A 144,179-nucleotide genomic window follows, 5' to 3' on the forward strand; every position below is an offset into this window, starting at 1 on the left:
TTTGTTAACACAGTCACCCCAAAGTAACTCTGTGCCACTCAGAAACACATGCACAAGAGTAATGGGCCTAAAGTGTCCCAAAACATGTTTGGTACACTGAAGTAGTACATGACCTTTGAGAACAGGTCTTATGTAAATTAAATACATGAGAAATCAAGCTGCAAAGTACCAGAGAAGTATCTGAGATGGAACTAAAACAAGAAGAAGAGCCAATAAAAAACTGAAAGTCTGACATTTTCCTTATGATCATCACTATCAGAATAAAATCTAATTGGTATGATAGACAACAATCACTGTATATTTGGGATGACACATATTAGTTAGTAGTTAATTGGGGTCATCTAGCTAAAACTTGTGGACAAATACAACAATACATCCTCCCTCGAAGGTCATAATGTTCAGTTAGTGCTACCTGCCCTCTCATTTGAACGGGGTGCATGAAGTACTAGAAGCACACACACCAACATAATACAATAAAATTCAAAAGCACCACAAACTACTGCCTCCAAAATGATCAGACTATACAATTTGATTTGCAGTTTGAACGGTTACAGGGGGAAAATGGTGGTAATGCAATGGTATACAATAGAATAATAATATGATTATAAATATGTAAAAATATATCTCAACATGAACGATTGAGAAAAGAAAAACCCAACATTCAGAAAGATTTTGAAGGTCTCAGTGACCACACTATTCTCCCTGGTCCAAGAGAATACCAACAATGCATCAGTGACACATTCTTTTTTAACCACGTCAGGCAGCAGCAGTAGCTGAAGCAAGGAAACAAAACTAAACATACACTTTGAAATACTGTATACCAGCAGTGGCAGATAGGCCACCCCAGGTTAACCACAGATATGTTGCACGTGTACACTTCGTAACACTTCCATTTGGGGACACCCACTGACAACATACACAGAAGGCACGAAAATAACCAAATATTGTAAATCTAAATACAAATGTGCACGTGTCGCACAAGCAATCGTGAGCCTGTGCTTACACACATGTATACACACAGAGACAAACACATACACATTTAAGCAACATAAAAATATATTCAGAGTGAGTCACCAGTAAACTCTGATAGATAAACAAGATGTTGGAGGCCAGCGAGTTTATTTGACATTTCTCTCTCTCCTCTTCTCTTTGTGGTGTCTCTCTTGGCCCATCTTTAACCATGACCTCCTGCTCTATTTGTTTTAGAGGTGGAACTCTGTGGAGTTGTTCAGGGAAACACACGCGCAGACGGACACACTTGTGTGCGTTCACACACACATACTGTACGAGCACGCGCAAAAACACACACGTTGCTTAATGGAAGGAGGAAATGTAGTAACACACTGACGTTAGTAAAATACTCAAACGTTTCTTAGAGGAGATTCTTTCCTTTTCAAGAATCTGTCTCCTGATCTGATCACTGATATTAAATCAACGGTCAGCTAGTGCTTGAACTCTGAGGACTTGTTTTCTCTGAAACAATAAATATAGTCAGTCTTGTTAAGCTATTTTGGATCTAAATCTAAAGCTTGCGAGACAAGTTTTGTTTTCAATTACTCGATTTATCCTTTTTATCCTTTTTTCCCCCACAGTTTTGTCAAACTTATTTGGAAAGCAAAACAAAGTCAAACCTTGAAATTAGTGAACTAATTACTGTAAAAATTTCCACAAGACAATTGCTTTGAGGGAGAATGTGCTCACACACTTGTATAAATAGATACAGATCTTTTATCACAATCAGCAAAGGATGTGGAAAAGAGCACAGACACAGATGAAAAAGGGTTAAAGGACCAAGTGAGTATTTCATAGTGCTGTCATCATGAAGTCATCAGCTCAGTTTTGATGATGATGATGCACCTTCCAGGGTAGTCTTTCAGCTCATGCTGCACTGGTAGTTAACCTTATACCTTCACAGACTACAGGGTAATCAAGGAACACCCACACATCAGTGTGCACCCAGCCACAGCCACAGCCACACACACACACACACACACACTTATTCTCCAGGCCTGGTGATGAGCTGGCATGTGGAGCGATCCGTGTGCATGTCGGGGTGTGAGGGGTAATGTTTCAAACCCACCCCGCCAATTTTGCTCAAAAACAAAGATGAAGTACTCATACTAAAACACATACACCTGTGTGGAAAATTTGGAATGAGCATCCAGAACTAATGGGAGTAGATGATGGAAAAAATATTTGGCAGCAGATAAAAAAAACATTAGGTTTGCCCATTAGTTATCAGGCTTTATTGATAGGCCTACTATTTACAAATAGCTGAAGGCATTTTGCAAACAAGAACACTTTTGGAATATTGAAGCATGCATTTGAGTAAATGTACAGTATGACAAAGAACTCCTCTCCTATTTCAGTTAATTTAGATTAAAAATTATGGTTTTCAAAGGTTTGGAGTTTGTACGATCAATCAAATTTTGGCTCCGTTGGTTCTTATACAATGTATCAGTTCTAAGACCACATAGTGTCATATCATATTCTTTAGAGCCTGCCTCTTAAAAATATTATCAACAACAGTTATCCCTATCGTGTTCCCTGGTCTTGGATAGAGGGCCATATTGACACAATAAGTCTGAATTGTCCAAAATCATGGCAGTAACACATGTTGATGTTCATGTTTTGTGGTGGATATTCCCATTTACTGTCACAATCTTCAGCTCAAGCCATCTCAAACCCAATTAATTGCAATTGCTCTACATGGATATTTGACCTAAAATTGGCTGTGTGTGTTTAATGTGACCAAATGCATCTTACTGTGTCTGCATACGTTTTTACTCATGTCTTTGTATTGCTTGCCATGTGCACTGTCAGTGGTTTGCATGCAGACTGTGTTGAATGCAAGTTTTACCACTTCCGCATCTGGTTTTGAAGATTCAATAGCCATTTTTGCTAAATCTGATTTCAATGCCAGAGAGTCAAACTGCAAAGACAAGTGTAACTGTAGCTTTGGCCTCAAGAATTATCATAAGACCAACAAGAATTGATTGTGGTCTCTGGGTTCACTCTATCACCAAGAAAGACACTGAAGAAAATTCCATGATTCGGTGCATATTTTATCAGGCACCGAGACAAACCACACTTAAAATCAAACTCAAATGCACACCCATTGTGCTAGAACAATATTTCCTCTCACGGGAAAGACGCCAAGAGACTGAAAAATAATGAAATGACTTCTCAGGATCCATGGGTATAGGATAAGGTGCAGATTCACAAGCTGCATGTGTCAGGTTTTCGCAACAAGACACAAATGTTAAAGATGAACTATGCAAGTACGGACGTTTTTCCGCTGTTTTGCTAACCCTCCTCCCGACCATGTGCATTTGTTTACAACAACAAAGCAGGCGAAAAAATCAATCAATAGAGCAGTAGATGACGTTATACAATATATAAGGTTATATATTTGTGTAGTTTAATCTGTCATAAACAAGAGATTACAGGTTACGGGGACGCGTTTGTGTCGCGGTGCCGCAGAGACCAGAGCTGGGACACCGGGGCGGCGGCCCTGATCTTACAAGGTTGGTTTTCAGCCAAGAGACGCAATAAGTGAAACGCACATTGAAGGCAGAGAGCCTCCATTCTCCCTTGTAACATTTAAGCCATTTATTAAACCCTCACAATTACTCCAAAGCTGTTTAATTAAGGTACAATTGTAGCATAGTTAAACTACAAATCCTGCATAGTTCCTCTTTAAAGTTACAACTGATTAAATGTCAAAGATGGAGTAATTGTGGCTTTCTCAGGATCCAAAGCAAAGCTCAAGTATTTACATGACTGACACATAGAGGCACATTCCTACATAGCTTACTTAAATTGTCATTGTACACAACTTTACACAAAAGAAAATTAATCTGCAACTATTCTGAAAATTTGTAAAGTAATTTAAAAAGTAACATAACTGGGTCTACAGCCATGCAGTGGTACTTATGACAGCATGCTATCACTCTGATGCTAAGCAGGTATTGTGTTTACTATCTGAGTTTGATATGTTTGCATGCTAACACCACCCCACCACCCCCCGTCAGACGCGCACCCTTCCGGCCGCCTAAGCTTCGATTAAAATCGATTTTATGTTCACAAAGCTTCGATTATCAAAATATGATAATCGGGTCAGCCCTAGTAGATATGGTGATATATCTGACTGGATCATAGAAACATTGGACCCAGTGGCAGCACTAGAGAGGGAGTGACCGGATAAATACAGTCTGTTAACTTTGTCCTCTGGGGACCAAAATGAATTTCATGGCAACCCATCCAATAGTTGTTGGACAAAAGGGGTTGCTGGTTAACGCACACGGTCATCCCTAGAAACTCAACCAAACACGGCTCTGCCTTCAGTCTGTCTCAAGCTTTCCAAGAGTTTGTAAATGGTGTTCTGTCCACAATCACACTAACAATAACAACCCGACCACGAAAAAGTTATCCTTTATTAGATTAGATCACTTTTCCAGTAAACTATGCTAGATTGAATCAAAAGTAGAAAACAAAACGAAAACAAAATGACAAACCAAACAAAAATAATGTCTTTCTTTTAAATTTCAACTCTCAACAGCTCATCTTCCTAAGGACCTTGATTCTCCCACTACAACAGCTGAGTAACATCTCCTGTTGATGCTGTAACATACACACATCTCAAGACACGCACACACACTTTCAAACATACTTGCATGCACATACACACACAGGCAGGTCATGGCCTCTTATTAATATTTCCTATTCTGGAGTGTTCTCTTGGCAGACTGTGCTGTGCTCTGCAATGTGTGGCCCAGGCTGCACAAACACATCAGAGTTTCACTAAAACCTCTCTAAATTATCTTTTATTACCATTCCAAGAGGTGACTCATCGGACTGTCGTACTAATGAGGGGTTCCCCTTCTTGTACCACATTTTTCCTCCTCCTGTTTATTTCTATATTCTATTGTGTCCGTATTTGAGCCTCCTTTCCTCTTAGTCATCATCGTCATCCTCACTATCATGCCTTCTTTTAGTACTAAAGTGTAGAATGTAATATACCAATTTGTTACTTCAGAAAGCATAGTATAATTATGTCACATTGTCCTGACCAGAAACCAGTAGTACCGCAAAAGATCAGTCAGTTCACGTTGCCCTTTTCCTGTGAAGTGATGAGCTATAGTTGTGTGTGCTAATAGTAATGTGAAGCAACACTGATCACAACGTGATAGTTGCTAACGTCCCGAATAAAATCCTTCAAACATAGAGATTTAAAGGGACAACGAGGAGTTTCTAATCGGTTATAAAAAAGTCTCACGTTAATGTGGATGAATCTCCGCTACCCACACTTGTTAATGGGCCCATTTTCGATAAATATATCATTCTGTCTCTATCGTTATTTTGTTACTATTAGTGGTGGCGGAGATGCTGGTCGAGCCGACCAGCGTTTCTTTACTTTCAGTTTCGCAACGAGTCATGAGAATAACGTAGCTGATTCGCCGTTTATGGTCGGAACTACGACGGTATGTGAACCTCTTTGAACCTCTGACTTTAATTATTGATGAATGAAAACATGAGTCCATCTTGCGCCGGTCAAAAGAATTTTACGGTGCGCGCGGAGGCTCATAAATGTAGTGTGAAAACGCTTCGCTTTTCCAAAACTCCTCGTTGTCCCTTTAATATTTAGCCTTATTGGATCAACCGCCAACACAGCCTGTACATTGAAACGACCTGTCAGTGATGCGTTGTGTCAATCACACGCACATACAAACACTTGTCTGTCACTGTCTGTCTATTAGGGGTGTAACACCACTACGATAAAAGTAGTGTTGCTTTCATCAAGGAAAATTATGACTATTGAATATTGTCGTCAACGAACCTTAATCACGTGACGAAAACGAGACGAGACGTAACATAATTGGTGGTCACGTGACGATAACTATAATGAAATATATAATGTAATATTGTTGATGAATACAAAGAAGACTAAATGTGGTTTACAAAGACGGGGGGGGGGTCAATGATCACTCTAATTTTGACATGCTTCTCACAATAAAACAAACTGTTAAACTGTCACCACTGTGTAGTGTGAGGAAGGACGGAGGCCATTGGCAAACCAACCGGATGTCATTTTACTTGACCAGAGAAAGACGGTAAAACCTGAGTCAGGTAAACAATATGACATCACCATGACAACATATTGTCACGCCTGTATTGTTTTGCCTCGTGCTGGCAAACCACTTGTTTACATAGAGGCTTGTTTATCCCGTTACATGCAGCGTCTGTTGTCTGTCTGACATCTGCTCGATTTCACCTGAATGCAACATCAAGAATACTTTCCGATATGCAACCGCACCGCTATGGGGGTAATTCCTACATATTATACCTTTAAAGCAGAAGTAAGTGATATATTTGTGTTAATATAAGTCTTAAATAGTTCTATCTTCCGACAGCAATTACTTACATAGAGTGTTTGGTCTGAAACACGGGTCTGTCAGTCCCTCTGCTCTGCTCTGAGCCGAAGAGAAAACATTTATCGTATCCTACAGTTTTTATCCAATGAGGAGAGAGAACGGCATGCAGGGCTGTGTGTGCAGCCAAGGAACGCCGTGAATGTGGTGACGTAGCGACAAGGACTGTTATGGTGCGTTCAAGGAAACTCGTATTTTTCCGACCTGTGAAGTCGTACCAGTTCGATCTGGTACGAGTTCACCGGTCGGAAGTTACGAGTGGCCATTATAGTGACTTTCACCGGTAAAACAGGTCGGAAAAACACGAGTGGGTTGCCTGAAACGCTACAAAGTCGTAAGTTGTGACTTGAAGCTGTAATTTACGATTTCAAAAGCCTGCCTGGAACGCAGCATTAGCGAAAACGACCGGACCACTTACTTCTGCTTTAATAAAAAACATATTTACAATATTAGTTGCATTGTTTATCAACCGGCTCTATTTAATTTAATTCAGTTTATTTGATAGGGACAATGCAGGTTAACATAGTGACACTTCCACTCATTACAAACAAGTCAATGTGACTGATGTTCTGCATACAGAGATTATAGCTAATGCTAGTTTCCAACTCCCGTCCCTAGTTAGGCTTTTAGTAGAAAAAAAGAAGGTAAGAAGAAAGACATCAAAATTACATACAACACTATAAAATGTACAATACATCTAAAATGAATCAACCTGAAGCTTTTTTTTTTTTTTGAGAGACATCAATCCATCTACATTGGGACATAAAGTTTATTTTCTTGCCATTGAATGTGCAATAGATCATTTACATTGAATGCCAATTTAACATCGATATGATACAATATTGGAGGCTCTCGTTACACTTCTCATATCAAGTAGATAATACGGATTAAAAGATGCACCAATGCAATGAATGAATCCATCCATCTACTGTATCTTTATCTATGGAAGATCTATTTTTAGAAAGGCTCTTTTGTCAAGTTTTGGAATCAATCAACCTAACAATAGTCAAAGAGACAGACTTGTATTTGTTGCAAGACATATTTGGAGACAAAAAAAACTTCCAAAGACATCTGCAAGGCACTCCATTTCTCCTATCTGAGCGATTGATTTAAAATTACTCTCCTGTCTGAAACCACTATTATTTTTCTCTGGCTGTAATCGGTTCATTGTGTCAAAGTCTGTCAAATTATTCAAGTCTGTTCAATTGGCAGGGAATTGACTGCTCTCTCTTATTACTGTCTGTTTGCAGTCGGTCTGAACTGTCAAAGCAAATGTATTTATACACTGACTGAAAGAGTCTTTGTCTGTTACCACCATGTAGTGTAGCAATTAATGGCGTGCACATCAAAAGAAGTCTGCAGACCTATTTCATGTGCTGTGCTGTAGCATCGCTGATGTGCCATCTGAGACAGTTCTGGCCCAGAATGAATAAACTAATGTTTTATACTGATGGAGTTCACACTAGAACATGCTGTCTCCAGGAATTAGCCATATCTGGTGAAATTGTATACTCATACCAGCAACCCAACATCACCCAACAACAACAACACCCTTCCACGTTTGTTACCAACTGCCAGCCACATAAATGAAAGCAACAACCATAATGTACATATCGACAGGTCCTACTTGCCAAAGACACCGTTTGTAAATTTTGTGGCTCACTTGAGTTGTCCATGTACCAGAATTAGAGAGCAGGCTCAGTGCATGTTAGCCTTTTTATACTCCTGATCTCTATTGCCTGCAAACTTTGTCTTGTTGATTCTTACTGCAGCAGTTTAGTTTCACCACTTGTTAATTTTGTTTATTTTGATTTAAATACTTTTACCGCCTCTAGGTTATTCCATACTTATGCTACTGTCACAACATATAGACTACTTGGAAGGGTTTTCATTACTTACTGTAGAATCAATCATCACAGTTTACTTTCTGTGGACTGTAACTTCAGAGTTTGTGAGGATAATGATGCATACTGTGTTACTTCCAATCAACACCATCATATCCTGTTTGTGTGCCCTGCACTCAAACAATTCAGTCTGAGCTTGTGATTGCCATTCAATCATCAAAGCCACATCTGGGTCTTTGTTGTTGACATTGCATCTCTCTTCGTGTAGCATTTGTCCACATGCTCTGTGACCTAATGGTTGCCATACAAGGCCACAGTTTACCTCCCTTTGCACTTTCTACTTCATGGCTGTAAATGAAGCTTTGCAGCGACAGATCTGATAAAAAGAATAAGAAGAAAAAAACAGCACAGATGTCAAAATTAAATGTCCACATGCTGCTATGAGCTAAGCTCCACAGACAATTTGTTGTTAACACTTTCTAATATTCTCACTTACTGTAACACAATAAATCCCAGATGATAACTGAAGCTCTTATGTATTGACCAATGTTTTTTTGTTTTTTTAATAGATTACATTATCTAATAAACAGTTGAATAAATCAGTCCAATGTGCGTGTGAGCATTGATCTTTTCAGTAAGAATGGAGGTGGCAGATTTCTCTTTGTTCTCTGTTCCAAAAATTCAAACAAGGACAAGACAGCCGTGTACTGTCTCCTCTTGTTCTATCTTTTCATCCCTCTTCTCTGATGGCACGGAATATCTATTGTCTATCCCTCACACATGGACATGAAACACCCACAACCACATCAAGTTCCTTTCTGTGCTTTCAAAACTACTGACTCATGTGATGATGTGGGTATCACAAGAGTTTCAAGGTTCCAGCACTGCCACCATCACCAGCTATCCACACTAATATATGTCATTAAGACCCAACCTCTTCCCATGCACTGTCATTCCTCTGCTGGTACAGCTGCTCAATAGTATTTCTAGTGTGCTTAGTTTCTTAATACAAGTTACAATCAAGTGGCAACCTCTGGGTCTGACAAATGAAGCCAACACAGAAGTGCTACACTACAACTGCAGTTCTTCAAGTCACCCCTTGAGACTGGATCCACTGAGCACCATGTTACAATGTTATGGCCCTGATTGAAATACCATACAGTATGTTAAAGCCTTTGGAAACCTGACTTTAAATAGTAAAAATGCTTATATTATATCAAAGTCAAGTGCCTCATTACAGTAAGCATCCACAAAAGCCTGAGTGACAATAACTATTCATAACTATTAGAAAACCTGGTTTAAAAACAGCACATTTTGCTATTGAGGCACTATTGAGGCCACTGGTCAGGACAGTGTGGGCGTGGCAGATAAGGCTATGATTGACAGTTACCTCATTTTGATTGACATCTCTCTGGCCCCGGCCACTTCAAACAATGTCATAGCAACACGTCAATGGCGACCGTTAAAAAAAAAAAGAAACGTCCTGTCCTCACCTGAGGATGTGCATCGATTGATTTAGCCAGCTAACTAGACTACCAGCTTTCGTTTTGGAGCATAACCGTCTTTGGTCGAAGTCTTACAGAAAAAAAAATGCTTTTAACCGTCACTCATGTCTGTGTGAGCGTCAAGAGGCTGACTGACACACACACACACAGACAAGGCAGGTCGCGCTGGAAAGCTAATAAATGCTAAAAGCTAATCGCCAATTTACACACACACACACACACACACACACACACACACACACACACACAAAAAAACGGCTGTATTGGCTGTATGTAGAGAGGAGTTGTGAGGAGTTGTGGGCACAGACACAGACAGACACAGCAGGTCGCGCCGGAACGCTAATAAATGCTAAAAGCTAATCGCCACACACACACAGCCCCAGTTGACATGGTTCTGGTTGTGAGGACTTGAGAGGAGTGGTGGAGCGGGAGCAGAACGGTTTTGTTTGCCGCCACTGGGGGGCTGGATGAGAGAACTGACGTGGCGATTTATGAGTGGTTTGGATTTATTGCGTGATAAATCCCAGAGATAACTCCGCCCAATTCAAACCCACTGTACAAAAACTTAAACAGGGTTTATACAGGAATCTTGAAGTTAATTCTAATACCTTTTTAAGACTTTTTCAAGACCTTCTCAACATTTTTTAACACCTCACCGCCACTTCAAGCTGTAACCATTTACATCAGTGACACTTTTAACTGAACAGTTTTGGTTTTTGTGATAAAGACTATAGACCACTATGATACAACAGAATTCAAAAAAGGCTGCAGGATAATAAATAAAAGGCAAAGTTTATCAAAAAAAACATTGCTCAACTCTCAAAAAAACCAAAACAACAATCTTCTTTTCTTTTTCATGAACCGGTTCATCTTTGTTTTTTAATAAAACAAATAAATTCACACACTTCCGCAATGTTTTTTAGGACTCAAACTCTTGGACAGCTAACTCGGAAAAAATACCTTCAGTATTCAAGACTTTATAAAGTCGTGAAAGTACTTTTTAATACTTTTTAAGGGTCTTAATTTTCCTCAAATTGATTTATCACCTTTTAATACTTTTTAAGACCCCGCGGATACCCTGTTAAAAGACAAATATTTTGAATTTGAATGGAAACTTTTTTCTAATTATTTTTACAAGTTTAATAGTACGTACATAGGACCCTAAAATACATACAGTAGTTAGGAGGCTTTTGTGGATTCGGGTTTCCAGAGGCTTTAAAGTCCCCCTCCCGCAACCCTTTTTGGTTATTTTAAAACATTCTCTGTGGTCTTTAAATTGTGATTATGACGTTTTTAGCCAAAATCACAAAACCTGTGCCATTTCCCAGGGCTCTCCTTCTGCACAGCACCAGCATCTCATTAGCAATGCACCTCTGGAGGGTGGGCGGAGACTGCGCTGCCCTGCACCCGCCCAGCCACCCCCCTCCGCTGGCTGACAGCTGGACATTGTACAATTACCGATTCAGCGTGTTTAGCATAAAACTCCACACTGGGATTTGATCCCAGACTGGAACATAGTCCTTGCTCACAGTGCAAGCTGCTCTACAGGGCTTGACGCTAAGCTTTTTTCCAAGTAGCACTGTGCTACCATGCTGAAAAATTTAGTAGCACACAACATTTTTTAGTAGCACAATAAAAATTTTGTAGTTTTGGTGAAAATATCATTTTCAAACAAATAAAGTAGATTTAGCCTATAATCCTAACCCTGTAGACTAATTTTTAATGTTTTAACTGGCTCTTTGCCTTAACAAAAATCAGGAAAGACAAACAAGGCAAATATGTGTGAGAAAATAGAATATTTACAACCAATATTAGTTTTTAGTTTTATGCTGTATGTGTGTGCATGTGGCCCAGGGGTGGGGGTATTGATGAGCAGTGAACCTATATTTCCCTCAGTATAAAAAGCTGAACATTACATACAGGGCTCTACACTAAGATTTTTTAGGAGCACAATGAAAAATGTTGTAGCAGGCTGTTTAAGCCTTAAATAATGCTGAGGGTCCAACATGACCCATTTTTACATTTGAGAACAGTAAAAACACCAAACATGTTTCCTCAACAACCTGTCACACAAGCAGCTCCATGTTGCCCCTGTGTGATGTTCAGGGACAGGTCAGACAGGGAGCTTTGAGGTTGAAGTTTATATGAATGTTGCACTGTGAGACTGTGACCACATGTCAGCTGTTCTCACCGCGACAAGCGTTTTTTTTTTTTTTGATAGCTCCGCGGTAGCCTCGGAGGCCACGTACCACCTAAGGGCTTCCTTCGCCTGGGGCAGAGCTCCGTGTGAAACAGTAGGAGAGACACAGCCCGAGACCGTGTACCGGAGGAAGAAGCAGGTCGAACGTGCACGGAAAAAAAGCGCATCGCACCGAATGTGTGCTGCTACGGTGTCGCCTTGGCGTGCATGACGCGCGTCTACCTTGAAAGTAATGTGCGGAAAAGACGTTACATCTGAACGGCCCCGATGTACACAAGCTTTAATCAATGCGGCGGCCAAAATCACCAAACAGGCAGGGGGGGCGGGGCGGGGGGGTACTGCTCACGTTAAACAGCATGCAAAGCGGTGCATGCAGTTTCTGTCCGAGTCGCACTGATGCGACTGAATGCAATTTTTTATTCGCACGGGCTATTATCAACTCGCAAATGCGAGCAAAACTGTCGCACTGTCGAGCCCTGCTCTACCAGGTGAGCTATACCTGTTGTACCTTGACAGCTACACCAAGCTGCCAAGCCTTTCACCTCTGAGCCAGATGCAGAGCGGGGCCCGAGCTTGTAGCACTAGTGCCCTCCCTTGGGGTTGTGACACGTCAAACCCAGTCTCCCTGAAACTGCCTGTTTGCTTCTGCCATTGGTTCACAGCAATTTGAAGGCAGAAAAACTCAGAAATGCAATTTTGCACTTCCTTTTCTGCTGATATGTCCTCTAACACAAGAAGAATGCCACAGGAACATGTGAAAAGCACGAAAAACACGATTTTCATGGGAGGGGGTCTTTAAACATGGAAAGAGTCAGGATGTTTAGTATATCATGTACTGTACAAATCGACTCATATCTACAGTGAATAATTAAGGGCTGCAAGAGCCATCTGGTGATGATATACAACTCCTGTAATCTGCCATATGGAATTAAAAATAAATTCTTTATAAATTGCTGGTAATTTTCTTACAATAGAAAAAACAAAACAAAACATGGAACTGATTATTACTATTAAATATCCAAAGTGAGAAGAATCCCTCATCCTTTTTTGGAACTTGTTTGGTAAAGTCGTCAACTACAGCAAAGAATCCTAAATATTTCAACATACTGCAATGTGTTTGGGAGTAGTAATTGGTGCCCTGCCCTCTTCCATTTTTCTTTGATATCTTACTTTACTAATAGGTCAGTAGATCGGTGACAAGTATGCTGTCTGTTGGAACATCAAGGTGAAATTACAACTGATGCACGTAGACTGTAAATTATGAGTTTCAATAGGTCATTACAGTTCACATATACGTAGTTTTTCAAATGCTCAAATTTCTTATAAGAAAAAAAGGAGAGTTGTTAGTTTGATGCAACGGATGTCCCTGCTGATGTAAACATGGCAGCATCGTTATCATACAAGAATAAGATTGTGTATAGGGGTGTGAATCAAGATTTCAAAACGATTAATCATGCAGTGCATGCAAGGCACAGTAACACCAGCCCAAAATGTCAGCATCAGTGTCTCCCTGGCTAACATACAGATTTCATCAGATACCCATTCAGACTGTGTGATCAAACACTTCACACCAGCCAGTGATCACTGAATGGGCCACCATACAGCTGGGGAGTGTTCAAAGACTCTCAGGTAGGTGGGCAAGTGAGGTATGCTGGCTGCTGCTGTTTCCCTCTCATTCAAACACCAAAACAGACACGCACATGCGCGCACACACACACACGAGTGGCACATTCCTTCTATGACATAGTGCTGGCCAAATAAGGGGCTCGGGTGTTTCTCCCTTTGTAGTTTTGCAAACACTGAGAAAGAAGCAGAAAGTGAGTGAGACAGAAAGAGAAAGGGAGGGAGAAGATCTGATGTTTTTCCTTTTTCTACCTCGGCTGTGAAACCCCATCCCTCTTTCATTCCCTCCTTCATTGTGTCAGTCGCTCTTTTGTGTGTGCTCTGATGAGGCCCCCCCATGACACCGAAGAGGTTATCCAGCTGATACCTGAATCCCATTGAAGACATTTTTCTCTCAAAAAACACACACACACACACACACACACACACACACACACACACATTCACTATATGCCTTTCTCTTTTTTTTCTAAACAAGCCTCTGTCTTTCAATTTCTTCTTTTCTTCTTTGTTCTTTTAGTCACCGCTCCGCCACTCCAACAGATAAACAGGTCACACCACAAGAAGATAACACCAAAAAAGTGTCGGAAAACACTTACATCATCGTTGATGGGGGGCAAGGGAGGGGGAAAAATGGGTGTATAAGGGGACATATCTTTTCTCTTCTCCCATCTGTGTGTCCTTTCCCCTCATTTCTGCCTCTTGTCAGCATTAATCCTTCCCTTCACCCTTGGTTGCTTTTGTGGTTTTGAAAGAAAGCTTTTCTTGATTAGGCCATATTTCTGTCATTAACAGAAGTTTCATCACTTTAAAGAGATAAGTAAACTCACCTACACCACCTACCAACCAGATACAGGACACCATATTAGGTTTAATCACGAGGGATTCAAGCTCCCCTTTAGACCCTCTATTTGGCGACTCTCATGGAAAGCTCCCCCTTCAATAAAAGAAAATGCATGGGTTTCCAGAGGATTTCAGCCAGTGAATCATTTTAAGAAACCAGGAGTCTCCAGGAACCTTTTTATTTTTACTGTACATTGTCCTTGACTGCCCTGCTGCAAATGTAAAAGCTTTCTGCTGCCAAGTCCATATACTAAACCTGTAGGATTAGACTTAATCCACAGCAAGCAAAAAAAGTAAACTTTAAGTGTGAAGCGATAGATCATTTCTGGAGAAGACCATACAGTAAGACGCTCATCTCTGAGCGGAAAAAAAGGAGCTTATTCTGCTCCAACAAAAGCATATTGCCACTGTATATAAATGCCATCACTAATTGGTAGTTTGGCATCCTCCCTCCAATATGAATAAATCCTCAAACAGACCAATGAGATGTATTGTAGGCCTGGGCGATAATTCGATAACAATATTGCCACAAGCGTTCGCTCACCCACCCAAATCATTGAATTCAGGTTCTCTATGAGGCATTCTGGTGTACTCTAAGGAGAAAATAGAGGGAAAAGACAACATTGCTTCAGATAAAAAAAAAGCAGATTTAGTACTGACTGTGGTTCCTATCATTGTAATGGCCAGAATGGCTGGAGTGTGAAACTGGTTTTAGTGGGGAGCTATGGCCGGTGAGCAAAAATAAAATTCATTTTTTAAATCTTTTGGCCTGGACCAGCCATTCAAAGGCCAGTTTCCTCTGCTTCAGGGGTTCTCAACTAGTCTCACTCTGGGCTCCACATTTTCCCATGGTCATTAAGTCGCAACCCACTTTTATAGAATTCAAACCAATATATATATTTTTTAAAGCCTTTAAAAACTCATTTTGCTCTTTATTGAGCAAAGTGCATTTCAGAGCACATGAATGAAACTGAGGAGGACCATGACAACTGCATGTACGGACGTGAATAAAAAAATATCAAACTGCACAAAATGGAGACCAACAAAACGATATATTTGACTTCTAATGCATCTCTGCATTCAGAGCATATTCACAAAAGTGAATAAATATCAAATTGCACTAAATAAAGACCCACAAAACAAAACAAGATTCACTGCATTCAGGCCACATTAATAAGAAACTGAGGAGTACCATTACAACTATGGAAAGCCGTTTTAGTCATAATGAAATAAATTAATAAATGCATAAATAAATAAATATAGCCATGAAATGAGTCCTGAATTAAATAAATAGGATGATAAATAGATATAAATGAAATATAAATACATATATTTTTATTTTAAAAACAACATTTTTATTTTTCCAGGAGACTTTTATTTTCTAACGCCTCATTTATTTATTTCCAGATACTTTTATTTCCTAATGTCACATTTATTTATTTCCGGTTACTTTTATTCCATAACGTCACATTTATTTATTTCTGGGGACTTTTATTTCATAGCATCACATTTATTTATTTCCGGCGACTTTTATTTCATAACGTCACATTTATTTCTCTCCTCTTTTATTTCATGCTGCAATATTCAAATGAGGGGGCGGGGTTATCTGGACCCTTTCAGAGTAAAACATCACATGCGGAAGTGCTGTTGTTGTTAATTGTTGACGGCTACTCAGCAACTTGATCAATAACTTGGGGAGGAGAATAGTGTTTTAAACATATTTCGTTTTTTCTAGTTTCTGTTGTTGTTACACATCTCTCTGCCTTATGTGTTAATATAATACATCCATGCTTATGTGTGCTGCGTAGCTAACCAGCTAGCTATGTCTAGCATTATGTCCCTGCCACAGCAACTGGGTAAAGAGCAGACGGCAGTGTGTCTCGAACACAAAGTGGAGAGGCAGGGATATTGTGGAGCAGGCTAGCACAACCTGCACCCACCTCCCAAAGAAAACATATAATGAACTGCAATGAAAATATTTAAGTCGTTACCGGGTGTAGCTACGTAAACAGAAACAGTCTCTTTGGGTGTGTTCGAAACCGCATACTACATACTATATACTTCCATACTGCCCATACTCCATACTAGGCTACATACTCATCAATCAGACAGTATGCAGAGCGTTTACACTGCAGCATACTACATGATAACCCATAATGCATTGCGCTCCTACCCGAGCCAAAATCAACAGGCTAAAGCTGATTTCATTTTAGCTCTAAATTCTTTAAATATATCACTTTATTAACATTTCAAACGTTTTTAGGTGAGAAAGTAGCCGTTTAGATCAGCAGTGTGTCGTTCATTTGTCTAAATACCAGCTGTTTACAATTTTGTTCGGACGATTTCGGCGCTACTAAAGCTAGCCGTCGTGAGCAACACACTTCCGGTTACTTTCACAAAATAAAACACCCGTTGCCCTTTACTATATAGAAAACCCCAACGATAGAATTTGTGCTTTTATTTTGAAAACAGGAAGCGAACCTACCCTCGATGTAGCTAGCTTGGAACCGCAGTTTTGACTGCTCTCGTCCCGTTAACGGCATTTAACCGTTCAATATGCCTTACCGGAGAGTCTTGCCAGCTCTGAGATCGGCCTGGTTCATTGTAAAACATTTATTTATTGGTGTAAATGTGGTGTTTTCTGTGCGTAGGCTGACCCCAAGGCAGTGCTGCTCTTCTGTCTAACCACAAACAAACTTCTGCTAGATTTCATCAATGAGACCAACATTTAGAACCCCAATGTGCGGTTAGTTTATCCCAACGACGGCTGTTTTAAGTTTGCCCCGATGTTTTATCCCCTAAAAAGAGTTTAATCAGTCGGTGGTAAACCTCTAAAAGCCATCGGGTAAGTTAATTAGCGGTCGTTTTCTCCACCTGGGCGAGGACCGTATAGCCGGCGGAGCACGTCAGGAGCCGGGCTGCTGCCTCTATGATGTCGCGGTCGCTGCTCGGACCTGGAGCTTCACTTCTCCGAAAAACATCGGGGCAAACTTAAAACAGCCGTCGTTTGGATACGCACCGCTATCGGCGGCAACGATGACGGCTACTGCGGTCCGACGGCAAATTCACGTAAGCTACTGCTTCTCTGGGAAAGAGCAGAGCAGACACGTAAACGTACTACTTGTTCTTCTCAACCAGAGTGCCAGTAGGCTACTACTGTAACACATAGCTCAGTGGATAGGGAAGTGGATTGTTCAACAATTCACAACAGCACTTCCGCATGTGATGTTTTACTCTGAAAGGGTCCAGATAACTCCGCCCCCTCATTTGAATATTGCAGCATGAAATAAAAGAGGAGAGAAATAAATGTGACGTTATGAAATAAAAGTCGCCGGAAATAAATAAATGTGATGCTATGAAATAAAAGTCCCCAGAAATAAATAAATGTGACGTTATGAAATAAAAGTAACCGGAAATAAATAAATGTGACATTAGGAAATAAAAGTATCTGGAAATAAATAAATGAGGCGTTAGAAAATAAAAGTCTCCTGGAAAAATAAAAATGTTGTTTTTAAAATAAAAATATATGTATTTATATTTCATTTATTTATCATCCTATTTATTTAATTCGGGACTCATTTCATGGCTATATTTATTTATTTATGCATTTATTAATTTATTTCATTATGACTAAAACGGCTTTCCATATACAACTGCATGTGTTCACGTGTCTTGTGTGCCTTTCAATATAATTTATTTTTCAAAATAAAAGACATGTCCAACATCAGATGTGCATTAAATATTATTTACTTTTTTGACCAGCTGTCCGCTACCCATCCAGAACGGGTCCGCGACCCACCAGTTGAGAACCACTGCTCTCTGCTCTGGGCTGCCTGGCTGTTCTTTTGGGCTAAGGGACAACAATTTTTTCGATCAATAGGATTTTTTTTAAAAATCGATACGCTTTTTTTTCCATATGGCCCAGCCCTAATATTGTTTTTAAAAAATTAACAAAGGAGACCAGATGGACCACAGCAACATTTACTGAACCACTCTTTCTAGACATAGTATAAACACACAAACTCACAACCCCTTGCAGAGACTGAGCTGTTCAAACTACCACCCTATAGATGATCCATTTTACAACCAGACAGGCCCAATTTCACACAGTGGGGACTTGGCAAAGTTAGTGAAGGTTTGACCCCAACCTCAGACTAAGCTGTGGGCGTCTGTGTTTTTGTCTTGTGGGTAATTTAAAAACCTTTCTGCAATAAATATAAAAAGGAAATATGTTTTCTCACAAGAAACAGAAAACAAAAGGACGTTATACAAATATTACCACATTCAGCACAGACTACTGGTTTGTCAAACCACAAACTGGCCTTCACATTGTTTTACTTAGTCAGCATACAGGATACCTATACCTAATACAACAACTTCCAGTGTCTGCAACAGTAGCCATTTTCTTTTCTCACAATGCTCTATAGGTTCTTGAAACACACGCACACAAAACAAACGTTTGGGTAGTACTGGGTGATGCTATGAACTTCGAAGTCAGACATAAGCAAACTGCCAGAACCTGGAATTTCAAATGTGTCCCAAATGTATGGAGGAGAGTTTACAAAGGTCTGACTAAAGAGCTTAGACTAAATCAAGAGAGAACTTCGATAGCACATGACGGATCAACAACAAGTCTCCATTTACAAAGCAATCGGGTGGACTCACCGCAAGTGCATGCAAAATTATTTTATTTTTGCTTTTTTTCCCCCCTCAACCCAAAATATAAGAGGCTGGATGCTGTTTTTCAGCATATGGTCATTAGGCCATTTATTTGACTGTCATTACGGGATCTGTTCTTTGTGATGGGAGTAGGGGCCAAATAACAAGAGCCCGTTATCCATTTAGTATAGACATGTTAAATGTGAAGCATGGGAAAATAACTGTCTCAAGACAGATAATCAATTAAAATGACATCTTGCGAAAAAAAGAAATATCATAGTGGAAAGTACCACAGTTGTATAACAGACACTGGGATTCCCATCCCAACGTTTGTGTCTAACGACAGCCACAGCAAGGCTACATCGTCTTCAAAGTCTTGCAGTGTGATTCCCCCCTTAATTTGCATAGGCTGGGTTTCCTAACCATTCAGTATAAATACAATTTGTTTCCTTTTGCATTTCTTTTTGCCCTTACAACTCTCGCCTCGCCACAAGACAATAACAAACTGATGCTAAGTGGTCTGGGAAGATGGTTCAATAAACATTTTGTTTCTCTGAACTTTGTGATGCCTCCGCTTTCATGACACATTATGCACTAACATACAGATGCAGACACACAAGCCCAGAGAGAGAGAGACACACACACACACACCCCTGTCTTACTTCAGAGAAAATCTCATCCACTCACTTCCTACCACTACATTAACCACCCCCTCATCTCTTTCCCTCCACCTTACGCCCCTCTCCTCTCATCCTTCCATCCCACCCTCTCAACAATTTACATCCAGAGGTTGAGAAGCAGCTGGACAATAAAACCAGCTTAAAAGGACACACTCCCACAGTGTTTATGTTATCCAGCTTTGAGCAGCAATGAAACTCAACAGTAAAGAGGCCGGTTGTGTTGCTCACTGGCCACGTTAGTGTGTCCACATTTATCTCTGGCTGTCACAGTCAAAACGTCTTCAGGACAGTCTGGGGCAGACATTGTGTATGTTTGTGTGTGTGTCCATGGGACGATCTATCCAAGAGTCTGGATCTGGGGGCTTTTAAGGCTTCTCCAAACAAGCTGTTAAGACCATCAGATTAGACATTAAGGAAGGGAACATGCCTGAGATCAAGGATGAAAGAGATTCCTCTCATGGAGAGGTCCACCATTCTTACCATCATCATCACGCCACCTGTAGCTATAACAAGACCAGCGCTGTAGTGATAGATTAGGATGGTGGTTCCCCTGATTTATCACAGTAAAACGTATTGTACTTTTTTGACAGAAGTAAATATGCCATTTAAAAAATGTCATGTTAGCTCAAATTACATCAGAGACCTCCTCCTCAAGACAGCAAACAAGCAATGTGGAATTGAAATCAAAATAGACAGATGGGAGCAAGAAATAAAATAAATAAAGTTCCATAGTGGTAAGTTCATTACCCCATTTATCTTAAAGAAACTACAAGTAGTCCACAAACTGAAGTATACGCAAATAATCTGAATATATAACCTCTTTTTAACATTGTTTACATAACACTTTTAGTGAGATCTTACAATTAAGGTCTAGGATCTTCATCTTTTTTGAAAAAAAAAAAAAAAGTTAATGGTGGTAATATTTCAAAAGCTTTCAACTTTAAAGCAGAAGTAAGCGATCCGGTCGTTTTCGCTAATGCTGCGTTCCAGGCAGGCTTTTGAAACCGTAAATTACAGCTTCAAGTCACAACTTACGATTTTGTAGCGTTCCAGGCAACCCACTCGTGTTTTTCCGACCTGTTTTACCGGTGAAAGTCACTATAACGGCCACTCGTAACTTCTGACCTGTTAAGTCGTACCAGATCGAACTGGTACAACTTCACAGGTCGGAAAAACACGAGTTACGAGTTGCCTTGAACGCACCATAACAGTCCTCGTCCCTACGTCGCCACATTCACGGCGTCCCTTGGCTGCACACACAGCCCTGCATGCCGTTCTCTCTCCTCATTGGATAAAAACTGTAGGATACGAGAAAAGTTTTCTCCTCAGCTCAGAGCAGAGCAGAGTGACTGACAGACCCGTGTTTCGGTCCAAACACTCTATGTAAGTGATTGCTGTCGGAAGATACTATTTAAGACTTATATTAACACAAATATATCACTTACTTCTGCTTTAAGTTCATGATGATGTGCTTGATGTTTGGTGTCATTACTAGGGCTGACCCGATTATCATATTTTGATAATCGAAGCTTCGCGGACATAAAATCGATTTAAATCGCAGCTTCGGAGGCTGGCGGGGTGCGCGAGCGGAAATAATGAAAGTAATGGCAAACAAACACTGCATATCTCCAAAATCAGGCAGTTTTCCAGGATGCCAAGTAGCCTACTCATTTTAATGTAACAATTACCGATGAGAACCGGTGTCAAAAAGGGAAAAAGGAGGAAAAAAAAAAATCGATCACGGACTTTCATGAACGATTACCATGGCAACGAACGAAGCTTCGAAGCTTCGGATTTTTTGCCCTAGTCATTACAGAGGTTTAATATTTTCAACCACTTAAACCTGATCCCTTTATAAAATATGGACGAAATACATTGTGGGCATATTTTTGAGTTGAGTATGAACATAACAAGCAATAATGTGCTTTAATGAGCCTCTGCTGTGTGGTTACGAGAACAGATTTCTCTGATTTGGGACCAGAGTTAATAATGCCCCCTGTGGTGAGTTCAGACTGTATGTTCATAATGCATGTCAGTCGAGTAGCAGAGACATTGTGTAGCTCATGTATAGCCTGACAATTGGTTGGAAGACATGTTAAACAGATGTTGATCCTGTTATTAATACATGTTGGGGAAGTTTCATCACTTACTACAGCCATATCCACTGGCCTGATTTTGACACACACATGGAGAGACATCCACACACAAACACAGTGTTGGGAATCCATCTCTCCAATCACACATAGTTTCATCTGCATGCCCTTCAGCAAGGATTACTTCATGTGCATAAGGCTATGTGCTTTCACTCTCTCTCTCTTGACTAACTAGGGTCTGTGGGTTTGTTGCAGGGATGGTTTTGAGTGGTGTGGGGAAGCACACCCCACAGACTCGAGGCTGTCTGTGCACCACTGATTTAAAATGTGCCAGCTGAACTAGCAGTGCTGGAAACAGCTTGGTTGGTTCCTATAGTGGGAAGTGAGGGAAGAAGTGGTTTCAGGGGGATTTAGGAGTAGGTTTTCTTAGCCAACTCACAAGGAACACTTTTTTGGGGGGGAACCGGAAAAATGCACAAAGTTGATATTTGGCATCTAGACTCTGACCTCATCACTCCCCACAAACATGCAGAAAGCTCAGCACCCCAGAGACTGGATCATGATAATAGTTAAAAATTCCCTCTTCTTCAGGGCAAACTAGACCCTTCAGTGACTCGCTATCGGGAAGTGATGACACATGCTGGCGGGATTAGGGCTAGTTAGCTAGTAGTAAGCATGCAAGCAAAAAAGGGTTGCCTGGAGAGACTGACCGTGACAAGTAAGGAAAGTGTGGTGTTGAATTCACAATAATTTTTCCTAGACTAGTAGGTTGTAGGTTAGCTGTTAGCCTAATGCTTACAATATAGCGAGAAAGGACTTAAATAGCTCGATCAGTACACTTAAAGGAGAACTTGTCTGGTTGCTTTTCAGCTGTTTAGCTAACCCGCATCCCGGCCATGTGCATTTGTTTTCAACAAAGCCGGTGGGAAAGCAATCCATGGAGTGGTGGATAACGTTATTTATCATATACTTGTTACAGTTACACCCCACCTTTCCAAAACCCCACCTTTCCGAAAATAGACTTCGAACTCTCCATTCCGAAACCCCCCAACTCCGAACAGACAGACAGAAGCAATCAGAAAGGAAGTGGAGGCTGCACATTGATCCTTTTTGGGGTCAAACGGATCATGTGCATAATTAGGCTAACTGCAAAACAAGCAAATACTTCATATTAATGATGCTCATTATGCTTGTAGCCTGTCTAGCCTCTACCTGGTCATTTACTAAACTTAACCAACTGCTTTCTTCATTGCCTAAACCAACCAAAGCATCCAGCAAAGACATTTATTTTTTTCTCCCCCAGTCTGCTGTCAGGAGCGGCGGCTGCAGCAGGCTTGCGCCCATGAAGTGGGCTCAAGCCGGGTCCAGCCGTGCCGGACCCGGTCGGAGGCTCTGATCTTACAAGGTTGGTTTTTGGCCAAGAGATGGTAGGTGGAAGGCAGAGAGCCTCCATCCTCCCCATAACAAGTTACAAGACATCATCAATCACAACTGACACAATTGATAGTTGAGGTAAAGAATCTTGCATAGTTCCTCAAAGAAGATGAGTCTAATAAGTGTAGCAGAACCACAGAGCACAATAAACCAGTTGTGTATGAAGGGCCTTTATGCAGGATGACAACAGTCCCAAAAATGCATCTCGTGTCATGAAGAAGAAAAAAACTAAGCCTAAAAAAAACCAGCCTAAATCTACACAAGAACTTCATCAAATCCTTCAACAATAAATTGGAACAATATATCTACCTACCTTGAAGGAACTGTATTCAAGCGAACCAAGGCAATGAGTGGTCAAACCACATACTGATTTGATTTAAGTTTTTTTTGTTTTTGTTTACTGTGCTTCCCATGAAGTCAACCGATTCAAAAAAATATCATGCCATAATAATGTAATGTTACCATAATATTCACTACAGTGAGCCAATAAGAAACCACACAAAACAACAACAATAATCTCAAAGCCTAAGCCAATTAAGATCATAAAAGTCATACTACTACAACATGGAAACAAATTCAAAGCATCATAATGCACACATCAAACAAGCACCAGCAGAAAAATATCCAACCACTGCAAAAGGCAGATTAAGCAGCTGCATTAGCATTTTACTAAATGTAAAGAGCAAACACACAAAACACAACATTAACACAACTTACCAGCTGCAGTGGTTCTTTAGCCTTTCAGTAGCCTACAGGAATCCTTTTAGGAGAGAGAAATCAGCAGCAGCCCCATGCCAGCACAAGCAGGACAGTGAACTTCCGGCGGTGTTGTGTTTGAGGACCAGGCCTAATGGCAGCTCACTCACTTAGCCTAATCTTGTAAACTTCACTCTTCCCAAAAAGTCCCAAAACCAACTTGGCGGACTTTGTTTTCCCGGAGCAGCTTTTCATGAAATGCTAAACAGGAGCAGTACGGAGTCAATAATTGCGCAGTTTTGCTGCTAGCTGAAGAGTGTCACGTAATTTCAGCAGCATCTGCGCAGTTAACGAGGGGGAGGAGCTACGACGGTTTAAAAATTAACGGACATCCGTCAGGGCAAGATGGCGGGAATGACGTGATTAGCTGGCTGCTAACAAAACGGAAAAAAAAAAATGCAGATCTCCATTGGGTAGCCACATTCATAAAACATAAAGTTCAATATTTCATAAAGTGTGTAATATATGAAAAAAGTAAATACAACCAATAATATAATTAACAATGTGAAGTTTGAATGGAGTTTCAATAGCCTATGTGTGTTGAATCAAAATGGGAACCTGAAAAGAACATAGACTACTAGTTGCTTTTTCAGCAATACACGCCCACTTAATAAGAAAACACTGACTGGATGGGTTACAGACTGCCTCATGGCACCTGAATGCCAGGAACCCAAAGATCTACAGGTTCATTGTGTTTTGGAGAGTGCCCCCTGCCCTGCCCCTTTATGGCTTACTTTTTTGTGTTGGTATTTCAGAAGCAGAATCTGAATACTTCATCTACAACTGCATGTTTTCTTCTCACACATGTAGATGCACGCTCACTGACCTTATCAAACATGGAATCCACATAGTGCGCCTCATCAAACAGATTCAAAAGCATTTCACTCATCAAAACACACTCTCCTTATAAATAATTAAATAGGCTACCCTCCACATCAAATTGCATGCAAGGCCAGGCAAAACAAACACTTTTTTTTTAGAGGGAGAGGGGAACACTGTCCTTGTAGGGAGGAAGGATGGAGGCTTATTGTGGCTGGAACATGCTGGCTATCCTTAAGAGCTCTGGATAAATACTGGCTGTGAAGCTGAGGAGGCTGTCACCTCAGCACTTATCTGATCATGGATCTTCATGCTCATCTCGCACTCTTACACACACACACACACACACACACACACACACACACACACACACCACAAAGACACACACGACCTTTGTCTGGACCTGAGACCCTTCAGATGCATATTTCCTATCAGAAAATAAATATTCAAAAATATTAGATGAAAATTGATGACTAAATAACTTGTACACATATTCAAGATGGCAATTTCAGGCAAAATAGACACATAATAAGCAATCTCTCTCGGACACAAACACACATACACAACAGTCCATAGTAATTTCTCCACCCGTTCTTTTATCTCTAGCTATCGCTGCATCTGGCCTCTGCTGTGGGAGTGACAGTTCTCCTCAGATCTCCTCCAGCCTGAGAGCAGATAACAGCCTGTCTGAGTGCTACTTGTTACAGGATGAAGCCACCCTCATCACACACACATGCAATCCCCCTTTCCATAAATCTATCTATGGTCTAATCTACTCTATTTCTGTAGGCACCACTCCCCTTCTAAGTACCTCCAGTTCACTCTCCACTGATGAATAGCAATCAAGTGCCGCTTGTAGGTGAAAATGTCACACAAACTGATATTTACATTTCAGTCATTATCCCAACCCTCATGGCAGACTCATGCGATCCTATTCTGTTGCACTTTGAGGTTATAGAGGTGGTTCTCCTCAGCAGCGTGTGCATCCTCTCTTCACCATCGCTCATCATGGCAAAGCTATTGTGTTCATTTTTTTTTGTACACAAGAGATGCCTGTTGCATGACCCAGGTTTCAGGATGGCAAAAAGAAACTGACTCCCTGCTGTGTTTCAGTGTCTTTGAGACTGACATTTAGAAAAGTGCTGTAGTTAAGTTACCTTGAATTGTTCAGCTGCATTTCATTTTTATTTTAGTAATAATTTCTCTCCAGTTCCAAAACGTAAAAAAAATAAATAAAAAAAATAAATCTCTGGCCTTTAATCTTGCAGTTTTGGCATCTTTTAAACCCTGTCAGTTGCCATATTCTTGGCAATTCAATTATCAAAATGCTGATTTTTGTTGAAGCTTTAATTCCTCTGCACAATCTGTTTACAGTATTTGGTTTGCCCTCTTTAGGGCAGCACTGCGCTGGTGAAGTATGTGTGCCAGTGTGGATACAACTCCTTCCCCTCATGATCCTTCATCCAGGTAATTGCAGCAAATATTTGAGTTTTAAACCCCTGCCGTACAAAACTGGGCAGGTAACATTACCATCAAAGCTGTGGTAGACCTCAGGGAAAACTGTGCGGATCAACTTGTTTACCAATAGGGAATTCAGTTGCACCTTTACGAGTGTGTCAGGGAAGAAATTACACCTTCAGGCAACATCTAGTGTAAATACAGGTTTATTAGGGATGAAAATGTTCCATGACAAACAAAAGATCGGAAAAAAACACATTCACAGTACATTTCATCATTTTATCTCCTTAACTCGCTGCATTGAAACGTTGTACAACTTCACAAACCCATTGTTGCTCTGCACAAAAATGTTGCCTCTTTACAAAAATACTCCTTAAGAAGACGAAGAAAAGGTACAGGGGGACATACTGGTAAATTCATCGAGATTTTCCATCTCTTAATTTGATCGTTACCTCAAATATGGCGACAAGCCTACAAATATAAAGCCGACTCAATTTAATAGTTTCTGAAGACTACGGTTGCGTGTGTTAATTGAAATGTAAGAACAATAATCCCTCGTGAGCACTAATGACTTCTGCAGCTCTACACTAGCATAACATACAGTAAACTCGCCAGCAGCAAACTGAGGTCTGATGGTTTTACAAATGCAATGTGAACACAAAACAGAAGGCAGTTGGTCAGTTTTAAGATGTAAGGCGTATGGATGGAACATGACTGGTCCGTTAAATATATTGTGGTGGATTCAGTAAAAGGTGGTTGGTCTGATGATGAAGGTCCTGTGGAAAAGCTATTGGTCATTTTATGGAGAGGTAGGATAGTTGTCATGGTCAACGTATCAGGTCCCAGGGCGATAAACTTCTTACAGTACTTGTAGAAATGTTAAATGTGACAAATGCTGCTGACATGTCACCTCTTGGGCTGTTATTCTTCATACCATGTACCACATTCTTACTTAATCATCGTGACCACAAAAACTCATGTCGACGGACTACAGTTCTGGTGTTTTTAGTTTGGTTGACTCAGCTGAATAAGGGCAACTCAGCTGGTTCTGCAGCAGCCAAACTGTCTATATATGTGCTGTAGAACTGATCCAGGTTGAGGGAATAAATGGAAGGTTTGGCACAAGGGGATGTTTATGGCAAAATTTCAATTAAGAAATCCTCACTCAATAATGAATGGTTCTCGTGTTCTGAAATGTGCTGGCAAAATATAATTAAAAAACTGCATCGTTGTTTTTAGACTCTTCATACAGCTGTCAGGTTAACATCTGGCCCTACTTTACAAACAGTGATCCTTCATTTCCCTCTAGAGCAATAATGAGGACACATATTGGAGTGGATGAGCCACATTCACTTATACAAAAAAGAAAAGAAAAAAAGAAACCCTTCTTGACCGCAAAACGCCAATGGCTAGCATCACGTGTACTGTAATACCTGAACCACACAAGAAGACGGGACACACGTGGGTCAAAAACATCATCAAATCCATCCAGCTATCAGAGATGTTGAAGTGTTTGTACAGAATAAGACTGGTCATCACTTATAGTAGATGACCAGTGCATCTGTTGCATCAAACATGAAGGCCAGATCCATTTTATTTATTGCAAAAACTGCTTATAAATGTTTGAATGGATTTGTTTTGATCAGTTTTGGATCCGTGTGTGATTGCTGAACTAGTGGAGGCCACAAAACACACTCAAGTAAAAAGAAAAAAAGCAAATACCGTGGCAAATAGCGGGATTTATCTGACTGGTTAAGGCTTCTAAAATGTCATCACATAGTCGTCGTCAGGGTTGATGATAATTATTAGACCGAATACAAAAATCTCCCAATACAGTATAAAACTCGGACTGAAAGAACTTTACAAAAATGTTTCACTATTCTGCTTTTTTTCTTTCACTTGTACAGAAAAAGAGGGTATCAAGGGGAAAACACACGGTGTCTGACAATAGTATTTCAGCAAATAGATCTATATAAAAGGGAACATTGATCACTTTACTAGAACAAAAGGTTGAGGAGACTCCTTACAGTGTGGAAGAACGTTAGTGCCTCTCAAAATGATAGTTCACCTTAATGTCTGCTTGTATTCCTCATTCATTCCAATTCATTAAATTTTCCTTGAATGACTATATCCTAAAAATATCTTAAGGACGAACTTTAACATATCTAACATCTTAATGCATCTATGTTTCTGATTGTTGTTTTATATTAAACATATAGGTGTCTAAGAATAAGACGACGCTATACTGGGTGTTCCAGAGATCACACAAAGCACATGTTGGCGTTCCCTTCCTTTCATATGTCCAGATAAAAGAAATGTCAAGTAGAGGAAAGATCTCTATTTAAGTACATTATCACAGCGGGAGCACTATACAAAAAAACTACAACACCTGCATTGCTTGGCTCCTACTTTTGTTGATTATTGTTTTTTGTTTTTTTTTACAACAGACATTTTCTTTTATTTACAGATCAAAGGAAGGGATTGCCAATTATTTATATCTTACCGATCATCTTTGCTGACTTGAGGGACAAAGACGATCTTAATGCTGAAACTATTTTGGAAAAACCTCGCCTCATTGTCTTCTACCTCATTCACTCCTGCTCTTTGTGAGGCACTGTTTCTGTCGCCTCACTAGTTCTGGGACTCGCGGACCTTGGCTTGCAGGGCATCACAAGTCTTCTTGGCGTCGCCTAGCAACATGGCGGTGTTGGGCTTGTAGAAGATGGGGTTGTCGACAGCGGCGTATCCCACGCCCAGGGAACGTTTCATCACAACCACCTAAAATGGAGAAGGAGCGGGGCACACACAGACACACACTCATTAGCTCCTGGATGGACGGTTACAGACGACGGCACTGAGGCAGAAGCTTTCAAAAACTATTTTGGGGAGACGCAAATTCTAACTTAACTATCCCAACTTCTCAGACAGAAGTTTTCCCTTATCCCTGCCATTATCTCTTCCTCTATGACTTCAATGTCTGTTGACCTTGGATGTAGAATAGATAGAGTGAATAGATTTTTTCCTCTAAGCTGGGATGTGTGACATCTAAAAAAGCCATTTTTGTAAGCGGGCCTGAATTCCACCTCGGCTCAGATCTCACTGCTGCAGCGTTTACATATTTAACAGACCTGTTTTCATTTAAACCACTGAGTGTCAGTTTGATATCTAATTACATGAAATGCCTTTGTAGTCTGCTGTTGACATTTAATTCAATATAGATATCCTTTACTTGCACTTGATTTATCAAGCATTGAAAACTAGCAAATGTTAAAGTAGCTTATGTTGGTGTGTGTGCTCGCATGACACCTGCATGCATCACTGGGCATTTATTAATGACCACTTAAAAGCATTTGTGATTCTTTGTAAATCCAAATTGAGCGTCTCTGTGTGTATCAATCTGTGCACCTGATCCTGTGTCTCTGTAGCCGCGTGTGTGTGTGTTGAGGTAGAATGTCTCCTTTGATTTCCCCAGGGGGAAACTTGTGTGGAAACTCTTGGGAGCGTTGTATAAATCCCAGATCTCGGATCAGTGCCAGTGGGATACTCTGAATGTCGTCATTCCACAGCGACACAGGCACCACTAATGGGATCAGGATGGGACTGCACCTGGAACTGTACGGATCTGTGTCTGTGTGTGCGTGTGTTTCTTTAGGTTTGTGTGTGTCTTCAAAAGGAGGCCCCTCTATGGGTGTGGACTGCAACATTCAGCCGTGGCGATAAAAAACAGTCCGGTCATGGTAAAAACTTCCATTCCTCTTCATATTTTTGGGGCTTCGGGACAAACTCATTCATCACACATTCATGTCCCAGATGTCTCACCTGCTTGGACTTCCAGACCTCCAGCACGGGCATACCAGCAATGATAGAGTTGGGGTCTTCCTGGGCAGCTGAGTTCACTGTGTCATTGGCACCAATCACCAGGACCAGGTCAGTGTCTGATTGGACAGGCAACACGTTAAAATTAAAGCAGATAACAGCGGCACGGCCGTTTCGGCTAATGCTGTGTTCAAGGCAGGCTTTTGAAACCGTAAGTTACAGCTTCAAGTCACAACTACGACTTGGTAGCGTTCCAGGTAACCCGTAGCTCGTGTTTTTACCGTCCTGTTGTCTGTGAAAGTTCCCTATAACGGCCACTCGTAACTTCCGACCCGTGAACTCGTACCAGATCGAACTGGTATGACTTCACAGGAAGGAAAAACACAAAGTACGAGTTTCCTTGAACGCACCATGAGTTAGCAGCCCCCGCCCTTGTCAGGCATCAATTGGTCCTCGTGCTACGTCACCACATTCACGCGCATCCCTTGGCTGCACACACAGCCCTTCATGCCGTTCTCTCCCCTCATTGGATAACACTTGTATCCCACAAGGAAAATTTTCTCCTCGGGTTACAGCAGAGCAGAGTGACGGAGAGACTCGTGTTTAGGCTGAAATACTTCATGTAAGTGATTGCTGACGGAAAATAGGACTATTTAGGACTTATATTAACAAAAACATTCCACTGATATCTGCTTTAACTTTATTGCCATCATTTCACACCACACTTCCAGTCTTTTCGGCATTGGACTCCTTATTTCTAAAATGCAATACTCTGCTGTGTTTCAGATAACATTTGTTTTTCTCAAAAACACATGTCTCCCTTTATCCTAAAGCTCAATTATGTCACAGTGTAGCAAAAATGTCACAGCTCATTTCATCAAACATGTGTTGTGTCCTAAATGAACAGCGCTAATAATCATTTGAGTCTTTTTAGTTGTGGAAGATTGTGCATCCTGTTTTTGGAGGATTGTGGATGTGTGAGGATATGAGGCTCATTTAGTCAGTGATGGTGCATGATGGGATCAATATTGTGGGGAAAGTCCTGCAAAACAGTTTGTGTTTTTTTTAGGGTTAGACACAAATGTGAATGGTAGAAAATCCAATATGATGAAAAATAGCGTGACCATGTGCAACAGATTTGGCTTTCCCTGGAAAAACTAATTACCGTATGTTTCCATGTTACTGGCAAAAACAGTTGTTACTGTGAACCTGTCGGCTTCATGAAGAGTGGGTGAGATCTCAAACTAAATGTGAAGCTCTTATGTCTTCGCATAAAGACGGTCAGCCTCTGTCCAAAATGACATTCCTTATAATTACAAACTGCTTCAATTGTGAGCTCTGTAAAAAAGCTGCAGCAAAATCAAACATACTGAGTCACGATAAGTTTTAGTGAAGGTTCGTAGGCAGATGAGAGGAGATCAGCCTTACCAGGGAAGTCCTCGTTGATCTCCTCCATTTCCAGGACAATATCGTATGGGACACCAGCTTCAGCCAGCAGCACGTTGAGCTGCCCTGGCATACGGCCAGCCACCGGGTGAATACCAAACCTGAGGGAACAAAAGGCTCATTTTCAACGAAAACTTGGACACAATCGCTCATCTACAGGCTGGGTTATTAGCCATCGTTAACTTTACCTGACCTCCTACTAGGGAGAAAAAGGGAGAGAGACAATGTCTGAGGTGCTTAGGGAGAGATGAAGATGAATGGCGTCGGTTGGGGGATGAGACAATAAGATGGAGCTTTCAGACAAGTGGAGCTGAGAGAAGTTTGTGATTATAGTCTGGTTACACACAGGCTTCCCCACTGCACTCTTCCACCATCTATTACTCTCTGTGCATGTGTGTGACTGGGTATACACAGCTCTCAAACTCAATTAGCCATGTCATGTAATCAGGGTAGGAAATTAACACCAGCCACTGAATTCTAGTGGCTGGCTCTCTCTTTAGCCACTCCGCCATGTGAGCGACCACCATTTGAAGATTTATTTTCTATTTGTTGGGTCGAGTTTAGGCGGACACAGAGTGCAGATGGCCTGTCAGCTCTGGGTTCTATTAGCGACTGTGGCTGCCGATTGAAAAAGTCAGTTTCTGCCCTTCATGTTATTCCGTGCAGTCTGCGAGCGGGAGGATGCAGAAAGTGTGTTGTGCTTCCAAACTTCTTACTCTTGATATATTGCAGTGTCTGAGGGGGAGGTGGAAGAGGAGGAGGAGGAGGAGGAGGAGGAGGAGGAGGAGGAGGAGGAGGAGGAGGAATGAAATGGCAAGAAGCACACAAAGACCAAGAGGGAAGAGAAAAGGTGTAAGAGTACAGAAGATGAATCAGAAAACGGTAAACAGAAGAAATGCATTTGAATTAGAAAGCAGAACAGAGCAAGAAATCAGGGTGAAGGCGGTTTTTCTCTTTTTCACTGACCACCCACTTTCCTCTAATCAAGTACAAATGCTCTAAGTAGCAGCAGCTGCAACAGCCAGGATCAAACGACTGAGGCAGGACAATTACACAGGCTTCCGCTGTACCTTTCCTCTCGTCTCTTTCACGTTTCCTTTTTCCCATGCTTTCTTTGCACACAGTTCCCCTCCTATCTTTCCTATATCATCTTCTCGTCATCCAGGCCAAAACCTCTTCTTTCCCTCATGGTACTGCTTACATCTATGCCCTTGATCTACATGTACATCCATCTATACTGGCTACATCTGTCCATCTGTGCATACAATTTTCATAACTCTGATGGCTAGTTTTCTTTTTGATCAAACAGATCCACATGCACAACATGTAAATTCTCCTCTTTACCTGACTGTCTTGCCGGCATCATGAAGCATCTTCACCAACTCAGCGATGGGGTACTGGGCCTTTGCAGCGCAGAGTCCATAACCTAAAAGAGATTTTTTTAAAAAGAAGGGGAAAAAAAGAGGTAAGAATGAGCTGCTTTCACAACCTCGGAGAAGCAGACAACACAACTTATGGCACAACGTGTTTGTCAAAGACAAAAAACCCCTTGTATCAGTGCGGAAGTCTCAACAGCTTGTCCAGCACAAGACGTTCTGAGACAAGTCTTGACCTCATGGTGAACTGTCCAAGACGCTGTGACAGTTTTCAAACATGTTTGATTTTCCTGTATCCAAAAACAAGATGTGTTTGAAGTTGGACCACCATAGAGACGAGTCTGATGCAGGAGATGATTATCCAATGAGAGTGCAACAGGAAACTGGGGACAGGGAAGGAGGAGGCGACAGTCACACACACACGCACAGTCGACTACACTATTGTCAGATATTGCTTTCATTTGCTCTCTCTCTCTCTCTCTAGAGCACCTCCTCTGAGAGCAGCTGCGTATTTTGTGAATGCCCCACGTAAACATGACGACAGTGCAGCAGTGTGAGACTTAAACTTAGCAGTTCTGAATTGTTTGACTCCTACGTTGATAATCATGGGAGAAATGTGTAAGTATCGCTAACAGCTGGTTTGGAGGTTCGACAAATAAAGACAAACTGTGTCAAAATCCTGAAAGTGGACAGAAATTGTGGGCAACTTTAATGTGGGTTGATGATTACTTCCTGAATGTCGTGAGAGTGGCGGAAGATGGCATGTGTCTGATCAGAAATACCACTTATTAATATCAAACACGTGTGATCCACAAATAATTTAATTTAAAAAAAGCAAAGAAAAAGGGAAAAAACAATAAACAAAAAACAAAAGTCTGTTACTTCAATGGTGCTGCTCTGTGCTGAGGTGGAGTGTGAGTGTGAGACATAAAGGTGAGCAGTGTGTGAGTGGGTCAACAGCTTCTAAAAGCCTCAGAAGAAGAAACTGTTAAATAATGTCTCTAATCATTTGTAAGGTCTTTTCTTTTCCACTGTTGATTATTTAGTCTTAGATAGGCGTCAATGAATTCTATGTGTTTTTTTCCCTTGAGTTGTCCCTTTATTCTCAGGTTTAATAATGCTGGTGTGTGGTACTTGATTTTTATCACACCGTCACACATGCACAAACACACGTCAAACGGTCCAGTGGTGTTTACTAGCCTTGTCACAACAACCAGTCAGAAACTGTCTTGTTACAACACACAAATCAAAATGACAACATTTTAATTCAGCAGAGTGAAAAAAAACCTAACTCTAGGAGAAACATGGTTTGACTGTCTGCAGTACAGATTTAATGGTTTTCACTTTTTTTCTCCCTCCACTACATTTAGATCACATGTAGTCTTTGGTTCCTTGTGCTTCCAATATTCTCTCTGGAGTTTCTCCTATAAGAAAAACAAGTGGACCCAGACCATGGAGAGATGGGCCAGACGAAGCCAGGAAAACACTTATGTTTATCAGGCAGAGTCTTAACCGTTTCCACAGATGTCAATCAGGCAAAGTGACTGTGACGGCTCCAATTAGGGAGAATGGTCAAAATGGAAACAAGGCGACTGAGTGAGAGTCGGCGCTGTGCAACAACAGCAAAATGTACTTACACACTTTATTAACTCAAACTGGCAAAGAAACATTCAAAGTTTAGACACTTTGTGATGCCTAGACTTTAATTATAAAATTACTCACATTTTTTCCCCCTCTTCTAATATTAGCTCTGATTTGTTTACCCTGATCCTTTTCTTTCATCTTTTAAAGAAATGTATAGCACTTTCATCAGCCCACTCCTCTTGGTGTGGTATAGATTCTAGACCTTTTTAAGAAAAAGGCAACAAAAAAAAAGCACATCTTTTTTTATTTCCACTGGTTCATTTCTCCCACTCTTTTCCAAGTTGGCCAATTTTTGGTTTTAGCTGTCAGACATATTCCTCTTTGTCTCTACCTTGGCTGTTGCTCCATTATTCTTATTCTTTATTTTACTTAGGTTTCTCTCCACCTCTCAACCATGAGAGCATTTAAATTTAGCACTTCTTGTAAACTGAATTGTATACAGGCACTCAGCGCTGTGACTGGAATCACCAATTTGCAGGCTGGATGCCTTTAGTCTGTGTTTACATGTACCCACGCGAGTAAAACAACACTTTGAAACCGTGACTGGCTCACGACAGTCTGTGTGAGATGACTGAACTGTCACTGGGCCACACAATGATGGTTTTAAGACAGCTGCTCGTAACGGTCCAAGTGGGAGGTTCAGACACGTCAGACAGACACGAGTCATATATTGGAAACATGTGAAATGAAGAAAACTCAGTGTAGCTGGAACAAAGGTTGGACCCCTCGCTCTAACCCCAAAAAAGGAACTTTGAGGCAATTCTGAACGTAGCATTTGAATTGTCAACAAAAACCCAACATACCCTCACATCCCATCGAATTTTCCCTTGACCTCGCGTATATACACTGCACTGTAGAATGTCTATTTACCATGGACTGACGACCACACAGAAACCTGAGTGTGTGTGTGTGTGCCTTGCGCGTTAGTGTGTGTGTAGTCGTTCTACCATGACTTGTCAATTAGCCTAGCAAAATGGTGATGTAACACGGGTCAAGTAAAGGTTAAATAAACAGAACACACACTTTGCAAATGCTGAAAAAAAAAAGTGACTGGCAAAGTCAAAGTACCATGTTTTTCCACTCACATACAAGACCTCTGAATAGTGTGCAACGGTGTGTGTGTGTGTGTTCTTGCTTTTGTGCATGTCTTACCTGGAGTGATGATTATGTTCTGGGCCTCTTTAATCATGTCGACGGTCTGATCCACGTTAACCTCGGTGTGTGTGCCTGTGATCTCCATGGGCTTTCCCGTGCCAGTGGAGGACGTGCCGTAGCCTCCCAGGATCACATTAGCCAGAGAACGATTCATGGCCTGAGAAAGGGGGGGGGAGCAAATATTTTTGTGTTTCCTGCTTTATGATTACCTTAACCTTTGCTTACACTTTGCTGATTGTTTACAGCAAATTGTGGCAAACTGGGGAAATCTCCTCCACAAAACACTTGAGATTTTACTGAAATAGAGGGACTACACTTTCTACCAATAATGATAAACTTAGAGTCCCTCCTGGTGGACAGGAGGGGAACAACCACTTTGTGCTCATCGACAGTCACGCATCAAGTGCTTCATTTTACTCTCAGACAGGGATGCTGGAACATTTCAGTGGGTTTACTTTCTTTAAAAATCAAGACTGTGCTCCACTCACCACACACATGATGTATGACAAAATGGCTCCAGATGACCCGATGAGAGCTCCGACGATGGTCAGCAGGTTGTTATTGAGCAAGAAGCCCTCGGCGCACAGGGCCCAGCCTGAGTAACTGTTCAGCACGGTGATTACCACTGGCATGTCAGCGCCTCCGATGGCTGCTGTCAAAGTAACACCCTGAAGGAGTGAAGAGAGAAACAGGAGCTGAGTTTCATCCACTGCTGCAGTCAGATTAGCTGTTTAACTCAGTGATTAGAGCAGATGTAGGGAACAGCTGGAATGAAAGAAGAGAAATGATCCTCCTCCCTCCATCACCACCACAGTTGAAGCAGCCAGGGAACAGCTTTCTAGTTTCACATATTTCCCCATCAAATTCATATTGTTGTGATTTTTTTGGTTTGCAGAGTTGCACGTTGCTATATTGTTCTAAATGATAGAGAGAAGTATATGGCACATTACACACTGATTGCAGATCAGACACAGCTACTTTAAAGTAATTCATATACTGAAATAACTGAAATGATATCCATCCAACCTCTGGGGACACTCTGATCATTTTTTTCCTGGGACGAAGTCCAGCTGCTGATTTTCCCAGCAACACATACATACGCAGAAGAGTAGAAATGCTGAAGCGGCAGCACGGCAATGTGTATATATTTTTTTCTTTTTATGGTAATTACATTAGTCTGTGATCTCTGCTTTTGGCTGCTCTGCCTGGATTCACTTGATTAGAATCTGTTTTCAGGAACTGTAAAGCTCAAGAAGGACCATAGTCCCTATGCAGACTGATTAACCATAATTCAACCCAATCGCTTTCCTTTCTTCTGATAAAAACACACAGTAAAAACTAATGATGACCCCCCCTGTGAGATTTAATGTTTTTAAAGCTACATAAAAATGCTTTTCTACTGTTGTAAGTCCCAATAACCCACCCTTCTAAAGCATTTTTGCACTCATGCAAGAGACTGAGTGTTAACTACAGCTAAGGAGAAAACATCTACATTGTGCCGTTGACCTTCGTCATCTTTGTCTCTGACAAATTCTGTGGCACGTTTACAAAAGTTAAGCATGATTTAACAATGGCGGAGCCCAATATAATGAGTCGAATACAAGCAGGAACCTGGCAGATGTACAAAGTCAAGCCTGCTTACCTCTATGGCAGCCAGACTCTTTCCAGCTCTCTGCTCAACAACTCTGAATGAATTTCTGGGCAGCTACTGTTTCCTGTACAAGACGCCTCTTATTTGACATTTTTGTTCACTAAATCCCTTCTGTTGTCTCTTTTCTCACATATTACATCCTAGTCTGTCTCCAGCATTAAATTCTTCTGACTCTTTTATGCCTTTTCCCTTTCCTGATATTTATTAAATGTCTTTTACCAACATTCTTACATGTTCAGTCTGTCAGCATGTAAGGAAAACCCAATCTGATTTTTCTCTTCAGCGGGCGCGCAGAGTGCAAAAACAGACTTGGGAACTATGAAAACACATGGCCTACCATGACGGCCGAGAGAGCGGAGACGGAGCCGAGACAGGTGATGCCTGTGGTGTAGCTGGGATCCAGCATGTAGGGAACCATCCCACCGACACATGCTGCCATAAGGCTGGCGTTCAGAGCATGACGACCAGGGAGCATCAAGGGAGCACTGTTCAGCATACCTGCACAGAGACAAAGAGGATGACGGTAAGACGAGGGGGAACGGGGGCTTGGAATAAAATAAAAAAAACATCACGAAAAACTGCAAATAAACACATTCATTTATCATTCATCTGTGAGCGTCTCATAGACATGGTGAAATCAAAGCGGAAGATTTCATGTAGCATTTATCATTAGAGCCTTTCCTTCAGCAGCCACCACTTGAGACTTGTCATTAACCGAAAGTCATGCTCATGCATAATTTGTCATTATGAAACACTTGCAGCCAACATGGAAATTACTGTGTGGCTGCCAGGACTGGTGCCAGCGCATGAACCTGATGAACTCATTTTCTTTTCCATTTGCTGCAGGCGACAGCGGGGATGAAGCATCACATCTTCCCTTGTTGATAATCAACTGTCTACAGCAATTTCAAATAAACATATCAGACTAATCCTCTTTTAAACCTCATTCAAATAAATAAAACTGTCACCATGTCTATTTTGCACGGATATAAATGGAGTGTGGGTTTGTGTAAATGTTTGTTCTCGAAGACATCAGCGGATCAGAGTCAGATTCTCACCTTGCAGTTTGCCATATGCCACCAAAGAGCCGCTGAAAGTGATGCCACCGATGTAGGTGCCGAGGTATGCGACTATCTTGGTGAGGTTGGCTGCGGGGTCCGTGGCGAAGTGGGGGTACTCGATCATGTATTCGGCCACGCAGGTGAGCACGGCGGCCAGACCCACCAGGCTGTGGAAGGCGGCCACCAGCTGGGGCAGGTCAGTGATCTGGATCCTCTTAGCGATGCCCAGGCCTTAGGAGATAACAAATAAATGAAGTTCAGTGGTCCTGACAGATCCACACACACACACAAAATAAAATGCAAAATACAAGCACATGCATGTATACACACACACCCACACACACAATCACACACACACACACACACACACACACAGGACTGCTGGGAAGTGGGTCCATCTGAGGGACCAGGTGTTGCAGCTGAGGCCTGTTTGGGTAAATTCCAAGTTTGTGAGTGGGTCTCCACCGTGTGTGTGCTTGTGTCAGGAAACCTTACACATCGCAACATTTGGAAAAAGGCATTATTGTCTCTGTGGATAATTTACTCTGAGTTTTCAGCTTTGTAACTGGAAGTATTAGCATTTGAATGATTAAGCTGCTGCGAGTTAAGCGAGAGAAAAGTGAGTAATGCATGATGCTGATCATTTCGACAAAACCTCCTGGGTCTGATGGGGAGTTAGTCATGCTGCGTTTGATGTAAACATCACAGAGAGTCTCTGCACTCAGCACACCTGCTGCTTAATCTGGCCAAGCTTGGAATACATGCACACGTAAACACACGAGGCAAAATCCATGTCTGCTAATTTAGAGGCGTTCCATCTTCTGCAACACAACTCTGCAGATCTACAAAGTCTGTGTTCTCTTCTTTCTTTGGTGGAGGACACTCACCAGCGGTACCACCTACAGCCATGGCTGCACTCATCTGTGCCAGGAGCTCAGGACTGGGTTTGAGGGCGCCCAGAGCGGCGACGACGCCTCCGGCCACTCCCATCATACCCAAAGCATTACCCAGACGGGCTGTTTTCACGTTGGAGAGGCCGGCCAGGGCACCAACACAGCACAAACCTGAGCCCAAGTACATCATCTGGTGAGAGAGAGAGACAGCGAGACAGAGAGAGAGAGCGGAAAAAAAGAGGTTATAGACAAGGATTGAGGGACCACACGATGAGAAAAAAAAAGGCCAAATGATTCACTTGGAAGGTCCTGTGCAACATCTGGGAAAACAGAATACATTTGGAGGCTGATTAGCCAACTTTTACATGGTCGTGGGCTGAGGGACTGAGAAAATGGTTTCTGTAGGAAACCACAGATACATGCTTGAACTACACATATGGGGATGGCGTAAACATCCTCTCACACCTGCTCAATGTTGTATCCAGACTGCAGAGCGCCGAGGTAACCTCCGACGAACACGCCTCCGGGGAGCAGATAGAGGTAGTTGTACTCTGGAGGATCAGTGGGACGCTTGAACATGTCCAACATCTTCTGTGTCACCAGGAAACCACCTGCGTGAAGAGAGAGTGAAGAAAAAGTAGCACAAAATCAGGTTTAAAAGGTGCTTTACAAACCAAATGTACTCGTAATATATAAGAAAAGTAGCCTGGATAACACCAGACCTCATCTCAATGAGATTCGGTCTGGGAACCACCCGTTCATTTTTTCGTATTCGAGGCGTGGTTTACGAAAGCCCAGAGCTGTTTATTGTCTATCAAATGCGTCTGTACGTAGCTTATAACCACTGATATCAATCATACCCGAAAACGCTAAACGTTGCTCTTTCTTCAAAATAAACTTGCGGTCTAAACTACCTAAAACACTTTCTAACGCTGCATCAAAAGGTTAAGGCGTCTGCCGCCATGTTGGTTTGACAAGCTATCAACAAAGTTGCTTCGGTGTGTCATTCTGTGATTGGCTCCCTAGGTGAGGGAAAAATTGGGTCCATGGTTTCCAGGCTGACTTGCAGAGCGAATAAAGCCGCACGCAAGGCAGCATGGGTATACCCAGGCTACAAGAAAAGTGTAATTGATGTAAAAAGAAAAAAGCATAAGGAGGGCAAGGATAGCAAGTCAAGTTGCCTGCAATACATGTAAAATGTATTTTTAGACAACAGGTGTTTTAAAGCCAATCGCTACAATCTGTTCCCAAGTGCAATAACCAATGTTAGGAATTTAATGACTCTACTTTATGTCAGTGTAAATATTTCAAGTAGAGAGTATCAAAAGTGTCAACCTGGGAGCAGACAGTGTCTCACTGCTTTATAGGAGATCACTTTACCCTGTGTATGTCTCCCTTTTTCCCCTCTGGCATGATTATAGCCACGTGCACACACATGCACTCGTACATACAAGGGTGAATCAGAGGCTAGCACCTGTTTCTTTTCAGTTCATGTAATTTTAGTCTTAGACTGTCTCAGTTAAAACATGTAATAACAATCTGACTACTATTATTGCAGGCCAATCTGTGTCAATATATTAATATGGAGGAATGTTCATGTATTTAAACAACTCAAAGCCAGTATCCATTCATTTCTTTTAGTTATTTTTTCCCCCCTCAGAATGGGTCTGCTGCCTGGCACTATATTTAGAAAGCTTGCAAAAATAAAAGCAAATCTGCAACACCATCACGGGGTCTAACACTATCCATCTGAAATCCTAACTATTCATCCATTTTTGAGGTCAAAAACAATGTCAACATTATTTCTTTTTATTTATTGTTAATATTTACTCTTGCAAGGGAAAAAAAAGATCTGGAAGAATATGTGACGAATGCTGCTTTTGCATCAAGCCCTCTATCCTGTAAAGTAGAGCATTTGGTGGATGTTGTTTTAAAGTTTACGATAATATAATTTGCTTTATATTTAGCTAGAAGATTCTTAATCTACACAGATGGAGAACTGTTGACATCCCGACTGGTTCATGCTCAGACATGGGGAGCAATCATGAAACCTAGAAATACTACATACAGTATTATATTTCTCCCTTTAGTGTAATAATCTGATTACACAGAGCAGTTGTGTACTGTAAACTGCAGCAGGAAAAACCTATTTTCATTTTTTTCAGTCATAAAGAAATACATAAGCCAGATTCAGTTCACATCCACAGCTTCTTTGAAGTCACCTACACTGACCGAGTAGAAATGAGAGGCCTGGTGCAATAAAAGGGAAAAGATGGAAACAGCTCAAGATATTCAATAACCAGGTGTCTTCCATAGATTTCCACATCTTACGACTACAGAGGAACTAAAAGAAAATCCAGCGTCTGTTTTATTGGAGCTAAATTTCGCCATTGTGTTTCATCACTTGCCATTGATTTCTTTTTTCTTTCTGTTGTTGTCTATGGGTATTGTGGTGAACCGCTTAGAAATGTCCATGTCAAACTGAAGCCATGGAGAACATCAAAATTGAAATCAAAGAGTGGGAAAGAAACTAGGCATTTCTATAAAAGCTGTGGTATTTTTTTTTTTGCTTTAGTTAAGGGACCTAAAGCAGTAAAACGTGGAGATACCACAGATCCTAAAAAGCTTGTGCAGGATTCACAGCTCTTGCTTTAAACTCAAAACCTCATGGTGTCCACCACAGCACACAATACATGGGGATGAACCGATTGATTATGCAAGTTAACTATTCATTTGCTTGCATCAAAGTCTCTCCTGGTGTCTAGCTGTTTGCTAATAGAAGAAATTAAAACTAATTCATGGCTCTGCTCTGGAGGCACTCTCTGGTTCCCAGGACTATTAGAGAGTGATGAGTATTATAATGACTCCAGGAACACTTTGTCATTATAATGGAGATTATTAAGGGGAATAGCAGAAATGAATGTGTGTGGTCCAAGCCTGAACCACCGACTCTGGTCTGCGCAGGTGGGTAGAAAGGGCAGCTGCAAAACTTGGTCGAAAGGCATGTTATTGTATAATCAATATAAAACATTTCAATCTTCAGCCTAAGTTGATATTTTATTGGCTTTAGGTTGCTGTAACTGGCAGGGATCACTGTGAGGTGTCTATGTGCGGGTGACTCACCAGCAATGTTGACCGAGGAGATGAAGGCGGCGAGTACAGCCAGTGTCTCAGCAGTAGTTGTTGGGGTGTAGCCTCCTCCCATCAGGGACAGACCACCCACAGCCGTCAGACCTGCAGAACATAGATATTTTAGTCCTCATACACCTAAACTTTCATGAGACATAATAAAGGAAACAGAAAACTTTCGTGAGGATGATGCAAAAACAACAGAGAAAAAAAAGAGATCAATAAAACATTAATTCAGACGGTCACAGAAAACATTCATCTCAACACTGATTAGAACTGCGTAATCAGCGCATTTATAGTCCTTTTAAAGGTGTCTGCTTAAACTCAAAATCCTGTTTGCTTCCCAGATTGGGAAAACAAAAGAAATTTAGAGATAAAAAAGAGAGAGAAAAAATGTGTGTGAGTGTGTTTACCAAAAGAGGCTCAGGAAACCTTGATAACATCAGTCCTGTAATGACTTACAGGCAGTAAGATTCAATAGACAGCACCCCTGGAGCCTGCATTCACACAGACTTGTTTATGTACAATTCAAGTTGAATAACAGGTACAGTGTTTGCGAGTGTGCGTGCGAACGTATTTGTGATTAAAGTCAGTGGTGTTGCATTGGATTTTCAAATGAGGAGAAGGAGAAGTTTGACCTCTTCTCACCCTGTCTCCCTTTTTCACCGACAGAGTTTATAATCCTGTGTGTATATCGGCGCCTAAACAAAGCGAGTTTCAAATGCTGCCAAACATCATTTCACAAGTTAAGCCACGTAAACATGAGCTTATTTAAAATTTCCACTGTTACAAAAGAGAACGACTACAACAGGAAGTATTTGGACCCTATCGTGATGATGAGCATAGGGAAAGATCGAAACAACAACCTTCCCATGCATTTGGAGATTTGCTTCCTGGAACCAAAATAACTTCAAAGTGTGTCAAGCTGCTGATCATCACCTTTTCCCGTAACGATTAGCACATTTTTGCTGATGGCACAGATGCAATGCAATGCCGCAAGGTAAAGTAGATATAAGAACATGTGTACACCTTCAGATACATGTGTTCCTCAATGTTCTATCAAAAAACATGCATGGAGTGCTGCATGGGTATCAGTTGTCTTTGTTTCTTAATCTCTACCTCTGGTGCTCTTCAGTGTGAGGATCCAAATACTAGATGGTAGCGGGAACTGAGGCACTCAGAGTAGGAAGGTGATTTTAAAAAGCCTTTATTGCAGCATGGCCAAACAAATTAAAAACAAGCCAACATTCCTCAATGTTGTGTAGCAGTTCTGTGCTTTTTCCCATCATACTTATCTGGATTGTTTTTTATTGGATGAGTTTTTGCTTTCTACATTCCCAATATCTGTTAAATCTATTACCAGCTTTACAGTATCTCAGTACATATTTAGTTTACTGAATATGATTCTTGAGTGAGACTTTCAGAGTTAATCTATTCAGCCCTGTTTGTTTACACATTCAAATGATTCTTTCCTTTAGTCTTGCAAAAAAAAAAAGCTAGACCTACACATTTAATGATAAGATTAGATAAGATTTTCATTATATCAAGAGACATTCTCATGTAACACAAAATCTCACTTTTAATCATCAGTAATAGGGTTATAAAGAGAAAATAATTAAATAATGACTGATAAACTAGTAATGTAATATTCATATCCATCGCATTACTGAGACTGTATTGTGCCCAATCAGAAGGCTGAACCCAGTCATTAACAACTGACAAGCAGACACAGTGAAGCCATGTTTGTATCAAAGAAGCCGAAGATGAAACAGTTTACACCATGTAGGTGGAGATTAGCAACATGTGTGGCTACCAGAATGATCAGATTAGCTTGAAAGAAAGCCAGTAGGCATCAGTGGACACACACGCACAGACAAAGACACACACACACAGACCTGTAGCTGTTCCTCTGTTACCAACATGACGTACTACTGGCAGAGTGTACTGTAGCTGTGAATCAGTGCTCTCAAGTAGATTAAAGTGTTTATATGAGACACCAGATATTAAGACGTACTTCAATGAGCAGCTACTGGATATGAAACCAGTGTCTGAGACGCTTAGGGTGACCCACCAGTCAGAGTCACCCCTGGTTGTGTAACACTATAATCTCCCTATGAAGAATGTAACTGTCCCTCACGCAAACCCTAAATTCCAAAACGATTCCCTAATGTCTGAGTGATTGTGTGTGAGTGTGTCTTTACGATGCCTGGCACAACAACACAACTCAGTTGGTCTCACCGTTTCCATAACCACAGTCAGTCAGTGACAGAAAAAAAAAAATTAAAAAGGTAAAAAGGGCACAGCAAATATGAAGGGAAAAATACCTGGACAGGGAGGAGAGGGAGAGGGAGAGAGAAGACGTGGACAAATCAAGGGCAGACAACACCAGGAGAAAAGAGCCTCCAAACAATCTTAATGTTAATTCAAGTCTTTCATGTGTGGTCTCAGATTCTTGTGGAGCTGTGGCTTTTCAACTGATTCCATTAAAATATGTCTAAAATTTTTAAAAATGACATTCATAGATTAATTTTGACAGAAGTTGCAGATGGTGAATTGTTTAGCGAAGGAAGTGAAAAAAGGTCAAATAAACCCAGAGGAACATGGAAAATGGCGTGAAGATGTGAATGTGAAAACAGGGTATAGGTGTCAAGTTTTAAAGAAAGTGAAAACTGTCTCTTGGCTGTTCCGCTGCTGGGACGCCACCACCGAGCTCTGATGTCCCGCTGGGCACACGAGTAAACGAGCAGAGGACTTCCCTGACCCTCAAAGATCACCGACAGTGTGTTACTTCCTACCCTCAGTGTGGGTCTTTGAGTGATCAAAGCCACAAGAACACACACATGCACTTACATCTCTAACCTCTTAACCCCTCTGTGTTAAGCGGCAGCCGACAATAAGGACACAATCTTTAAAGTTTTTATTTGTTGCTCTCTCAGGTTTTTTGCCATTCAGTCCAGAGAGGCTGCAAAGAGCCACTGGACTGACATGTGACACATTTGATCTTTGAGGTTTAGTCGATGTTTTCTGACTTGTTTTTAGATAAATTATTTGTGTTAACTGCTGTTGTATTGCACTATAATTTGGTGGTATTTCCTATATATTTGTTCTACATGCTATAATGTCTTGTTCCATTTTCATGTGTTGTAGTGCTTTGGACATTTTTTCCTTTATCAAATATAGCAAATTAAATTTCAGGAAAACTATGCTCTAGTGAATTTGCATTTAATTTTCTTTCCCCATTATATATTTTACTGGTTTCAACATTTTTATCCCTTGTGTACATTAGTCTCAAATTTGTTGATGTCTGTATCATCTCACCAGCCTCTCAGTCATCTGTAAAGCCTTGACTTGAATGAGAAATCCCATACAAATTAAGTTTGATTGAATGACTGATTGGATTGCTTGGCACAGAGACCTATACAGACCATTTCTGAAGATATTTGACTGACTAGAGACAGGTGCTTTTTCATGGTTAGGGCTCCATGCTGTTCCTACACTTTGCATAAAAATGACATGTTAAGTTAAAAGGTTGCAATAGATAACAGCTTACTATATTAGTCACGACAGGCCCGTAAACTGAGATCTGAATAACTTCAGTCTATATGGACCTGTCTTGTCTCACTTGGTCAATACAGAGGGAATTATGCACCATTGATATTTATTTGATGTAATCAGTTCAAATCAGGCGGTCAAAGCCAACATCCACCCCCACTACACCCAACTAACCTGAGATGGCGTTGGTGACAGACATGAGTGGAGAGTGGAGAGCAGGAGTGACCCCCCACACCGTGTGGTATCCCACGATCCCAGCCAGGCCGAAGGTGGTGACCATCTGAGTGAAGGCAGCGTTGGGAGCCGACAGACCCAGGCTCAGCAGGGTGCCAAAACCTGGCAGAGAGAGAGACAGAGACAAGTAAGGGGGTTAGTTTAGCGACTAGGGACAGAACTTGTTTAAATAATCTGCACTAAGATGAACTAAGATGAACAACCATTCAAAGTAAAATTTGTTCCATGTGAAAGCGATTAAAGCAAATCTGTGGCATCCACAAATTTTGTGGACAGGTCCTGCCCATAGAATCCTTCTCTCTCTTCCTGAGGACAAAAGTCAACACTTACAGATACAGAGCCGTTGTACAAAAGTAACTGTGTTTTAGGATAAGAATCCAAAACACAAGAGGGCATTGCAATCTGAGTGCTACATTGGGTCCCAAGTTTTGTCTTGTTTGTCTTATTCTATTCTCTAGAAGCCTAAAGACATGAGCTAACAAATACTTCCCAAACACAACTCCACAGATGGTCAGAAAATGTGTAATTTTGGTAAGCTACATTTAATTTAACTGTTCTATGCTGTTATCTACTTCTAACCTATCTGTGTTAAAAGTAGCCGTATAAACAGTACAAACTCCTGATATAGAGATTTTCCTAAGCACATCTGGTTGACTGTAAGATGTGGCAGGCCACCCATGTTGCCCTTATTTCCTGTTAGTTGGATTAAATCAGTCAAAGAGAAATTTTTCTGGTTAAATTTGTAACACAGGTGCAGTCTAACATGTTCTGTCTTTGCCAGACCAACTGCTGATGCAACTTGTCTGTGTCCTTAATGGCCAATATAAAGATTTAAAATGACTACGCTACATACCAGGCTAATAAGCATGTAACCAGCACTAACCAAGTTCTCACTCTTTAAAAGCAAAGCAGTTAACATCAGTGGCTGTGTGGTGGTGGTGGTGTTAAGTAGGAAACTACTCCAGCACCTAAACAATGTGTGAACCATATTAACTGTATGTGGCGCTCTAACACAGAAGGCTGCGTGGCACCATGGGAACCACTCACTGCAGCACTACATCAAACAAACACTCAGTGTGACACTGTTTTTACAATGCACACTTCCTGACACTAACAGGGTGTCTGTGTGTGTGTGTGCGTGCGCTTGTAACCTGCCTCTGTCACTTCTCACCTCCTGTGCACATTCCAGCAGTGACCTAAAAAGCTGATTGTTAACCTGCCCTTCACCCTGTGGCGGGACCTCAACACCCCCCCGGCTGAGACCCAATTTACTCCGACGCAGCATCAGCCCGATTCCTCCACTTAGGCAGAAAATCTGAATTTAATGGCACATTCAGTTTCAGTGGCAGTGACTGACCTCCAGTGTACATGCCAGCAGCGGTGAGCGTGGCCTTGAAGGGGGAGATTTGTGAAGCCTTCTCTGCCTCCACTTCATGGACAGATTTGGGTTTAGGAGGAGCGGCAACGGGCACGTTGTTGGGCTGCGGAGCGGGGAACAGGTTCTTTCCGTTCTGGAGGTGACAACAAACAGAGAACGGTACAATGTTGAGAGGTAGAAAGAGGAAACGCGTACCTTGTAGAGAAGAGAGGAATGGTAAGTGAGGACAGCCATTACTTAGTGATGTCAACAATATCAAATGACGTTTATTAAGAAGTGATTCGAGGTCTGCCTTTATTCCCTGATCTCATTACCTGATTCTCGGCAAAGACCTCTGCTGCGTCCGTTAATCTGTGAAACATTAGACTGTGCTGTCAAGATCAAAGTACGCAGACTAATGATCAGTGGGTACAGTAAGTAATATCTGCATTTCAGCCTCATTTGTAAGACGCGTGACCACTGCTGTGATCAGATATGGGTCAAAATACTTTATTTGACAAATTGACCACAGGTTGACTGCGTCTGATTAGAGCAAATTATTTGTGTAAAAAATTACACAGTTGTGTGTCTCCACAACTCAGACTAGTTACATCCGTGTTTACCCACTCGTATGAGACATTAACTGTTTATGGCAAATTGCTAGCAAATTCTTGAAATATGTATAAAAACAACATGTGTACAAAACTTGAAGAAATCAAGTTCTGACAAGTCAGTGTGGCCGAGCTCTGATTTGATTTAAAGCTGCATTCTGATTTAAAGGACAATCCTGGGCAAATTCAACTTGGGGCTGTATTTTCCAAACATTTTAGGTCTAAAAGAAGGAATCTGAAGATTTTCAGTTTAATTGCTCCTGTTTTGTGGTAGTTGTGTCTGTCCTCGCATCGCCACGGCAGCGTTGATTTGGAGTGGATGCAAGTTCCGCTGCTTAGGCTGTTTACATCCCTCAAAGCCGCAATTTTTTTCCACAGACAGCGTCAGATGGCTACTCAAACATGCACCGAGAAGTTTATTTACTTCAAGCAAGCCGACATGTTTGTAAAACTAGATCTAATTCAAAGTCTCGCGCGAGACCCAAGATGACGCGCTCCGTGTGTTCATGTGCAGTGGGAAGCTACCGTTTGTGTCATTAACACAAAAAAAGTTTAACACTTAAGGACAGAACAAAGGGAGCTGTTCAGTGTAGGACAGTGGAAAATGTAATCTGCTGCATTTCAAGTTTATCAGCCATAACATGCATGACATGTCTGTATTAACAAATCAATACTTCACACAGAGCTCCATCTAACTCCTTAATTAGCCACAACTATATCGACCAAGTTAAAATGAATTCATTAAATAATCAAATAAAAGATATATCAAAATAAAAAATGTCAATATGACTGAAAAGTACTAAACGTTGTGAGGAGTAGATTGGCACAGATTTGAGCTCAGTCACACAATTTATAATATACTTTTATTTACTGCAGTTAAATAATGTAATTGTCTCAGTCATTATTAACCAACTTTAAAGTGACTAAACATTCTCTCTTAAAGGGCTAAATTAAGAGCTTAATTTCTGTGAGATCATGTTAGAAAATCATGCACCTGCACAGTCTACTGAGGAGAAAAGGCAATAGAGTAGGAAGCGAATGAAGTGTAGTTAGGGTGACATCTAGTGACCATGGCAGAGACCAACAACACAGTGTGACGGGTGCATCCTCGGTTCTGTCATTGTTTATATCCTTACGCCTATTTTTCATTGAGACCTTATACCTGCATGACCACAGATCCCCTGACAACATGGTCCATGGTTCCATAGTCAAACGCCTCCTTGACGTCCATGAAGAAGTTCTCCTTGTCTGGGCTGACGGCCCGCAACAGCTTGGTGATGTTGTTGGAGTACAGAGTGCTGGACTGGGTTGGCAAGCGGCTGGGCAGGTCTGTGAAGCCAATATGGGTCACTCCCTAAAGGAAAAAAGAGAAAAAATACAATTTGTGATGTTGCACCAACTTGGAAGAGACAGGGTTAGACAGATGATGTGTGATATCCTAAAAGAGACAATCAACAAAAGTCAAAAACAGCCATTACATTTTGGTTTGTATTGGAACTTGTGAACAGTACTGTACGTGCACTGACCTTGTATACTGACAGCTCGCCCGGCACTGTGGTCTCAATGTTTCCTCCAGCTTCGGCAGCCAAGTCCACCACCACCGAGCCATCCTTCATGCTCTCTATCATTGGTTTAGTGATGAGGATGGGAGCACGCCTGCCTGCAATGGTCAATTGAACACAGAGGCATTAAGGAATTATTTGTCACATTAAATTTATATTAAGGTTCAAATTAAAAAAGCGTGAAGAAAAAGCTACAAAAGGTACACAGACTTCCAGGTCACATCATGTTCTACCAAGTGATAAATGTTCACAACAGCTGAGTGTGAGCTCACTGTGGCCGTGTACGAAAGTGTTGAAACCCACAGTCATGGAACAAATGTGAAGTTGTTGTAAAATATGTTCTGGTACATTCCGGTTAGGTTATTTTTAATGTTCAATTTTCCGTGACTTGTCCTTTTTTATTTCTAAATTCTCTGACTACTTGCCCAGAATACATGTCTCATATTCTGTAATATTCCAGATATTTCACAACCAGAGGGGAAAACTATTTATATGAGTTTGTACACAGTATCAAAGAAACGTGCCCTTCGCTTTTTAAATTTTAGACTCTGTGTTTATGTTGTGCCTCAATTTGCGCTTCTGTGCATACCGGGGATTAGCGCTGTGCTGATGACAATGTCGACGTCCTGACACTGTTTAGCAAACAGCTTCATCTCTTCCTCAATGAACTCTTTAGACATTTCCTTGGCGTAGCCTCCTTGGCCCTCTCCTGACTCTTTCAAGTTTACCTCCAGAGGCTCGGCGCCCAGAGACTTAAACTGCTCCAAAGCTGCAGCTCTGAGAGAGGAAGAGGTCAGAGGTTATTTTTTAGTCAGGCAGAAAGAAAAATCACAGTTCCATAGACTGGTAATGTGTTTGCCACTGAAACAGCATTCATAGCGCTGCTGTATGACAGCATGCCTTAAGTTGCATAAAACTCAAAGCTTTAGTTTACTATAAACAGTTTATGAAGTTTTTCCTATCTGCATTTTTCAGCGATACTAATGTACCGGTGTTGTATTTACAATCAGAAATCACTTATCTTTATAATAATGCAGACAGTGTGCATGTAATTCAGTGCAATTTTATCAAATTCAATAATTTAATTCATGCATCATTCAATCTTTCGATTTATACATTTCATATAAGAAACAGACCTTGTATCGAATCCCCTGACAATGGCTCCCATGGCCCTGGCAGACCCAGCAGCTGCCAATCCAGCCACGCCACCTCCGATGATCAGCACCTATTCGAAAACACATAACATGGTGTGGGGTGTTAAAAGTTTAAACTGACATGATGGACACATATTCAAAACAGAAGAAAAACACACGCACTCCTACTACCCACCTTTGCAGGTGGAACCTTCCCAGCCGCTGTGATTTGTCCAGTGAAAAAGCGTCCGAAGCTGTTGGCTGCCAGCACAACGGCCTTGTACCTAAGATTACAGAGGAACACAGGAAATTAATAGTGACACCCAATCAAAATAACTGCTATAATAACCTATCCATTCATGTGTTTAAACATGTCCAATTAAGGCATAACAATATACACAATAATCAACCACACATCCTGTTTAGGACAACGAGGAGTTTTGGAAAAGCAAAGCATTTTCACACTACATTTATGAGCCTCCGCGCGCACCGTAAAATTCTTTGACCGGCGCAAGACGGACTCATGTTTTCATTCATCAAGAATTAAGTCAGAGGTCCGAAGACGATCACATACCATCGTAGTTCCGATCATAAACGGCGATTCGCCACGAAACCGAAAGTAAGGAAACGCTGGTCGGCTCGACCAGCATTTCCGCCACCACTAATAATAACAAAATAACGATAGAGACAGAACGATATATTTATCGAAAATGGGCCCATTAACAAGTGTGGGTAGCGGAGATTCATCCACATTAACGTGAGACTTTTTTATAACCAAATAGAAACTCCTCGTTGTCCCTTTAATATTTGATCACACGCCACCTGCTGTTAATGTCAATACTATACTTATACTTATATGAATACTGCGAACAATACTGCAGCAGAAACTTACCTGCCAATTAACTAGCTTGCTAACCAACTCTACAAGTGTTTTAAGGTAGAAGATTGCTTCCTTACTTATTTATATTTTAAAGAAATGTAAAGTCAACTAAATTGTTAACAGTGTTACCTGTATTTTCACACATACACAACTAGTAGGTAATCTTTCAAGGTGACCCTTCTCATAGAAACAGTTAACAAAGTTGAAGGCACCATGCACATACCCTGCAATGTTTGCCATGGAGCTCAGTGCATCGTAACCCTGGGCGATGGTGACTCTGGGAACCTGGTCCATAGCCAGGACGGTGGCTTTCTTCTGGGACAGCATGTCCATCAACTCCGGGTTCTGAGCTGGGTAGATGAAGCTGACCAAAGTGGCTGCGTCCTTCATCAGCTCCACCTCATGGATGCCCAGAGCGGGGTTGAATGTGGGAGCACGGACCTAGAGGCATACAACATCGGTCAATAGGCAAGTCTGAGCACATGAAGGATACTGATGACACCTTAAAATCTCTTTTGCTCCTGGAACATACACTTCTTTCATTTACACACCTGGGAAAAAAAATTCTGCATGTGTCAGCCTGTTTTTCATATTCTTCACTCTGTCTCTGACCAAACCCTCTCCACTTTTCTGCCTCAACTACCATGTCCAAGTAAAGACTTCACAGATATGTGTCATTTTAGCCTCAGAGTACTGGCTCTCTCCCATAATCCCATGCTCTGTCATTCTCCCTCTTCAGCCTAATGCAAATTCGTTCTGCAATACATCTTGATATAATGTCTGAATGACAATAAAGACATATATTCTATTCTTATCTATTCTATTCAACACCACAAAATGCACATGGTGCAAAAAGCAGCCATCATGTTCAATACACCAACTGTCTGACCCTATTCCTTCATTTGTCCATTATTGCCTCTTCTTACATCCGTTCCCACTCTTCCCTTTCACTTCTATCCTACCTTAACCAACACGTCGGAGGCCAAGACATCTTTAATGTCTTTAATCGTTGCTCCAGCTTGAGTGTACTGCTCATCGCCGAACTTGGAGGGCTCTCCGGCTCCAGACTCCACGACAACGTTGAAGCCCTGTTTGACGAGCGCCTGGACACCAGCAGGAGACAGCGCCACGCGACGCTCGTTCTGTAAGATTTCTTTGGGAACGCCGACTGTGAGCTGTTTGTATGGAATACCTGGAGGAGACAGAGAGGAACGATACAGGGGCATGTGAGCTAAGTGACAGCTGTTATATGAACTCATTTATTCACGTATCATTGCTTAATGATGACAGGGTCACTCGTGCCAACGCTAATGAACTGTTATTTCTGGCCTCGTTGAGACCTATTATGAGGAAATTTGTTTTCACAACCAACAGGCTATAGAGACCAAAGCAGATTATGGTTGTTCCAAAGGCTTTTCACAAGTATTGCACAAGGTTTCTCAGCATAGTTAAAAAAAACACAGATATGTGGATGTAAGAAGTGTGCACAGTGTGTGTCAACACAACAGAAAGATATACACAAGATACAGCTATTTTGTTGGCTGAATTGATCATTGCAGATATACAGTATGTATGTCAGACTTTCTCTCTTGCACAGGCTGAAGCTCAGGATTTAAAAAGTGTGACAGTTAAAAAAAGAAATATATATACTGTATACAATATATATTATATATACACATATATATAAATAAAAATAATACTCTTTCATGCTTTTCATACCACTGATACCACTGCAGCCACCTGTGTATATGACCATGAGTTGAGTTCACACTGAGTTGACCATAAATACAGTAATGTTGTTACAGGACACTGTGACCCTGAATACTACATATACAGTCTACAGACATGCTGCCCTCTCACCAGCTTTTAATTGCTAATCAGAGGGTGATGGAAATGAGTGTTAGTCATTAGTGCTTGGTCATACATTTATGCTGTGAACTATGAATATTTAGGTACAAAATTTAATGTTAATCAGCTCAATGTGTGAACACATAACAGACAGAGTCGGCCGACTGTTCATCCAAGGCCACTGCAGGATCAGATACAGTATAAGACGACATCGTGGTCAGAAAGGAAAGACTGTAAATCACTGCCAGACTTCTCTTTTGTTAGTGTCACACGGACCATTTATATTCTAAAATGTGAAATTAAGACACAGACAAATGTTTTCACTGTGGATCCAGACAGCTTTGCTCTGTTGTCCAAGATTTTTGCTAGTCAAATCACAGCTGCTCCAACATGTGGACGAACAAGAGAGGAGTTCAAAATGGGAATGACAAAAGAAAAAAACACAGGAGACTAATGAGTTACCAACCCGAGAGAAAAGTAAGACAGAAACTGAATAAAGTTGCTGAAAATAATTCTGGTGTTCTTATTCTGGTGTGCGAGCAGCGGGCAGGTCACATGTTGTGTTGGCTCCTACGGAAAATTCCACTGCAGCCTTTTCCCACTGTCTCCTCGTCTATATATAAACACCAGAGACTCTGACAGGCTGCCTTTCCTCTCACCCTGCAGTGGTGCAGTGGTGACCTGTCCTCTGACAACTTTTATTAAAAAAAAAAAATCCACAGCACAGGAAAACTAAAATAACTGTTTGCATGTTTCCATTAGATTTCTAAAGAAAATCTTACAAACCAAGAATCACCTTGTCCCACTGTTGGTAAACTGTTGTTTCTGCCAGCACAGCTTTGCAGTCAGGTAGCAGTGATTTTAAGACTAAGAGATTAGAGACTGAAGGATTGGTAATCTGTCCCATGGCTATCATATTACTGAACAACAATGTTTAAATGTTCAGAACCAGGACATAAGGTGATATCTCCATCCAACACTATACTGTAGGATGAGAAAGCCAGTGAGCATTACCTTGTTAGGAGTCTACATATACAGTATGACCTTAAGTGATCTTACATAAGAGGTGACATAATAATAACCCTTAAATTCTACCATCTTGATTAAAGAAAAGTCGCTGCCAGAAAGGGACACCAACAAGAGACAAATCCAGTCCCTGAGGTGCTCATGAAAATTTGATTTAACGTGACCTAAAGACTAAAGAGATGCTCTCAGTTAAGCTAAGGGACTCTGGATGGTCCCAGGATGTGTTACAGGAGGGGATCCTTGTAACTTTTGGCGTGTGTGTCTGTGTGTGTGTGTGTGTGTGTGTGTGTGTGTGTGTGTGTGTGTGTGTGGTGTGTGTGTGTGTGTGTGTGTGTGTGTGTGTGTGTGTGTGTGTGTGTAGGCCTCAGTTGTGTTTGCAAGTGACAGACCATTTCACTATTTCAACAGTGGCTTAATGCATCATTTTACTCTTATAAGGAAGGAAATACATGTAGCACTTCAGTTCATGACATTGTGAAAAACTGGAACCCCCCCTCTCCCCCATATGCAATTTCAGCAGAAGCTATTGTTCTCAGTTTTAACACAGCGATTGTGTAACAACGTTTGAGGATTTGTATTACCTTTCCTTAGAGTGTCAAACCATGTTTTGGAGTCTGATAAGCCTTTCAACTCCTGGTTGTTTGACTCAAACTTGCCTTTCTGATATAGATTGTATTTATCTGTCTCACCAGCAGCTAAAGCAAGCAAACCCCTGGGCCCTGTTTTCAGTTTGAATGTGTATCTAGGCAGCACCTGCTAACCAAGAAGCATAATTGGTGCTTTAATTCCAGAAAACTTGTCCCACAATAATCATCTGAGCAATTTTAACCATGGCAACAGTCTGTTCATAAGGCACAGGGTCACTCGGTTCACACCAACGTGCTGCCTCCGTCTATACTGTACATCTATAGGCTCTCCAGAGGTCAAAGAATAAGTGCATGTGGAGTTTTCCCCTCCTCTAAATGTCTGAGGGGAAAGCTGTAAGCTGATACTTGTGTGTCCAGAATAGTCCCTGCCAGCTGTTTCTGGAGCTGACTGAACTGCAGGAATGTCAGCTTCTAGTCACTGTGCACCAGGTCACCAGCACCCCTTTAACACTCAGCTCTCAACTACACATCGATAGAGGGACATTGGCAACAATCATGAGCGCAGGGTGCACAGACATAAGGCACCTGCAACCAGCTGGCACCGGCTTTAACAGTACACACACACACACGCGCCTTCTGTCTGGTTAGTGGGTATAGAGTGAGGTCATGGAAAAATGGAGAATAATGCCTCAGGGCAGCATTATCCTGAATGTGACCTTGGAGCACAGAGCAAATAAAGGTAGCAACATTGACCTTTAGAAAACACTGTTCAGAGTTAAAAATAAAATAAAAAAGCTGCAGGATTTCCTTTCATAGATTTTTTCATCTCTATTTTGCCTAAACACTAAATTAACCTCTTCACAACATTTACAATGTATAATGAGCATGCAAAGAAAATGAATGCACAATTGGTCTACTGTATAATTACATGACAATGGTAGATGTGTTTCACCAGTTGCTAGGGCCAACAACGGACAACAGTATGAATAGCATACAATTGAATTAACTGTGAGTTGTGCAATTTTACTGAAAACATCACCTCTGTCTATGTTTATATAATGAGTGGGTGACACCTGCACCTGATTCACATGTGCATGGGAAAACACACAGAAGCTACAGGTGGCTTTGCCTTCATGCAGATATCAGTAGGGAAACATGTCTTTGACTTGGGTTTCAAGTGTGTCAAAGAGGAGGAAAATCAACCTTATAGCCATGAATTTAACCATCCAATTATGATGGTTAGCACTTCTACTATAAAAAATACTGATGAGCCTAAATGTGTACTATACACTCTACTATATTTACTTCATAATTATGCAGATTTTTACTACAGGACTTTGTACTGCAAGGAAACATTTCCATCTAGGTTAGAAATGTTCTGGCTAACAATGATTAAAATCTATCTATGCATTCTGAGTGTATGAAAATTGAGATACAGCTTATGAGTTGTTAAACTGACATGCAGTTCCTGTACAATTAAACAGCTAATCTAATTATTTTAGCTTTCATTATGTACCAGCACAGGTATTCTGTCAGTAAATCACATGTCAAAAGCACTAACACACTATCAGTATATCAGTCTTTTTTGCTCAGAGACAACTGGAGAAGATTTTATGGTTGTGGTGACACTGGGACACTTTGTGTCACCGTCAGAACCTCTATGCTTTCTATGCATGTTGTGCATACAAGACATGTTTTTATGGTTCTTGTGACACAGTAAAACCCGTGACCTCAGTGGAGCTCCTTTCACTGCCACAACCTTGAAATGATTTGTGGTGAAGGTTTAGGCAAATCTCACTTTTCCACTGATTCTGCATTGGCTGTAGAATTAAAAGCACATGTATAGTGTCTTACCTGGACTGGCACATCGTCCAAGAGCTTGATTGGTCCTGAAGAAGCGGAGGCATGTTGATTTTATTGTGTGGGCGCTCTGCAGCTTCACGGAGGAAACCCCGCTGAACACAGGGGCCGAGCAGTTGGCCGCCACTACGCGTAGGAGGCTCGCCATGGTGCACACACACCCGACACTCACACACCAGGAGGAGCTCGACAGGACAGGCAGCACCCCTCCTAGGGAAGAGATGTGAGACAGGTGAGAGATAAGGGCATAAACAGAGTGGGGGAGGGGGATTATGGGAGAGGAAGAGTGACAGGATGAATGTTCGAAAGTGAAAATAAGAGTATCTCACTACTTTTTCTGCACACTTTGATTTGTAAACACAGAAATATGTCCCACCCACAGTTTCAAGTGCACATGCGTACACGACCTTTGTTCAAGCAATAGGTCACTTTCACTAAGAAAACACTCCTTAATGCATTTGTACCTAAACATATTCTGACCACTGGGTCCACATTATGAATCTGTCCAAGGTTTTTACCATCACACAAACATATCAAACGTGTCTGACCTATATTCAATAAAGATATTTTTAGAGGGACAAAATGGGTCAAATGTGTATATTCACAAAATTGTGGACAACTGCCCACTGAGTGAATCTGTGGCGGTAAAACACCATGACCGACTGCATGTTTACTTTAAAGGGAGATAATGGAACTGGGATAGACTGGGACAGCTTGGCTGGTGTAGTAGGGTTTGAACTAGAATCAACTGGCAATAAACTCTGCCACTCTGTCATCCTGTGTGCCCTCATCCCCCTGTTCAAGAGTCCAAAGCAAATAAAAGCTGGGAGTAATAAACACATTTACTCAAATCATTTATGAAGTAAGAATGTCTGTTATTTGCTGATAACAGCTTCCGTATGGGAAATTTTGCACGTTCCTCCTTTTTTAACTAAATGCTAAATTAATGTTTTGGTGTTTGGAGCTATTCTTAACATTTACATTTTGGGGTATTTTGAATATTAAACAATCAATTCATCAAATCATTTTCTATATTAATGAATGCACCTTAATCTTTGATGAATAGAAAATGGCTGCTGTATCCTCCACATAGGCCAAGTTAGGCTAGGTCAGTCTTCAAATGTCTTGTTTAATGTGAAACTCAAATATATATTCACTTTGCATTCAAGTGTGACAAAGCCAGCATTAAATTCTTATTGACATTTTTGCAAAAAAAAAAAAAAGAGAGAGAGAGTAGAACAATAACTTAATATTTCTTTCAGGTTCTTTCTCTGTTGGTCAACTAATCACTGCAGCTCTAACCAATAGGGGCTAAATCTTTCCTTTCAATAAAAGTCATACAATCATAGCCCAGAGGTCTGAACGCATGGATTTCCAATATCCTTTATGTTGATTATATTTTGCATTACTTGATCAGCTGTCTGGATTTAAAATCAGAGCTAGGCTATGTTGTGGAGAAATGTCCTTCAAAATTGTGCCAGTAAAAGTCTTCAAATCCTTATCCTCTTTATTGTCACAGTAAACAAAGAAAAACAGCAAATCTGCACCCTGAAATGGAAACTGTTGATCAATTACGCTATGAAATGGACTTTCAGTTTCAACACTTTTAACAGGGCTGTTGAGAACCTACTGTCACAAAGACCGGCTGTTTGTAGAGCAGACATGATTAACAGTCACATCACAGCCTGTGTTTGTTGTTTTATCGTGTCAAACCTGTCGTTTAAAAAGCACTCAAGCTACCACGTCACCATATTATGAATGACTTTTTTCTTTCTCTATTTTGTGCTAACGTTAGCTCATCAAGCCAAAATGAATGAACACGACCATTTTGCAAAACGTTGTGTTGCTTTGTCATGGAAAGTGCCAGATTAAGCCCGTGTCAGGAGGACCGACTCGCCCCGGTGCGTCTCATAAACCTCTGGCTGCGGATAAAAACAAGTGCTGCTCGGTTTAAATGAGTAGCTTTCATTGTGAAAACAGGAGCGGAGGGGCGCAGAAACTGGTGGATTAAGTGTGGTGCTGTTGTTGTTGTTGTTGTTGAGCCAGTGCTCGGTGCAGTTTATCCATATATAGATATCAACATGGTTATTATCCAGCCCAGCTCCTGTTCTCTCTTTTTGTCTCCACTGCCCGTAAAATGTAGCGGGGCGGCGGGTGGTGGTGTTGTTGGTGGAGGAGGCGGAGGAGGAGGAGGGTGGGAAGCTACAATGAGCTAACCAACTAGCGCGCTAGCTGGCGGCTAACGCACATCTGTGTTGCGCATGAAAGCGACGCTCAAAATGAGTCAAAACAGCCCACTGACACATGCACAAGGATGCAAACCGAAACGAAACTGCGTGGTGAAAAGCGAGAGTGGAAAGGTTGAGCGGCTGGTAAAAAGTCGACTGACCTTTGCAGACAGTCCTGGCTCTGTGCAGCACTGTAGGCGAGCAACTTTCTGTCGACCCGGAAGATGTCTGCAGGGAGCGAGCGGCCGGTGTTCAATATGACTGGATCATATGATGAGACGCATCAGAGGATATCCGATGACTTCTGATGTGCTGGCGGTGCCTGGCCAACGGGGCAAGAGAAAAGCCATTCAAGATGCCTGTTTATATATGTTTTGCTCGATGAAAGTCACTTTTCTGCCTTTACATTTTGTAATCTAACAACAACATTAATGGTCATATTTTATAGGCTACACTAAACTGATTTGTCACTTCTTTTTTTTTTTACACAAACTTATATGAAAAATGAGTTAATGCATGAGTAGATTTCATAAACAACAAACACATCAATGCACTTTGCAAAAAAGATATTGACGACAGAGTTATCGGCCTATTGTACCATTTTATAAACATAGGCCAACAGCCTATATTTTACTGCAAACATCAGAAATGGCGTCCTAAAACTAAAGACAGACGGAAGATGCAGCTTTATACACCTCCACTGAGTGTCGCCCTTTTACTATTTTTTTTAACCCACAAAAACACATGGCATGAAATATTAAGTAGGCTAAAGACAAAAAATTGAATTACAATATTAGAAAATTTGAATGTCCGTGTTGACCCCAGTCTAAATTCACACAACTTCACACCTGAATAAGTGCTGGTACATTATTGATGATTGTAAACACAAGTTAAATATTGTTTTTGTTTTCTAGTGCAAATATTCTTGATGTAAATTTCCCTGTCTATGCGTCATACCTGCACAAGTTAAACTATTTATTTACAAGAAGAAGTGATGACAGTACAGTAACACTACTATGGAGGATTGTGTCCATATCATATCAACCTCCTGCTATATGACAGATTGCAGCCGATTAGGTCATACTGATGGTCCTTCTCTAACATTAGTCCTTAAAAGCTTAGGACTAATGTTAGAGAATCATTTTACTTCCCCAGACAGTTTGTGTAGTTAATGGCCAATCGGATCCCTCTGTGTTATAGTGGAGAGCTATGAATTAGAGGACTTTCTGTTAGATTACTGCTGGGGTCCGTTATCTGCCCTACTTTCTCTCTGAGGAACATGCCATGGTCCCTCTTTGGCGTCTTCAATCTCAGTCAGAGAAGCAGTGAAGTTTGATTTGAAGTAACTGGAGCGAAGCCTGTGGTCCCCAAGAACAATTACAACATGTGTCCCTGTTTCTCCAGTAATTATATCCTATAAAATGTAGTGCTTATGAGGGACACATTACATCTGTGTTTCTGTGCTAATTAGGACATGTACGTATGGCTGGGTTTCCTTTTAACTGCCAATGAAAAACAAAAATTGAGACACAACCTGTTTTGACATTTGTACAAGGAAACACCGGCAATAACTGCTTCGTCTGTCTTTGTTTATCTGATATTCAGCATATCTATTCTCCCTGCCCCAGCATGTGCTTCCATTTACAGTATTGTATATATTGTATAGAGAAGATATACTCTCTCACAGGGTCACAGTGATCATCTGGTTCTTTTTATCAGGCTCAGAGTGGAATGCGTTGTTTCTACGCCTGGTTCTCATTGAAGCGTTGCACCCTAAAGATATAGTCCCTCTAATTGAATTGGTTTTGCTTGCACTTCTTTGATTTTCATTTTCCCCAGTTTCTTTTTATTCTGACAACAAAACTATAAATTTAACAGGTGTAATTTGGAGGTCAGTAAGCAGGTGTAGGGATGTTTCTGCCTTTACTACCCATTACAAATAAAGTCTGTTCCTACAACCTGTATCTTGTCTAGTAGTCTGTGTTTACAATGTCATCTCTAGTTGCATATATTCATCTTTCAGTCTGAAAACGGTCTTCTTCCTCTTTTGTGTGTGTTTTCCCCATATTGCTGTTTTGAAAGTAACTGACTGCAAATGACAATGGAAAACATTAACACATCTGTTAAAAAATAATAAAATGGAAAATAATATTAAATGCGCCAACAGACTAAAACCTAATCGTCTGACACCTGATGTTTTTACGACAAGACGCCTTTTCTCAACATGCACTCACTGTCTATTATATTGCACACAAAAAACTTTTCATTTGATCCAATTTCCTGTCGAGCATTTTATAACTGGAAAATTAAAAAGCTTTTTTCTCCATCAAAGCCCATAAAAAGTTGGACTTGTGGTGACAGACACTGCATTTGCATCAAAAGGGAGTAAACTGGAAGATCGTGAATCAAATCCCATTCTCATATGAATTTTATTATCGCGCACTTTGTAATCTGATTCTCAATGAATGCTGCTCTTAACTCCTCGTGTTCTCCTCTCATTGTGTACTTCAGTGTGCTGCTCTGTTTTCTAGTCAGTTCAAGGGAATTCAAATTGCAGTGTAAATACATGACATGTGTCATTTTCTTTGTGTTATTTGTTGATGTAGTACTGTAGATGGCTGAGGGAGTGATAAGCACATTTTCCTGGCAGAAAGTCAACAATTTGCTGCTCACCTATGGGCGCATTTGACTGTTTCACACCGTTTGAACTGAACTGAACTGGCGTGAACTTTTTCAGACTGCACTGTCTGTTAACCTGTCAGGTTTATTTATGGTTGCTGCCATTTCCTTTCATTTAAAAGCCTCAGCTCATCTTGGACAAATGACTTTAGTGCTGCCAAAGTGCTGCTCTGCCTTTAAGCCTCCAGTTTGTCCATGTCTGCAGCAACACACGGGTCATAGACTTTGCCAACCCCTAAAGGACAGGAACAGATATTGGAATCTGGAATCTTTTACTCATATCTGCAGCGATGCTGTCTCTTCACTCCCCCAGGAACTGGTGAGGTCAGAGGTGTGGGTCAGCTACACCCCCTGAATCAGGTGAGGTAGGCATTCAGCCTTTTGATCAAAAACAGAACATGGCAGATGCCCTCACACCGCCCCTTTTACCCCGCTTATGTTACGCAACAATGAGGTTGATTTTCAATGTGTTTGTCCATATGGCACTGAATGGCAGTATAAATGTGGGGGATTGTTTTTCTGCAGATAATGGACAGCGAAATAGGCAGCTGTGAAACAAAACAGCACCACACAGAGAGAATACATGTGTTTGTGTGCATGTGCGCATGTGTGTGTGTGTGTGAGAGAGGGAGAGAGAGAGAGAGAGAGAGAGAGAGAGAGAGAAATTTGAGCAAGAAAATGCTTTGAAGTCAGAAAATTCCAGGAGTTTCCTGTTAACAAGCCCGGGGTATAATGTGAACCAGGAGTGTGTTTTCTGTGTGCAAGCACAGTGAGATCTCCCCAGTCAGTCTCTCGCTGCTGGTGAGAGCAGTTACCATCTCTGTTATCTCTGGGACTCATTCCTTATTTGGTCCACCTGTTGTTTTTTTAACAGAATGCATCAACCTTTGGTGGGGATCTGAATTTTTGGATTCAAAATATGGAAGTTTTTCATCTTTTTATCTTTTAAACAACCTGTGGGTCAATCTCACCTGTTTCAATTGCAACATCGCTGCCTATATGACACCACACTACACAAATGTGTAGAGGATTTGTGAGGGCCTAACCAGTTCCAGCTGATCTACACACAGACCAATCTGCCAGTATAAGTCAGGATGTGTCATTTCTTTGACTCACACTCGCATCTGCGGTTGTTTCTTGCTTTGTGGAGCCTCAGCTGCCTGAGTTTTCTTGCTGCCTGGCCTGGAGCGGGGCGAAGCAAGCCCAAGGAACAGTTGGATCCTAATGTAAGGGACTGGGGAGACTATTCAGACCTCCCTCCAGGACTTGAGCGGGGACTGGGTTTGGATGAAGATAGAGAACATGGAGAGGAGAACAGAGAAGCTGGGGGGCCATCATCAAGCCTGGCTCCGGAGCTGGATTTCCTGTCTGAATTTGCAGGCAAGAGAAATGAACTGATAAGATGATGTTTGTATTTGTCTGCCTGCCTACTTACCGTACCTACATCACTCTTCTCTGTAGGTAAAAAGCGGCTGTGGGTGATAACAGCCCCATCACACAATGACCATTATCTGCGTATGATGGAGAAACAGCTAGAAGACACAGAGCAGGTACGACACTTGTTCATTTACTCTATAGATACCGTGTTGATTTAGGGGAGTCTTTTTGGATGTTTAATTTGATATCTGAAAATTAAATTACACATTGAAATTTTACTCAAAACAGTTTAGTATATCGTACTATATTAACATGACTTATCTCTTAGGAAGGGCTGCATTGCCGTCTGGCAGAGAGAGACACCTTTATCATCACCATCATTCAGAACGCTATGATGGAAGGTCGCATCCAGAAGACAACTTTCCAAGGAGATGCAACAGTAGAGAGTCTAGATCCAGACACTGTCACCAAGCTGCTGCATTACTTGGAGCTTACCAACCAGGTAACCAGTGAGCCGCTAACAGTTTGATTCTCTTAAAAGAAACAAAGAATCCACTGTCTTTGAGACAGTTTTAAGAAAACAAAGGTTCGTGAAAATGGGTCCTCTACTGTGGTTGACTTTTGGTTTTCTCTTTCTCTTCTTTTGGTTTTAACAATTGTTTCAGGAGCAAGGGTTCACCATGCTGGTCGTGAAGAAGAATCTACGGGTCAGTGAGCGGTTCCCATATCCCGTCCGTGTTGAGGCCATTTTGGAGCTCATAGATCAGTTCCCCATGAGGAAGTTGGAGAAGATGACCAGAAAAGGATCCAACTTGAGGTTTCATTATATCACAATGTTCTTCACTGTACTAGTAGAGAACTAAAGAGTGCTTTACATCTGATGTTTCACTCCCTAATGATTCAGCTCAGCGCTTGTCTTGAGTGGGTTGCGAGGTGTCCTCTGGATAATCTCTCTTCCATTTCTAGGAGCACTGATGCATATGATTGTAATTCTTGTTTGTGCTTGTTAAGTCTGTCTATAATATTACTAATTACTTCATCATGTGCAAAAAAAACTGTCAACCACTGTGTAAAAGATGTCAATGTGTGTTATCCGAGTGATTTAATTCACTACAATATGAATCAATTTCTTTGGAACACTTTGAATCAGGTTATTGTTTTCTTTTTAATTTAGATGTAAAACAGCTAAAAAGAAGGTTGTGGTGAAAAGGAAAAAGATGAAGAAGACGATAGTGCTGAGCCCTCAGAGGCGAGCGAACATTACCTCTGTGGTGGCATTACAAAAAAAACCTCTGGACAAAAAAGCTGCCCTGAAAAATAAGGTCCAGGACATCCTGAGTGGACGGTCGCGGTTTGTCATCCGTAAGGTTCCCGCTGTGGGGTCCACGAGGGGACAGGACTCAAGCAGTGGTGGTCAGGCCACTTCTAACAGACAGGAAAAAGAGACACAAGTGCACAGCTCTCCATCTGTGTCAAGGAGCAACGAAGAAGTGAAGAAAGACAGGTGCTGTGTTTTCATTTTTTCTTCTCCAATTTTCAAACACAAAGTTGAGCTTGAATGCTTTGATTGATTTCTCTGAAAATGTGCTTAGCTTCTGTATCCCCATATGGTACTGTATGTCATGCTTCCACACCAAACAGACAGTGCTGGATGAACATCAAAGTAAACCTTTTGTTTTGCACTGCAGGCCTGACTCCTCTGTGAAAGAAGGGAAAAAAGGACACGGAGAGAAAAACAGTGAGGATACCAGAAAGAAGAATGTAAAGGATGACACACGGGAGAAACAGAGCTCTAAGAAAAAGGGCAAAGGGAAAAAGGGAAAGAAAGGAAAAGGAAGAGGGAAAAAGTCCAACAGAGAGGCCAGTGACAAGGATAAAGCAGCCTTGAGGGAGTTTTTGGACAGTTTAAGGGGAACAAGAAGGTTGATGGTGAGACATTTCTCTTTTTGCATCATATTGTCTGCCTTTCTTCCCATATTTTAATGCACAGTGGCATCCATATTACAGATGCATGCAACACTTATCTGTTATCCATCCGTATCCTCGCCCTAGTCTGAGCGAAGTGCCTGTTTGTGTGTGTGTCGTCCTGGTGCTAGCTGATCTCGACGCCCAGCAGAGATGCCTCACTTTACATCCAGCAGAAAGAAGAGAACGAGAAGCATCACTGTGACCTCGCTATCAGGAAGATCACCGTGGCAACCATTGTGGAAGGCAGTGACGCCACGCTCACGCTGCAGCACCAGCAGCTCGGTAGGAAGCATTTGTACATTTGTATGTGTAAGTGATGTTGTGTGTTTGAACATTTGCATCCAAGGCATTCGGTTGGGTTCTCTCTAGGGGTGATTCAAGTAATCAGAAAATGTCATTCAGATATTATCAAGGAAACAGACTGTACCTTTTACTAAGGCAAATACGGCTTCAATGGTACCATTATCTTGTATTTGTTTTAACTCATACTGGTGTGTTCCACGCTTCATCCTCTTTACTTCAATTCATTTAGACGAAAAAAGAATCTGCGACTTTCTGCTCGCTGGGTTGCCAACATTTGTTGTCGTGCTAGGTTTATATTTTGACTTCCAAGACTTCAGTCAGCAGCTGAACTGCAGATGTTTAATGGATTTAATGGAAAACAAGAGTCTGCAGCCATGCTAGAGGCTCAACAAGGTCACACTTAAACACTAAAACCAGAGAGCAGCTCTGATCTAAAGGGTAAGATATATCAATTTAGCATGTGAGCACACTAACCTTTGCCTTTGATTTGCAATAAAACACAAATCACAACTGTGCTCCATGGGAATGTACGTTGTTCATAATAATTATCCTGGAACCATGATGTGTAAAAGTTGGTCATTATCCATCTGGTCATTTGTGAGATATTCCAGTCTGAACCAAAGTGATGGAGTGACTGACTGACATTGACACTGGTATTGGATCTCATCATGTGTTCCTGTTATTGTCTACTCCCTCAATTATATCCATGTGTATACATTCATTTATATATGAATATGTATGTGTATTTTAGATTCAGTGACTCCACTCAGTGACCAATCAGAGCAGGTGGTGGATTCAGGCCTGGTCTCCCTGTTGAGAGCAGAGCTCGGCCTCTCGTCCCCTGACCTTTTCTCCATGACCGTCACGGACTACGACATCAAACCCAATGTAAGAACCCTTTTACCTTTGTTTTCGTCTTTTCTGTCCTTTTTAATGCAGCTGAGAATTTATGCTCCTTTTCAGCACCACTTTTACACAAGCTCACACCTGGAGTCTGTCTAGTTTTAAGATGCACGACTGTCACATCCAATGTCAAGACCATTAAAACCATTCAGATTGCATTCCCTTTTTAGCTGTTCATTAAAACATTTTTAGGAGGAGATCAGTGTGTTTTTTCCTCCCCTTATGTCTCATATATCATTCTCTAAATTATCTAACAACCTTTCCTCTTTTCCCAGAGAGTCTTTGAAGCTCCACCGTCAACCTCTGCTCTGTTCGAGTACATTGACAACCTTCCCTCAAGGCGCTCAGAAAAAGAAAAAGAAAGAAAGAGTCCTCCTGTCTGCTCCAACGACAAGCAGCCTGAGGCTGAGAATTCCCTACTCAGGTAAAGTACTGTAATTCAGTGCTCATTATTATCCTATATCCTAGAGGCAACAATGTCTGGAGCCTTTTTTTACTGATATGAACTCCAAGTAGTACTCTTTAAGTAAAGATTTATGCTTGACTGGCCCACACCACAGCATTCAAACTTGAATGACCATTTTTATGCACATTAAGGTTCATGTCTAAGAGGAGACTGCTGCTCATCTCTGCTCCGTCTGAGGACGACTACTCATTCCAACAGCAGCTCTCTGCTCTCAACGGACAGGGGTGCCACCTGGGTCAGTAACACAACACACAAACAACACAGTCTCTGTCTGTTCTGTCGGTTTTGGAAAAATATGCAAAAGCATTGACAGAGTTAGTCAGGTTTTCCCTCTAACCCTCAGAACAGCAAAAGGCAAACAAAGACAAAATTAGATTTCATTATGAATATACAAATATGAAACGGTCAAAGAGTTAGCTGATGTACAGTAAGATAAGCTAAAAAAAACAAACATCTACAAACTTAATTTGAATCTACAAGCTAAATGATGTTCTTTCCCGCAGGAATTCGCCACTTTGCTATGTTAAAGCTGACTGGAATTGGAGACAAGGCATCAGGAACTGTTGAGTTATTTCCATTAAACGGTGAGTGAAAGTTGAAGAAATTCCATTAAGGCATCGCTGAAAAATTATGTTCCCAAGGCCATAATTGTGTTTTTATAAATCACCATAACATTGAACATTGCCTTTGACTAAAAATCTAGCCAGTTCATCCTTGAGTCGTAATGATGTTTGTGTGAAATGTGAAGAGATTCCTTTGAAGAGTGAAACAGTTTAACTCCCAATAGTCGTTTTTTGTTTTGTTTTATCCATCTGTGAAGTACACTGCTTAGTTTTCACTTCATTATCCGTCTTCCAGGTCACAGTCAAAGTGAAGTTGAGCCGTTATCCCGTGACATGGTCAACAATCTGAGAGAACAGCTGAAGATCAGTAAGGACTACTTCAGCATGTTGATCGTGGGGAAGGATGGCGATGTCAAGGCATGGTTTCCATCACCCATGTGGTCCCTGGATAGCATCTACGACTTGGTGGACTCCATGGAGCTTCGCCTCCAGGAGGAAAAGCTGCAGAAGAGACTGGGGATCCACTGCCCTGAGGACAGAGGAAGGGGAGGCAGCCAGGCAGGACACTATCCCGGCTATGATGAGGACAGGACGGAGACGTACTTCTATCATGGGTCAGAACAATGATCAAGAAAAAGGAAGAGCAGGAGGGTGAGGGAGCGGAGAGAGGGGGAACTCCCTTTATCTTTCAGTAAAATGACAATGACCTGAAAGATTCATCTTGAGGACTAATCCGTTTTTAATAAATGATGATGATAAATCTGTTGGATGCCAAAATAAGCTGGATCTTCTCTTTCAATAGATAATAAATCTGAAAAGTGGAGCATAACATTGTTGAATGGTTTCATTCAAGGAAGTCTTGATGAAAGCATATGTGCACAACTGCTCTTGAGAAAAGCTGGTGTTCTGTTATTTAGCTGATTGCAGTAACAGGGGAAAAGGAGGAATGTCCACACAGGGCCAGGCAGAGGGTGCTTTCTGGCAACACATCTGACCAATCTATTTCAAACGCACACACTGTGTAGTACAGAAACACAAATGGAAAGTTCCTCTGTTGAGACATTGTGATGCTGGAATCGAAACTAGTTAAATTAAACAAATGTTTGTTGTTTGACTTTGGGTTAAACATCTGTTTTTAAAGAGCTGCAGTCTGCTGACACCTCAGGGTCAGTAAAACAATGACTTACTGATGAGGGACTCTGCATGGCCAAGGGGCACTCTTTTACAACATTTCTTTTAACAGCAAAATTTAAACTCCAAAGTTTTTCAGTTGTTCAAATACATATCTTGAATGTATGCAAAAATGGTACCAGAAGTTCCACAGTCACTTTACTCCAAATGTCAGATTAGAGAACTTGATATGCAGATACAGTTCGAAAGAAACTTTTAGGCATCGAAATTAACACGGCATAAATGCACACGTGCATAAATGTGGTCACTGGTTTTTGTGAGGTCAGCAGCATCTTACAGTAACAGAGAAGGAAGTCTGTAAAATGAACTAGACAAAAATAAACTATGAACTTTATCTCCATATTTACTCTTTCTTGTTTCTTTTTCTACCAAACCAGTGCAGATTTGAAATCACGCATCAAATGTAAACCTATTTAAAATACATTTGTATGATTTGTCAGTTGTGGAAAAAAATATTATTTTGAAATTCTTCCTAAGAATTCCAAATTCAATTGTTGATATCATATGGCGAAGTGAAAATCTGGCAGTAATATTTTAACAGTAATATCTAGGTGCGTGGAATGTGAAGTGAAAACATGAGCAGGGATCTTTAAACAGAGCGTGGAGGAATTGAGGGGAGGAAGAGGAATGTAAAGATGAAATACGCCAAAGTAAAATGATTCACATGACAGGAAAAGAAAAAAATAACATGTTTCCTTCACTTGTGATTTAGTGCTTGCCACTACATATGTGGCTTTACAGTCTGTGGTCTTACCTTTAAAAAATATACACAGAAAACTAGAGAAAGGTGAATGATGTATAAAAATAGACAAGAAGAAGAGGAAGAGGTGGGGAAGTGGAGTGAAACAGAAAGCTGGATGTGACTGTGCAACAGTCTCCAAGTGAAAATTTACATGTCTGTGTAATGAGCCTCCAACAGCCAAAATAAATGAATAAAATGGCAGGCAAGCAAATGAGAGACCTCAGACTCTGTCACCTAAAGGATAATGGATAATGATCCCAGTGCATCCTGGGAGAGGATGTTAATGGTCTTCTTGAAAACTAAAATTTCAGGAAAACAAGTTTGCCAAACAAAAAGGCTGCATCTGACTCTATCTTGCAGAACTTCAAAAAACAAATGTCATCATTTCATATCACATGATATTTTTATATAATTTATTCTAACCCCTAATTACATGTTCTGTTTTGTTTCAGTTGACCCATGCTGGCTTGGGTGAATAATTGCATCTCTGCTGGATGCATTTTTAATTTTAATAATGAAGCTTCAGTTCATGTATAATGTATAGCAACATCTTACAACTCCTCATGATGATCCATTGAGCATTAATCTGGAGTTTGTAAAGTCATTTGACAGATTAGGCTAATTTAAAGCCCCTGTACAGAGCTTTTAACTGGATACGCAAAAGTCTCTGGTTTCTGCTGATGTGTCTCACGCTATTTCTAAGTAGTCTAATTCTATACCTCTGGAAGGCATGGTCGGGTCGGACCACTGACGAAACGATACGAATAGATACATTACGCTGCTAACGTTTCCAAAACAAATCTACACGCGCTGGTCAGACAAACGTCTTCATGAAAGTGGGAAATGCAGTCTTCATTCCGCCGCTTTCGTCCACAGGGGCCGCCAAAATCAACACTAAATGAAAAGTCTGTACAGGGGCTTTAATTTTCAACATGTTGTTGTTACATGTATTACATGTTTATCTATTGTTAAACTTTTATCCACTTGTATTCTAATCAACCAATAAAGAAAATGACATTCTCAGACACTCACATCAACATCTGCTGCATTTTCAACATTAATTAGTAAATGTTAGCATGCTAACACGTTACTTACTGCTTTAACATTAGAACGTGTAACAGGTATGAGCTTGTTGGCATCCTACTGGTTTGAGCAAAAGCTCCTCTGTGCCTCAGTGTGGTCAGACAGAGCAGCTATCTTAGACTTTTAGCAGTAGACACATCCTTTGATGTGGTGTCTATGGCTGTAGCTTTTCACCTACTCACACTGTGTCTGTGTTCACATCGTTTTTTTTAAGTTGTTGTTGTACACAGTTGCTAAGAAACAATTTCATCATGGTTTTCCACTGAGTGACCATTAGTTTGTTGAGCACACAGGGACACTGCAGGGAGTTTGCCAGGGATAGGCAAATCAGTGAGATTGAAACATACAGATAAGAGAGGCAGTGCGACTTGCACAAAACACACACCGCTAAGGGAGAGGAAGTAGTCAGTTGTAGACAGATCGCTTAGGTCACTAGCAGAGCTGGTGTATACATCCCCCAACATACAAACACACTCTCACACTCAGTGCTTTGTGATTCACAGCCTCTCGGTATCTCTCTCTCTCTCTCTCTCTCTTCGACAGCAACAGAAACTCACACAGCGACACTGAACAAACACTCACCACTTTATCTACCAACCATTTGGACATAGCAGAGTCCCCCTGGATTTGTCCTCAACATGGTGAGTACAATTTATTAATCAGCTAAAATTATGTAAAAACAATCACCTTCTAAATATTTGAATTCCTATGGGTTGAAAGCTGCGATTGGAAATCTTTGTTATTTCAATTTTTGAAAGACTTTTACAAATTTTGTTATGTATATTTCTTCATACGAACACATTCAATAACAATAACATACTGGTACACATGAGTCTAACAACATCATGCTCAGAGAGATTAAGCTGTCATATCTTATAGTTTAGTGGTAACTTCACCAGAGCCTGGACTATAAAGTCACTTTAGTGATTTATAGGTTTTAGTTTTTTTACTACGATGTTTACCACCCATTGGACCACATTTAATATTTTTGCATTTGGTATTTAGGACATATTTTGATAAATTTCTTCACACATATTGTGTAAAAACAGAAGAAGTAACCATTAGGTTAGGGTAGTTTTTTTTCTTTCAGTTTTGTGTCAGCTAGATTGGGCAAGGCAACTGGCCTCCACTTTACAACATAAAGGAATGAGAAACAATGGTTCCTCTTTGCTTTGAACCGGAGAGTTTGTTCCTTTCTCTGCTCTGTCTCAACAGGTTGATAGGCTTGAAATATACATGTATGCCATGTACTGACTGCGTTAGATAACGGCATTTTTATTTGCACAAACAAAGCTATCCACCTAATCATTCATCTGTTTGTGGTCTGTGGCCAGCACCCTGTGGTCGTCTCTTCTTCTCATCATGCTCACTACCCATGGACAGTTTAAGACAATGCTCTCCAATGTCTTTAACTCAGCATGTTAACAGTGTGACTTTAAAAAAAATAATAACTTTGTATTAGTGTAAATCTCTTTATCATTAGAATAAAAGAAGCTTCACCGGTCTAGTTTGAGACACATTCCTCTTTTTATTCCTATTCTAAAGGTTTCCTGTGGTTTAATTTTCACTATGACATATTTGGAAGAGATTCATCAATAAAGTTTTGAGAAGATATTCACTTTATCTATCAAGAATAAATCACATTGTCCCAATCTTTTCATGAGAAAAAAAAAAAAAATCCAACTTTATGGGCAGCCGTACAAATAAATGGAACAGACTGTGTCTGCTTAATTAGGGTTAGGGTGTTTGGTAGCTGGAGTAAATCCATTTAAAGTCCCTGTAAAGTGAAATTGGAGTTTTGTTTCAAAATATATTAAAAGTGTTCGAAATTTATTGATAAAAACATGCAAAAAGACTCATTTCTGTACAGTGCTTAATTTTAGAGGTTAGGGTTTCACAGTTTCACTCTGCTTCAGTGGTCTTTGTTTTTAAGGGCGGGCTTACAGAGGGGGACGCTGTGACGCACTGCCGTCCCTACTTTCATAACTCCTCCCATGTGCACAGTAACATTATAAATACTTCAAGAATGCCAGCGACCGTCTGCTGCCACTACCTCTGGAGCTACCAGCGCCGCTGGAGCTACCAGTCCACTAGCTTGGTCTCTGTCTTAATAAAATGTAATGCAGACTTATCAAGTCATTGTAAAACATTTATTTATTGATGTAAATGTGGTGTTATTTGAACATAGTCTATACAGATCCCAGAGGCAGCGCTGCTCTCATGTGAAACATGAAGCTCCACTTTTAATTCAAACAAACTAATGAGACTGCCACAGTGGGACCAGCCGGCGCTCGGCGGCAAAACTCTAAAAGTTAAAACAGCCACAGTCCAGGTGAACCTCTGCAGCGTCCGTCCCACAGCTGACCACCACAGCAACGGCTACACCGGCAACAAAACTGAGGGCCACTGCCCTCAGCTGAATCTCTGCTTGCCCTGATAGCTTTAGCTCGGCGGCTAACGCTAGGCCCGTTCGTCCTGTGCTGACGGTGGTGGCCCTCGTTGTTGCGGTGTAGCTTTCAAGGTTCCCGGTGCTGTGGCGGTGAGCCGTGGGTCAGGTGCTGCAGTGGCTCAGGACCATGGAGGCTCGGGGTGAAAGGGACGAACGGGGCTAGCCGGCGAGCTAACACGTTAGCTCGCGGCTAGTGTTAGCCGCCGAGCTAACGCTATCAGGGTAGCGGAGATTCGTGTGCTGACGGCAGCGGCCCCAGCATATTTCCCTCACTGCTCAGTGTGTATCCGAGACATTCAGATAAGAGCTGGACTTAGTGATGGTCCTCTGACACCCGAGGCTCCAACACATGCGCGGTAGCTCATGAAGCATTTGTATCGAACCACTGTGCCGAGGCGTGGTTTGGTCATGTGACTTGTGACGTATGAACCACTTTACTGCTTCAGTCATTCATGAAGCACCGTCAATGTTTTGGTTGTCTCGGTTCTCTGAGCTGAGCCTTCGAAGCACATAGAAACTGAGGCGGCAGAGATTTGGTTGGAAAGTGTAGCATTCAGTACCAGGAATTCTATAACATGATATGTGGAGCAGAGGAAAAATTATTTATTTAAGCGTTGTAACACGCATATTTGTAACGATTGAAGCGTCAACGACCGTATGGGCTTCAGAAATTTTTAACACGTCCCGTACACCACATTGTGAAGTTGACGGTGGCGCACCGTGATTACATCGGGCTTTCACTCCTCAGATGTGAGATTGAATCCTTTGCCGAACTTGCCATATTTCTTTTCTATTTTGAAATGAGATCACATTTGCCATCTACACCATTTCACATCGTATAAAGCCATACTGTTTAGACTTGTTTCAGAGGAGAATGTAATTCATAGCAGAGCCTAATAGCTATATCAGGCTAAGTCTATACCGAAAGCCTATCACAATCGTATGCCAAATGAGAAACGGAGTAACTTCATGTTTATTTTATATTTTTATTTTTATTGTGTCAGCTTGAAACCATACAACCATGTAACGTTAGTTGAACAGGAGTGTGCATGGCAAATCAAATCTCAAACAATCAATGAACCAATGAATGACATGTCTCAATTGCACTTCATTTTATTGAACACTAGATGTCGTACTGGAGCACTGTGTCAGTGAAGCCTCGCGAGTAATTAATCATTACTCGTAAAAGGTGTTGAAGCCGCCTCAAAGCCTCGATTGCCCATCACTAGCTGGACTCAGACTCCAGCTCAAGCGTCTAGCTCAAACCCGTAGCTGCTCGGGTACGATGTGACAGTTAGCAGTAGCACCAGTATAGTTGGCCGGCCGGTAGGCCATTTAATTTACAGTTGAAACTTGACGAAGCTCAGCAAGTGGGCGGGGCTTTGGTGCCTGCAGCAGACTTCCAGAGCTGCGAGAACTGCCTCATTTAGTCATGATTTTAAAACCTAATTTCACCTACTAGACGAATTTTTCTAGCATCCAAAATTGGCAGGATGGTTAATAGGACATATGTCTAGGATGTGAATAACTCAGAAGACGAATCCAGTGTCACTTTTCAGGGACTTTAAACCATTACTTAACCTGAATATACCCTAAACAAATTGCCCATTTATTAGGTATACCCTAATGTAGTCTGCTAACTGTCCTGTATTAACTCCTTCATGAAGGTAATGGTGGTAAATCTTTGTTGTTACATGTTTGGAGTCATTTTGGAGTCTGGAGTTACGAATGCAGATGTATTTTATTGTACCAGACTGGAATGTGTTTCCAGGACTTTACATAATTTGTAGGTTTTTACAAAGTTGCATCTGCACGGATGTTTAGAGAAGCAGTAATTGCAACTGTCTGGTACAGAACATATTGAGTAATTTTAAGTTTACCACGGCTGAAAAAACAGAAGCACAATGAGGGAACTTTCTTCTTGTTTTTTTGCCCTTTTGATTTCATTTTTAGGCTAACTGTTCACACATTTTGTCACGCCACCGCTGAAAGATGATACTGGCTGCACTTAAGTGACAGTCCGCCCAGAATCTATTTTTCTGGCACCTAACACACTTTCTTAAAGCAGAAGTAAGCGATCCGGTCGTTTTGGCTAACTTCTTGTCAGCCGATGGAGTTAGCAGCCCCCGCCCTCGTCATGGATCTATTGGTCCTCGTCCCTACTGTACATCACCACATTCACGCGCATCCCTTGGCTGCACACACAGCCCTTCATGCCATTCTCTCTCCACATTGGATAAAGGTTGTAGGATACAAGGAAGTATACAAGAAGTTTTCTCCTCGGCTTACAGCAGAGCAGAGTGACTGACAGACCCGTGTTTCGGTCCAAACACTCTATGTAAGTGATTGCCGTCCGAAGATATAACTATTTAAGACTTATATTAACACAAACATTCCGCTTACTTCTGCTTTAAAATTGTTGCTTAAAGTAAAGAGTTGATAGCTTCCTTCCCCATGATGGCAGCTGTGATAATGCGATGGTTACAAAGGATTATGGTGCATCAAAACTTGTCCACCAGCTTTAACCATTGATCCACTGCCCATATGTCCATTATGCTATGTCATGCTTTGTGAAAACAAAATGGGAGGTGGCTACGGAATTAGTTTTGGTTGAGACTATGTGATTTTTTACTTAGTGATTCTGAATCACAGAAGCAACTTTACTGAAAATGACATTACTACTTGTCCATGCATATTTGTTTTTTAAGAAAGAAAGCACATGTTTCTATAAACATAATCTGCAAAGTTGCAAAATGTCCAATCTTCACGTGTCACTGACAACATTTTCCATTTGTTCTGCTTTCAATACACACTCAAGGCAGAGTGGCATTTGCATGATAAGTTGTAAGGGATATGTTTTTATCATTTTCCAGGTGGGTGACACAACATACACTTGATCTGATGTTCACTTCCCATTTATCTTCGTATTGTTATACTTTGTGTTGCACATGTTCCCCTCACTTCTACTGATCTGCTGTAGGAATGGCACTGACTGTCTGTCCTCATGCTCTTATCTCTACTTCCTGGTGTGGTGTCTCTGACTCCAGTCAAACCAGTCTCATTAATATAGGTGTGGCTGTGACTGGGTCCATGTATGAGAGTATTTTGTCCAACGGTGTTTGGCTTTTGTGCACGTATAAGATGTAACTTGTTAATGATGCACCTCCTCCGACATTTGGTCATTTTCCACTTTTATCATGTGAAAGACTTCTTGATAGCAGATGTTTGGACGGCTTATGCTCTGTGTCATAGCCAAAGCAACACAATGACTATCAATCCAATGCAATAAACACTTAACTTGCATAATTAAACCATTTTACTGCTACGGCTTATTTAACAAAACAAACATACTGTATTGTAAATACCACCCTTATCCGAGGGCAAAACAGCTCCCTGTTTTCTAATTTTGACAGTTGCTTTCCAATTATACATCTTAATTTCTAAAATGCTTTGGCAATAAAGCTGCATTATACAGGAATGATAGTTTCTGCAGTTGGTAAAAGCAGGATACTGTATGGGTTAAAGTAGTCCGACTTTAGTTTTCTGGTTGCTAATCATGATTGGAAACCTCTTATTATTGATTGATGATTGATTTGTGCAGAGTATTACTTTCTTGTTAAAACAATAGAGAAGAACAAAGACGTAATTCATTCATTCTTTTATTTGGGGATAGAGGCTAATTTGAGTGACTGATGTTATTTGAATATGACTGAACCACTCACCCTGCAATTAATGGACAACCTGTTCCTCCTGAGCCACAGCTGTGTGAGTAGTTTGGCAATGCTCTCTGTATTTATATGAGAAGAGTGTGCGTGGCCTTGGGAAAAGAGACAAATACATTTTTAAAGTGAAAGCAGGAATTTCATAGATTGAATAAAAAGCTCCGAAAAAGAGAAGGAAATGACTTATGAAGGTATTTTAAACGATTTGCAACTTTCTGTTCCTATGTTTATATCAGTCCGATGGGTCCTTCTCTCTCTTTCCTATCATTCAGTTCCTATTTTAGCACATGCTCGCTGAAATCATTTTGTATACTGGCACTTACAACGCAGCCTAATTTGATTTTCACAAAGTGTCTTGTTCCTGTTTGAAGTTTTGTACAATGTCAATCATTTGCTCTGCCTCTGATCCTCTTCCATTCATTACAGGCTAACAAAGCTGACGTGAAGGCCATCATGTCCCGCTTCCAAACAAGTGGATGGAGCACTGATGAGTCTTCTTCCACACCAGGTGGACGACCCAAGCAACCCCTGCACCCCACCCTCTCCTCCGGCCCACCCGTACAGGCAAAGAAGCCTGTCTTGGAGAGCCTCTCCGGCAGTGCAATAAGTACTCCTCCTAAACCAGCTTTCCTGAAAAACACAGTATCCAGTAGAAGTGACACTGACGCACATGAGCCAAACAAAACTAAAGCTCTGGCGAACAGGTTTGCCAACGCACAGGAAGACACCAACAGCAGACCTTTCAAACAGCACATAACCCCAAAGCCTTTTTCACAGCCTCCTGATGTTAAAGGTCTGGTACAGAAGCCTCCTTTCAACAAGCCCTCCCTCAGCTCCACCCTGTCCGACTCCAAGCCTGCCTTTCCTAAACCAGGTCCGTCAGTCGGCTCCAAGCCCAGCTGGATAAAAGAAGACAGTGGTGGGGGTCCGCCACCGCCACCCATTACCGGCTCCGTACCCAGAGCACCACCTTTGCAACAAAAGCCCAGCAGCAGCATGATAAAATTACGGCAGCAAAATGATGACCAGGCAAATACAGACACTGCGATCAAACCTCCACCTGTGGCACCTCCACCTTTGAAGCCCGCACCCAACTTTAGGACTGCTCACAGTATGTTCAACAAGGAAAAGGACAAGAATGAGCAGGTAGATAGTGGTGGAGGCAACAAAAAGCCTGTCACCACAACTAACTCGGTGGGTCCTCCCAAACTTCCATCTAATAAAAAACCCAGCTTGAGGGGACCGTCCACAACTCCTCCCAAACCAAGCAGCATTAATGGCGATGCCACTTCAGGCCCCAAGCGCAACCCACTGCCCAACAGTTTAGCTCTGGGTCCCGCTCCTGCCAAACCTAACCGGCCCCCGAGAGTCAACCTAGAGAACATAAAAAGAGATGCTGAGGCCCCTGGTAATGGTAAGTTGCACTTTGAGTTTGTTTATTAGTGATACCGCTGATATATTTATACAAATAACTCAACTGTCACTGCTGTGGTGCAACATACTGTAGTAAACTAATGTGCAAGTTGTTTGTGCAGCATACTGAAGTGTAGTCACAGGCACAACCAAAATAAATTCACCGTCCTCAACACCCAGTATGCTAAAGATGTGTGATCACACTTTAAAGGCAACGGTTAAACCCAAACAGGAACGCTTCATTTAGAAAGTCTGTAGGTTCAGACACATCTAAAGTGCTTTGTCAAAATGGGACATTGCTTATTTATACACCTATTTTTAAAGCTGTTGTTGGTTTCTATGTAAGTATAACTGAACAATCCCAAAAGTAACATTTTGTTTGCCCTTAAATCCAACAAATTTAACATAAATGTACAAACTGACGATTTAGCTATGGATATCACACAAGCTGACACAGCTTCCTCTCAGAAGTGTTGCTGTGACTGAGTATGTTATGTGTGCAAGTTAGTGGTGACTTGCAACGTGAGATAACACAGTTTTTGCGATCACAGTTTTGCATGAATTTCTGGATTATTGTAACAGTCTAAACATTGTGGTTTTTTCAGACCGATTCAGATATTTACCCTCTTTGAGGTGACTGTTTTTCAGGTTGTGCCAAAAAGGAAATAAAGTCACTTTCTTTTTCTCCACCAGATTTACATTACTAGCAATGTGGAGAAACACCATTCAAAACTTTGTACAGATGCAGGGAGGTGACGATATCAAATAATGAGGAAATCTTACAATTTGATGGTTATAATCTAGGTCACTGACTTGTCTTGAAGTGTTTGTGTGGATACCTAATGTGTCCTCTTTTCTCTCTTGCAAAACAAATCTTGACCACAATGAGACTTGATGCATAAACAGAGCTTAACTTACTTCTATTTGTCAGTTTCAGAGGTTAGTGCTGTAACGTTTCTAGACATAATAAAAACCATGTGATGAACAATATCCACAATTCACATACCGTAAATACATTCTATTGCATTTTCAGTGAAGGTTTTCAAATCTATTAAGAAGTCTATAATGTGTTGGACAAACAACTTTGCGACAATCAGTTAAAAAACAAAGTACGGGAAAAGGAGAGGAGCCAGGAGGAGCCATTTCGAATAAGATGTAAATAAACAACATTAAGTCCAATTCACACTGTAATATAAAACAGGACCTTCTCATCAAAAGGATTCAATGCAGGGTAAATTGTTTTAAGGTCCAAAACCGTGAGGGATGTCTCAAGTGTGTTTCTTAGTAGTGCAGTTTTTTTACAGACTGAGGCCTCTCTGAAGTGTGAAGAGAGACTTGAGTCACACCTCATTGTGGTTTCACTGACATTAGCAATAAGTAGTCCACAGTTAAATTATTTTAGGTTATCTGGCCAAACAGCTCTGCAGCACACAACCTCCGTTTCTGCATCACAGCCTTAAAACATAGTTTTTATTTTCCACGTGCTTATTCACTGATGCATTCTGTTTAAAATTTGTGCAAGTTGCAAAGACGTGGCTAAACAAATGCCCCAGTAGCGATAAGATAACAGACGAAAGTCACATGAACACTCTTGGTTCCTCTATTTCCCTCGGTCAAGTTCCCTGTCCAGTTTCTCCTTTCTCCTCCCCCCGTGCTCTCCGCTCTGACAGCCGAGTTTGTTTCACCACATGGGGAAGTAGGTTACAGCAAACAGGGATAGTTTTGAGTGAGAGGTTGTGTTTTAGACACACACCTGATCTGAATTTCTATCCATTCAGAGGTTAACTGTTAACTGTAACTGGCATTCCTCATTTGTGACATGTATCATTAAACATTGTTAAACTGGTGGACAGATGAGAATGTTATCAATGCACTTTCACAATAGTCGATTCCATATAACCAATTTCTTCCTTATTATGATGCCCTATGTTAACCCCTTGTTTAATATCACCCTGAAGAATTTGTGAACGTGAACCAACGTCTCTTTATAAGATTTCATTTCATATTAGCTACTTTATTGGTTGTGTCTCCTGTTCTGATTCCTTCATATTTGGTGATTGTTGACCTATTTGCTGTGGTGGAATGTAACTAATCTACTGAAGTACATGAGTATTTCTGTTTTGTGATACCTCCACTTCAGCAAGATTTTGCTAAAAGAAAAAAAATCTTTTGAGGTTTGATTTCAAACACAAAACTTTGGCTGTAGTTTAGTGTTTAACGTTGTCAGATTGATTGTAGTGACCTGTCTGACTTGTTTGTTTTGCATGGGCAATCAAACTACTCACCCCTTACTTACCCCCAGGGGACAGATTAGGTTATCTATCTACGCTCTATATGTAGACAGTCACACCCTGTGTTTTTCAAATGAGAATATGCACCGGCTTACCCTGTGTTTTTGTTTCAGGTCCTGCCACATTTAAGAAGCCCATCACCCCAACTCCTCCATCCTCTCACCCCATGAACCATAACAGCAATGTGTCCCCTGCTCCGCCCCCTAAGTCTGCACTCCCCAGTCTCCCCCCACGACACCCCGCATCCATGTAAGTCACACATGCAAACACATACAAATGGCATATACTGTATTAATTATCTGGATAAGGCTGCTCCCACTGATTGAAGGTTAACCCTGACTGTACTTTTTAGGATCCAGCAAGAAGACTTCTATGATGATGTTGATGAACTTACCAGCTCCCCCCCACCTCTACCATCATCTGCAGGTTCAGTAGCGTTCACTATTAAAAAAGCAATGCATCATGCTCACCATGTCGTAAGACTACCATGCTGTTTTTAGCACCGCAGGAAGACAGTACAGGATTGTGTAATGCTGAACTTTATACACTTAACATACTGGTATTAGAAAGCACATTAGAGGCTACAGTCCTCAACGCAGGCGTCCCCCGAGTCCCGCATCGGGCGGACCTTTCCTGCGTGTCATTCCCCCTCTCTCTGCCTCCCCCTTTCCTGTCTATCTCACTGTGCTATCAAATGGAGGCAAAAAAGCCAAAAAATATACTTAAAAAAAAAGGAAAAAAAGAAAGCACATTAAAGAACTCAATAACATTTATATCTGTCACATCCTACTGATGCATTGACTCTCTTACGGCCACTGACTTCTTACCTTCTTTGGGCTGGTTACTGCATGTGATAGTAGTTAAAACCATAGTTCCTGTCCATAGATACAAAAATGTTGTTTTACATAACGTTGTTCCCAATAGTCATGATTCACTTGTTTCTCACCCGTAGATCATCCCAGTCAGAGGGCAAAGGTGAGACACGCTGAATTACTTTCATTTACATAAATACACATTTGCATCTGTTGCGGACACACACACACACACACACACACACACACACACAAAGATAAGAACAAGGATGTGTTCACCCAAAGACACGTGACTAATAAACCTGGTGGAATATGTAGACTAATTATGTAAACTATAAAAAGTATGATGATGACAATACCTGGAACTTTATTACATCATATAATTTTGCATTATATGGTGTATGAAAGACACGTCCTAAAGTAATCCCCTGTTTTAATTGCTTTATGACTTCTGTGTGTCTTTTCTGTCCAGGAGGAGGATGATGATGATGGAGAGATGTATGAGGACCTTGATGAACGATGGTGAGAGAATGTTAAATGTTAAACTGTTTATTGCACATTTAACCAATTTAGCCAAGTCATTAAATCTGCTTTGAGCAATCAAAATGATTTGTCTGGGTCCAGATGGACAAACGGAGTTTTAAATCTATTTTATTTATTGACTGGTTGGGGACTTTAGCTATAACCAGCCCCAGTTCAGCTTTGTCTAACTTTCCTAAGACTACTCTCTGGTGGTTGTTAAACAACACTACAAGACGTTATTCCTTCCCACTCTGAGACAAATACATTTTTGAGCTGCTTTGTTTGTCCATGTGATCAAATCTTCTCAATTCATTAAGTGTTTAAGGTTTATAAGTTAATTAAGAAACACTAATAAATAAATCAAGTTGGTATGTTTACATAAATTGTAATTGTCAAAGAAGGACACATTTTGCGAGTGCAGTTTATCCGTCTGTCAAAACACTCTGTCTTTCTGTCTTTCAATAGGGAAGCTGCTGAACAAAAACAAGAAAAGAAGAAAGAGAAAGACGAGAAGGAGGAGAAAAAAAGACTGGAGGCTGAGAAGAAGGAGCAGAAGGAACGAGAGAAGAAGGAACAGGATGCCAGAAAGAAATTTAAAGTGAGTGGGACAGGACAGGAAGCATCAGCTACTGTAAACCTGCTGGGATGTTGAGAGCTCTCATGTCTGTATGCTGAACATGGACCAAGAGCCAGAACATGTTAGTGTAGCTTTTCCAGTTGTCTCCAGCTTCAAAGTTCATAAAAGTATATTCCCCAAAACTATTCTGCCCCATCTAGAGAAAGCACCTCATCTGTTCTTAAATCCATACAAAAATTTACAGTGTACATTTTCAAACATGTCTGTGTGTGGCTGTGTGTGGTAGCTGGTCGGCCCGCTGGAGGTCATCCACCAGGGGACGGCTCGTGTGGACTGTAAGGGCAGTAAAACCGACCTTGCACTGAAGCAGGGAGACTGCCTGGACATCATCCGTGTCCAGGGCAACCCAGAGGGGAAGTGGTTGGGACAAACGCAGGATGGATCAAGTATGTCACATATCGTCTGTCTCATGGGCTACACACCTGCAATCAATGGTGGGAAATAATAATAATAATCAATATTTCACTTGGCACTTTGTTTCCAACAGTTGGTTATGTAAAGACCACTGCAGTGGAAATTGACTTCAACAGTTTGAAGAACCGCCAGCCTCAGCAGTCGTACGACCCTGAGGTGTACGATGACATCGACGTCGCCCCCTCTGATACCAGGTAACGGGAATGTGAAAATATATATTGTTATTTGTTGGTTGCACTTTTTTACAAATAAAATAGGAAGTCCATTTTGCACTGTAAATTTCCAATTAGAAAACATCAATGATGAGTGGCACTAAATCTAAAAATACCAATGAGCCTAATGGACACAGGATGAGTCACCAGGCCTACTAAAGAAATTAAACTGGTATATTTAGGAAGCTTAATTGGTGCTGCGGTTTCTTAAAGGAACATGAGGAAAAAGTTTAACACCCAGAGAAATACTATTAATATTATATAATTTGTTTTTTCATCAAAAGTCAGTTGAGAAAATTGATACTGTTCCCATGTCTGTGCCTTAAACATGACACTAAAATATGAGTCACATTGATGTTTTTTAACATTGATTTTATCAATTCTTTTCTGTCTCCAGAGAGAAAAAGGGACCAGGAGGTATGCTTATAATCTTACAATAATCATTCATTTCATTAATGTCAGTCTTGCTCTGTTAGCATAAAAAATGTCACCAATTAAAATGTACTTCTGTGTTTGTCTTGTAGTTGTCCTCCCCCCACTTCCAGGAGATGGAGGGGAAATATACGATGATGTTGTGGATCCAAACCTGGAAGTCAGGTGGGAACTGAATCTGTTTAAACTTTCTTATAAGCAACCATGTCTGACTATTAATACTACATGGGGAGGGGGGAGGGTATGTACTGTAGGAGATATTTAAAAAGAGATGCAAGTCTTTTCATGCTTGGTTGGTATCTCCAGTCCCCTGGACACCAGGTCTACTCTTACGAAGCCTCTTAGCTTCCTGCGGATGTTTGACCGGAACAGACGCACTCCCAGCACTAAAGTGTAAAATACACTCAGTAGTAAGACTGATCACAGATCTACCGTCCACTGTTGTTAATCAGTTTCAGACGTCTCTGTCTTTTTAATGGACCACATTGATTTCCTCCCCCAGATCAACAACTTCACCTATGTCTGAATAACACAGAACACCTTTCATTTACAAATTGACTATTGCATGTACAGCTGATGATCTGTGATTGTACTAATCCTGTTCAGTTATCTGCATGCCTTTGATTGATGCATGGATGTTGACATAATCAGAAAAAATCGAAGTATTATCTCCTAACAAAAACATGTTCTAACAAGTATACTAATAAAAAATACTGTGTTGTCATTCATTAATCCACTTTTAATTCATGATGTTGTATAATTGTTTGAAATTATGTTACATTTTAATATTTTTCCCTCTGTTGTGCCAGAGTGCCTCCACCCAGCCAGTTCACTGCAGACGGGAATTCAGGTATCAATCACTGTGATAATAGAGCCATGTACTGAATGGACACTCAATGAAAGACACTTCTCACTATCTCACTTTTCTAGTGGCCTTTTGCCTTCCCTTTTGAAAGCAGTGTTTGGCCATAAGCAAGCAGAGATATTGTTATAAAATCACAATAGTTTTAGTCACTTTTCTGACATTATGACTCTGTTTTTTTGTGTTTCTCTCATGTTACATTTTGCATTTAGCACTTCTTTGTCAATGAAAGTCACGTGGTCTCAATTAAAAGAACACTCCTTTGATAATTTACATTTTTATCTCTAACAGGAAATGTTTTCCCTGGTGTAAATTCATGTACAGTATGATTTTAGATTCACCAGCCACAGTGTGCATATCCATTACAAGTCACAAATATTTTTAGCTCACTGACTTCTACTTTTTACCACAGAGTCAGGAGCAGCAATAGATGAAGAGATATACGATGATGTTGACTCTCAAAATATGCCTCCGTCCCAGCCCAGGTATAGTAACATCAGTCTCAAACTTTAATAACCGTAGCATTCATCGATTTAGACTGATAGTTTTACAATGATAATATATTTTCATCTTGCATCTTGTATGCTTCTGTCCAGCTTACCAATCCCAAAAGGCAAAAACAAGCCTGAAGAGATGGACCCAAAGAAGCAGAAAAAGTTTGAGAAAGAGGAGAAGGAGTTCAGGAAAAAGTTCAAAGTATGTCTCTCTATTATGATTTTAAATATACTTAGCATGCCTTTCCTTTAACTGTTACAGTACATATTGTATGTATAAATAAAACACTCCCCTCTGAATGATAATGTAATGTGCCGGGGTCATACCTACCAAAACCTATTGATTAAAAGATCAATATAACAACAATGATAATAATTCTAAATCAATTTCAGCCGATGAAGTGTATTCACACTCACAAACTTAAGAAATTGAAAGTATCATATTGGATCCCTTTCAGTACGATGGAGAAATACAGGTCCTGTACCAGGTGACCATTGTCCCCACACTCACGAATAAGAAGTGGAGTGGGAAAGAGCTGTCAATCAAAGCAGGGGAGACACTTGACGTCATTGTTAAAGCTGTGGACAACAAATTGATCTGTCGGAACGAGGACGGAAAGTGTGAGTATCTGTTTGATGCCACCAAGATTATTAATCAGTGCATTTAGAATTTCTTAATATACTCCAAAAATCGGATCATACTTGTCTAAAATCTTGTGTATCTGTCTCTAACAGTTGGTTACGTTTCAACCGGCTACATTGCTTCAGAGTAAGTACCACAAACACTCACGCATCCATTAATGCACAGACTTGACAACATACTGATCATGAAGTACTGATCATTTTGTTTTTGTTTTCAGTGATGGTGACATCTATGATGACATTGGAGATGGTATGTTCATTTTATCTGAACTATTTCATAATTAGATTATGATTTACTCAGTAATATACATTTTTCAATATTCTTTTTTTTTTTTTTTTTACAGATTGCATCTATGACAACGATTGAAAGTCATCTTGCACTGGATTTATTGTTTTACACAGATATTGTTCATGTTATTTATTATGTTTATTACTGATACACTGAGAGTTGCTTTGAATTAGCCTGCAAATCTGACTGAATTGTCGTTTGATTTTCACTTCATTATTTATTGCATAATGCTGAATTGCTGAAAACTAATTAGACATGTGGGCAGTGATTTAAAGATCTAGGAACAGGTTGGCTTTGATGTAAAAACAAACAAACAAAACTATGTAACTGATAAAAAACAAAAAAATTATATTACATGCAACATCTCAGCAAAACGGGAAACATTAATTGGATCAACAACAGTATTTGCATATTTCAGTTTTTTCCTATTTCCCCTGTCTTGCAGTGCCTGAAGAAATTTCACTGCACTGACTTTACATGTGTGCTTGCCTTGTATGTTTATATCTAAGAAGAATAGCAACATGTTTAAATGACACTTAGACATTTCTTGCTATTCATCAATTTCTGTCCTTGATATCATCCTGACCATAACTCTAGTTTCTTTTTATCAGGGTTCAACATATAGATGTAACAACAGTTTTAGTGCCAAAGTGATTTTGCGTACTGTACATAAAGTTATTATGACACACTTATGATTTTTGAAAAAAACAAAAGTGCTTTTGATTTTCATTCTCTGAATGTTCTGCTAAAAAGAGTCTCAGTAGACATGTCTGTCACCCACATGCACAATAAAATGTTGTGTAATTCCTGATAACTATGTAAAATTATGATGTGTGCATGGCTAAATGAGAACCGTTTAAGTTGCTTTTCCAACTCAAAAAATCTGTAAAATACCTCTCCTCGTGATGGCCTTCACTCTGCAGTTTTTGTGCAACAGGAGAATCAGTAACATCTAGTGGCAGCCATCAGGAACTACAAGAAAAGAAAAGCACAGTGAGATTGTAACTTCAGTCACTGGACTAAAAGTTGCTGTCATCTTCACACCATACTTCAGAAATAAAACCACAGACTGGATTTAATAACAATGTTTGTCATGTCATCATAACTGCATAAGTGTCACACTTGTTTTACACCAAAATGGCACAGGTGAGGTAGGAGGATGCACATTAAGTCATGTCCCATAGACAAACTTTTAGAAACATGAATGTCACCTGATGAAGTAATGAAGGAGTGTGAACAAGCACTGTGAATTAAGGGCTCAGATTTTGACAAGGGCCCTGAAATATGCTATGCACATTTAACACTATTCGTGCTGTTTACAAATGCAAAAATTTCGACCAGTAGGCTATTATGTGTTCCTTTTATTAATACAGGAGCTGATGGTGATGGACTCTAGTAAGTAAATTTGCACTTTTAATTAGGTTAAAACCGGAAATACGATAAAGATTAAACATAAAATCACCATGCAATATCAAAAGACGATAGAATTACAGCAAATACACAGAATAAAATTAATTTTAACCTATCTATGTACGTTTCTATTAGTAATGACAAACACCATGTTTCCCACCCTCATATAGGCAACGTAAGTTAACTAACTTAACGTTACAACGAACTAGTTATTTATTTACTTATTTATTTAATGTGCTAATTGTAAATTTTCTTGCTAGCTTTGGAAGTATCTATGGGAAGTATTAATAACTTTACCTCATAAAGCTGGTTAACCGACTGTTTTTCGGTTTCCTCTGACGTTTCAGTAAAACAAAACAAGAAGGTTAAAAGGAAGAAAGATTTTAAACTCAGGGGAATTAGGTTTGCCTGAAAATAGCTACCGTTTTTTTTTTTTTTTTTGTCAAGAGAAAAAAAAACTGAACTCATTTCCGCTCTGCACCGGAAGTCACTTCCTCGCTTCATCATGGTTCCTCCGGTCGCAGTGTCGCCGCTCATCAAGGTAATAATGTCTAATATTTTATATGACTATTTTTTTTAATAAACACGACATCATTCGTTTAGTTGAAAGAGCTCAAACTAAGCCCGTAGCTGTCACCTCATTATAAACAGCTGTCAGGTAACTAGCGCTAGTGCTAGTTGTTGTGTTAGCCTGCTAACCTGTGTTTGCTAGCAGTGACATTGAGAGGTTTCACAGGTGAAACACACACTGCCGCTAAAACAGCTTGCCACCCTGGATCTCCCACATGTGGGCGATGCAAAATCCGTGATTATTATCACTCGTTGTCTTGTTGCAGTAAGCCCAGCGTGGCATTTCAGTCAGGACACAGCGAACCAGCGCTAAACCACTTTAGCAGAAAGGTCAGAGTAAAGCTGAACTTCGCCCCACTCGTTGCTAACTGCTAACACTGAGCGTGTAGCCACTTATCTGAAGTTAGTTTGTTTAACACACAGCCTGAGTAGCTACTATCAAAAGAAGAGCTGTATGAAATGTTGTCAACCTTTGTCAGTAGTGTGACCTCTCACTGCATAGAAGAAATGTTGCGGACATCTTGAAAGATGATGAAAACTGTTAAAGCAAGCTCATTGTACTGACATGTCAGTCATGGTTTGTTTTCCTAGTTAACACGTGAATCACTTTTATTTCAGACGGCCAGGTGGTCTGCTCTCCTGTTTGGCGTCTTCTATGGCAAACAGAGGTTTGGTAAGTTGTTGTCCTTGGCCAGTACAGCCTTCACGCGCAGTTTAATAAAAGGGACATTACGTCCTTGAATAGAGCTGTCTAACCATTGTTTGAATGTGACATACCTGTAACATAAGGTACTTGAAGACATAACACAGAATAACATGTAACAGTAGGAAAATAACTGACATAATGGTGGATAAAATACATTCCGCCTCTTTGGTTTCATGCGCCTGGTGGCTCACTGTCAATTAATAATAATTAATGTTTATAGGAACACCTGTGCTTTTCCTAGTGCAACAAGACAAAATGCCTTCTGTGAAAAGGGCCTTACTCTAAAGTTGTTGTGCTGTATTTGCAACATTGTGATCCTTATTTGCATGTTTGTGGCAGTGGTTACAATTGTGCTAACTTAATTTCTGTTTTTAATACATTTAACTTTGCACTGTTTTGTTTATGTATTGTGTAATGAGTCCGATAAACATAAGCCAGTGCAAGCCTGTCTTTAAAGTATAACTTGTTATCTACAGAAATAATTTGCAGGTCCTGTAAGGGCTTTTGGAAACAATGTTAACAGTAAAATAGGTCGGACTTATAGTGAGTTCATATTACAGCATTTCAAGTTTTAAACCTTCATGAAATATAGGCCTATCATGTTTAATTGTGTGATTTATAGCTACTTGTACTGACATAGGGTCTCACGTATAAAGCATATAATAATCTACTTAACATACTGTATATCTACTTACATTTACATAACTCTGGATCCTACCCAAATTGTCATTAGGAAAATCACTGCTATAAGATAAAATAAGAAATGTCTAGTGTTTGAAATAATGACAGACTGTGCTGCTGTTTTTGTTCAGACTACCTGAAGCCCATTGCTGAGGAGGAGAGGAGGGTTGAGGAGGCAGAGAAAAAGGCCAGAGAGGAGCAGGAGCGCATCTACAAACAGCTGTCTGAAGGTAACAAAAACACACTCACTTAGTTCCTGAGTCTCCACTTGTTTGTCACATAGACAGCCGTCATTGTTGGTTATGATAATAATCAAATGCATCAATTTACACATTTCCATTCTTGTTCTCTTTCTTTCTGCAGCAAATTCAGACACCATCCTCAAATGAAATATCTCTGGACCTTTGTTATGTTTCAAAGTCAATAAAAAGAGAAATTATTTTTCATGTAACAATTCAGTGTTCTTGTGTGATTTGTGGTTTTGGGGTGGGCTGGTGGCCAGGTTAATTTATCATAAAACAAATACAAAACAAAGCAGTTTGACTTTATTTAAAGTTATACTGACCAAATTATTCCAGTTAAGTTTGTTGAGTGCTTGTCATGCAAAGAAAGTACACTCTGTACACATTTTGTGTCTAGAGTAGGTGTTTGTGTCTGTATGTGTGTGTGTGTGTGTGTACCTGCCCTTCAATAGGAGATGAGCCTAAGGCAAGAGCATGGTTGTAATCCTGGCCTAGTTTAGCAGCAATCCCAGGATTGGGGTCAGGGACCAGTAGAAGAAAGTGCAGTGTGGACAGAAGTGTTCCCTCAATACTCTGGTGTTGTATAATATTGTAACCTTCATTATACGGAAACTCTCCAGTGCCTTACAGCATTATATATGTAGTGTATCACACACCATTGCATTATGACTGATGGCTAAAAGACTGTTGGTGGAGGTTGGTGACATTTCATGAAGCTACATACTGTATGACTCAGACAAAGCTTCTAAGTTCAGCTGGTGATGTGTTTTATAAGAGTGAACTCCTTCAGTGAATAGTGAGTTACCAAACTAATTCATAATAACATCATTCATGCATTCAGATGCCTCGTAAAAATACATTTGCTTTATTCGTGTCATTGTACACATGGAGCACATGAAGTGACAAGCTTTAAAATACTGACCATAAAGTAAATAAAGTCTATTTAAAATGTTATGGGTAGGTCTGCAGCTTATTTAGGTAAATGTATTGCCTAATACAAGTTGGTCATGACTGATACACAGCTGTACATCAGTAAAAAGAGGCAAGCATGATAAAACAACAATTCAACAGATGGGGGGGAAAACAAAATTACCTGACTCAGTCGCCAGTGCCTGCATGCATCACTAATTCGTCAATTAAAAAATAAGCATCTAAATTTCACCTAGAAAAATATTTTTTTTATAATTACAGGGAGGTATGGAATATATACAAGTTTTTACAAGAAGTTGAATTCGCTCCCTCGCGCTGTTTTAAACAGCTCTGTTCCCTTGGAACCTTAAATGTCTGCAGAGATGGTTACTGCAGGTACATGATGGGCTAGTGGTGTGCACCAGTGCCTCATTACAGAGTTCAGGTCTTTGCATTTGTGTTTAGTTTTCCTCTCACATAGAAATCCATTTTTACGTTGCATATTATGAATATTAAGAAGCCACTGGGCTCAGAGCTGGAGTCAGTCCCCAGTTGGTGCGTTGTGGCTGAACCCTGCTCCTTTTAGGAAAGGACAATGAAATCAGGTATTAAATTTCACCTCGGGTGAAATCTTAGCAGTAGCAGTTGGACGAAACACAGTCGCTCCTGCTATTTTATGCTTAAAAAGAATTGGAATCCAATTATTCATAATAAAATTAATTTTACATGGAACCAACTAATTTGCAGAGCTGTAACTGGGCTTCATTGTGCTCTATTTCATTTAAGACATCTGTAACTGAATATTCATGAAATACAATAACAATCTTGGCTACTTCCTCACATGTATTTACAGTAAGAAGGCATCATGAGTAAGCAACTAAAGGCTTCTTCGCAGGCAGTAAAGGTACAGTAAATGTCTATGCCATTGCATTAATATTCCTATGCGGTAACTTAACTCTTCACAAATATGCATCTTTTCCTGAAGCAGCCCTGAGCTCGTCATCTACCTTTGGCTCTCTGCAGTCAAGGTAAACAGACTCTCATTTGTAAATGTTGTGACTGGAAGGAGTGAACATGAAAGTATCATTTCGAATATATGTACAGTAGTTCAGTAATAGATCAGTCTACCAAGTATCAGAATTTACACTCTGAAACCTACATTAATGTACAATGTACAATCTGTCTGAAAACAGTGCCCCAAACGTGATATATTATCTACAGTGCCTTGGACTCTGCAGTAAAACTTGTACGGAACATTCACTCTTACATAATCCATAATCCATACTCAAAATGTCAGGAAATGGGTGTGTGAGGATGAGTGAAAACCTGAGATTCAAAAATCACTTTGAGTATTGATTTATATTTAAAAACAAAGAATTTGAAGTGAGGATTTTCCTCCAGTTCAGGCCTTTTTCTGATTGAAACCAGTTTCACTGAGGAAATACTATCAGTGCTTTGCATTCACTCATTCATCCACCTTCTTGACTTAGTTGCATTTCTTTTTTCTTGGCGATGAGACTGACTGGCTGTGGCTCTGAAAGTGATGATGAAGCCAGTCTGTCATGGGATGCACAGCTTTTTGACCTTCTAGCACACTGTGCAGGTCTTGGAGCCACCTCCACCACTGGGGTTGTTTGCAGCTGGTGGACAAAGAATACACAAGTCAAAAAAACTCAGTATATTTCTGAATTAAGGTTAAAGGAAAAAAGGTTAAATGTTATTTTTTGTGTTGTGGCTACATCTGATAAACAAATAGGGCCTAACTATGTGACAACATTTTTTCAACTTTTTTAGCTTCGGTGTTCTTATCGCTCTCAGTACCAATTCCACAATTTCAAACAGGCAAGGACAGAAACATCAGGTTAACTAGCTATTCATTGCAGTTGTGTGATAAAGCATCACTGCACCTTTAGCTGGCTCTTTAGCTTCCTCCACGGGCTTGAGTGTAGCTTCATACTCTTCTTTTTTATTATTCCACTCCTTCCTGTTATTAAGGATGCCATCCAGCATGGGTGTGATTTGTGGGTGGAAGCGAGAGAACTCCTGAACAGAGAACAGTCATACATAAATAATGCAAATACATTTTCAAAGAGAAGTAACAGTAACAGGTTTAAAGTTGTTCATACTTGTTGATGCTCCATTAAAAATTACTGTCAGTGAGAACTAAATCATCAACTCATTAAATAGCCTATATCTTTATGTATTTGTTTCAGACCCAGTGTGTAAGAAGCATAATTGATATACTAATTCAAAATGAGTAAAGTGAAAAAATACAGCCAACGTGAAATGTTACCTTGTAGACAAACGTGCAGACAAAGTCAATGAAACCACACTGCATCTTTGGAAGGTCAGCTGACTTGGTCCTGTCCATCATGGGCTGGTGGGAGGAACAAAGAGTAATTGTACCACTCAAGAGCAACATATCAGTTCACTACCTCAGTGATAACAGCTGCTGTTTTAGTGATAAAAGAGGCCACGCTCCTGGCTTTGCACAGCAACATTACTACTGTTGTAATATAACTTTGAGTCATCACTGGCAGCACTAAAGCAAGTGAGTGAGGAGGAAGAATGAGTTGCCCTGGCCTGGGATATCGTGTTTTTTTCAACAGTTGTGTCAATCGTTGACACTACAGCATGAATCTATTGGGTACCGCTTTATAGACCCACAAAAGAGTTACAAGTCTGTCTGAACCCCCTGCCGCACATACTGTATGTCAATAAGGAAATAGGTCGCAGAATAGTCCGAAACTACCAGTCGACAGTAAACAAAGGCTTGAATTTTCATAATCCCAAATCAGCCCCCTAAATCAACAGTCACAGAGATCACAAACTGTTTTCAATACTGTAAATGATTAATTGTTTTAACTATTTTTTGAGGCAAAAGAGTTAAAACATCTGGTTCCAGCTTCTCCAATGAGAGGGTTTGTCGATTTGTTCTTTGCTCTCTGTATCATTTAAAATAAAATATTTTTGCAGTGTTAGACTGCCGCTAGGATAGATGTTTCTTCCAACAAATGATTAAACAAGAAAACTTAAATATTTACGTTTGTTGCAGCTCACATGGTTATTTACTGATAAATTCACATTTCTGACACGTGCACACTGTGACTCACAATGGGTTGCTGCTCCAGTACTGTCCTTTCCAGGTCACCCTGCTCCCAAAACTCTGCTGCGACAGACAAGGCAACCTGAAAGATGCACAAACGCAACAGTTATCTTTACAGAAAACTCTCCTGAGACTCTCATTTACAAGATTTTGTTGGGTTCCTCACCTTGCTCTGCACCTCCCAAGGCTTGGTGATAGCAGACAAGTCACATGCAGTCATCATCATAGCCCTGAAATTGAAAAGATGTCAGGAATTAGTGGAACAGAGAAAGAAACAGTTAACTTTATGTGTGTGTCTGTTTGACTTACATGACGATCTCCTTCCTGGTTGTTTCTAGAGACATGAAGTCGACCCATTTCTTTTCATCCTCATATGTGTGTGAGAGGTCCACGATCTTCTGGAACATGGTTCTTTTCCTAACAAGGTAAAGGTAAAGGTAAAGGTAAAGGTACTTTATTAGTCACATATAGCCTACAGCTAGTACAGTGAAATTCTTTCTCTGACTGAAGGGACTGAAGGAGCAGGTGGAGTTAGTAAATGAGTGACAGTGCTGACTTGAAATAAAGAGCCAGGTCGGTGGCGATGATTGCAATGTCCATGAGATGAATGACGTGCTCCTGCTGTCGCCTGTGAAGATTCTGGTAGATATTCAGTGTCTGCAGGTGAGATGAAAGGAGAGAAACGGTCATTGGTCACAGTTAGTGATGAGGAGGAAGATTCAGTAAAAATGTAGGTTTAAGTTTCTCACCTCATCAGCCAACAGGAACTTTCCAAACTCTAAATGGTGTCGCTCCAGGATGGAGGAACCGTGTAGCTTGGCCAGAGGGTTGCCAGATCTGGAATCAGTAGGGTTAGACATGACATTAACAACAACCACCAGCAGCTTCAAGCACAGGGCTTTAACATAACAGGGAAACTCACACCTGGTTTCACTGTTGTCTCTACAGTACACTCTATCGGGAGATCGTCATGCGGCTTAAAGGATTAACATGCCTTTGAATATTTGGCTTGCTAACATTTGCGTCAGAAGTCCACATTTTTGATCTAGACATCAGCACATTAAACATACCATGAATGTGGACACATTTAAACTTCAATTTCCACTGAAAAATGATGTGACTGACAAAAGAGAAAGTTTCAAGTTGCTGTAAAATGATGAACAATGAATGTGATGGCACTTTAAAACTAAATTAAAACATTTTTTCAGCACATGTACAATCGTTATTTAGCATTGTTGTGGAGCCGAAACACACCACCAAAGTTTAGGTTGTTGAAAAAGTGAAAAAAAATTCAAGCGACTTACTTGACTTGGTACAAGTTGTTGGTCCCTCTGTGATCAATATCATGCAGGAAGCCTGCTGTGATCATGGCCATCACCTCCAAGTCAGTATAATATCGCTTCAGCATTCCCGTCTAGGGACAGAAAATACACAAAATCAATAACACTGAGGAAGAAAAGACATTACTACTACTGTATCCTCTTCTGTTGGTGCAGGCTAAAATAATGCACAACATCATACCGTTAATAGTGTAAACATGGTCTGTCCCACGTTGAAGCCGTGACGCCAGTTGTGGTAGGTGATTCTTCTGTAGCCTTTACTGACAGAGTACATGAACCGAACCAGCACCTGAAAGGTCAGGAGAAGACAACCGATGAATTATATTCATATAAGTAGACGTGGAGATTGTAAAATCAAGAGTTATTTAAAATATATTAAACTTGTTCCTGTTGATTTGTGTTTCTAGATCACCTCTTGAGGGACCTGGAACTTCTTGACCACCCCGACCTCATAGTACATCTGGATCCCACACCTCACCAGGTCCATCTCTGAGCAGGGGAAATCTGAGAAGCGGAACTCGTAGATCTCATACTTCTTAATCAGTTGAGGTAGGTCTTTTTTCTGTGGAGCAAATGAACAGTGAGATAAAATAGTACACAGCACATTCAAGCCTGGTAAGTGACATGTCAAGACTCAAATCTGTCACCTTTTGTACGGATTTAATGCCACTCAGGGTCAGGGGACACATTAAAATACATACAGTGTGGTAAAGTCTTACCAGTATGGCTAACAGCTCTTCCTCTTCACAATCTCTGGGTTCACAGTCGTAAAGCTCTCTGGTGTTCTGGGAGAAATGAGAAAAACATTGCAGTTGTGTGCTTGGATCTACAAATTAGTTAAGCATAAATACAGTTAAACCTCCTATAAAAGGTGAAATAGACAAACTGAACAGAGGATGTGTAACAATAGACTCTTCTCAGCTGGGTGCTTGACTATTTCAGATGCGTGTTGTTAGTCTCTCAATCAAATGCAGCACTGACCAGGATGTTCTGAATCTCATCATCCCGACACTTGACATGGTAGAGCACCATGTCCTGAGCAATGTCTTTCCGATTCTCCAGCTTGTTCATTTTGTCATAAGTGTCGGTGTTGAGAGCTGACCAGCCCAGGAACTGGGTCAAAGCCTGAGAAAGAAGGAAACAGTGTGTAGCCTCAGATACAGCATCCCAGGGAGTGTAGGAGGCTAAATTATTAAAAACTGCAGTGATACTACAGTAATAGACTTTCATGCAATTGTAATTAAGTAAGTGATGTATGAATGAATTAGTTACCTCCATGAGCTGCTCGTCATGATCATCAAAAGGCTTTCCATCTTTTCTGTTGTAAAAAGTGGCCACTCCTACTATCTCTTCTTTTTTGTTGACAATAGGCAGCGACAGAACATTTTTTATGGTCCAACCACTGCTGTCAAGCGGCTCAGTCTGCAATGTGAGAACAAGCAGTGGAAATGTGACACACTTTTTTTTTTTTTTTTTACCTATATAAGATTTTTTTCTCTCTTCCAGTCTCTTACCTGAAACTTGAACATCTCCTCAGCAGCTGCATTCATAATGTTACAAATCTAGAAATGAAGAAAATCAAATCAAAAGAACTCATTAATGGGTCAAATTTGCCAATGGTTAAATTTAGTCTTGACTGAATCACCAGCTTGTTGGAATGTATGTTAAAACATATATACTGTATATAACTCACCAAACCAGTCTCAGCAACATAAGTTGGCAGGCCGCTGCACAAGGCCCAGTGGTCTGGAGTAGGATTGCTGTGTGGCAGATGTAGGAATAGACAAGACAGCATGTATGTAAACATAAACTGTGTCCAAGCTGCTAATGGTCAATTGACAATTGTTTTTAAGCATTTTCTCAAATGAGTTCTGCATCATCACAGCATGTTCAGACTGAGGTGAATTCAAAAATGAAAAGACGTATGCACTTACGGTATGACTTTGATGTCTTCTTTACCATGTAAAATATAATCAATCACTTTGTAGAAAATTACCTCCTGAAGAAAAAAAAATAAAACGCAGAGATAAGAATAGAAAAAAAAACAACCAAGGACAGCATCAAGTGCACAAATATCTACAAACTCAATGTTGATAACAATATTACAGGAATAAAAAAAAAGTTGAAAACAGCACCCTGCCATCAGGAGTTACAGGGCCAGAGTAGGGGGGCTGCTCTCCCATCAGCACAGGCCAGATGTCAAAGAATTCCTAGAAGGAGACGCAGAGGAAGAAAGTGAAATTTTGGGTGATAAATGCATGAACACAAAATATGGGAAATTACAGGCAAAAACACAAAGTACCTTTTCCTTTGTCATGTCAAGTAAGCCGACAGAGTAGCGGTCACAGTTGAGGTAGGCTCGGACTGTGTACAAGGCTTTGTGAAACTGTCTCTCAATGTCTGTCAGCTCCTCAAATACCTTGTTGGCAGACCATAGAAGAAGCTAGGATACACACACACACACAGAGGTGGGGGGTTATTCCTTAAGCCACAAAATCACAAAGTAAATGCAGTGGTTTTAAATACATGTTGCTTTATTTGTGCATCTGTGTGTGTCCTTTACCATTCCTTTACGTGTCTCACAGCTGTGCAGGTAACTCAGATGGTAGATCTTCAAGTTCAATGTGGCAACTTTCAGCAACTTTAAAAAAAGCTAAATGAACAAAGAAGAGAAAAGAAAGAGATATGAGAAAAATATTTTCTTCAAAACAGAAGTGATACCTTTATGATACAATGATATGTGATGATGTCTGATGTGATTTAATCTAGATAAACAGATTACATGACAAGGAGTGAGTAATGATTTATAGTCTGTGTTATTTATCCAGGGAGCTTCCTCCAGTCTACTTTTTATTTTGTCTTCTGTTGGTTTGTTCCAATATGGTGTATGAATTTAATTTCTTTTAAAAAAAAAACACACAAACACCATGACATTTGTTCTTTTATAATCAAGGGTAATATTGAGTTAAATTGTTTGGTTAAAAAAAACAGCATCACTGGAGCCAAATATCTAATGTGTTGATTTAACATTTGTGATGAAATTCATTACATATCAACAGATGGTAACAACCATGCCAAATACATTGATTTATTTGAATAATTTAAATGAAATATTAAGTAGCAAACAGTAGTCACAGTACCAGCCATGGGTAAATGACATATTCCCGTCTAAGCCGTCTGAGCCCTGCTGTGTGTGACTCTGACTGTCCAGCAGTTATGTAGTTACGTCATTAACTTGCCGTGGCTCTAGGTTCATTACTAACCCATCATCGCCTCCATTTCAAAGCTTAGTGTACTCCTAATTGGGATGACATCACCAACCGTGATGGATTACGTAATGACGTGACTGACGTATATGAACTCACTCTGCTCCCGCTCATAAACACTTTCATAATCTACCAGTTGGCTGCAGGGGAATTCCCTCCCAGCTGTAGTGACACTCTTGACCCAACTCAGTTGTCTTTTTACAGCAGTTTTTCTATAGTGCCCCAATCAAAACCTTACTATCTTTTGCTTTGAGACAAAAGTAGATATTAAATTGAAGTGTGTGCTTTGTGAGTGGGTTCATGTGTGGTTGGAACTCACATCTTCATCCTCAGCAGTGAAATGTGGTCCTGTGGTCTTGTTTAGAGCCATGATGACGGCGACCATATCTTTACCGTTGAGAATGGGCGAAGCCAGAACACACTTGGTCTGGTATTCTGTGAGTTCATCCACAAAGGAGCTGAAGTGCTGGTTCTAAAGGAGAGAAAATGTTATGCTTTTAGTACATGTAGCTACATGCATCGCACCTGTAATTGAAAATACCCTATTATCACTCTAACACTTTCTTATTTCAAATATTTGCTTTGAAAAAGACGTTTGATCCAACACTTTATTTATTTCTAGTCCAGTATAATATGCCTTTTATTCTGGCATGCTATTAGTAGTATTAGTAATCAATACTATGTATATTATCTATCAAGTCAATTGGGGTATGAATGTTTTTTAATGCCTTGTTATAGAACGGTAGCTCTAGGCCTTGAATGGGCAAAAAAGACTAAAATGAAGAATCTAAAATAATGAATATTCTGAAATCACCATACTGAACTTGGAAAGACATAATTATTTATAATTTATTTGAAGACATTTAGTTATCAAGATGTTCAACCTGATATACATGTCTGGCCCATAAAGGTACAGTATACCACTGACACACTGTATCAGGCCAGTGTAAAGTGAACTAGTTTTGATCTGTTTTAGATTCCTGCTGAGTGCTGACTAAATGCCAGAGGCGTCTAATCCACAGCTAGAGCAGAGGCTGATGGGATCTGGAAATAAATGGATTATGTCTGACAAGGAGATTTACACCCTCACTTGGTCGAGCATAGATAGATGCTATCAGTGCTTCTTTTACAACTGGCCAGCGCTAGTCATAAAATCTTAGCAAATTATAATTTATGAATACATATTCACATTCAGTTTTTTATATACTGCATTACTGTGATTTTTCTTGCATAAACAGATGGGTAATTGTAAAACTCCTCTACTTAAAATGCCTTTATTACATTGCCTCTGCACCTCATATTGTTGATAACCACCCTACATATCAAATCTGCATGACAGAATAGGATATTGATTGGTTGATCAGTTGTATAACATCTCAAAAACTAATAGCTAAGGGGTTGTTTTCTTGTATTAAGGAGATGAGTTAACACATCTGCACAGGTTTCATCATTTAGTTAATAGTGTTTGATCCCAGTTCAATTTTTTTATTTTTTTTTATTTATTTATTTATTTTTTACAGTAGATCTGTGTCTGTCTTTTATTAATGATTTATTGTCTTTTCCAAATATGGACTATCAACACATAACATGCTATTTTTAGCTATGACCCACATCCAGTTTACTGGGATGATTTCTTGGAGAGAACAAGTAAATTTAACGGGTGAGTTTACTTGAATTTTGGATTTAGAAATTCTGAGCTCCAACTCAAAACATTAGATTCTGCGCAGAATACAGTTTTAACATTTCCAGGAAGGCTGTAACACAGTCACATTTATTTGCTGTGTCACTTTTGCTCTATGAGCTACAGTGATGTTCAAAAACTGGTCCACTATCAGACCAGTTTGCCTTTAAAAAGATACGTATTTATTTATTTAGTTAAAGCCACCATGTGTGGGATTTAAAGAATGAACTCTGTAGTGACACCCGGTGGTGGTGTCAATAATTACACTCTGCAATACTGTAGATTTGCATTAACATCTGTAGCCGCAGGGCTTACTCACTCCAAGCCTTGGTTTATTTGCCGTTGGGTCATTTTCTCCTCTTACCTCTGTCACATCTTTCACGTTAACAGTCTTCTTGGTCAGGGCCACGTGCCCGACTATTCCCATATCCAGCGGATAGACAATCTCAGAGTCCGGTGGCACCACACAGTCGTCCAGCTCTGCGTCCACGCTGACATTGAAAAGCCTTGTGGCGAGCTCTCCGATGCCGTTCCGCTGCCGGTACATGAACAAGCTGCAGCGGTCGGCGTGGATGAGAGCGGCGATCCGCTTCAGGATCTTGAAGACCACCTTTTCCACATTGATGTTCTCCTGCATGTCTTTGATCAGCTCATACATGATCTGACTTTCCTCAATCTTGACAAAGAGATGAAAAACAAACAAGTTTGGGTTTTAATAAGATCTAGGACCATCATAATAAATGTTATAAAAATAAAAGTTTATGCAGGTAAATCCAGTTGTCTCTATCAGCTCCTTTTCTACCTCAGAAAGAATTCATAGAATTAAATCATTTCATTTACCTGACTGAGCTCCTGGAACTCGCTGACCTTCTTGGAAAAGTACTGAGAGGCAAAAGCTGGATTCCCTTGGAGAAACTTCTCCACATCTTCCTTTTCCGCACTCATGGTTCCTTCTTCCTCCTCTTCTCCCAAATGCTCCTGTTTTCTCCTTCTTCAGATCAGTGATGGAGCTCCCACTAGGTCCAACACTGCTCCAAATGAGCTCCCGCCGGGCTTCTCCGAGTCAAACACAAAGGACTGAATAGTTGAAACAATCCACACAGCGGCTGGTTTATTCCACTTTATCCCCTAAAGAAAGAACAGATCTTATCCAAATATTGTAGAGAGAGAGGGAAGACAGAAGCGGGCACATTCAAATACAGGTAAAAAAAAAAAAAAATTAAATAAAGATAATCCCCCCCCTGTTGGTGGGATGAGTGCACTGAGTGAGGGAGAGCCCTGTGGAGAAGGCAGAGGGCTGGATCCAAACAATCCTTGTGTCATCAGCAGATAGTGCTGAAGGTTAGCAGGGATCTGCCCATGCTAAACTTGTCAGCTGATCATCTGGTAATGGATACGGGGCCACATGATCCAGCCCCCTGTGTGCTGATAAGTGTACCACCAAAGAAACACACTGTCATTTGCATTGAGGATGAAATATCTGCTGCATGTATCACATAAACTGTATGATTTAATATGATTTAATATAATTCTCTATGGTTCCACAATGTTTTTTAAACAGGCACTTGCAGTGAAAATTAAAATTTGTTCCACACGTACAATTCAGACAAGTTCAGATTGATTGATTTATACAATATGTATCGTCCAGGACGGGTCTTAACTTGTCCTGTGTTGAACTGTGTTTTTATTGGGTTTTTCTATATTCTTGACAAATTCTCACCAAACATCTGTTCTGTGGTTGACCCCCCCTTCAGTATATCATTACTGCTGTGAGATGAAGATGCAGCTCACACAGTACACATATCGATGCATGTTTCCTGTTTGTTACATCCGCCGTATATTTCCCATATTTTTCATGCTGTATGTCTCATTACAGCATACAGTGTCTCAGACACGTCGGCCTACCTGTACAAGCTCTTTAAGTCCTTATTAAACAAGGCCTCCTCTGGCATAAGCCCTATTTAGTTAGGACACTAGCTGATTATCTCAGCACCCCGACTCTCCACCTTTCTCCACATGCAATCTTTAATGCAGTCTCACTCACACTACTTTTCTGAGTTTGCACAACAGTGACTGGTATCAGCAGATTTAGGAGACGAGGAACCGACTACCATTGATTTTCTGATAAAACCGAGAGAGAGAAGACAACCAGACGATAGATGCTAATTTGACAATATGAGATCAGTTCTGTCAGCAACAAACAATGTGGGGAGAAAAAGCCTGTTCTGTGTTTCTGTTTCTCCAGAAGAGGGAGCACCGGTCTGTAATAAGGTTTCATAAACATCTTAAACAAAAGGTCAAATAGATAATCTGCGTCCACTATAATAGATTACGGCAGGTGTGTGTCTGAGATGGAGAGACAGAATGAGTCAGGGAGGGGACAGTGATTTAGGTTGTCTGTTTCATAAGAGTGTGTATTTGATGTGCACCTGTTGGAGTGAATCACAAAAATCAGTGGGGTTTGTCCCCTGTGGACCATGAATGTATGTCATTTTAAATAGATTTAGATTTTTGTAGCTTGGATGGAAAAAGCTGAACAAACCGAGTGACATAGACAACATTTATATTCCTACTGGCTAAAATAAAGACATTACTGATGCATAAAAAATGCCATAATGTGAAAAATAATAAAGACTTTCACAAAAAATGTAATTTGTTGACAAGTTTGATCTCTGCTTTACACACAAAACAATAATAAATACTGGTGATACTGAAACAAAGTTTTGCAGCCACCACAGTTGAACATTGACACTGTAGTAAAGATTTCACTATACACATGACACTTATCATTAAGGCCAAACCTACAACTACTAAGCTTGGTGACAGCTTAGTGATTATGGTAGATAATGATGCAGTCAGGACTGTACACTACCACTGTACATTACAAGCCACTTATTACTCACAGTGCTATCCTGCACCAGAACCACAGGGGGGCAGCAGATCCATATCTTTTGAATCCAAGAACATCCTCACATCCTCAAATACCCCCTCGAGGTGCTGGGACCTCTTCTGTTTGATTAGTTGTGATCGCAGAAGTTTGTTTCATGCACAGAATTGTAATGATAATGGTGACAATCCCACAATAAAATAAGAATACTTAACTAGGGATATTGTTCCTTTCACACAAGCCAAACATGGGGTCACAACCATGAATACCAGGAGGTGCCTCCATGTTTTGTGAGTGGCATGTATACAGTACAAGCTTAAGGTTTAAGGCAGCAGTATGTTTGCCCAACCGCTGAACGTGATGGTACTTAAACAGATATAAACACAGTAGTCATGAAGATCAGCAGAGGGTGTAATCATCCTCTTAGCCCTTGCCACGGGTCTATCCTGGTCACCAGCCAATCAAAATCAGCTGATGGTCATGACCGCCGGGCCTTGAGAAGGCTTTGTTGATGAAACAATGTTTAGGCTCAGAAGTTGGCAGATCAGAGGTTAATTCATACATTGGAACCAATAGAAGTGCTTGTTATCAATCACTCACTTCTTTACAATAAGTGGCCTTATGAAGAGATATCGGGTCAGACACTGACTCATCAAATCCTCATATAATGCACCCAACGAATTACTCTGGTCTATTTCCTAACCTTGGCACAATGGGGTGTATGGAGGACCATGGATGTCACAGGATATAGGTACAATAAAGTATTTTCATTAATTTTATAATATAAGGCATCAAAAAAGAGATTCTGAAAAAAGGGTTTATTGAATTTAATTATATTAATCCATCAATAAGTTAAAAAAAAAAAAAACATAAAGCCCCATAGCATAGCAGAATATGAGCATTTCAAATTTGCTAATCCGTTTTTTAATCTATTCATTGATGGAATAATAGTTGATTTATACATTATTTTTGTAATTCCTATCTAATAGCCTGCCTATAAGAATATGGAAATGCAGTTTTCATTTGACATCTCTGGTCCTCCATATTGGTCCCCTTTGTTTTTACTCATTGAATTGATAATTGAGGCATGTTTAGCTTAGCTATAAAAAGGGGTATAGTAAGTCTATTTCTGTCTATGATCCATTTCAGGCTACACAAGCAGGATTATAGTACTGAGCAGCACAGTCAGTGCAAAAAATAGATGGCCTGTCTTCATTGGCTTGTCTGTATCCTAAATGAAGAGACTATTACATATAGTTTTAGACCAGAGCAGTGATCTAATGATTCTATTTTAAGCAAAAGCAAGAGATTAAAGCTTTAATTAAATGAATGTGTATATTATGAGAACAGACTTACACGTGGAGAAGACTCTAGACATCATTATGTGATAATCTCATGCGGCTGCGGTTAATCCAGGAAATGCGAGTTCATAGTTCACCACAGATGTATGTGTCTGTGTGCAGGTGCATAACCACAAGTTATAATTACAATAAAACCCACTTCTCCTTTTGTCAGGTCATGATCCTTTTTTGTGGTGAAAGTCTTATAAACACAGTGTAGTGTGTATAAACCATTATGTAACTGTATTAACAATGATGATATTATTATTATTATCATCTGATCATCGCATTGATTGTAAGATTTAGACGTGCTTACCGCATGTTTCTCAGAGGATTACGGATTAATTGTTCCAGCAAAAGAAGGTAAGTTAAAGAGGTAGTCGGTATTATTTAGTCTTTCAAATAAGAAGTGGCAGGAGATGTTGTTTTTCATTCTCTTATAGCTTTTGTCTATAGGTTCACAGTTGCAATGTCTTCTGTGTTTGGTGTATCCATGCATGCATGTGCAAGTGTGTAAGATACATGTGGAAATGAAGTACATTTTTTAAATTGTTAATCAACTGAATAAACTGAGATTTCAAATTCTATGTAGATGTATAAAGTCCATTAAGTCTTTTTGCATATTGTTAGTTTATCAGCAGTTAGTCCTGTGTGGCACTTTTGTGTAAATAGATAGTTGCCATTTGTGAGTGACCAAGAAGTCTGAAAAGTAATATACAACTTTTTTTTAAAAATACAACTACACCTTAACACAAGTTAATGTATTGCATGAGTAGAAAATGATCTCCCTTCTGCAGCATTTTTCTTAATTCTCGTAATTCTGCCTGACATTGAATCATTCTGTCATGCTCTGTCACTTCACTGTTGCTGTGAGTGCTCAGTCTCTGAAAGTGTAATTACTAACTCAATACCTGTTGCAATGAAATGCCAGTTCAGTGAAATAAGAAAGAAAATGTAAATAAGCAATTGAATTTCACAGCGTCTAAGCTCCTTTTCTTGTTGATCCTACACAGTCTTGGAAGTTTTTCAGGTCTTGTTTCACACATGGATTAGTACCATTCGTACGGTTGTGGTCAGCTGGCAGTGGCTTGTATCTGAAACTTTCTCTAGAAACCAACTTCATATATTTGTAGTTTTGTATGCAGAAATGGCTGCATTAAGTACATATTTTATCTTAATGATCTTTTCATGCATTTGTGATGCAGATCCTTAAGATTTTAAGGTGCGACCAATTTTAGTTCTATGTGAATCAGTTCTATGGGAATCATATGTATCATATCACATGTGTGAATATTCATGCATTTCTTTACAAGCCACACATCTGATAAAAAAGACTAAACGTGTCTCCAGTCTCTGCATTAGCTATTTGGACATGGTGTTTTGTATTTTCTTTCAGTAAATCAAGAGTCCAGTGCCAGCATGCTAATAAGATCCAAACTGAATCAGATCATAAATGATAACTTTCAAGTTTTTAATGCAATCAACCACTTCTTGTATGTTGTGTATGTTCATTCATTTGTCAGCTCTCGTGTGTCTGAGCTTGTTTTATTGCACTTGCACTCAGTTACATAAAGGTCTAATTGTTTTTTCAGTCTTGTGCAGGTTTGAACATAGAAGCCAGATTACAGTAAGGATTTCAACCCAACAAGATTAGCTCTAGATTTAAGCACCTTATTTAGTTCCAAGCAATGAAAATCAGCCATAAGCTTGTCTGTGGAGGGTGTATATAAAGGCAGCGTCTGACACCTCTGACTCAATCTGGTGGCTAACCACAAACAGCACTAGAAGTTCAATCACTGTCGCTACTTTGAACCAGAACAGGTAAGAAACTGAGCTGTTACTCATTTGAAGACAATTCAGCTTGTAGATTTTGGGATTTTGGAGTGAGAGTTGTTGTTCTTTGTGTTCTGTCTGATAACCATGATGATGTATGATCTTGGTGTCTTGTAGGAAATATCGTTGTCTTTTTGGCATTGTCAGTTTAACACAGAATTTGTTTTAAGACTGCACTGCACATTTTCTATTGCTCTAGCATAAGTTGAAATCAAACTGTCACATGCTACTGTTTTCTTTATCTCATGATATATATTTCAGTATACTGACAGTGCATTCATAATACTTCTATATATCAGCTGCTGGTGGACCTAAAATGTGTATTTAGATTTGTATCCATGAGTTGAATAAAATACTCCTCTGATCATGATTTCTCTTCATGGTTGTGTTCAGTTCAGGATGGGATCCTCTAAGCTGGCCCTGCTGCTGGTCCTGGTTGCCTGTGTAGAGCGGGCTCTGTCTGCCTCCTGTGTCGTTGACAGTTTCTCTGTCAAGGAAGACTTTGACCCCAAGAGGGTAAGTTGAATCAAAACACCCACAAACAACATTTTTCTGTACGTTCAGAGAGAGTTTGAAACAGTTTCTGACTTTCTTTCTCCTCCTCCTTTCTATTGCAGTATGCAGGCAAGTGGTACGCACTGCAGAAGAAAGATCCAGAGGGCCTGTTCCTGCAGGACAACATCTCAGCCGAGTACACCATCGATGACGATGGCTCCATGACTGCTTCATCCAAGGGACGTGTCACTCTGTTTGGGTAAGTCCCAAAAAAAATGATAGAACTCTATCTACCCAAAGTAAAACCCACTGGTCCCGCACCTCTTTAAAGCCCCTCAGGTTAGGGTAAAGGGTCAGTTCAGGCACAAAGACCCTCTTGACTCTTCATGGTCTGGGGGGAGGGTTAGGGTGTGGGCAGCTCAAATACTCAGTTTCTGGGATCAAAGGTCAAGAAGAGTGCTCAGGTTCTGCTCAAAGTCCACCCTAAGATTTAAGATAGAGGCAGGTATGATTTTCCAGAAGCACATTCTGAACAGCATTAGCTACAAAGTGGGTTTTCCCTGGATTAGGAAGGATTAGGAAGAAATGCTATTGGAAGAGGTGGGATTTTACCCAGGAATGTTGGCTTGGATTCACTCTTGTAAACAAAAAACATACAATTAAAGTGCTTATGACTAAAAGGTATGTTTGTATCATTATTTTGCAGCTTCTGGGTCGTGTGCGCTGACATGGCTGCCCAGTACTCCGTCCCCGACCCTACAACCCCTGGCAAGATGTTCATGAACTACCAGGGACTGGCCAGCTACCTGTCCAGTGGAGGTAAGCAGTGCACACATATCCAGCCACACACCCTTCTTAGCCTACACCCTATAATTTCTATTTCACTCTAACATCTCCCATTCCTTCTAACCAGGTGACAACTACTGGGTGATCGACACTGACTACGACAACTACGCCATCACCTACGCCTGCCGCACCCTGAAAGAAGATGGCAGCTGCGAAGACGGCTACGCCCTCATCTTCTCCAGGAACCCCCGCGGCCTGCCCCCAGCCATTCAGCGCGTCGTGCGTCAGAAACAGGAGGACATCTGCATGGCCGGACAGTTCCAGCCCGTGCTGCAGTCTGGAGCCTGCTAAAGAGAAGAAGCAGAGCGAGGAAGGCAGGGCATTGTCGCCAGCTATAGCTGCGGTCTGGGTGGCTGGAGAGCAAGAAACAGGGAGGGAGTGAGAGAGTGAATGTCAGAGATATATTGTTGTGTATGTGGGAGTGATCATGTGGGGTGAATGGACAGATGCAAAACAACAGAGAGACTGAGAAGAAAGCGAAGATGGAGAAAAACCTGCACATGTTCAACCACGACTTCACGATTTTCCAAGCATCTGTTTGTTTGTTTTTTTGTTTTAAAAAAATCCATTTCCTCCTCTGTCTCTCATGTTGTTGTTATTTGTCCATGGAAATTGTCACTGTTGCCATGGTGTTTTGAGTGAATGCGAAAAATAAAATAATAAAAATATTTTTCTAAACAAAAACTATTGAGTTTGTCCTTTTTTGCTGTTATGTAGCTATTTTATTGTCAAGCCTGCATTTTAAAAACATAAAACTAAATGAAACAGACTGTTTGAGGTATGAATACACTTTAAAGTATACTGGTCACCTGCTCAGCCTTGAAAACATGTTGCACTTTGGCCATGTAAGTGACTGTGATCCCTCCTGAGCCCCAGGAAAAAGCCGCCAAACCCAACACAATACGCACTGAGAAGTAATGGGCTTACTGGTGGTCTGATGTTTCCAGACCTTAGTCCTATTATGCTAACACAACTATTTGGGTACAAGTGTGCTCCACGGGTCAAGGGTCGTGTCAGCAGCCTTCTGCAGTCACGTCTCACTTGGAATACAAAGATAACTACACATTGGAGAAAGCAGCTTTTTGATGCTGGTTATATTCTATTAACAATACTCATGTTGTCTTGGAGAACCACGGTGCCATATGAGGTCAATACTTAGAGACTGCCAGCAAGGCAGGGAGACAAACCAAGATTGTTTGTTTCTATAGATGGTGTGTAATCCTGCTGGTGTTATGCAACAAGCTGAAAGGCAATGGTCTAGAGCCAATAATGGCCGAGCTTTGCTGTAAATCAATATATTACTCCTGAGGAGCTCACTTAATGTGTAGGACAGTCATTTAGACAAAGAAAGAAATCTTATTTACAAAGCTCTTTTTACTCTGACCCATTAATGTAGCAAATATGACCCTAAATGTAGCGGCCAGTTAATATTATCGAACTTATACCTACTTCTGTCAGTTTAAAATCATAACATTTTCATAATAGTGAGATCTTAGAAACGTGCACTGTGTAAAGAATTCAGCAGTATTAGTATTTTGTTTGGAAAAGCATCTCAGTTGTACAATGGAGCTGTGTGACAGCCAATTCCCTGTGAGTGAATACACAGCTTGGCTGGACAGTGTGTTAGGGGCGGCAGGCCAAAGCAAGCTTACCTCTGATGGGATCAGTTCTTTGGCCTTACTGGAAGTGAGACCATCTGTAATTATCAAACAGCTAAACCCAAACAATGTTTTATGCTTGTGTAATGGCTTGTCTCATGTAAGCAATATATTCTCTTCCAGGGCATATTTTATTGTTGAAGTCTTAGATTAGTCTATGATTTATATTTGATTGGATGTACAAACTCAAGATGCACTCAGAGAACACAAACCTCCACCATTGTCAAACAATATTCACCGGAATAAAATTCAAATTCATTGAATTATTAACTGGATCTGGCCAAAATTTAAAAATGTCCCTTTACTTCCTTTTACCACATTGGTGATGTAATTTCACCTTTACTGCAGACCCATAGCTGCTTTTAAAACTCCAACTTAAAACCTAAACTGTGAAGAATATTTTCATTGTAGACTATATAAGACAGAGGTTTATGGACAGAGGTTAGCATACTAGTGGATATCTGCTTGAGTTTGCTCCAAGGCAAAACACCTACAGCTAGTGTGTGTCAGAGTTATGTCATTCTCCAGAGGCAAAGACTTTACACTTAATCTAGTGTCTCGCTTCTCATTCAGTTATGTTTTTTGACATTTGCTTTCACAGTCATGAATCTTACTGTCAGTGTCAAGTCTCTCTAATCATTCAGTATCAGTGTTCATACACATATATCATATGCATATGAAGATACGCCAGTGCCACCTTTTCTGTATTGATGACTTGTAAGCTGTTATAACAGGATGTGCCCACCAGAGTGCAGTAAAACAACATTTAACATTAACAACAGTGTTATGTGGCCACTCAAATTGCCAAAACTTTTTATAACTTTATTTCCATCTTCTGCATCCCTGGTTCCCCAACAACTTTAAATATAGCATCACCTTTTACTGGCTGTGTCGTGACATTTGACTGAACAGCTCCAGCCAATAGATGGTGGATGACATCACCTCGGCCTTCACTCTGTGAGGAGACGCTGAGGGACAAATAGTGGGAGTAAGCACTACTGTATATTGACACATTATATCGAGAAAGTGGTACCTGAATGTTTTCAGATATATGAAAATACAATAAAATGCAACTTAAAGACACTCACTTGCATATTATTTTAAACATTTAAAGTACATTTTAGAATCTGGGAACAGCTTTTATTGTGGGGTTAGTTGATACTGTATAAACCGTCTGAGCTGCACCGGCCTTGATATTAAAACGCTGGATCTTATCTTTCATTTTTCAAATACCTTCCACTTGAGGACAACTGTTCCTTCAAAGGGCTATATCATTTTCTATTTAGATCAATGGCTATGTGTAAGACATACTGTAAATATTCAAAATTTTCATTATTCAAATCATGGCAACCTGCTGAGCTGTTAGCTAACTGTGACGGCTGACTCTCTGTCTCTGTTTTTACAGCTTCTTTGACTCATCTAACTCAGCTGCTCTGCAAACTGTCAGTCCATCACAGCTGTGGGGGAGGGGCAATGAGGTGCTCATAGGATAAAACCTGAGGCTGTGGGGTCAGCGGTGTCCAGGCTAAGGCACCATTGATTGTACAGTGACATGAGATATTTTTATTGGCTTAATGTTTAGCTTCAGTGGATGTGTCCACTTAATGTAACATTCTTTACATTTATCACGAAGATGGTCGCCTCTAATTAGTTTGACAGCGCAGGGGTTTCATGTTGGAGCAATTTCTCAACATGTCTTTAGCAGAATTAATAGGTATAAAGGCACAGTGGGTGTAGCACAGTTATCGGCAATAAAAGATAACTGGCGCTGTTGTGTTTAACATTGTAGGATCAGCGTGAGAAAATGTGAAAATTGTGATAACGTGTCTCTGTAGAGTTGTTGGCTCCAAAGAACCTGAAAAGTTGTCATAGGTGGGAAGTTTTTAAGCTTTTTAACTTATTCTCACTGATGTGTTTTGTTTTTTTAATGATATTTTCAAATTAAAATTGAAACCTGTTTTTATTAGCTGTTATTGGTTTCCCCTCCTCACTTTAAACATTTGCATCTTTAGAGCAGAGTGATCCCAGTCAAAAAGGTCATGATGTTAAATTATAAGGTTACTAGGGGTCACCGTGGGGTTTATAAGTCATGACAAACAAAGTGTGTGCTCATTTAGAAGGTGCTTATTAAGGGATTATAAGAACAGGGAAAAAATTCCGTCTGACAAGCAGTCACATCATTATCAGTTAAACCAGTGTCAATCAATGTCTGAGTAATGTGTGTTAAAGAGTTGCATCACCCAGCACTTCTGAGGAAATGGTTTTATTATATCTCATTGAAGAAATTTCCCCCTACCTCATTATCAGATTTGTTGTGCCATAAAACACCTGCAGGACATGCTTTGACTGATGGATATTACCACATAACAACCTCGCCTACAATTTGACATTTACTAACAAAACTAACTGTACGGCAGCTGTCTCTTTTCTTTTCATCTCATTTTTCTGTAGGTATCATCTTTCCATCATACATCTGGAAAGAGGATAAGTACTATCAGTGTAACTGCTGTTGGCAGCACTGTCGCTTTTGATCATGTGTAGTTTATGAAAGTGGGAGCTTGAAAAGCAGGTCATTTTGTTGATAATTAAATGTAATTTTATAAACCGACAATCTTCACATGTAAACTGATACTATTGTACAGCTCTGACTTACAGAGGATCTCAAATGAATGAACTTGAATTACTAGACTAGAGACGGAAATTAGTCTTGGTTCAAACATCTTTACATGAAAATGTTAATATATGTGTTCCATTTTTTTAAAAATGAATAAATCTCAAATCTCATCTACACTTGTTTATACCTTCTGCAGGTACTGCAAGATTCAAAACTTTACTTTGACTATTTACTTTAAATAGTTATAACAAAGTATAGTATGTTGCCATTTCATGAATCCAGTATAAAAAAATTAATGGATTTTATTTTTAAAGTGACATCAGAATAAAGACATAAACATGCACTTGATTAATGAAACTTTTTATTTAGGATACAAACACAAAAACAGCAAAGACGATTACAGTAAGAAACATGTATTACATTCACTATAGTAAACTTCACCACACTAAGAAATAAATATGTTGGTTACAGAACATTGTATTAGTAAAACAATATGAGGATATACAGTAGCACTGGTTAGTCGGTTCCTTTCACACACACAGATCTGTATTCAAAATGGATATAAGCATGCATAGCTACAGTAACAACAATATGGAACATATGTGTTTATTGTTATATTTTTTACCATCAAAAATCATTTTGTCACTGATAAACAAACCTTGAAACATTTCACTGAAAAGATAAAACGTAGTTGAGCTTTACATCTCTCCTCTCTCTCTTTCTCTCTCAAACTTGGAACTCTGCACCTCCCTGTTGTTGTTGTTTCTTTTTTTTAAAATCTTCATCTGCTTCCTTTATTTCTTGGTCTCCTCAATCTGCTCCACCTCGCTGGACTCATCCACCACCTTCCCATTGACCATTGTCTGTGTCACCACCTTCACAATCTTCCTGGTTCGAACATCAGGCTCCTCTGCAGAGAAAAAGACCGGATGAGATGAGATGAGATGGATGAGATGGATGAGATGGAGATGAAGATGAAATGAGATGAGATGAGATGAGATGAAGATGAAGATGAAGATGAAGATGAAAATGAAGATGAAGATGAGATGAGATGAGATCAAGATTAGATGCAGATGAGTAGAGTTGAGAAACAAATGATTTGAAACAGCTGAAGTTGAAATAACAATTATATAACATTTATTATTTACATAATTTATATGAAATGTATGTGGTAAGAAAAGATTGGTTTAAATGAGATTATATGAGATTTACACAGCTGAGGGTGTAAGCTGAGATGTCAAAAGAAGAGTAGATAATGCACAGATGATAAAAATGATATGGTAAGAGTGAAATATGATTAGAAGAGGTGAGGGATGATGATGTGAAAGAGGTGATAAAAAAAGAAAGTTGAAAAGAAAAAATATCATGAGGGGACATGAGAAATAAAAATGAGATTAGATGAGATATTTCATGATTATTCATATACTCCTGTGGTTCCCCACTGAAATCACTTGGTTCATAACAGCTTTGGCCATCAGACTGTTGTGTCTCATGAAGATTTTTCTGTGTTGTTTTTGGATTCTTAATGTTGTGAGACGAACCTTTTCAAAACACCCTCCACTTTCTTAATCCTGCAGCGTGAGTCAGTTGGATTAACACGCAGTTACAACACTGGCTTAAGTGTTTTCACGCCCATATTTAATGCTATAGGACCTAGGCTGGACGTGGTGTTTGCATTCTTGGGTTCATAAAACTATCATTAGTCGTCTCTAAGGGGCGTATGAAAGAACATATGTCTGTCTCAGTATGACTGTGTCTCCAATTCACATGAATCCATACAAGGTTTGACTGACAGTGATTGTGCCACCGCTATTAAATAAACATAATGTGAACAATTTGCCCGACTTATCTCCTTCATCATTTAATCATTACTTGAATCACTCTTTACCTTCTTGGTGTTTCCTTCATGTGGTGATAAGATGCATTCAGACTGAATTCCTGACCACTGCAGCCATATTTGCTGTTCTACTGTGGTATTATGTAATATTACACTGGGTTTGTCTGTTGTTCTGACGTAGACAAAGTGACTTCATGCTCTTTTATCTGATAAAAATCGAAAGCCGGCGACTTACTTTTCGGTGGTGGAGGAACTTCTTTGATTCTGAGGGACAGAGAGGAAACAGAATTAACACCGATATTTATACAAGAGCCATACATATAGAAAAATCTGGGGGTATGCTCATTAGTTGAGAAGATTTGCATCATTCTGATTAAATATAGTAAGATCATAAATTCATAGTAATTTGTTCAACCTATGGTTCAATGGGGATTTGTCACCTTCAGACAGAGCTGGGGCTCAGTTGATTCCCCTTGTTCCCAGTCTTTGTCCAAAGCTATGGTAAAGGGCATCTGCCTGAAGGTTAACATTTAGTATTGATTTTCTCATTTAATTCTCAACCCTGAAGGAAATATCTGAGAATTTTATGACCACTTTGATTTTATTTTTGTAGTTCTTTGTCATTTCTATTTGTTACAACAGTCTCCCCAGAGTTAACTGCTGAGATGTGGGAGTTTGACTTATTCGTGGTGACAATGGATGATGACTGGGCGAGACTCCAGAACAGTCAGATGATGGTGATGTTAAAAGCAAAAGTGAGTGAGCTCCAACTGCTTCATGAGATTGATGAAAACTCACGTTTCCTCTCCCTCCAGCAGGCGCCTGTAGGTTGCGATCTCCATTTCCAGGTTCTGCTTGATGCGGAGCAGCTGCTCGTAGTCGGTCTTGGTGCGCTGCATGTCCAGCCTGAGCTGTGAGAGGTCGTCCTCCAGCTGGCTCAGGGTGGCCTGCAGCCGCTCCATCTCGCCGGAGTATTTCTGACCTGTCTCGCCCAGATTACCCTCCAGCGCTGCTATCTGAGGAGAGAAAATAAGAAGAGAGTATCTGTACACATGTGTCTAATGTTCCCATTGTGTGCTAAATGTTGCTTATAATTGTCCATTATCCAAGTCAGGAAATTGACCAGTGGCTTGTACAATAAAATAGTTCTAGCTTTTCACCCTCCTCCTGTCTCCACAGATGCTTTACCAGTGGAATGAAAACCTCACTAATACCTCCTGATTCTGAAATTACTTCCCAAACCATTATCAACAGATACCTGTGAGCTGACAAGGCCTTGGCATCCTAAGCAAACACTGGCTGCCCAGACATGATTACCCATCTCACCACCAAAACTCACCCTCAGTACAATTCAGCAACTCAATCCACTATGTCCTTGTATGACTTGAGAATGTGTTGACTGTCAACACGGGATTACCACAAGAGAAAAACCAAACTATTTTTCCCAGACGCTCGTACGATGCGGTTACATGGAAATGCATGAATTAGGAAACAGGACTGACTTGAGATTGAACCTGAGCTCTGTGTTGTTATTCAACAAATCCCTTATAAAAATCTGACTCCCCTTAACACAACACAGTAAATCATCAAGGCTTTGCGAAAAGTTAATACTCATAATCATATTTTGGAATCAGCACTAATTGGAGTTCCCTAGAATTGTTTTTTCACAGTTTCCAAATGCACAAACAAAACTCAGACAATTGTTTTACAGCTGTTTGGTAAGTTTCATATTGCTCACACCCCAAATCTCATTGTTGTTTATAGCTCTTATTGAGCCAAAAAGTACCTTCAGTTCCTTAAGACCCTACAGACTGTATGGCATTTAATCTAACTCCAACTCAACTCAAATTCCTTTCTTGCTGCAGCCTACCTGCTTGTGCAGACCCTCCAGCTCCACCTCCAGGGTCTGCAGGAAGCGCTGCCTTTCAGTCAACTCGCCTTGAGCTCCCCTCAGAGCTTCGTTGCTTTCCTTCACCTCGTTCTGCACCGTCTCCAGCTAGAGGGAACACACACACACACACACACAAAACATCAGTCTTGCCATTCAACATAAGTGTAACCGCAAGTTTCGAACCTCCTGGTCAAATATTAGTCCATTACAAGTCAAAGTTGTTCAGGCAAATTGTTCCACGTTTACAGAACCTAATGACTGACTGACTGAGTGTCGAACATAAAGAGCCTAAAGCCTAAAGAAAGTGTCATTAAACAAAACTGACTGATACATTTTGCCCATGTAATGAACACGTTATATGCTCTATTACATTTTTCAAAATGAAATGAAATGAATCAAATCTACTACAAAATATGACCAAATCCACTCTGTTATATTGATTCAGAGTGTTCATTGATTCACTTGGTTGCACTTTCCCCACTCACCTTCTTGCGGTACCACTGCTCCGCCTGCTCCTTGTTCTTCTTGACAATCCCCTCATACTGCGAACGCAGGTCGGACAAAATAGTGCCGAGCTCTGGGCCACTGGCAGAGTCCACCTCCACGTTCACCTCATCTCTGGCGATACGAGACCTCATCTGCTCAATTTCCTGCAGAGAAAGAAGAAAACAGTTCATATCATTTGTGTTGCTTTTATATTTAAATGAGAAGAACGTCAAATGGTTAACACGGCGTCATCTTTGAATGAACTTGTGTGGATATAATTGGATGTATATAGGACGAGTCTGCGTTGTTAACAGGTGACATATGGAACCAAGAGAAGTTGTGTGAATCCTACACCACAGGATGGCAGAGAGGATGTGAGGGCATCTTCATTATTCAGATGTTCTCCATCAATAGTTGATGGGGCAGAGCTCAGTTTACCTCTGGCCTTTCAACCCTCATACATACGCCCAGCACACTCACGGTGGATCCCTTTCACTCTCTCTTCTCTCTAACATTGCGGTTTTGTCGCATACTGTTTATTTTAATGTGATGTAGCCTGTTCTAACTCTTGATATTTATTTAACTCTCAAGTGTCCAGCATCTAATTTGGAACCTGTGATCTGGTCTGTGAGAGTCAAACTTCTCTCAGAGGAGAAGTGAAGGCACCGACAACCTAAAATAAATATATATTAGATAAAATAAGGTTTCATTTGTTCATTTGAGTGTAAAATTGAAAATTGAAATGTATCCAACAGCAGATCTGAGGATCCGGTATCATAAATGAATTGGATCTGTGTAGTGTTGATTCACTAAGAGGGAGATCGTTCTTTCCTTTGATGAGAGGGGGTAAGTTTATCTTAGTGTGTCTTCCCCCCAGAGGACAGTAGTCCGGGGCCTTGGATCAGCTGATTAAACAGAAAGAACAGGTTTGAGAAACCAGATCTACCAGCTCCTTTTGTCTGTAGTAACCAGAGGACCACCCTCTTCCTCTCTCTCTCCCTCCCTCCCCACACCTCCTTTTCTGTCCTCCTGTGAGTACGTAAAATTGGGTCAGTCTGAAATCAAACATCTTGTTGTTTGTGAGAGCTGGTTGGAGAGTAAGAGATAGAGAGAGAGAGGTCCAAAAGGAAAATGAGATGAAATGTCAAATGTCAGAGAGGTAAAATAACCACAGAAGGTTTTAAAAGAAGTGAGAACAGAGAGGCCTACAGTAAGTGACAAACAGACTTGCCTCCTCATGGTTTTTCTTAAGGAAGTACAGTTCTTCCTTCAGGCTGTCCAGGTCTCCCCTCAGAGAGGCAATGATCTGCTCATGGTCGGTCTTGGCCTTTTTCAGAGCGACACAGTCTCGCTCCACAGACTGACACATCACCAGCTCCGTCTCCCACCTTGTGATGCAAGGAACAACAGTGTATAACAGTGAGCTAAGACCTCTGCAGACAGACTACACAGTGTTTATTTACTTTCCTTTTTATTGTAGCATAAAGTGCCTCATATAATTATGCAGAAATTTCAAAACATTTCGTAAACAGTTCAATTTGTTTTGTTGTTCTGTCCCTGATGTCTCTTTGCATTATAGCCATGAGTCAAAATACTTGAAAATCTCGGTGCACAAAAGGTGAAAATAAACGTTTGCTGTACAAACCCAATAATTTCCAATAATAATCATAATTGACATTAAATTGAGTTGCATAATATCACATTTATAGATGATGAAAATATTTGATTATTAAATTATAAGTCTGGTAAGGTGAAAAAATGCACTAAATCGTGAAAGGTTTTTAAAGGTTTTGATGAATCTTATCTTAACAGACAAACAACCAAAGCCGGTTTGAGCTGGTCATCTCCAGAATGTAATCAGTAATCACTCACTTGATTCTGAAGTCATCAGCCGCCAGTTTAGCGTTATCGATCTCCAGCATGAGTCGAGCATTCTCCAAAGTCTTCTTCCTCACCTGACAAACATTAACATGTGACAGAGTTACTGTACTGTATGTCCAGCATCCTGCATTAAGCCCGTCTTCACATCAAACTCTACTCTATTGAAAGAATACAGTGTGTTCCTATAGAAAGTGAAAAGACATCTGAAGATTTGCATTGTTGCGCAGTAAGCTCACACATTTGAAATTCATTAACCTGTAACTACTTCCCTTTAGTCAAAATAACTAAAACAATTATTAACTTCGCCTTGACCCTGTTTGGTACAGAATTAACTCAAAGATCAAATGCAAGTCAGATACAGCCTCTGAGGAATGAGACCGTGGTGCATTTGCATGAATGTTTTGTCTATGTAAAATAATCAATGTCATCATAACCTTGAGCTTTGTTGACGGACATTGACAGAACATTACAGTTTATATTTGTGGGGCACCATGTTTCCTCGTCTCCTACCTCCTGCTCGACAGCATGAGCCTGGGCCATCATGGAATCAAGGTCACGACCTTTGGGAACGCGGTCGAGCATCAGTTGTTTGATCTTCATCTCCAGGTCTGCATTGGAGCGCTCCAGTGACCGCACCTGTGGAGAGACAAACAGAGTTTCATGATCAAAGCACATCAGCTCGTTGCGTATCGTATCATTTCATTTCCGAACTGAGATACACCCATCACATATCTGGCTTCTGGCCAACATCCCAGCACTAACAGCACTGTGCAATGTCTCCAACCTTGTCCAGGTAGTTGGCCAGACGGTTGTTGAGACTCTGCATTGCTTCCTTCTCGTTGGTGCTGTTGCCGTGCAGACCGTTAAGCTGGAAGCTGATTGGCCCGTTGAGGTCCTGGCCGATGGAAGCCGTACGGCTCAGCGGGCTGGCTGCTGCAAAGGAGACCGAGGCCCGGGAGCGGGCGCGGCTGGTGTCCATCAGAGATCGACTGGAGAAAGAGGGCTGACGGCTCATAGAGAAACTCCTCACTGACATGCTGGAGGCCATGATGGGTGGCTGCGAAGGCTGGAGAGAAAACAGAGAGCAGTGCACAGAGTGGGAAATGAGACAATGTTGTGTTGGCGAACCTGTAAAGACGAGATGTGAAGAGAGAAACAGCACAAGAGCACAATCACAGATGTTGTGGCTATTACAGCTCTTGCAGGTCCATTTCTCGGAGAAGAGAGTGGATGGATGTTTAAATTACAGACGTCACAAGGAAAATACACAAGTCCAAGTGCCAGAGTGTTTGACCTATTGCAGTCATTTAAATCTAGTGTTACATGAGATGAGATCTGGCTCCAGTGAAAGCTCCTTTGTGGCCCTTTTAGCAAATGTGTTTTATTCCAGTATTTGGCCAGACCTTAATGGAAATACAAGTCAGGCCTCACGTTCAAGACAGCTGAACGCCCACTGTAAATGATGAAACAAGTCCATAGTAACCATCTGCATGGAAGAGATGACTGAGTCACTTGAGTCTGTCATTCTCAGAGTCAGTGTAATATCCAAATGTAAATGAGCAGAGCTCAACCCTGGGGCGAAGAAGAGCCTCTCACCAGGACTGAGGACACTCATGTAGCCTATTACTATGATAATAAGATGAATTTTATATTTAAAAGTAGACTAATGGAGGATTCATCCAACAGAAACAAAAACAAAAGATGAAACATGGCTCCATAGGCTTCATCAAGGTTTTTTAGACTAGTTACATGTTAATAAAGAAATTTAAAATTTAAAATTAGGTAATAATAAATATTCATTTTAACATGTAAAGAACATTTACAGAGATGGTTTTGATATTTAACATCTTTAACCTCATTTGATGATGGATTAAACATACATTACTTCCTGAACATCAAGCAAAGACTAGTCGGTGTTTGAATGTCAAACACAGGACAGGGTATCTTTGTGTGTGTGCGTGCGGTTTCGCGCATGCTTGCTTTTGTGTGTTGCTCAGCAGAGTTTCAGTGGCAGATTAGCGGTCAAGGGAACCTCTCTGTGTCTCTGTCACTTGATCCTTGCAACATCGTTCCCACAACACTACAAAGGACCCAGCAGGAGACAGACGCTCCTTGTTCAGATGGAAGATAGAGCTTGGGAAAATGATCAGGAAAAATTTCAGAGTGAATTCCTGTTTCACAAGGAGGCACTTTGTTCAATTTGAAAATGATTTTCATAGTTTTTTTTTTTTTTCCTTAAATCTCACTTGACAGTTAGTGGTACTGAAAACTCTAAAAGAAAGTGAAAGAAGAAAAATACAATTCATTTCTAGGCTTTTAGAAACAGATTTTCTTCTTCTATTAATCTCTTTTTCTCATTTTGATTAAGATCAGTGCCTCCGTTTTTTTTTTTTTTTTTAACATCTGAATGTATTTAATTAAACTTACTCAAAGTAGAGTTCCTGAAAATAATTAAATAATCAATTTCAATAATTCTAATGGTTAAAAAAAATGAAAACATCAAACTTACCAGGATTAACTTCAGTTAAAGTCAGGGTGGGATCCAGAGGAATGCAGGAGGCTCTGAGCTGCTGAGCTGCAGGTGAGTTTATATGCAGGTGTGCAGGAAATGGGAGGAGCTAACTCTAGTCGGGAGGTGTCTTTCCATCTGAGTGACTTGAGAAGCCTGTGCAGGATGAGTGTTGTAATGAAAAATGTAGCATGTATGGTGACATTTTTTATTTCAGCTTGACCTCTCTGATCTAAGCTATCTGAGCTAAAATCCAGATCTATGAATATGCACATATTTTTCATTCCAAATGTTTACACCAATGGACACAACATTTTAAGTTAAAGTAGTTTCATCACAGTTGTGTAAATGTGACTTTAAATAATGAACAATACTCACATGTAGACCTTTAAAACTTGGATTTCAGGTGAGCTCTGAAAATTTTCTCCATCAGCAGAAGAATTGTAAAACAGTGCAGAATAAAAACACTGCAGAATATTCAAGTGGCAAACCAATTCCCAATTAGCTGGTTTCAAAACCGTGGGGGATCATCGACACAAAAACTGAATGTTGACACATAAAAGTTGATAGGCTACTCATGTCTGGAAGGCAGCAGCTAAATTAGCAACATTAGCATTCATTTGGAGTTCATCACCTGGTGCATCTGAGCCCAGTGTTCATGCTGCTTTACCAAAACTGTACTGTCTAAGCATTTGTCCCTCGCTGCTCAAGACTTAACTATGTTCACTAGCTAGCTGCTAACTGCTGCACAGGGTTAGGGGTTATACTGTATATTTGATGTTTGTAAAACCAAAACAATGAGCCGAGAGAGATTTTTACGTTCTTCTAGGGACACTGATCATGACATTTTACAGATATAACAACTTTTTAAGAGCAGCTTTCAACACTAAATCTATAAAATAGTAGGCTATTCAAACCAACAGCATCTCTGAGCTAAAGCAATCCCTCCCATGTACCTGCCCCAGTAAAGAGCTCATTATTGTCACCATCCCTTTATTGTTGGTGGGTGGAGCCACTTCTCTAGAGCTCCCCTGTTAGTCATTCTCTGTAACCTGACCCTACCTGTTAGAGATAAAATATTCAACAAGTCACTCAGAGGCAGAGAAGCTGAAACAAACATGATGTGGGCTCTGGTGGCTCAATTCAAACAGGTCAGTGTAGCCAGAATATCACTACATTGATTGCGCTAAGTTTATGTGCAAACACAGTTTAGATGTCAAGTTGTAAGTTTTGAAGTTGTTTCACCACTCCCCCTAAAAATCCATCAATGGATGTTTACTACCATTTGTTTACTCTGTACACACCCACAAATATGTCTAATGTGTGTATGCACGTGTGTTTGTTTGTGAGCTAGTCACCGTTGTAGAGTATCAAATGTTACTATGGTCAATATTGACTTCCTTTATTGACCTCGGCCACACAGTGTCCTGATCATGTTCCCACAGGAAATGACACAAGAAAACAGGACAGACTGATGATGCAGTTCTTCTCATTTTCACTCCCACAACGCCTCGTGTGAACTTTAACTATGCAAAGTCCTTTAGAAACATAGAGGTATGTGCAACATTACAAATGTGTGTGTGAAGCCGTTGTGGCTCTTGTATTAGCATATTCAAATTCAAGTGAAATGGAACAAAATGGTATTTGTGTTTCTCAGCATATATGGTTCTATTTGCATTACACTGTGTTTTCTTCCTGAGAATTTCATTTGAGAATTTATAGTGAGTAGCTATACTGGTTATATTAGTTAATCACTTTTATATAGTTTTTATGACATTTTATGACATCATGACATCACTGCTATAGTGCTGTGTTGAAAGCATGTTTAAATTACATAACACATTGTCATAAAAATTGAGGCCATAGCAGGCCTACTGTAATATTTACTTCTTTTAAGATGCTCATGCTGTGGCTATGACTGAGGCAGTGAACCTCCAACATTTTAGAATGTACAATGATCATTTATTTATGGCACCTCTCAAAACTAAATAATTTCAAATTATAGGAATCAGTGAAGAAAAAATGATATGTGTTTTAAGAAATGATGACTTAAGATGTTGCACATGAAATAAATAAAGGTGATGATCCTTGTCCTTCAGGATTATGGAGTAAAATCACATGTGTCAAAGTGGGACATACAGTATAGCCTACTGTAAAATATATATTTCAGAAATTTTATTAATTCATTCCATTAACTCTGGTAAGAAATAAAGTTGCTGTTGTCCCAGTGCACATTCCAGTTGGCTCACGTCCCTCATTGGACTGAAATTCAAAGCTGTAATCTGTCTCCACTATGTGGTGACGACTGGTAAACACAAGCTAAGTGCACAGTCAAATTGGCTCCTATACTTTCCAAAAGAGGGCAGCAACAAGCCATGTTACTGTGGTGACTGTGCCACACTTTCCTCATTATTTCAGCTGAGTGTCAAAATTTACTTTTTCTTATTGTAGCTTACTGTTTCAGATCTGTGTGCCCTCAGATCCAAAACATTTATATTTAATTGCAGCACTATGGAATCAGATGGAAAAGTTAGAGAATTTCGTACACATTAACATCCATGGTCAGTTTATTGCATATTTGATCTAAAGTGTAAGTAATGTGACTTAACAGAAAGGACTCACGTAAACGTAATTAAACAAGGCCTGCTGTGCACATTAGACCAAAATCTCCTAAAGATGGAACTCGTCCCTGCAGCAGATGAATCAAAACTGAACTTTAATCAACCCTTCCTCTCACTTTCACTTTCTCACTTTCTCTTTCACCTCACTCTCAGGTCAGTTTGGATCAGAGTTTGGTAGTTAAATAAATAAACAGGTGATTAGACTGGCAGGATGTCAGGATACTACTCATGACCCCACTTGACCCCTCATGACCCCTGTCACAAGTGATCATGTGACCACAGCAGCAAAACACACACAGAGAAGCCCCATGCTGACTTTACGTTGCTGGGCTGGGTCATCACTCGCACAGCCTTGAAGAAATAATAAATCACACAGACAGAAAATTTTATGGTTTACTCTTGGTGCTGAAAAACAAATGTGTACATGACATTCACTCTAAAATCAGCACGACAGCTCAGCACATAAAACCCTCCTGTCAATTTGCAGGGATGTGCTGTGCTGCAAGTTGCTGATGACACAACGTGATGCAGAAGGAAGCGGTAACAAAGTTGTAACAAAGCACAGATTGGTTACAATATGACAGCCATAGCTAATACAAAAACAATTCAAAAGACCAAATCCACTGTAGAGCGGCATAAGCTGCTTCGTCAGCGGCATCAGGTAAAGGCCTGTGAAAAGGGAGAAATCATCGAGCTGACGCCTTCGCAGTAGTCGTTTTGCTCCTGAAGTGATTGCTTCCTGTTGCAATTCTGCAGCAGGCAGGACTCACAAGTGTTCACTCTGGCAGGCAGACAGACAGACAGACAGACAGACAGACAGACAGACAGACAGACAGACAGACAGACAGACAGACAGACAGACAGACAGACAGAGAATTCACCAATGCCAGTTTGATTTTGTTTACTGTTGACTTTTCACGAGCAAAGAAAAGCAGGGTAATCAGTTGGGCTTTAAAATGTTTATTTATCTTTTAGAGGCGAGTTGAGAATTTTCTCAGCTGAGTGAAAACACTTAATCCTTTTCCTCAAAACTGTCAAATCGCCAAATTTGGAGATACATGATGGAGCCTGACTTTGTGGATGTGCTGATAAAACACACATTACTGCAGATATCGAGGGTATTTACAGTAAAAGTCATCTAAATCATCCATAGACAGCAGAATGTCTCTTCTATAAATAACATCCTCACTGTCTTTTTCTACTTTTAGATTCGTGATCTTCATCTTTTGGCTACAGTATAGAAGCAGAGCACGCACACATGTCGTCTGATCAAAAAACATATCCACAGATTTTAGAAACTGCTGTTTTACCACTCATACAGTGTCACTGCCCCAGGTGAATCACACTTACTAAAAAAGGGTCAGATTATTTTCATCACAGAATATTACTGTAACAGGATGTATGAGCATAATAGGATCTTATAAGACATATTGACAGTCAGGTGTAAACAACAGAATGATTGATGGCTGACTTCCATTATGCTTCAGTGTCAGGGGTTTGGTTGTTTCTGCTGACTCCATTGTTACATAAAGTGCTTTTCCTGTGGTCACAAGTGAAGTCAAGGTGTCTGCTGTCAGAGAGCTCTCTAATTGTCAAGTATAGCAAGTTGTGCACTGTTTTTATCAATCACTATGTTTTTCTGTGTCATCAGAAAGGCCAAAATACCTTGAGGTCATTGAAGATTTATTCTACCCCTCTCTTTAGCAAAGAAAATCTGAATGAGATCATACAGAGTACAATGTCAAATCCCAAAACTTGTGTGACAAAGAGACATGAAAAGAGATGTGATAAACTCTGTAGACCAAATTATGCATAAAGCAATCTGTTGCTAACAATCACTTACTTTGTCTTAATAAATAACATGATCACATCTAATTTCACGACACTAAACTATGTTATTGAGAAAAGTCTCACCCAGAGGTTTTTGTATTGTCCAACTTTAAATATTTCTACAATTTATTCATTGCCTCTGCTCTGTTTCTCACAGTTCCCCATCAAAAGTTTAAATCTAAGGTAATGAAGGGAAGTAGATTCGTTATTCCACCAATTTAAGGAACTCAAACTGCCGCTCCACTCCAGACTCTGATTGATGTAATTTGGGCCCCAAGTCAGTGTTTGATGGGTGGACTTCAGTTCACCAGCCGCTCTCTGATAAGCAGATAAGAATCTGCAGCAGAGAAATTACACACAGATAACGACATATGTGAGCAACTCTGGAGGTCAGCACCTGCATGTGCTCTTTCTTTTCTCTTGCTTTAAATACCAGTTTCTATTTTTTTCCCCTCCTCCATTTGCCCCCACCACCTCCCAACCCCCCTGGGCCGAGTGCAGGTTGCTTTTGTGTGACAGAAACACGTCAGACCACGCAGTGTGTGTGTATGTGTGTGTGTGGAGATTGTTATCAGAAGGGTTGGTAATATTTAAGATACCGATCTATATGCATAGCTGGTGAGTGTATGAAAAGTTGAAAGGAAAAGACGTGTGTGTGTGTGTGTGTGTGTGTGTGTGTGTGTGTGTTAAGAGGGGAAACTTGGCTACGAACACACTCTTATCCTGTTCACAGCCTGGGGAAGTAGCAGGAGAAGGAGGGAGGACGGCACCTTTGGGAGCTGCTTAGTGGTACGACAGCAGCTCTGTTGACAGCTGAGCCACTGCTACACTTAAGTGAGCCTGGTGCCTTGCTCAGTGGCACACTGGCAGCACCTTTAATGAAGGTTTTGCCATGAACTCCTCCTGATATGAATATTCAAAAGGCTAAAGCTTCACTTTTAATACTATCTCAGTTCTTGATTAAGAAGCAGGGAAATAGGCTAACACTGTGTTTTTATTACTGTTTTTATTACTTTATTATGGTTTTCATTGTTAGGTAATTTGGGAAAAGGGACACAACCCAAGAGATTTTTTGTATCTTGTGTTCTGGCTCTGCTTTTCTCACTGGCTTGAAAAGGGATTGACTGGAGTTGGAAAATGATATGCCATACGAACCCATAGTACGATACTACTGTTTTATGTATTTACTTTACACCATGATTTTCAGTAAACATACATGCTGTAATTGAATGTATTGTTCCAAAGCTTTATTTTAAATATGCATTAAAGTAATTGTTGAACAGCCGGTCTCTGGTTCTCAGGTCATATACTGTAGGAAACTGATAGTCTGCTGTTTACTGCCCTACATGGAGTCTTGGCAGGGTACGTACACAATACTGGACAGCTATGCAGACATTTGCCCCTTAAATTGCACGTTGCTCTTGGTAACTAAAATTAGAAAATAACAGTTGATATATCTTCATACTTGCATATAATATATACAGTATATATACTGCAGAAATTGTGGCATTTAGGGCCACTCAATTAAGTGAGCACAACAAATGAGGCTGGGACAAAATCTCCAAATCATTTTAAAAATTTGAAGAGAGTAAGATTTTTTTTTTCATATCATATTTTTCAAAACAACTCAGGCTCTAAACTAGACAAAACACCCAAGACAATAATGATACAGCTCTGTGATCCACTGCTAATGTGATTATTGGATGTTTGTTTTGAGGGAGAGAGCTCAAAATCCAATGTTGCTCAGCTTTCCTTCATTTGGTCCCATTAACTTCTGGCAGCGCTCTTGTTTTTCCGTTGTTGTTGAAAGAAGCCCTTTCATATTCATAAATCCATGTTCTGAAGTCTGCACTCTCTCTTTCCCTCTCACTCTCTCTCTGTATGTGTATGTGCATGTCACCATAGAAAGTACGCTCTCCAAAATATCACTTGCAAACAAAATACAAAGTAAAACAAGAAAACTTAAGCTGTCACACTGATGGGTAAATAGATGGCTGAAATAATGTGCTAAGTGAAGGTGTGTGTTGGCAGCATGAAAACAGGAACACCGCTCTCGTCACTTTAACACAGTCGCTAATGAACAGCTATTATCATAATGACATAATTCTGAGTAATAATGCCTGTTAAAACCAAATAAAATTGAATTAATAAAGTGTAAGAGCCTCGAAGTAAATTTGGAAAAACATGCACTGCTATTAATATCCGCCCTGAATTTATCCACTGAAAACGATTGAAATATAAAATGAATGTAGAAAATTAGTGAAAGTGAAATATTTGTCAAGATGTGAGACAAAAATTAAAGCTGCATATCATTGCTGTGGGCAGTGAACTTTAAAGCCGCAGTTAATGAGGTAAAGTATTCACCAAAATCAATATTTGAACTAAGATAATTTTGTAATGAGTGACATGTTATGGTTTGCTTTTTCTTCAATGTGACATATTAGCAATTAGCCTGTACCTGGGCTTGATTATAATAAATAGTCTGCCCATCTTACTAGATATTAATCTGTCAATTTTGATGTCAGGTTAAGAAAGTGTTTTATTTTTATTTTTATTTTTTAGCATTGACTGAGCGACATGATACATTTCACTGCTTCTTGCTTGAAGTAAGTTGTTGATCAATATGCCCAGCGGGTGAGATGAATATGCACGAGGCGTCCGCCGCGGCGGCCCGGTAATTGCCGGTCGTCAGGGGTGGCAGGCACAGTAATTTGCATCTTGGGGATCCTGCAATCAGCGTTCTATTCATTAGCGTGCCAGCCGCTTCATCTGCTGGCCACTCAGAGCTGCCAATCTCCCCTCGGCAGCCAAAGCATTTGAAAAAAGAAAAAAGAAAAAACAGAATGGAAAAGTTTCAATTACAAGCCGCGGCTGTGGGTAGTAGTGTAACAAGTCTTAAACCCTATATTTAGGCTGTTTTATGCAGCTGATTGACTGTTACTGCATTGTGAAAGAGAATTGGAGGAAAATCTCAATGAAAAAAAAACCTTAATCTGATGTATTTTATATCAGCTTTATGTCAGGGTGACTGTCTGCATTCACAGGAGGGAGGGGGGGAGAGGACGGTGGCTACAACATCTTTGTCCATCTGAAGTGGGCCATCAGTGCTTCCCTCGAAACAGAGGGGGAAGGGTTACATGAAAAGAAAGATTATTATACCTCTATGAGAGAACACTGGTATTCAAGGCTATTGTCTCATGAAGATGGCCCAGACTCTGCGGGCTATAGGCTAACACAAGACACTGCAAATCTATCATTTTCTTTGCAACAATAATGCAGTGATTTCCAACATGGCTGCATATGACATAGTTTGTCAAAGCAGGATAGGACAATGAGCTGATATACGAGGGCAGCGCACACCTGACACTTTTCTTTCTCTGTTCTCACATCCATAATCTCATAAATAAATAAATCTGACAGCTCGTACGTGGACGTACAAGATTTCTCACTGTTATTTCCTGCATCCTCACTTTCCTGTCTCCCTTGTTGTATTTATTCATTTCATTTCTTACCCGCACTTTTGAGAAGAGGATGCATGAATGTTGAAGCTTTATCCTGATGACTTGTGGGCCCAGGGGGATGTGTCCATCAGTGTGTGTGTTGTGTTTGTGTATGTGTGTGTGTGTGTGTGTGGGGAGGGGGGTTCTGCCAGCTTTGCAGCAGGAAGGGAGTTCCTTGTGGTTGCTGCAGTGAGGTCTCAGGAGAAGTGAGTGCCAAAAGAGTGCACATGTGTGTGTGTGTGTGTGTGTTTGCAACAACACTAGGAATCTTCTATTGTTTTACGGTGACACAGGCACTCTTTCCGGCATCATAAATCTACACGTACGCATACACTACACACACGTGATTACTTCAAATTTTGTAAACAAAAGCCACATATACACAAAAGCCACAAACATGCAAAAATAAAAAAATCGGAGAAATAGTACAGATTTTGTATTGTAGTATATTTGCAAAAATAAACAGTCTTGCACACGCGCACACACACACACACACATGCCACTGTGCACACACAGCTCCTTTGCCCTGCCATTGTCTTACAGAGGAAGCCTAGGAGGTTGGATCTTGTCCTCAGCTGGAGGAGAAGGCAGGGCAGTAAGGAGCGATGGAGAGAAAACATCAGGATGGAAAGATGAGGCTGAGAGGAGGCAAGAGAGGAAGCGGGGGAGGAAAAAGAGTAGTGTTATGGCCATAAATTAAGATCTTTAATGATAATTGCATAAGGTGCTGGACGTGGTCGTCATGCGTCTCTGGTGAGATTATAAATTTGAAAAATCAAACACAATGAGGTTGTGGGAAAACTTTAAAATTGGCGTAACATACATTTATGTAAAGATCAAAACAGTCAGCGTATATTCACCATAACTCAACAATCTCACACACCCAGCTCGTTCAACTCTGATGGCTTTATAATAGTGTCTGCTAACTGGTTAGAAATACTGTTCATTAGCGTGGAGCTATTTAGCTGATTAAAGCCACCACATCAATCTATGTGTGTGTATACATGTATGTGATTGATACATATGGTCATAAAGAGCTGACAGCTACCATGCATTATATGTGCAGCCTGAGACAAAGCAGACAGTAGTCTAATTAAAAGAATATTGTTTTTACTCTTGTTTTAAACGGGGAAAAAGAAATATGGACTGAGTGAGCTGAAAGCAGGGTGAAGCAGAAAAGAGGACCACCGCGCCAGCTTTTAATTTTGCCATTTTATCATAATATATTAAAGTGTAAACATTGCCTACACAAAGGAGGTAAACATGTTTAAACCGGAGTGAATGATAGGTAAATCATTGATTTTACTCTCCCGTGAACTCATTTCTAATCAGTTTGGATTCAATTCTGATATTGTTGGTCTCAAACTGAACCCGGAAACACAAATCTTAGACACAGACATATGAGATCAGCTGCCTGCCTTTCAATAAATAACATTTAGATAAGGAGACAGATTTCTGCCTCTCACTCTCAACAGTAACATCTACTCCTTTGTTATCGTTGCACCGCGCCCCTATACTGTATCAGTGAAACTCCAAACGAAACCATTTCTGTAATCACTGAAACAACATCATATTTGACATGTTGCTGTCAAATTACAGCACCTCTCCCGATTCTGCTTCAATGCATATCTTTGCTGTGCTATGCTATTGGAACTGGTCTCTCCCCCCTCTGTCTCTCTCTCACTCACACACACACAGTAACTCCCTTTCTCCAAATGACTGAAATAACACTATTACTCTTGCCATCATCATGTCAAAATCCCTTTCAGTGTCAGTCTGTCTCGCCCAGCATGGATGACCAGACCTGCAGCTGTCAAAATCTCACCAAAAAAAAAAAAGAAAAATAATAAAGTTGTCTGTGAAAAGACTCCTCCAGACACAAGAGGAAGAAGAGGGGAGCAGAAAGGTGAATTCCAGGGATGTAAAATGTTGGGAATTTATGACGCTCCTTGTCCGGTTTAGAACAACAACCCCCCCCCTCCATTTTTTTTTTTCTGCTGAGAGGTGTGAGTGGTACACCAGCACCGTCGCGCCTTCCTGGACATGAAAAGAATGAAATAAAAACCCTGGGGGAGCCCTCTGAAACCACGACAACCTCACGGCCCCGCCCCCTCACGGACGCACCTTGACACGCACCTGTCAGAAACGTCAGTGCGGTTTGTGTGCACGTGCAGAGGCGGAGAGAGAGAGAGAGAGAGAGAGAGAGAGAAGGGGTTGAAGTGGGGGAGACAGACGGGGAGTGTGTGGAGTGTGTGGCACAGCTCGGTGGGTGGTAGAGGAGAGGGATCACTGGATCTGACAGGAGCTATTTGACTAATCCAAAACAACAGCTGTAAGGTAGGGATGAGGAGGAGGAGGAGGAGGAAGAGGAGGAGGGGAGGTACAGGAGGAGAAGTGGAGTGGAGGAGGGGGGAGGGGGGGGGGCTGTCAGTTGAGGTAGGATTTTGGGAGACAGGGAATCATGCTAAAGGAATATGAAAATTAACTCCTCATGTAAACCCTGAGGGGGGAAAGAACCGAAAATACCGTAAAAATAGAAAACCAAAATGAAAATGTTGGATGCCACAAAAAGAAAAGTGGAGGATGAGGTGATGTAAGATCAGCAGAGGCGGAGAGACAACAAAAAAAAAGAAAAGAAAAGGGTATTGCTGACTGGGTGGAACTCTGCAGGGGTTTCACTGTATTGCATCCATTTGCCTCTACACAGAGGGGGCTGTATTAACACCCATCGCAACACAGGTGAGAACGATTATACACACACACACACGCACACACACACACACACACACACACACATATATATGTATGTACACCCACCATCCTCATGCATGCAGTGGCCTTCATTACACATCTGTTTGAGTTTTGTTGAGGGAAGCCGCGATGGGGTGGTCCACGCTCCTCTAACACGTCTGTCCTGTTAACACGGCAGGCCACGGCACAGTCCGTCACCCTGAGGGGCAGCATCGTAACATCTTAACATCTCAACATCTCCTCGCTGTGCAGCAGCAGCAGCAGCAGCAGCAGCAGCCAAAGCTTCTTCACCTTTTAAGAGTAAAGGAGGGTTTTTTTTCCCCTACCAGGAAGTAGGGAAAAAGATTGCAAGCCTAGTGTAGCATGTGGAAAGGTGAAAAATCCACCTATACTCATCACTCATTTGTGTTTTCTATGCAAAAAAGGATGTAAAAATGCAAATATCTGCACAAAATAACATAATTGATAATAATTGATCCACTATGTGTCCATTAGCAAGACAAAATAACGCAGCCCTGTGGATGCAGATTGAGGTTTTCTCTGTTTCTTTATCCACAGGTGATAAATGGAGCGTTTCATTCTGTTTTCACTTCGATCAATCATCAATTACAATATGTAGGATTTAATCTTTGCTTCTCATCGTGGCATGGATGTGAAAAAACAAACATGAGGTTGAACTGGAATCCAGACCCCTCTGCATACCGAGACAGAGGTCTGCGATCTGCGGTTCTGGGTTCTATTTAACCCGCTGAGGTTACGTCGGTTCTGCTCGGGGATTTGGCTGTGAAGCCCAGTTCCTGTGGCTTCGGACCAAACCAGGAAAAACCAGAAAGCTTCTCGTCTGTCTGGCTTCTCTCATCTCACTGTCTCCTCAGTCCAGTTCCAGAAAAACCAGGGGAGCAATACGGGCTTCATCTTCTTCATCTTCTTCTCTCCTCCCATGCATCTGAGGCTTTCTCTGAGGTATCCTGAAGCATCACTTTGATGGGATCAGGCCATGTTTGGTCATGAATGTGGTTTTGGGCGAAGAGACGTGAATGAAAGGGAATGAAAACTGACAGAGTTAAATACTTGAGAGTGAAGGTTTGATGCAGAGGACGGCTCTGGCCAGACAAGAGCTGCCAACGTAACTATCCAGGTGTGCTGTTCAGTTTGGCTGCAGCTCTGAGAAACCAACAACCGTCCGCCTGTCTGTAATCTGATACATGCAGAAGAAACACACGCACATACATGCACACATGCAATGAGGATGATAAGACAGCATGAGGTCATAGAGCTTTAGTTTGAGACCTCTGACAGACTGAACCTTCTCAAACATTCATATTCCTTTTCTGTTACGGCTATAATGCAAAAAAAATTGTCCATAACTCTAATTTAAAACTCTTTAAAATAATGATCCATTTCCCCTCACATACACTCTCTTAACCCCCCCTCCTTTAAATGTGAGGGTCTAGACCTGGACTCCTCTTTAAAGTCACTTTGAGAACTTTAAACACGTCTTCATGTCTGATTGGGTCTCAGTTCTTCAGTCATTTATACAATACAGCTCCTGCACCATGCGTGCATGTATGTGCAATTGTGCATGTGTGTGTGTGTGTGTGTGTGTGTGTGTGCACATGAGTGGTCATGACTGCATCATGGGCCTAAGTAGCAACAGATGCTGTGCTGACCTCAGCGGCTTCCTGGAAAGGCAAATTTGTCAAAATGAAGCAGGAAGAAGAGAGAGCAGCAGTTTAGGTAAATGTAACATATAGGGGACACACACACACACACACACACACACACACACACACACACACACACACACACACACATACACAGCCGTGCGCCCCTTCATGTAGTGGACAAACACACCAAGAGTAGGGTAGTGTTACATGGGATGGACACAATGAATGATCACAAATACACACACACATTAAGCAGAGGAAACGACCACCGCAAACACACACACATCCTCCTGCCGTTCACATAGACTATTATTTTACACACTAAATGTGTCAGAATGCAAACCACTTCCACTCTTTGTTGTTTTTCTCTGTATTTATTCTCTGCTGATGTTGAAGGTCGAATTGAAATCATGGGGAAGTATTTGACCATGTCGTCTCAATGGCTAACGTGAGAGAAACATGTCAAAACACAGAGGAAAAAGAAAGAAAAACATTAAAAAGTTCTCTTGAATTTACTGTTATGTTTCTGGAAAAAATAATAAACCCCTGCAGCAGAAATTTTATCTCCAGGGGATGTATTTTGGAGGCAAAACTTGTGCTGCTTAGTTTAGTTTTTGATAAAGGACAATTTCCTGCCAGCGTAATGACAAGAGTGTTTGAAACACAGCTTGGAAACTTTGGGGCAGTTTTGTGTGTTTTCTTTTTTTTACGATAAAATCAAAATGATCTGATGTGTGATTTAATGCCACATAGTGCCTCACTGAGAACCACATTGCCCATCCATCCATCCATCCATCCATCCATCCATCCATCCATCCATCCATCCATCCATCCATCCATCCATCCATTCCATCTCTCTGTTTCCTCCTTCTGGTTCTTTCTACAGCACCGGAAGCAATCAGGTTATCTCGGTGACGAACAAACTGTTATTACCATTACAGCAACCAGTCCGATAGTGCAACAGTATGTACAGCTGGTCCTGGTCTTTCTCCCACATTTCTCCTCCTCTCCTCTCAACCTGACCGGTCGACGCAGGCGGCCCACCCACCCTGAGTCCAGCTCAGTTTCCCCCCTGCTCGTGGTGCAACTGTTTGGTTTCTCTCTCTGACCTTATTCTATAAAGTGCATCGAGATGGTAAAAGTTATGATTTGATGCTATATAAATACAATTGAACTGTATTCAACTGAACAGGCAGCCGGACCACATGATATCACCTCTTTTAGAAAACAAGAGGAAACGCGTGCCAGTTGCTCTCACATGCGATCAATTATTTTACGGTGAAGTCAGGCTGGGGGGAAATTTTCAGCCATTAGCCCTTTAGTGCAGGGATCATACTGAGGGTAATAGTGACTAAACACTGAATAAACACATTTGGCTAATAGGTCATTCGAACCTGAAGCAGAGAAGGTGGGCCTGTTGACTTGTCAGAGGGTTGTTACAGATTTGAGCCTGCAACATGTGCACGTGCACTCACACAGACGTGCACAAATGCATCCAGAAGAATGGACAAAACAACACATCAGCTCATAATGGTGGATGTATCTTTTATGAGCAATGTCATGGACAATTATAAGAACTACTGTATATCACAATTTAAAGGGAGACAAGTTACACAAGTGAGTCATGCCGCTGATTTGCAATTAGCAGTTTGTGTGTCAGCTTTAATCGAGCTTCCAAAGCAACACGAGACGACTGAAGACGGCCGTCGTTTCTGGTTTGTTAGTCAATTTCTTAAATACGATGCAACACTGAATGAAGAGAAAACAACAATAAAAAACTCTGGAATTTGTCAGGAATTTGTCCTTTGATCAATATACCATCAGACAATTTGTTCATAATTCATTAAAAAGATTTTAAAAAGAAGAAGATTTAAAATAAAATAAAAAATCAAAATTACATAACGCATTTGACATGTTAACCTCAAATCAAAAACATACATAGGCTACAGCACCATGTAAAATGTTAAATATTCTCATCTCTCATCATTATGACTATACATTAAATTTGATGTTTTATTCTAAGCCAAAACATGACATTTCACCAAATTGTCATGTCAGACTTCATCTGATTTAGAGCTGAAGCAGGATAAAAATGAAAATGCTTAAGTAAATTACAAGTCAGTCACGACCATGCTTAAGTAGAGCACTGTTGACACACACACTGTAATATAATCCAGCACCTGAATCACATATTCACATATCAGCACAAGTATAAACATGAATTTAGAGACATTCACTGAAAGACAGAAAGACACTTATTCATCTCTGGGACGGATCAACACCTCTGACACCTCTCAAGCATGAACATTATGAGCTCAAACTGCAGAGCTGTTGACTTTATTATTAAGGTCTTTCTATTATTATTTTTGTTCAAACCCTGTATGTCAACACACACACACACACACACACACACACACACACACATACACACACAGACACACACAGCTCCAGGCGCTCCATGGTCAGGGTTAAACTTAACTACTCACCTAATTAACACAGGCTGAAGGTTTCCCCTCTAACTCCAGCACCTTTAACCTCAACACAAGAGATCTGGCTGCTCACCTCATACACCTCCACCCTGGAGAACACTTCTCTAAATACATTACAACCATTTTTTCAAATTCTCATATACCGTCTCTCTGTACTTTCCTCCTTTTATTGTTTATCTGTTTTTTCCATCCTTCGACCAACATTGTGAAATCTGTCTGTGATCTTCAACCACAGTTTTGTCTACATGGTGTGTTTACACTGGGTCATCCTCAGAGTTACGTAAAGTAAGAGGTGCTGAGAAGTGGCTGCGGCAGTGAGAATAATTATACTTTTTTTAATTTATTTGTTTCTTACTGTGGAAATTGAGGAACTCTCTCTCTCTCTCTTCCCATCACCCTCTCTGTGTCTTTCCCCGCCTCTCTCTCTTCCTCCTCCCTCTGTTTATTCTTCTGGCGGTGCAGCAGGCCCCCGAGCCCAGAGGCAAGTCATGTTCTCAGGGAAACAGCAACTCTCCACAGAGCTGATATCAAAATAGTTTAAAATGTGAATTGTCTGATAGTTCCCAGTGAGCGCAGAGCCGAGCCAAACACTTCCAGATCCCCCTGCCAGCAGAATGTAAACAGAGCTGGGGGCTGGGAGAGAGCAAGTGAACCTGTTGTGTTCTCGTCACACAACAGAGCTCGGACCAGTCTGGTCGGATTAGTTGGCCGGGACCAAGGTTTCCTAAACTTTTTTTTTTTTTTTTTGGTGCCAAGTTTAAAGTACTATGTTGTTTTTGCTCAAAAAGTCAAGGGTGTGCAGGTGGTGACTCGTGATGGGGAAATATTTTGTCAGAGCTAGAATACTGAGATAAAACAGACACCAGCGGAGTTATTTCTCCATGTTCTAAAATTAACAACAGTGAGGAAAAAGATGTATTTTCCTTTTAAAGACATGATATAATTTCAAATTGCTTAGCTTGGTATGTTTGGTGGCCTAAGGAGCACTGGATACTGACCATACCATTCACTCCTAGTGTTCCCAGACACAGACTCTCTCCTCTTATTTTCTTAGGGTTAGGGTATGTGCTCTGTCTCTATATTGAGCCATATAACAAGATTTTATTTTTTGATTTTAATACCACAATATTTTCTTTGTTCTATTGCTTCATAGTGTGATTGCATACCTGAACTTGACATTGACATTAACATTTGTGTAAATTTTATGGATTTTAACACCTCAATGTGGCTTCATATAAAAGGACATTTAAATTGTTCTATTATATCTTTCTACAAACAGTCTCCTAATTACATATTTTTCATATTGCAGCATGAGGGGGGTAGATTAATTATAATACAGCTATTGTTATAAAGTTATAAAGTACGTACTAGGTGTTTACAGTATTCACATTATTCTGAATATTATGGTATAGGAATAATATATAATATGTGATACTATAAGCCATAATAACATTATAGCCATTATAGTGTGTAGTTAAGTGTGATTTTGAGTACAGCAGTGATGCAGTAATAGTCTGGGGTGCAGCTCTGCACATTAAACAATAAACAGAAGTTGTAAACAGATGATCAGTCTGTCAGAAAATCTGTTTGTACAACAGTATCAGCTGTTTCTGCCTCTACTTTCTTTATTTTCTCTTTGAACGGAGGCGAGTATCTGCTGGTGTCATTCGCTTTCTGGCGTGCACAGACTTCTCCTAAAATCCACACAGCCCAGCAGCTCTTAAACGGTGCACTCAACAAATTACATAATAGCTTTGCTGGACCTCTGGACTGTTGACTGGAGCAACACCGCGGTTAGGGAGAAACAGAGAAACCATTATGGAGGAGGAGGGGGGAAAAAAAGTTTTATGACATTTTATTGGATATGAAAAATGTGCACGTGTGAAAAATTTTATGAAACGTACAAATGAGCTTGATGACAGTTGTGCACTGGAGGAAATGTTGTGACCTCAAGGTGTAAATATGAAATCCTGCATGTGATAAAACCTGAGCTCTATATTTTAAACTGAAGATGATCCTTGGTGAAAATGTCACACAACTAAAAACTCCACACAACATGGAAAATTATATTCTGAAGGGAAAAAAACAACAACTTGAAACATAATTGTATTTATTCTATGCCTGTGTGTGGAAAACATATCAGTGTGTATATTTCCTGTGCATTTGTGATTTATAGGTTTTATTGATGTACTGGAAGATTTAATATTCCTGTATATTTGTGCAAGCACGCCTGTGCGCTGAAAGAAAAACAAATCTTTTGTAATGCTTGATTTGCTCCTTCATCTGTTTGCCTGCGTGTTTGTTTGAACTGGCATCCGCAGCATGTTTGTCAGGTAGCTCCAGATGCCAGCGTGTAGTTACACAACGTATTGTATGAAATAAATTATATTATCATCATCATTACGTCCAGGACTATATGTACGGTAGATAAGGAATTTTCTCAGCTTTGATAAACCGATATGTTGTGACCTGATTTTTTTGACCTTATTGAGTTTTTAAATCTATTTATTTATTCATTCATTGAATGCCTTTCACATCCACAGACAAATTAGCTTTAACAGCTCCATCTGAAATTAAAGTAGGCTATAAATATTATATATGTGTTTTACTTCCTTTCATTTCTTCCTTGTTTTATATTAATAAATTGATCCTATTGATCCTTTACATGTGTCACTCTGTAGATGCTTAAAATGTGAAAAATAATAATAGGATGGATATATTACACGGATGCAACATCTGCTGTGTTTGATTCTCCACATTACTAAATGAAGATTACATTAAAACAAAAAAAAAAGTGCAAATTCAAAGTAAAACTGTTCATGAGTATGTCTTCATGTCGACTTGTTGGGGGGTTTGTGGGCTTTGCCTGAATAAGCACTGGAACTTTCCAGCATTTCTTTTCCTCCTTATTTATTTTTTGTCTGTGTTGTTTTCTCAGTATTGCAATGCATCACTTGACATTACCCAAGCAAGTTTGAGCTGCAGCGCATCAGCTGAAAGCAATTTGGTCCGGAGCGCAGCTGCCAGGCGGATAAGACTTTCCTTCTTTCGTTTACTTTGAAATGTTCCTTTTTTTTCAACATCCAAAATACACAAGGCAGCCAAATTGCTGACATGTGTGAGAGGGGCAGCAAGACTCCTGCATTCTTTCATGCCCCACTATGCAAAACTCCACATTGTTTATTTAAAGAACACTGAACACTTTAGCACTATTAAGAAACATGTCATATAGTAAACTAAAGGTTTCCTCTCAGGAAAAATCCCTGTCAGTTTATTTTTCTTTTGCAAAAAGTTATTTTAGTTTTGACTCACAAACTGCCTGCATTCACAATTAGGCAACAGTGTTGTAGCCCGGCTTGTGTAATGCAGGATGCTAACGGGCAAGGTAAACCTGGAAGTGCTGTGATTATTTATGTGTTGAGGCGTGGATGAGTGAGATGGGAGGACTGGACTGTCTCTCTCTTTCTCTGGCTGCCTCACAGCGACACTGCAGTGAGGACTGAGAGGAGAGGACGAGGTGTCCTTCCCTTTACTTAAAGACACTGTGATTAATCGGTTCTGATATGGTATTCTCAGGCTGCAGCCTCGGTGAGCATGATGTTTCCAGGAAAAAACAAAACATGACTCACTGTGGCCTCAACACCTACAGCAGTGTAACCCAGCTCTCCCCATGGCCTGTTACGGACTGCAGACAATTAGAGAGCAACAGGAGTTTACTTTAATGCAGAATTGGTTTGGAGACAAATTAAAGATGACAAGTGGGAACCGTACTCTGACACACTGTGATCTGAGTGGAAAACACGGAGCAAGACAGAGGGGATGTAAGGTCTGGGAGACACAGACGGAGTAAAAAAAAAAAAAGGGGGGGCAAAAAGCTGACATGTAAACCAGGGTCGACAGCCAGAAGACAGGCTGTGCGTCAGTGTAGGAGAGGCGGTGGGTGGGAGGAGGGCGTGGAGGGAGGGAAAGAGGCTTCCAGAGGGCCCTGCTGTGAGTGATAGCCCACCAGGGCCTCGGAGTGGCCCGACACTGGGAATAGCTAACCTACCTTGACATGCGTAGGAAACCCAAAACTCTCTGAGCCCTCTGTCAGATAGGAGCCACCCAGAGGAGCCCTGCCACAACTGTGTAGCCCGAGCCGCTGCGCGTCCTTTTTAACTAGCACTGTTTAGATGAGCGCACGGTCGAGGAATGCTTCAGTATACCTTGCAGAAACCGCAAGCACAACAGCATTAGGGCGACATCGGCTTCCCAGTGCCTGGGAACAGGTCAACTCTGGCTACTAGCAGAGGGTTTTAACTGCTGGCTGGAGTTCAGTGTGTGCTTTCATGTGTGAATGCTCAGCTGCTCTGTATTGGTAGTGTATGTGTGCAGTATGTATGGATCCTTTAACAGACCTCCCTTTGATCTCTTAATACGGTCAGAAAGATAAGAGTTGAAGTGACTGGAGGTGGTTTGAGTCATGTTAGACTTGAGTCAAGTAGCAGCCGTCATATGGTTTTAAAGGAAAGTGTTGAACTTTGGTGACAAGGAGCAGTGATCTGATTATCATTAGTTTGTCAGTGAGTAAGAAATGTAGAGTAAAAGCACAGAGGCTACAAGCTGCACCGTATGGTTCCTCACTACTCTGCACAGCCACAGGCTGCACCAGAGAGACCTTATATGACTCAAGACCTGGTGGCAAAACCTTTCAAACTCCAAGTTACGACCTTGTCCGATGGGTCTCGCATAGTGACACAATATAAACAACTGATTATTAGGGCCAATGCATAGAGGAGGCTTAGCATGCAGAAGAATAACATCAACACGAGCCTGCAGAGTTTACTGACTTGCAGTTTGCTCATGAAGACTTAAAGCGAAGTAAGCGATCCGGTCGTTTTGGCTAACTTCTTGAGTTAGCAGCCCCCGCCCTCGTCATGGATCTATTGGTCCTCGTCCCTATGTCACCACATTGACGCGCATCCCTTGGCTGCACACACAGAGAGGACCGCCCCTTCATGCCGTTCTCTCTCCTCATTGGATAAAGCTTGTAGGATACAAAGAAGTATACAAGAAGTTTTCTCCTCAGCTTACAGCAGAGCAGAGTGACTGACAGACCCGTGTTTCAGACCAAACACTCTATGTAAGTGATTGCTGTCGGAAGATATAACTATTTAAGACTTATATTAACACAAATATTCCTCTTACTTCTGCTTCAACTTGGACTTGACTGAGATGTCAAATATCACCATGAAGCCAATTTCACTTCAAAGTCTAAAGCAAACAAAACTACAACTTGCAACTACTACAATTATGAAATATTAGTCTTATAATAATGACATAAAAAAGGGCCAATTAAGTTATTTTGCCATGTCACAGCTGGAAAAGCACAGCTGTATAATATAAAGTTAATGGTGACTAGTATTGTGAATGCTGCTTCATTGTTATAGAGTCATAGAACAAAGCTAAAAGCCTGCTGGGAAATCATCACCTGCCTTTTTCATTATTTAATGGAAGTGCACATAGTGAGACTAGTGTAAAAACGTCATCATCTAACTGTGAGAGCTGTGTTGTAGCATGTCCTACTCATGAGAGAGAGTGGCAGAGTGGAAAAGGAAAGGATTTCACATGAGGAAAGGAGAGGAGAGGAGAGGAAAGGAGAGGAGAGGAGAGGAGAGGACGGGGAAGAAAAAGGATTGGATGTTGGCACGCAGGGAAAGGCAGTCTGCGGTAGACTTGTAAATAGCCGGAGGGACAGAGGGATGGAGGAATGGAGCTATCAGCAGAGAAGTGATGAAGGTCTGGGATCGGGCCAAGATAAACACAGGCCAGCCCAGAAGGAGCTGTAGCACCACACACACACACACACACACACAAACACACACACACACACACACACACACACACACACACAAACGTATGAACTTAACTCACACATATAGTATGTACAGAAATGCACAAACAAAACACAAACACGCAGTGGCTGCGATCGCTTTATGTGATCCTCTCACACTCATGTGCACACACACCTGCAGACAAATAAACACTGCTCTGTGTGGCTCCGAGACCGCAACTTCTTGAGTGTTAAGCTGTGCGACAACAGGCCGAGCTGTCATTTCGACATCTCATTTCATCACATACTTCACATTAGTCCATTTGCTCAGATACCACAGAATAAACACGCAGTGAAAAGAAATGGCTGCAGTTTTATTTTTAAACACACAGATTAAACAGACTCAAGAGTCCACTGAGCCCTCAGAAAATCCCTCTTAATGTCTTGAATCACTTAAAATACAACTCCATTACCTAGCATGAAAAAAACAAAAAAACATCTGCTTTGTAATTATATCAAAATATGGACAAAAATGTCAGCTATGTCCCATAGATTTAATCACAGCTCATGCGTGGTGGGAAGATATTAATCACTGCTGTTGATGTGCACACTTGCATGTGTCTTTTTTTGCTATGCATTTGTTCACTTGTGTTCATCTGCATTCACATGTGTCAGTGTTTTTCAGTGTCTGTCCACGAGTGTGTGACTGAGCGTCATTAGAGTGCTGTGGAGCGAGAGCTCTCCTGCTCCGTCTTGTCTTTGACCAGCTCACACCTTGAGTGAAACTTTCGAAATTTGCCAAATGTTATCTTAAGCTCGGCATTCAGAGGCGTTTGGCAAAACCGGAGCATGAGAAGAGCGGCTGTCCGACTGGAATGCAAAACACAAGTGATGGTCATCACTCTGTCACCATGCAGACTTAGGCAGTGGGGTTTGTGATCTTCAGGTGAATTCTCTAAAAACTCCCCTAAATCCCAGTCGCTGTGCAAACGTGTTATTGGTGGTTAAAGACAATTAATCCTCAACATACATTCACAAATACATTTAAAGTGGATAGTAGTTATATTTTAGTGGATTAAATGACCAGTTACAATGTGCAAGTCTCTCTTAGTGATCAGTAGCATCTCTCAGCTCATCGTTTTAGTTCTCCAGCCTGCACTGTTTTTGTTTTTTCTCATCATGATTTTCAGCAAAAAAATCTCTGCTCAGCATCAAAGGGCAAAAACAAACTATATTCACTATAGCTGCTCAACATATCGCAGGATTTATCGGTTAGAACCAATTATTTGAGCGTAGTGCAATTCAGTGGCCATTACTGTAACACATCTCAAGATAAATGTGCCTCCATATGCGCATATACTGAAAATATGAATAAACAGCTGTTATATCAACTTATAAAGTAAAATGTCAGTGTTTTTTTTTTATTTTTAAATTTTTTAGATTTTTTAAAGACTCCTATGAAATGTAATATTATCCAGCATTCTGTGTTTACATCTCACAGTCTTGGCCGCCTACCACTCAAGTCTATTTCGCATTAACCATTATTAAAACAGCTTGACTCCAGGATGAATAAAACATAAAAATCATCAGACCTTCAGCAAACAGCTTTGTACACAGGAAATTGGCTCTTCAGACCAGATATGTCTCACATTTTCTTTCATCATCCACAACATCCCTGACTTTGGCAAACAGTGAGATTACTCAGCGTCCGGGCGCACCAGAGAGCAGCAGAACTCATTTCCACATCCTCACGAACGTCTCGAACTAGGCCCGGATCTTACCTCTCGGCACAGACCGTGCTGCATTTCTTGTGTGCAAATCCTTGTCAACGCAGGTTTTTATAAAACTGTGTGGAGCAACATAGATAATATGAAAGGTTTCCTCACATTGATTTTCTGTTCCCTCAAAGACCTGCACTGTCAAGACGGAGAGGAAATACATCTGGTCTCTGAAGATGAAGCACAGAGCACAGTTGTTGCATTGAAATTAATTACTTTCGGTCTTAACTCTGACTGTTTCAAATGCTAGTAAGATGAAGTTGTTGAACGTTTGAAGCTTATGGAAGTAACCTCAAATCTTCTTTTTCAGAGATGTACCAGTCTCTTCTCAGAAAACACAAGAGATTAAAAACAACACTGTCTGCTGTGTATGTGAGCACATGTGTTTGTGTGTGTGTGCGTGTGACTTTACCCCTTTTGAAGCTCTCAGTGGTCATGGATGTAGTGCTGGTACTTGTAGCCTTTTGGTGCTTGGTGGTGTGTTTTACACATATAGCAACCTGCATGTCAGTTCAAAGCCGCCCTGTGCAGTCTGAGGGGATGAGAGGAGACATGAAAGCTGCACTCAGCAACATGTACAGTCTGAAAGATCACAAAGAGAAGAAGACGTCTGGGGAGGCACACCAACATAAACAAATCAAGCACACCTACATTTTTCAAAGTTTGTGAAATCAAGTGCACCCACATGTGCAGGTCTCTAATGTCACGACAGGAGCAGACGTCTCATAGGAGAGAAGATTACTTAGGAAATGTATTGATAATGTGATCCAGAAAACAGAAATTTAGTGTTAACGTTTTTTTAATAGCTAGATTAATTAGTACCAATTTACAGTGAGACTTCCTATATAAATGATTCATAAATGTTTGAAACTCTAAATCATAAATAAACAGTTATAAACAAGTTGTAACACAGTTTTCATATATTGATGTAGGCTCAATATGGTGAGATCAAATTAATACTGTATCATTTTACCTGATGTGATCTTTTTATCGATCGGTGGAGGTGGAACTTCTACTAATTTGACTAATATCTAATGAGGGCAGACATAAATGCTGATGGAGAAAACAAAAATTTCTCAGCCCCAATAAGATGTGTGGCTAGATGCATATGGGCTCATAATTTGGCAAGTGACAGGTCATTGTTGTTCTATTCATCTAATATGTCATAACATCTCAGATGAGTTACAATTAATTATAAACCATTCATAAATCCTGAATAAGGGGAGTCTTATGGTACCGATTCATTTACCATGAGTATAATTGGGGTGTGTTTGCTGCTGCAAATCAAATTTTTGTTAAACTTCATCCTTTTCAAACACTGAGGGAGGAAAAACACACCTCACATCTTCCATCTCTGACTGTTGGTGACCGTCCCCGCGTCAAACCTTCATATTATCATGTCAAACGTGACACCGAACAATGGGAATATTGACAGTCGTGTGTTATGAACAAGCCTGGTTGTTTGAGTATTTTAGCGCGTCGGGCTCCCAGGCGGGCTGTAGCCTTGTGAAAGCCCTGTATTGTATTTCTTTCCTGTGCCAGAGCCCGTTTCCTGTGGCGGTCCCATGTCAAACAACGATGACCCTCTGCTTCCTGCAAGTCGCATGGAGACAGGCCTGCCACGAGCCCTAGGGCCTCACCGCCAGCCACTGAACAACCTCCAAGCCCCCCCCCTAAAAAAAA

At 40.6% G+C, this 144,179-nt stretch overlaps 7 protein-coding genes across 9 annotated transcripts; 4 read left to right on the forward strand and 3 right to left on the reverse strand.

The window, feature by feature from the left end:
* Positions 1 to 26,533: 26,533 nt before the first annotated feature.
* Positions 26,534 to 59,620, reverse strand: nnt (nicotinamide nucleotide transhydrogenase). Its single transcript, XM_085793698.1, has 22 exons — positions 59,556 to 59,620; positions 57,161 to 57,376; positions 52,808 to 53,037; positions 52,069 to 52,286; positions 51,162 to 51,249; positions 50,969 to 51,057; positions 50,422 to 50,609; positions 49,797 to 49,930; positions 49,433 to 49,624; positions 47,660 to 47,813; positions 46,243 to 46,404; positions 42,511 to 42,621; positions 39,853 to 39,998; positions 39,382 to 39,577; positions 38,492 to 38,725; positions 37,771 to 37,931; positions 36,271 to 36,450; positions 35,780 to 35,939; positions 32,952 to 33,033; positions 31,590 to 31,708; positions 30,165 to 30,280; positions 26,534 to 29,123 (listed from the first exon to the last, which is right to left on the reverse strand). Exons 2-22 carry the CDS (start codon positions 57,312 to 57,314, stop codon positions 28,977 to 28,979), a joined length of 3,261 nt encoding a protein of 1,086 aa, XP_085649824.1. The 5' UTR covers positions 57,315 to 57,376; positions 59,556 to 59,620; the 3' UTR covers positions 26,534 to 28,976.
* Positions 59,621 to 63,152: 3,532 nt separating this feature from the next.
* Positions 63,153 to 69,134, forward strand: ccdc80l2 (coiled-coil domain containing 80 like 2). The gene is made up of 12 exons (XM_085793699.1): positions 63,153 to 63,453; positions 63,535 to 63,623; positions 63,779 to 63,952; positions 64,116 to 64,267; positions 64,625 to 64,954; positions 65,139 to 65,379; positions 65,547 to 65,700; positions 66,473 to 66,609; positions 66,900 to 67,048; positions 67,222 to 67,325; positions 67,594 to 67,674; positions 67,949 to 69,134. Exons 1-12 carry the CDS (start codon positions 63,168 to 63,170, stop codon positions 68,278 to 68,280), a joined length of 2,229 nt encoding a protein of 742 aa, XP_085649825.1. The 5' UTR covers positions 63,153 to 63,167; the 3' UTR covers positions 68,281 to 69,134.
* A 1,938-nt stretch (positions 69,135 to 71,072) lies between these two features.
* fyb1b (FYN binding protein 1 b) lies at positions 71,073 to 86,179 on the forward strand. Of its 3 annotated transcripts, none has more exons than XR_015037283.1 (19): positions 71,073 to 71,310; positions 77,267 to 78,254; positions 80,658 to 80,793; positions 80,897 to 80,970; positions 81,497 to 81,519; positions 81,829 to 81,878; positions 82,344 to 82,476; positions 82,742 to 82,901; positions 83,003 to 83,123; positions 83,539 to 83,558; positions 83,666 to 83,738; positions 83,880 to 83,983; positions 84,383 to 84,423; positions 84,848 to 84,920; positions 85,032 to 85,131; positions 85,388 to 85,550; positions 85,665 to 85,698; positions 85,790 to 85,821; positions 85,916 to 86,179. XR_015037283.1 is itself a non-coding variant. In XM_085793700.1 (19 exons), the coding sequence occupies exons 1-19, from the start codon at positions 71,308 to 71,310 to the stop codon at positions 85,936 to 85,938; spliced, it is 2,334 nt and encodes a 777-aa protein (XP_085649826.1). In that variant the 5' UTR covers positions 71,073 to 71,307; the 3' UTR covers positions 85,939 to 86,179. The 3 variants fall into 3 exon arrangements, 2 of the variants coding, with proteins under 2 accessions (XP_085649826.1, XP_085649827.1); XM_085793700.1 differs by having other exon boundaries at positions 83,880 to 83,966; XM_085793701.1 differs by lacking the exon at positions 83,880 to 83,983.
* Positions 86,180 to 87,711: 1,532 nt separating this feature from the next.
* LOC146977447 (ATP synthase F(0) complex subunit e, mitochondrial-like) lies at positions 87,712 to 89,681 on the forward strand. Its single transcript, XM_085793702.1, has 4 exons — positions 87,712 to 87,811; positions 88,459 to 88,513; positions 89,359 to 89,457; positions 89,591 to 89,681. Exons 1-4 carry the CDS (start codon positions 87,776 to 87,778, stop codon positions 89,614 to 89,616), a joined length of 216 nt encoding a protein of 71 aa, XP_085649828.1. The 5' UTR covers positions 87,712 to 87,775; the 3' UTR covers positions 89,617 to 89,681.
* Positions 89,682 to 91,756: 2,075 nt separating this feature from the next.
* On the reverse strand, positions 91,757 to 100,946 carry LOC146977448 (rod cGMP-specific 3',5'-cyclic phosphodiesterase subunit beta-like). Its single transcript, XM_085793703.1, has 23 exons — positions 100,612 to 100,946; positions 100,136 to 100,447; positions 98,410 to 98,562; positions 97,388 to 97,477; positions 97,127 to 97,267; positions 96,960 to 97,034; positions 96,759 to 96,823; positions 96,518 to 96,584; positions 96,339 to 96,386; positions 96,097 to 96,246; positions 95,806 to 95,949; positions 95,544 to 95,609; positions 95,237 to 95,386; positions 95,006 to 95,113; positions 94,789 to 94,898; positions 94,234 to 94,321; positions 94,041 to 94,141; positions 93,794 to 93,901; positions 93,651 to 93,714; positions 93,492 to 93,566; positions 92,672 to 92,755; positions 92,286 to 92,421; positions 91,757 to 92,018 (listed from the first exon to the last, which is right to left on the reverse strand). The coding sequence occupies exons 1-23, from the start codon at positions 100,714 to 100,716 to the stop codon at positions 91,966 to 91,968; spliced, it is 2,493 nt and encodes an 830-aa protein (XP_085649829.1). The 5' UTR covers positions 100,717 to 100,946; the 3' UTR covers positions 91,757 to 91,965.
* A 4,743-nt stretch (positions 100,947 to 105,689) lies between these two features.
* Positions 105,690 to 107,856, forward strand: rbp4l (retinol binding protein 4, like). Its single transcript, XM_085793704.1, has 5 exons — positions 105,690 to 105,819; positions 106,225 to 106,347; positions 106,449 to 106,585; positions 107,033 to 107,145; positions 107,240 to 107,856. The coding sequence occupies exons 2-5, from the start codon at positions 106,231 to 106,233 to the stop codon at positions 107,461 to 107,463; spliced, it is 591 nt and encodes a 196-aa protein (XP_085649830.1). The 5' UTR covers positions 105,690 to 105,819; positions 106,225 to 106,230; the 3' UTR covers positions 107,464 to 107,856.
* A 4,365-nt stretch (positions 107,857 to 112,221) lies between these two features.
* Positions 112,222 to 120,168, reverse strand: LOC146977450 (keratin, type I cytoskeletal 18). The gene is made up of 10 exons (XM_085793705.1): positions 120,049 to 120,168; positions 118,324 to 118,605; positions 118,050 to 118,175; positions 117,531 to 117,613; positions 116,890 to 117,046; positions 115,658 to 115,822; positions 115,152 to 115,277; positions 114,080 to 114,297; positions 113,517 to 113,545; positions 112,222 to 112,354 (listed from the first exon to the last, which is right to left on the reverse strand). The coding sequence occupies exons 2-10, from the start codon at positions 118,585 to 118,587 to the stop codon at positions 112,239 to 112,241; spliced, it is 1,284 nt and encodes a 427-aa protein (XP_085649831.1). The 5' UTR covers positions 118,588 to 118,605; positions 120,049 to 120,168; the 3' UTR covers positions 112,222 to 112,238.
* Positions 120,169 to 144,179: the final 24,011 nt, after the last annotated feature.

Source organism: Trachurus japonicus, chromosome 12 (genome assembly GCF_045865225.1).
Source record: "Trachurus japonicus isolate A0001 chromosome 12, Traja_1.0".
Lineage (NCBI taxonomy): Eukaryota > Metazoa > Chordata > Actinopteri > Carangiformes > Carangidae > Trachurus > Trachurus japonicus.

Coding starts and splice junctions, on each gene's coding strand:
- nnt (XM_085793698.1), bottom strand. CDS start 57,314: ATGGCGAGCCTCCTACGCGTAGTGGCGGCCAACTGCTCGGCCCCTGTG. Junction 49,931..50,421: donor CAGCACAGCGCTAATCCCCG/GTATGCACAGAA, acceptor TGACCATTGCAG/GCAGGCGTGCTCCCATCCTC. Junction 31,709..32,951: donor GATGCCGGCAAGACAGTCAG/GTAAAGAGGAGA, acceptor TTGTTCCCTCAG/GTTTGGTATTCACCCGGTGG.
- ccdc80l2 (XM_085793699.1), top strand. CDS start 63,168: ATGTGTCATTTCTTTGACTCACACTCGCATCTGCGGTTGTTTCTTGCT. Junction 63,454..63,534: donor TTTCCTGTCTGAATTTGCAG/GCAAGAGAAATG, acceptor TCTTCTCTGTAG/GTAAAAAGCGGCTGTGGGTG. Junction 63,953..64,115: donor ACTTGGAGCTTACCAACCAG/GTAACCAGTGAG, acceptor CAATTGTTTCAG/GAGCAAGGGTTCACCATGCT.
- fyb1b (XM_085793700.1), top strand. Junction 84,424..84,847: donor CACTGCAGACGGGAATTCAG/GTATCAATCACT, acceptor TTTTTACCACAG/AGTCAGGAGCAGCAATAGAT. Junction 85,822..85,915: donor CTATGATGACATTGGAGATG/GTATGTTCATTT, acceptor TTTTTTTTACAG/ATTGCATCTATGACAACGAT.
- LOC146977447 (XM_085793702.1), top strand. CDS start 87,776: ATGGTTCCTCCGGTCGCAGTGTCGCCGCTCATCAAG. Junction 87,812..88,458: donor CAGTGTCGCCGCTCATCAAG/GTAATAATGTCT, acceptor CTTTTATTTCAG/ACGGCCAGGTGGTCTGCTCT. Junction 89,458..89,590: donor CTACAAACAGCTGTCTGAAG/GTAACAAAAACA, acceptor TTCTTTCTGCAG/CAAATTCAGACACCATCCTC.
- LOC146977448 (XM_085793703.1), bottom strand. CDS start 100,716: ATGAGTGCGGAAAAGGAAGATGTGGAGAAGTTTCTCCAAGGGAATCCA. Junction 95,950..96,096: donor ATGACGAGCAGCTCATGGAG/GTAACTAATTCA, acceptor CTTCTTTCTCAG/GCTTTGACCCAGTTCCTGGG. Junction 95,610..95,805: donor ATGAGATTCAGAACATCCTG/GTCAGTGCTGCA, acceptor CATTTCTCCCAG/AACACCAGAGAGCTTTACGA.
- rbp4l (XM_085793704.1), top strand. CDS start 106,231: ATGGGATCCTCTAAGCTGGCCCTGCTGCTGGTCCTGGTTGCCTGTGTA. Junction 106,348..106,448: donor AAGACTTTGACCCCAAGAGG/GTAAGTTGAATC, acceptor TTTCTATTGCAG/TATGCAGGCAAGTGGTACGC. Junction 106,586..107,032: donor GGACGTGTCACTCTGTTTGG/GTAAGTCCCAAA, acceptor ATTATTTTGCAG/CTTCTGGGTCGTGTGCGCTG.
- LOC146977450 (XM_085793705.1), bottom strand. CDS start 118,587: ATGGCCTCCAGCATGTCAGTGAGGAGTTTCTCTATGAGCCGTCAGCCC. Junction 118,176..118,323: donor TGGCCAACTACCTGGACAAG/GTTGGAGACATT, acceptor GTCTCTCCACAG/GTGCGGTCACTGGAGCGCTC. Junction 114,298..115,151: donor TGGAGGGTCTGCACAAGCAG/GTAGGCTGCAGC, acceptor TTCTCTCCTCAG/ATAGCAGCGCTGGAGGGTAA.